We start from the raw sequence: 143,297 nt of genomic DNA, 5'->3' as shown, positions 1-143,297 counted from the left end.
GCCATTTCATCATGACAATGAGATTTAGTAATATTGGAGATGAATCCCTAGTTAAACAAGGGTTGTAACAAGCAGTAAATCTATTTATTTGTATCTTTGATGCCATAAGTGGAATCTATATCCCTAGACTCAAGTATTTAGTGAATTTTCTCCATTGTTACCTTGCAAATATCTAGATAGGACTAATTAGATAGTAATGATTATAACTTCTCTTGCTTAAGTTGATTATTAGTCTGAATAATAGAGTAAGTAAGGTCTTAGTACTTGCAAAATTGCTCCCTGTGGGATCGACCTGATATATACCCTAAACTACTAGTTTGACCTCTATGCTTGCAGTAAAACAGGTATAATTCGGAATTAAACTTGTACTGATATCAAAAATCCATCAGAATGAAGTTTGAATTTCAAGAGACAAGCATGAATGATTCATATATAACCGCTCTTGAGGATTGTGTTAAAAGTGTAAATTCCAAAGTTATTATAACCCAAAACAGGCAAGTGGATGTTCCTTTGGTGAGCACTCAAGTGACGCACATTCAGGGTAATGTCTATGAATCATTTGAGTTAGGTAAGCCTTTTCTACCTCTCATATTATTAGAACAAGTGGCTTTTGATATCAAATCACCATTTATTGATTCACCATGTCCTCTAATAGTGGATTATTCATTGACAAGCCCTTCTTATAAAATGAGGTTATATAGTTAAACCAACGACTATAAACAAAAATACTAATTAGGAGGTCACCCAGTGTTTTGGCAATTTATGTTAATTTGGTATGATTTTATATTTAAATTATGTGTTTAAATTGATCTGTTATTTTTCCTTTGAAGGTTTGGGAAACAAAAACTAAGATGACTAAATAAGGTGAAAAAAGCGAAATTCGATCAAGAAACTTCACCTCTTGATTTGAGTAATTGTTGTTTTTATTATTAAAGAAAGGTAGAATTCATATTTTGATTAATTTACATATGCATGCATTAATTATCTTGACAAAAAGTGATCTAGAATACAATTTTGAACAATTGGGGTAAAGAGTGCAATTTTTATAAAGTTCATAAATTTCTGTAGAAAATTACAGCAAGAAAACGCGGGCTCAATAAAACGTGGCTTCAACCCATGTTTTCAGAGGTCTCATTCTCCTTTCTGCAACAATTACACTGAAAACACAAGGTCCAAAACGTAACCTTAGGTCCCGTTTTCTCAGCCCGCAGAAAACGTGACCTAGAAAACTCAGACTCAAGGCCATGATTTCTGCTCATATTTTTTGGCATGGTTTTAAAAAGAAACAAAACGCGGGCTTGTTCCGTTCTTCTTCTTCTTTTCTTTCACCTCATGTATTTTCTCACACTCACACACTTTCACGAAATCTCACTTTTCCTCAATTTCTTTGCAAGAAATCATCAACCAAACATCATTTGACCTGATAGAACCTTTTTAATAGATTGAAATCCAAAAAAAAATACCTCAAAAATTGGTTTTAAAGAGGATTAAGGTTAGGGTTCTTCATTTCTAAATCCATCAATTGGAGGTCAATTGGGATGATTTTCATAGAGTTTTTACATCATTTACATCACCAAACATCACTCTACCAATTTGAGACAAATTTCTTGAACTTAACTTGATATTTTAAAATTCACCATTTGCATATTTTTTGAGTTTATTGACACACTTTGAACGGTGAATTTGTGATGATATTTGTTGATTCATATAGGTTCTATTATATTTATTTAACATTTTTAAGCGTGTTTAGATGATCAAATATGGAAATGTGATGATCTGTACAATGTTTAATTTTATGCATATTCTTATTTTATGGTCAATGTGGTACTTGGCCTTGGAATGTTATTAAATATAATTGAATAGTTCAAATTGTTAAAATGTTACTTGTTTATGATGTTTGCATATATACATTCATTACGTAATGAATTTTAGCGAATTTGAATTTGTAAGCTTTAGAGAATGGCTAGTTTATCTAATTAAAGGAAAATGTTGCATTTAAATGGAAATTTATTGCTTAGTCTTCATATAAAGCATGATTGGATGAAGAATTTTGAATATGTGAAGGGCAAAATGCGTGAAGTGAAATATTTCATTGTAGCTTGAGTAGCTTCTTGTGTATTTTATATGGGTACAACACCAAATCAGAGGTGTAGAGTTGTGAATTACAGTTATGTATTGCCATTTTATATTTATTAATGCCTTTGTTATCACCTTTGTTTCTCATTTTTAATTCTTAGGTTTCTATTACTAATGGTTACAAATGAAACTCATGAAGTTTCCTTTTTGTAGAATTGCAGCAAATGGATCATACACTTTATGACCTTTTTTGAAAATTCATATTTGCACACTTCAATCACATCAATGGGAGAATATTCCTTTCTTCATCTTGGTTTTCCTTTTTATACATTGAAAACAATATGCATATTAAGTATGGGGGAGATGGGAGAATTGAGATTATATGTACTGTATGTAATTGATTTGTTGGTTGAAAATATGGGACTTATGCTTGGAAATGTTATTGTGCTAAGAAATTTTTCAAATTTGGGTTTGTTGGCGCGGAGTTTCATCCATTTATAAAGGGAAACTTTGCCAAATTTTTTTTGAAAATCTTGTTCAAAATTGTAAAATTACCCCAAAAGATTTCAAATTATTTCAATACTATCTAAAGACAACAAGTTCCATGCCATTAGTAACTCAAATTTCTTTTACTTTTGAGATAAATGTATGTGGTTTGAAAATTTCTTTTCTCATTTAACTTGAAGATGACTATTATGTGATTATAATTTATGTATTTATAGAAAAGCATACCATGTAAAGTGGAGAAAATTATGCCTAAATTTTACAATTTTGATGAAATTTCTTCTTTTTACTTGATTTTACATAGTTAAATGATAAATATAGTTAATAAGTACAATACTCTTCTCATATTATTCTTTCGAGAGTAGTTAAGTGATAAATATGGTCAGTAAGTGCAATTTTTCTTCTCATATTATTCGTTCGAGGGAATGATATTAGTTTTATCTTGTTTATTGAAAAATATAAAGAGAATAAAATTTGTTTTACTCTAATGGTTCTTGTATTTAGTAATTGGGAGTTTTCATTTACAAATGTCAATTTTTGCATAAAGCGATACTAAAATTAATAGTATGTAAGGCAACTTGAGAATGTGAAGTGTTGATTAACCAGCGATGTTCATCTAAAAATATCAATCTTCATGGGCTTGACTTTTCTAATTTTTGGTTAACTTTTCTAGGCATAGGGAATGATTGTTGGCATTTTTCATGTGAATTGGTCCAATTATTAATTTTAGTTCTTCATGTGTAGTAAATTCCCGAATCATCTGGACTTGACAGTAATTCTTGAAAAATCACCTCTTTTGTCACTTTTTACTCCACCTCCCTACAATTAACACAATTAATCAAATATAGGTAGAATCTATTAATTAAAATAATATTTGGTTAAAATCAAGGGAAAAATAATTATAAATTTAGCAACAAATTACATCCTATCAGATCCCGTCTTTGGCCTCAATTAAACATTTGATATTAAACATTGTGGATGGTATCAGAAGCCTCTGCATCAATCTGGAGGACTTTCTGATCAGATGCTCTCTTGATAAACAGTCTCGTTGACAGCAAATTTTGAACAAAAAAATGGAGATTAGTATTCTGCTGAATCCCAACTGAGCCCGGATTTTGATCATCCTCCCATGACCAGCAGAAAAGAATTCCAGAAGACATTCACATATTCTTTTCTTTTCTTTCAACATTGCTTTCACTTTTCTAACTGTATCTGATTTCTTCACTTTCAAAGCAACCGGTTTCATAACAGGCAAGCATATATTTATCTGCAAAACAGTAACAACAGCCAAAAAAAGAGTACTCAGAAAATCTACTTAATTCAAATTTGAAAGTGACACCCTGGATTGCTTGCTTTGCAACTAAGAATTTTGACGCTCCAATTCTTTTAGTGCTTGTATTTAATCAAAAGAAAAAAAAATCTGAAGTACATGAATTCAAGTAAAATTCAGGAGGATAAAGGGAACAATGTGTAATAATAAAAATGATGTCACCCCTCGAACCTATTTGATCATCTATTTGGTCTGTAGATCCTGTACATGACTTTCAATCTTCCCTTTTTTCTTGTCAAATTGGTGATTTTCCGATGGACTTCCCAAATATTTTTTTACAAAGACTTCATCCTTTTTATATTGCTTCTGAATAACCATAACAAAAAATTGCTCACAATTGCTTGGTCTGCTAATTTAAATATTGAGTGCAAAGTGTAGCTAAACCCAAAGGGGGAGAAAAAAATGTCCAATGTATGAAAAGAAAAGGCAAACCAATAATCTCAAAAAAAAAAAGAAGTTTTACACTACTACAACTTGAGCCGGTATAGAGGTATTGTCTTAGAATTTGCACATTGAATTGAATTATGTTAGACAAAAAAGCTAAAGTAATTATTCAACTACATTGCACTGGAGGAAAAGAAACACAACATATTACATTAGAGACATCGTCATCTGTAATTTTATTTGTTTTCTTGTCCAACAACTAGGGACTTGTTCAGTCACATAGCATGGTAATACTTCTCGAATGAGCAAAAGCTTGATCATATCATGAAAAGTTAGCATCAACTGTTGCCCTGATTAAATCAGAAATCCTCTCTGAGTTTAATACAGTTAGCATCTTTTGTCAGGCTTTCCTCATATGCAACAAGTTTAAAGGAGGAATAAATTTGTTTTAGCTATAAGAAGCCCGTTTCCAAAACAAATACCAACAGTTTCACAAGAAAATTAGAAGAAATGAAAAGTTATGATCAACACCCCAATTTTTTTTAACCACCAGCCTTTGGGCTGATGGCCACCACTAAGCTATTTAAGACTCCTTTGCCTCCCATCAATTACCACATTAAGTGGTTTCTTAAAAAAAATCAGACGGGTGCGTAGTGCATTTGTCTAGTCTGATGGTGGTTCAGTCCCTACCGGCCTCTCTAGACCCAGTTGGGTGACTTGTGTCTCCCTCTTAGATTAGGATAGTGTAGGATACTATAGACAAAGTGACGATTGATAAAAAAAAAACACCCCAATATTTTTCTTTACAGTTAAAAGTAATCCAAAATGCAAAAAGACTGTAGAGATTAGCATCATAAGTAAAATCTTGAAAAATGACCTTTCAGTCTTGCACAAAGAAGATGTTACTTTCTTAGGTAATTCAATTAACGGGCAAGATTAAACAGTTGAATTATGGACTTTCTCTGAATGTTGTAACTAGCTAAATGCTGACGACTGCTTAGAGGTATTCCTCTACATTCCAGAATCTGGGAATCAACTGGGAATCCTAGCCTATCAAAAATCTTGTTCTTCACAGCTTTGATCAAACAATCTTGATGCACGTCAAGATTAAATTGTAGTACCCGACAGATATCTGAAAAAAATTTTGCGCTAACATCAGTAAGGTTGATTCTGCTGTAATATTGTGACAAGATTGGACCTTTGAATCATTAAGTTTTTTGCCATCATAAATTAGGCTCAGATCATAAAGAGGGAAGCCAATGATGCTCTCCACGATTGCTTTAACATCACGAACAGTGTACAACATCTTAACTTGCCAACTTCATCATCAAGTATCAAACTACCATGTTTCCAAAGAAGTGAGTTTGGAATTTCTTTCTCCGGACTTGAATAAAACTTCTGACTAATTATGTTTGACCTTAATTATACTTTTGGACTTAGTAATGTAAATCTTCAAATGTGTTCTCTGGAACTCTTGCAGAAATGGTCCCAAAGTAAGTGGAATATATATATTGTTGGCATGGATATGCCCAAATTCCATGGTTTTCACTTTCTTATGGAGAATAACAATGAAAAACTTAAATGATTAAAATCACGAGTAAACGAATTTTTTTCCTTTTTTTTAAAAATAAAACACATCATAATTTTATTAAATGACAAACTCTACGCTAATGGCAAAAATTACATTGGATAAATACGAGTTCCGACCTTGGCATATTCTTAAGAATCTTTGTACAATTCTAATTTGTCAAGCTTGACATTATTCTCAAAATTCACCATAACGAACAAAAGGTTGAAGGATCTTCTTCATGTAAGGATTGTCCCATTTCAATGACTCCCAACCAAGTAGAGATATTTGGATCACTTTAAGTGCTGGTGGTGCAGAAGGTTGTCCATTGATGGAGGGTAGGAAGGGAGGTAAGCTTTCCAGATTTCGGCAGCTTATTACCTCAATTCTCTCAATAGAGTTACAAATCAGGAGCCCCTTGCAAATATTCCTTAGTTTAGGATTTCCTAGCACAGCCAATTTCTTGAGATTTGGGAGGCAACTGATAGTGGTCCTTTAGCATGAATCTTTGTTGCTTGAAGTAAAACTAAAGTAGCCTTCTTCATCGTTTGATACTATCTCCTCCAATTCGTTACAACACCAGACCTTAAGTACTTCAAGACTTTGCACGGATTGTAGCAACCTTGGTGTGAACAACTTCTTGAGCTTGCCACAACGATCAATGAACAAAGATCTAAGGCAGGAAAAAGTGCTAGGTGGAGGAATTGCGTTCGTTATGGTGAAGTTTGATTACTTGAGTTCAACAAATGATTAGGATCAAAAATATTATAAATAACCAACCTAAAAGAGTAATTTAAATATTTATAATATATTAATTAAATATTATATCAAGTATTTCATAAAACACCACAAGTTTTTCAATATATAATATACATACCCGAACTTGCTTCAAAAAACTCAATTGATTAGTTCAACCGCGACCTGTCAATCTCAAATGGAATAATTTATCAAGCTATTCATGAGCTCGAGTCAAGCTATTCAATTAAATCGCACCCTAGGTGAGAGCGAGAATGGGGCGAGAAGGGGCACAGTCAGTGTGGCTAGCGTGTGAGTGTGTGTGGTGACTCGGAGTTTTACTGTACTAAGGAGCGGTAGCAGCGTAGTCGCATCTTGAATTGCCAAAGTGTCGGGGGGTTGAATGTCAAACTCAACTTGGTTTTGCATACTGTTGTGATTTAGGATAGGACCATTTTGGTATAGAACATCTGTCTTTCTTCTTTTGGGTTGATTACAGCTAATACTAGAATAGAATTCTTTTGGTTTGTAAAATTTAAAAAAAAAAGATAAAATACACTGACCTCTTGTGATTTGCTTACTACCCACGAAATCTCCTCATTATTTAAAAACACCTACATAAATTCATTGTCCTTTGGATTTCTTTGGAAAATGGACGGAAATCATCTAATTTGACGGAAAATGAATGACACAATCTCGACAATTGAGTGTGGTAGCATTGCTTGGCAGATTAATGTTGCTATTGCCAAGTTTTAGTAATAAAAGGGTATCAAGTTAATGTGGTTGAGTTCAGGAAAATCTCTTTGGTGAATATCAGTAATGGCTTGACTTTTTAAATTTTTTGTTAACTTTTCTAGGCATAGGGAATGATTGTTGGCATTTTTCATGTGAATTGGTCCAGTTATTAATTTAGTTCTCCATGTTTGGAAATTTGAGGCTGGCTGCTGTTACTTTTGTGTTGTTTTAGTTATTGTGTTATATGGTTGTAAATAAAAATTGACTGTACTCCGCTAGTTGTTACTACTGAGTAACCAGGGATCTTCACCTAAACTGTTGATTCTCGCGTCAAAAGATAGTAGTTATTATGAGTGCATGGTCGCGTAGCGATTGGAGCTGAGTGACCAGGCTCCTCCATCTGGTAAATGTTGGAGTTCGCGTCAAAAGGCTCTAATGGCTAGAAACTAAGTCTTTTGTTATTCTAAAAAGAAAAAGAAAGAGAAAAATAGAAAACGTGATAAAAAAAAAAGTAAAGATTGTGTTAGAATGTGAAAGAGTCAGCTTGCCGATTTGTGAATTTAATGTTGAGATTTTGGTTAATAGTTGGACCATTTGCTGATGAATGTTGAGCAACCATTCCTTTTTCTTATATTAGTTTGCTTTAAATTGGAGGAGTTGGTGGTTTGGAAGCTAACTGAGGTATTGTTTCTTGGATCTTGACCATTGATGCTTAATATATGTTTTTCTTGGTATCTTGACAATACGGTAGTTGGAGCAATAGCCATTGTCAAATTTTGGTGTTCAATTGCTGTTCTCATGCTTGAGGGCAAGCATGGTTCAGGTGTGGGGGGATTTGATAGGGTGTTAATTGTTAGTAATTTTTATTATTAATTTCCCCCATTGTCCTTGCCAAATATCGTTTAATTGTTAACATATACTTATATTTGGTATTTGGACCTATCTACAGGAAATAGGACTGAAAGATGCTAAAAATGGGGGGGCTTTCTGAAGCAAATTACTTCACACGTGGAAGTCTTCTACAAAGCTCCATCAACGTGGCCCACAAGAGGGGACCAAAGCTGATTTCCTTTTCCTTTTGGACTGATGAAGAGATGGCTGGTACGGGAAGTCCTACTAGCAATAGGAAACAAGAGAAAATTTGGAGGGCCCCGCTTTTGCACCTTTTTCTCTAAATTTGGCAAAACCACTAGAGGGTTAGAGGTTGTTTTTAGTCGTAGGATAGCTTGGAGCAATAGTTTAGTTTTTCTTTATTTTTCCTTGTCATTCGCACGCCTACTGTTCGACAAAATTTCCCAACGGGAGAATCATCTTTTACCTCTTGATTAATTAGTTAAAGATGGTTTGACGTTCATGAATTCAATCACTTTGCGTGGGATTTATTTATGCGGCGTGGCTAAGCTTTTCGTCTATGATAGGGTGTCAATTGTTAGTAATTTTATTGTTAATTTTCCTCTTTGATCTTGCCAAATATTGCTTTAATTGTGACATATATTTATATTTGGTATTTAAACCCAATTTCAGAAATTGGCGCAGAAACCTTCTTGAGAAGATTATTGTGAAGCTCTACACAATTGGCCCACATGCATGGTGTAAACCAACGTCCATCCCTTTTGCTGATGAAGAAGAATTGAATTGCATTTGGCTAGCCAACATCTCAATTTGGTGGGGACCGCGAAGAATTAGTATTGTCTAAAGATAGTGTGCCTTTTGTTTGCTTTCTTACAGTAGTAGGATAATTGCTTTCTTGTGATCGTGTGCATTTGGTCAAAGGAAACCAGACAAACAAAAGTTGGCTTTTGCTTTTGTTTTCGGTGGGATTGATTAGATAGAGAAAAAGAATGGTTTCTTGTGTGGACGAGGGGGTGAAGTTTTCCATTTGGTTTGTTTTTATTTTTAGAGAGCTTCTGGCATGAAGGGAGATTTTCTCTCCGAGGAGACTACAAAGTAGAATAGGTAGTCTTTTGTGTAGAGGAGGAACTTATTCCTTCTTTTGTTGTGTGGTATGCAATTTTTCTTCAAAGAATCTACGAAGACTCAAAGTTTCATTCTAACTTATTAGCGAGTATTTATGTCTTTGAAATCAATTAAATTGTGTGGAAAGTTTCTTATGAGGCGTGGCTAATCTTCTTATCTAGTCAAGGATCAATGCGAAGACGCAGTCCCACATATCTGTGAGATCTAATTAATTTTTACGTGTTCCTTAATTTGCTAATATTTGCATGTTTTCTATTTGAATTTTCATGGGATTATTTTGTTAATTGGATATCAAGGGCCTGATGTGCAATTTGACTTATTAATCTCCTGTCAAATTAATCAATTAAATCCGTAATTGTTTAATTGGTTAATATCTATGGCAACTAGTGTTTTCACACATTAGGGGAACGTGCAATCTGATTTAAATAACCCTCGTAGCATGTTATTAATTTGGGTTAGACTTTTCTAGTTTTTAATAAAATTAGGAAATTAATTCCTACGGTCGTACCTAGAAGTATTTCCTGGTTAGAGATAATCAAAGGTCGTACCTTGGTTATCAATAAATTAAGGAAAAGCTGGTCGTCAAAGTTTATCGGTGACTATAACTAACCTGTTAATAAAATTAAGTGAACCTTTTTTGCATCAATGATCGGATGAATGGACTGTGTCTGCGTAGTTGTACCCTTGGTTAGAATTTATTTATTATTTATTTAATTGCTATTTATATTCGTATTAATTAATTATTTATTTTTTGGTTAAATTGTTTAATTATTTTTAGTTTTATTCTGATAAAAAATTCCCCGTGTCCCGAACTTGAAAATAATCGAATTTTTTCCAATCCCTGTGGATTCGACCTTGCTCGCTACTATACACAGAAAATTTATATTTTTCTCGAGTAGGTATTTATTATTACACAGGCTCAACACCTGTCAGTCTAGCCAAAGATCAACGCGACGACGCAGTCCCGAATACTTGTGAGATCGAATTAATTATCATGCGTTCCTTAATTTATTAATATTTACACGTTGTCTGTTTGAATTTCTATGGGATTATTTAGTTAATTGAATGTCAAGGGCTCGATGTTTAGTACGATTTATTAATCTCCTACCAAATTAGTCAATTAAATCCGTAATTGTTTAAATTGATTAATACTAGTGGCAACTAGCGTTTTTATACAATAGGGAAACGTGCAATCTGATTTAAATAACTCTCGTAGCATGTTATTGATTGGGGTTAGGTTTTTCCAATCCTTTATGCAATTGAAAAATTAATTCCTACGGTCGTACCTAGAAGTATTTTCTGGTTAGGGGTAATCAATGGTCGTACCTTGATTACCAATAAATTAAGAAAAAATTGGTCGTCAGAACTCATCGGCGACTATAACTAACCTATTAATAAATTAAGTGAACCTACCTTGCATTAATGATCGGATGAGTGGACTGTGTCTGAGTAGTTGTATCCTTTGTTAGAATTTATCTATTCTATTCTTGATTTAATTCCTGTCTATATTTGTGTTAGTTAATTATTTTTTTTAGTTGAATTGCTTAATTATTTTTAGTATCATTCCGATAAAATCCCCCGTTACCAATTAGAATCTCAAAGAGACAAATATCCCCAGTTCCTGAGGAGACGACCCTACTTGCCACTGTCTATTATTTAGAAAATGTTGTCAACTAATTAATTCTGGTATATCGGATTAAGCAAACTTTTCGGAAATATGGTGAATCAAGTAACCCATTGCACACCTAGAGTCCCTGCTCCAGTACCTAGGATTAATTATTGACTGCTTTTGGTGGTAGTTAGGTTCTATTTTTATTATTGCACAGGTTCGACATTTGTCAATTTTTGGCGCCATTACCGAGGACTGGTGTCAGTTATTTGTTTCTTTTTGAGTTCACTTTTGTTCTAATTTTCTGGTGCTTTTCAATGTATGCCTCGTTTTTCTCGTACAGGTGAATTAATTTTCGACCCCGAGGTAGAAAAGACTACGCGTAGAACAAGAAAAAAGACCAGACAACTCAGAGAAGAGCACTCAAGTGCTGCATCTTAGAGACCTGAGCCAGAAGTTGGACCAGCAGATTTGTTTGGTGACATTTTGAGTGACTCGGACCAAGAGCAAGTCATCATGGCAAATGCATAGACACTAAGGGAGTTGGCTACTCATAATTTAAATTAGCAACCTTTATGCATTACTTTTCCAAATTTGAATGATAACACTCCCTTTGAACTAAAATCTGATCTAATTCATCTCTTGCCATCTTTCCATAGTCTACCAGATGAGGAGCCCTAGAAGCACTTGTAAGAGTTCGACGTCGTTTGCAACAGTATGAAACCCCGAGAATCACAGAAGAGCAGATAAAAATGAGGGCTTTTCCCTTCTCTTTGAAGAACTCTATAAAAGATTGGTTGTACTACCTAACACCTAGTAGTATCACCACGTGGGACCAGTTGAAGAAAAAATTCTTGGATAAGTACTTTCAGGCGTCTCGAGCTGCAAGCCTAAGGAAGGAGATATGCGGTATCAAATAACATCTAGGCGAGTGTTTCTATGAGTACTGGAAGAGATTTAAGAAGTTGTGCATCCAATACCCTCAGCATCAGATAAATAAGCAACTGCTCATCCAATATTTCTATGAGGGGCTACTCTTCAGGGACAGAAGTATAATCGATGCTGCAAGTGGAGAGGCGTTAGTAAATAAGACTTCTCGAGAGGCGTGAGAGCTAATTGAAGGAATGGCTGAGAATTCGCAACAGTTTGGTACAAGGGAGGATGTCCCAACGCATAGGGTGAATGAGATAGAAACATCCTCCATCCAACAACAAATCTCTGAATTGACGTTCTTCGTTCAACAACTAACTGTGAGAAGTGCCTCACAAGCCAAAGTATGTAGGGTATGCGTTGCCTTGGGTCATTCTACGGAGATGTATCCGCTAGTTCAAGAAAAAAATGCAGAACAAGTTAACATGATTGGCCACGCGCCCGTGCCAAGAAAGCAGTACAACCTATATTCAAGTACCTACAATCCTGGTTGGAGGGATCACCTTAACATTAGTTATGGAGGAAATAGGCAGTCCAATTTTGCACCAAACAAATAGCAAGGGTATCAACAGCAGTATCAGCCTCGCCTACCACCACCCCCTTCGAACTCAAGTTCGTTCTTAGAATAGATGATGAAGCAATTGATTGCAAATCAACAGAAGACAGATTCGGATCTACAAAATATGAGAAATCAACTGGGACAGATGCAATCCATGCAAAATCAAATGAATCAAATGGCCATCACGAAAAATTGTTTGGAGTCCCAAGTTCAAGAGAAATTGTCATCTCAACCAGAGTTGAATCCGAAGAATGTTGTACAATGACCTTGAGGAGTGGCAAAAAAAGTTCGAGGACGAGAACCGGTGATTCCTAAGAACAAGGACAATGAACGAATTGAGAAAGAGTTGGAAGAGGAGGGCAGAGACAACAAAGATCAAAAGGTACTCCCGCACCTAATCACTAAAGCTAAAACTAATCTACCTCTCTTTCCTAGCAAGCTAGAGAAACCAAAGAAATAGGACAAGGAGAAAGAGGTCCTCGAAATCTTCCGCAAGATGGAGATTAACATTCCCCTACTGGACGCGATTAAACAAGTGCCTAGATACGCAAAATTTTTGAAGGACTTGTGTGTCAACCGAAAGCAGTTGAAAGGAGATGAACGAGTTATAGTGAGGGAGAACGTGTCAGCAATCTTACAAAGGAAACTTCCACCGAAATGCTGGGATCCAGGTATATTCACCATTCCCTGTAGGATAGGTAATACCTTAATTGGGAAGGCCATGTTAGACCTAGGAGTTTCGATTAATGTCATGCCCAAGTCCATATATGCTTCTTTGAACTTAGGTTCTTTGAACGAAACGTGAATAATAATTCACTTAGCTAACCGAACCAATGCATACCCTAACGGGTTTGCTGAAGATGTTTTAGTAAAAATTAATGAATTGATTTTTCCCACCGATTTTTATGTGCTAGACATGGAGGATGAACACTCCCACGACCCATCACCTTTACTGTTAGGTAGACCCTTCTTAAGCACAACTCGAACCAAAATTGATGTTAATGGAATTTAATGGTGAGATTGTTCATTTTAACATTTTCGAAACCATGAAATATCCTTCAAAATCATATGCTGGCTCTATTTTCTCTATAAATGTTATTGACCCTGCTGTACAAGAAGTTTTTAAAATTGAAGGCAGGCATGAGTTAGAAGTCGCCTTGACCAGGCATTTCGAATCAGAGATGATCCCTGGGGTAAAGTTGAGTGAAAAGCTCAAATGTGTGATTGGAGCGTTACAGATGTTGCCAACCACAAAAACAAGGTATGATCTCGCACCTATTTTTACACCCGAACCTCACCAGAGGTTACTTCCATCTGTGGTGCAGGCGCCTGTTTTGGAATTGAAACCCCTGCCGAAACACCTAAAGTACGCATACTTGGGTGAAGAGGAGACACTCCCAGTGATCATCTTCGCGAGTTTATCAAAGGTTCAGGAGGACAAACTATTTCGAGTTCTCAGGAAACATAAGCAGGCGATAGGATGGACTATCGCCGATATCAAGGGAATTAGCCCCACAGTGTGTGTGCATCGAATTCGACTCGAGGAGGGTGTTAAACCTATTCGGTAGGCTCAAAGGAGACTGAATCCCCTAATGATGGAGGTAGTGAAGAAAGAGATCCTGAAACTGCTGGATGTGGGGATAATCTTTGCAATATCAGATAGCCCCTGGGTGAGTCCAGTACAGGCGGTCCCGAAGAAAGCAGGGGTGACGGTTGAATCAAACCAATAGAGTGAACTCGTACCAGTTCGAAAGCCCACCGGGTGGCGGCAGTGTATAGACTATAGGAAGTTGAACGCCGTCACGAAAAAGGATCATTTTTCCCTTCCTTTCATTGATCAGATGGTAGAGCGATTAGCAGGTCGAGTTTACTATTAATTTTTGGATAGATTCTCAGGTTATTTTCAAATTACTATCACACCCGAGAACCAGGAGAAGACGACTTTTACGTGCCCGTTTGAAACTTTTACATACCGAAGGATGCCATTTGGGTTGTGCAATGCACCTGCTACCTTCCAAAGATACATGATAAGTATTTTTTTCTAGTATGTTGAGAAGATTATCGAAGTTTTCATGGATGTGTGTATGGTGAGAGTTTTGACAACTGTCTAGATAACCTGAAATTTAATTTTGGTAAGGTGTATAGAAACTAATTTCGTGCTTAATTGGAAAAAATGTCACTTTATGGTCGAACACGGAATAGTTCTGGGGCATGTAGTGTCGTTTAAGGGTATTGAGCTTGATAAGGCAAAAATAGATGTTTTATCTACTTTACCTTACCCTGCGAGCATGCGAAAAGTGCGTTCTTTCTTGGGTCATGCAGGTTTCTATCGAAGGTTCATTAAAGACTTCTCAATAATTGGAGCACCCCTATTCCAACTTTTGCAAAAAGAGGTGCCCTTCGATTTCGATGAAGCATGTAAGAGGGCGTTTGATAGGTTGAAAGAGCTATTGACCTCGCTACCTATTATACAACCTCCTGATTGGAACCTACCGTCCGAGATCATGTGCGACGCCAGCAATTATACCGTGGGCGTGGTGCTGGGTCAACGAGTAGGAAAGGCAACTTATGCTATATACTATGCATCTCGAGTTTTGAACGGATCTCAATTAAACTATTCCACCACTGAAGAGGAGCTTTTGGCTGTAATTTTTGCTTTAGAGAAATTCAGATCTTATTTACTAGGTGCTAAAGTTATTATTTTTTCTGATCATGCAGCATTGCGGTATCTGTTGATCAAGAAAGAGGCAAAACCACGACTGATAAGGTGGATACTATTGCTACAAGAGTTTGATCTGGAGATCAGAGACAAGAAAGGGTGAAAATCTAGTAGCAGATCACTTGAGTCGAGTACAAGTCGTCGAAAACGACCTCCCGTTAAGAGAAATTTTCCCCGATGAGCATTTATTTTCTGTTAATTTATCCTTGCCTTGGTATGCGGATATTATTAATTTTCTAGTCACTGACAAGTTTCCTGTAGGATGGCCTAAGGCGAAGAGTGACAAGTTGAAGAGTGATGCAAAATCTTACATCTGGGATGATCCTTACCTCTGGAAGTAGGGTGCCAACCAAGTCATCCGTAGATGTGTAAGTGAAATTGAATTCCAATTTATTTTAACTTATTGTCACTCTTTTAAGTGTGGAGGTCACTTTGAACCAAAGAAAACGGCTCGTAAGGTGCTAGAGAGCGGGTTCTATTGGCTGACCCTCTTCAAAGATGCCTACTCATTTTGTAACTCCTGTGACAAGTGTCAACGAGTAGGTAATATTTTTCGTAGGGATCAAATGACCTAAATCCCAATGATTTTTGTTGAAATTTTTGACGTTTGGGGTATTAACTTTATGGGTTCTTTTCCTTCATCTTATGATTTTTTGTATATATTGCTTACTGTGGATTATGTCTCAAAATGAGTGGAAGCAAAGGCCACCCGTACTAATGATTCCAAAGTGGTTGCAGAATTCATAAGGTCTAATATTTTTGTCCGCTTTGGGATGCCACAAGCGATTGTAAGTGATCGAGGTAGCCATTTCTGCAACAAGACGATTGCTGCACTTTTTAGGAGGTACGGCGTCTTACATAAGGTATCCACACCCTACCATCCTCAAAAAAACGGTCGGGCGGAAGCGTCGAACCGAGAGATCAATTCGATCTTAGAGAAGATGGTTCGACCCAATAGGAAGGATTGGAGTATGAGACTGGAGGATGCACTATGGGCATATAGGACGGCGTACAAGACACCCATTGAAATGTCCCATTTCTGGTTGGTATTTGAGAAACCATGTCACCTCCCGGTCGAGTTCGAACATAGAGCGTTTTAGGCGGTCAAACAATACAATATGAATATCGAGGAGGGCAGAATTCAAAGAAAGTTGCAATTACAAGAATTATAGGAGATTCAAAATGAAACATACGAGAACGCAGTGATTTATAAGGAGAATAATAAGATATTTCATGACCAACAAATTTCTAGGAAGACATTTGTCTGCGGGCAAAAAGTTCTACTGTACCACTCAAAATTGAAGCTATTTCCAGGTAAATTACGTTCTTGTTGGATTGGTCATTTTGTTATGACTAATGTCTTTCATTATGGTGCAGTCGAGATCCAGAGTTTGAAAACGGAGAAGAAATTTGTAGTGAATGGTCGGTCACTGTCTCAAGCCGTATCATGAAGGGTTTCTAGTTGAACGGGTGGAGATGGTGCAACTGAAAGACCCGATTCGCTTAGTTTAAACAAATCTTGAGCTATGTCTAGCCAAAAACATTAAAAAAGACGCTCTTTTGGGAGGCAACCCGAACATGAATTTTATTAGGGTAAAATACATAAAACCCCCCTGTGGTTAAGGAAATTGACACGAAACCTCCTCATTGTTTAGAAACACCCACTTAACCCCCCCTGTGCTTTGGACTTCTTTGGATTTTACCTGCTGACCGGTTGGGAAACTAGCGAGTGATATTGATGCGACTTAATGGTAACTTGTGGCTAGAAGAAACTGGTTTCATTCCAATTTTGCCCTTCATGTCTCTTACAAATGAAACCCACCATAATTGTTGTTCTGCAAATGAGAAAATTTGACAGAGAGATGCAAAACGAAAACCCAAAAACGTAAAGAGCAACGCAGCTTTGGATGGGAGAAAAAGAGCTTTGGAAGGGCTAAATCAGCTATCATTTCAAGGGAGAACCAAAAAATTTCAAGCTCCCAAAATTTTGGCGGTGGATCGAGGAACCTAAGGTACCAAAACCGGCGATACTTCTACAACAATAAAGCAAAGATTAAAGTAGTAGAATCTGAAAAATCATCAAAATGTATGTTGTATTATGTATGTGAAATTGGTGCTTGTTCATTTTGGGCATGGTGCAATCCAATTAGTAGAGAGGGAGGCACTAATGAATCATTCTGGCAAAATCCATACGTTGAAGGGGTTTCACCAATTGGACCTGCAACAGCGAAAAGATTTATCATGTCTGGGCAAGGAATGGAAAGTAATAACTATAACATCATTATGGGATTACAATCGAAGATTCACAATATCGAAGCAACGATGGGGCTGACGAAGATGATGATGATGCTGACTGTACTTGTGTCTCTTTTGTCATTGGTTGTTATATATATATGAGATGAAGTTTGGGTAAAATTTGTAATGTAAAAGTAGTGTAATAGAATTTGGAGTTGGGACAAATTGTAGTGCAAAAATCACATCTTGGTTTCAATCTAGAGTTGATTTTCATGTTTCAATTATAAATGAGCGAATGAAGTTGCTTTTGTTGAAGACATTGAAAAAACCTGCTTTTATTCAGGACATTGAAAAGACCTTGAAATACCCATTTAAATGCAATGAAATTGTTAGATTAAGTCATCAGATGCAAAGATATAACCAGCAATTATTATTCAGGACACTTGACAGATTTAATCATTTTCAGCAAAGATATGGCCAGTAATATTGCCATCCATATTACCACAACTAGATATGATAAATCATCAAAGATGTGGCTAGTAATATTGCCATCCATAAATACAAAAACGTGACATATTATCACAATCATACCACAATGGTATCCTACCATAACATGGCCAAAAGGTTCACCAGCATAGCAATACAGTCACAAATGCCACAGTTAACCAAAACATAGCCATCAAATCTGAGTACAATACCACAATGGCATCAGTCAACCAAAAGATAGCCATAATCAACCAAAACATAACCAAAAAATCTGAGACAAAAAATTCATAATGGTATCAGTACCCCAAAAAATAGGCAAAGTCAACCAAAACATAGCCAAAAAATCTGAGTACAATATCCATGAAAGTATTAGTCAACCAAAAGACAGCCAAAAATCTGAGTACAATGAAAAATATTGCAACATCCATACCATAATGGTATCAGTACATTCAACCAATAAAATCGACATATTCTACTTGGCTACTTGGCATAACCAGTACATTCAACCAATAAAATCGAACAAATAGCAGTTCATTTTCTTGGTTTCTTGGAGCCACAATGTCGCAACCTTGACATCCTTGCAGTTGCAGCTGGTTGCTTTCTCTTTAAGGATCTACTTTGATGGCTTTCTTGGTTGGTACCACTTATAGGCTGATTTGGCTCCTGTATGTAAGTTCTCATGGTTAGTATGTATGTAAGTATATTCCAGCACCCAAAAAATAGATAATTACTTTTTAGTACCTGTGAAAGTGTAGTAGCAGTAGTACTTGAGACACTAGCCTGAGTTGTAGAAGCTACGGATGTTGCATTTGAAGCTGTTGGACCAACTTTAAGTGCCTATAGTTCAAATCGAATTTAATGAGTGTATAAGTAGCAATAAAACACACTAAACCATAGTGACAGTAGAATGTAAAATGTTATATTACTTTGTAAAGTTTAGACTTAGGGTGAATCCCTGATTTGCAAGTTCGTATGTTATGTCCAGATTTCAAACACCTCTGACAGTAAACTGCAAGACCTTTCCTACTTGCTTTCTGCTGATTTGTAGGCTCTTCTGGACCCTTCTTCCTCTGTTTTTTTGGCCTACCAGGCTGTTTTTTCACCAATGGTGGGTTCAAATATTGCATTTTCCTATCTACCCAGAACTGCTTCGAAGGAACGGGACCAATTGTGAAGTTGTAGGCCCTTAAATATGCCTCCCTATGGTAACAAGCATTAACATAGTCCTCAAATTTCAACTTTCTACTCTGAATGCAGGCAACCGCATGTACGCAAGGAATGCCACTAAACTGAAAATGACCACAAGTACATGATTTCATCTCCAAATTGACAACATTTGTCCTTCCATAGCCATCAACTTCCAAATTCCCATTTCCTCCATAAACCGCAACACAATTTCTTGCCTTTATCTTAAACTTCTCTAACTTCTCATAAATGTTTGGACATAAAGTGCCACCATGTTTCAGCATGCCCTCTCGTTTGGTTACCAACCTTTGCATTAATCTCCTCCGAATCCACTCCAGCATTGTAATTATTGGCTTCCCTCTAGCTTTTAGAATGTAATTATTCCATGACTCACTCATATTGTTAACGCAAGTGTCACTCCTACAAGCTGTACTAAAATGAGTTAAGGACCACAATTTTGGAGGCAACCGTTTGAACCATCCCGCAGTTGTTAGCTTGTCACCTTCCTATGGGTCAGCCCTCGTAAAATTTGCTATGGCAGTTTCATGCTCTGGCATGCTTGTTGCTGCAACAACTTCCCAAACATGTTTCTAAGGTCTTGATTCTTGAATCTTTGTTTGAAGTTCTCGAACATATGTTTCAAACAGAATCTGTGCTTTGATTCAAGAAACAATTCTTCAATTGCATGGACAAGACCCTTTTGCCTATCTGAAATGAAAGTGTAAGCCACTCCTTTGTTTCCTCTTCCAATTTGGCTGATTAATTCCTGCAAAAACCAACTCCAACTATCGTAATTCTCTACCTCAACAACAGCAAAGGAAATAGGGAACATATTTTCATTAGCATCCCTACCCAAGGCTGTAAGCAGCTGATCTCCAAAGGGACTCTTAAGGAAACAGCCATCTAGTCCTATGATAGGTCTACATCCTTTAGGAAACCATTTTTCAAAGCATCTAAACCATAATATATCCTCTGAAATATAGCTCTTTCCTCAACATTTCGCCTATCAATTTGCAATGAAATATGACTATCAGGATTTGAATTTTTAACAGTAGCTACATAATCCCAAAGTCTGTGGTATTGCTCCATGTCATTGCCCCTAAGTGCCTCTAATGCTTTTTGCTTTGTTCTGGCAGCTATTTTTTGACTAATATCTAGCATAAATAATCTTCTTGTCTCATTCACTATGCCAGGAATACTATATCCAGGATCATCCCTCACTTTAGCTTGAAATTTATTACTCAGATATGTTGCTACTTTGAACCAATACCAACCGAATTTACAGATCCAACATTTATAGATGCTTGTGTTGATCCTTGACCATGTAAACCTGCAAATATCTCATCATCTTCAGGCAGGTCTACTGCTTCTCTTAGCCAGTCAGGAAGATCTGAATAATCTGGTATGACTTCATCTTCTTCTCCGCCTTCATGAACTGTTCTTTCTCCCCTACAATCAGTCTGCACTTCTGTTGGATCTCTCTCTGCATGTGTTGTTGGTTCTCCCTTACAATCAGTCTGCTCTGATGTTGGATCTCTCTCTGCTTGTGTTGTTTCTTCTGTTGACTTCCTTATAAGAGACTGCTGAGGTTCTGAGGATGTATTACTGTCTTCTTTGTCTTTAAATAACCGCCTGACTGACTTCCTTGCACTTAACTTTACTCTTTGTGACTTAGCTTTTTTATCATTTGTTGCCTTCTTTCTCTTGGACTTGTTACCAGAATCATGTATCTTCTCTCTATGTGGTCCCACAAAAGCTGGATCCAACTCCATTTGTGATGACTCTTCTTCACAGATGTCCTTTGCTCTACAGTTAATGTGTGGATTGTCATTATTGTCCTTACTCCCAATTACTAAAGGGTCAATTTCATCCATGCCTTTAACAGCTGAGGACGAACTAATCTCAGCCTGCTAGCCATCATGATATGGAAGTGCAAGTACGCCATCACCAGTCACTCTCTTGTACAGTAATTTTCCTTCCGGGGACACAATTTCAATGGGATCAGGCCCCCTCTCAGCATATATGTGCATTTCTGTAAGTCTCTCATAACATGTTGTCAATAATTCGATGTCAATATCATCCTTGATGGGAACCACACCAACATCAAGGTCATGAAAGGGAATGGAGTACCAGAAATTCATATTTGTTACGCCGTGGTCAATTGTTTGGTACATTTTTGGAAACTCAAATACAGATAATTCATCAGGGTCACGTGTTCACCAGTGTATCTAATTCTCGATTTTCATTTGAAATATCTACCATAATGCATGTGTATGTCTATGGTCTGCCACGGATTATCTCCCATTCTTATGCACCTAACCCAAAGTAATCGAGATTATTTTACTAATTCCATTTTCAGATGTGTCAAAAAACAGAGATTCATTTACTCATTTGCTTTTCAGATGTATCAAAACGGACAGACAATATTTCATACGCTCAGTTTCAAAAAAAAAAATCAACATCAACACACTTATCTAGAAGAATGAAAACATAATCAATACCAGTATGGACCACAATAGTTCTAATTACTCCAAATAGACCCATACCTTTTGTAGTATATTGCAATTTTTAAAAAAATTTCCCCCAAAAATTGTCAGACAAGCTTCTGACTAAGCCAAACCTTGACATTTTGCGCATTTAGCAATTTAAACAAAAATTTTCCCACAAACATTGTCGGGAGTTTGTCGGAAAAGCTTCTGACCAAGCCAAAACTGACATTTTGCAATATTTACCAAATTTTAAAAAAAATTTCCCACAAACATTGTCGGAGAAACTTCTGACTAAGCCAAAACTGACAATGGTGGTTCCTATACCAAGTTTCAAAATATCCCCAATTTACTACCAAAACACCTGCCATCAAACAAATCAACTCGTCTAATGCCTAAGGTTCAGATATGTATTTTACCTGGTTAATAGTTATGCTCAATGCGTTGTGACTCTCGACCGATCTGTACAGAAACGCCGACCGATGTTGTCTAATGTTGTTGACCTGCAACACACAAACACCTTCTTCTTGACTGTAGGTTTAGGGTTTCTCTCTCAAAACATGAAATGTAGCTCAAGCCCGATCGATCTTCACCATAACTCACACCGCTCAGCAATACAGTCACATTCTTCTTCGTTGTAGGTTTAGGGTTTCTCTCTCATTTTCAGAAGTCCACTCCACATTGACTAATTACATCTGTAACTTTTCACATATTATATATAAGGGTATTTTTGGTATTTCATATTATTACCGGCTTCCCAGCCGGTCAGCAGGTAAAATCCAAAGAAGTCCAAAGCACAAGGGGGTTAAGTGGTGTTTCTAAACAATGAGGAGGTTTCATGTCAATTTCCTTAACCACATGGGAGTTTTATGTATTTTACCCATTTTATTATTTTTCGTTGTTTATTTCTTTTGTTTTATCGTTTCTTAGTCGGGTAGTAGTCGGTCTTAATATTTTCCTTCAATGTGATCAGGAAGTGCAATTTTGGGGTTCCCATGCCGTGTTAATGTCTCCCGAGATTAGTGGACGCTTACCAATCTTGGCGTGCCCACGCCATGTTGGTAAAATCTCAACATTTCACGACGTTGGTAGGAAGTGTAATCTTGGCGTGCCCACGCCGTGTTAGTGCCTCCCGAGATCAGTGGACGTTTTATAATTTTGGCGTGCCCATGCTGTATTTAACAACCGAAAAACAAAGGAAAATTTTTAAATTAAAAAAATTTCTTTTTTTTATTATTTTTGAAAATTTTGAAAATTTTTTTTACAAATAAAATTATTTCAGCAATTAAATTTTTGAAATTTAAATTCTACAAAAAAAATTTTTTTAAGAGAAATGGAAATAAAATTAATTTCCTTTTAAACCTTCAGCCTTGTTTTTCTTTTCAAAAATTCAAATTTTGGAATTTCAATTTAAAAAAATCCAAAACTATTTTTTTTCTCTTTTCTTTTCTTTCTTTCTTTTTCTTTTCTTTCTTTCCTCTTCTCCCTCGCTTCCCTTTTCTCCCTCGCTTATAATTTTCTGTCTATCTAATTTTTTTTCTTTTTTTTCTTTCCTCTTCTCCCTTGCTTCCCTCAATAAAAGTTACAAATAAACAGCACCACCAAGAGACTTATCTTTCATATAGCAAACATCAGTTTGCACCAATTCTAATGGATTCAATTTTCTAGATGGAAGAAAATTTTTGAATGCAATTCTGTGTTGTTTCCCATAAATGCAGTCAACACAAGATTTAAGTGCATTACCTCTAACTTCAGTTAGAAGCTGTTTGCGAACAAGTGTCTGAATCCCTTTTTCACCCATGTGCCCAAGTCGCCTATGCCACAGGTCAATTGATGAATCACGAACTGCATTGACTTCTCCCTTCTCCAACTTGGCTTGCATTAAGTAGAGGGTATTCTGCTTCTTTCCTCTAGCAACAATGAGATTTCCTTTGCTGAGTTTTCATTTGCCTCCACCTTGCAAGCTATGGTAACCCTCATCGTCAAGTTTTCCTGTAGAGATAAGATTAAGGCGAACATCAGGGATATGTCGAGCATTTTTTAATATCAGCTGGCACCCTGTATCTGTATCCAAATATATGTCTCCCATGCCAATCACTTTGCATGCGACCTCATTTCCCATCCTAACATATCCAAAATCTCTTTCGGTGTAGGTTGAGAAGAAATGCCTGTGAGGAGTAACATGGTAGGATGCACCCGAATCAACTATCCAATCACTCTCATAATAAATAATATTCATCTGACCATCATCACAGAACACAAACATATCATCATGAGCTGCCGCAACTGCTGTAGTCTTTTCATCACCTTTTTCCTTTGCCTTACCATTTTTCTCAGTTTGTTCCCGTTTTAGGATTCTGCACTCCTTCATATAATGTCCATTCTTTTTACAATAATAGCATGCAATATTTTTTCGCGACTCAGACCTGCCTCTAGATTTGTCATTCCTGTTGTAGGGTCCTCTACTTTTGCTTCTCCCTCTTCTTTCTTTCTTTTCTGTCATTAGGGCCTGGGTCTCATAGACAATTTCTTGTTCCTTCCTCCTGAACTCTTTATTCATCACGGCCTCTTTTGCAATAGCCATGGTCAACACACCATTCGGAGCTGAATTGCTGACGGAGACTACCATGGTTTCCCAACTATCCGGTAGTGAACTGAATAGTAATAAAGCCTGTACTTCATCATCCAGATTCAAATTTAATGTAGTTGCCTGGTTTATCAATCCCTAAAAATTACTCAAGTGTTCAGTCATATCTTTCCCATCTTTATATCTCATTCGAGCAATCTGCTTCAAACAGCTAGCCTTATTCAAACAGATTTTCCTTTCATACATACTCTCAACCTTTTTCCATAATACATCAGCTCTGGTGTCATTGGAAAAATGTTGAAAAATATTTTGACCAATCCATTTTCTAATATTGCCAACAGTTTTCATGTGCATAACGGTCCATTTTTCATCACTCATATCACTTGGTTTGCTTTTATCCCCTAGAACAGATTCAAACAAATCTCTACAATACAAGTAGTCTTTCATTCTAGGCTTCCAAATTGAATAATTAGTGGCATTCAATTTTATCATGCAACCACTATCTGAATCATCCATTTTTAACCAATACAAATGAGCAGCCTAACCTGACTGCTCTGATACAACTTGTTGGAAAAGAGGTACCAGTACAGGCACAAAATATTAGAATTAGCCCAGGACAAATTTCTCTTTCCCCAAGTACCAGTTAAAAATAGGAACAAACCAAATCACCAAGTAATAATACCAGCAGTGATAATAAAATGCAAGAAAATTAAAAGGCACAGGATACCAAGATTTTTACGTGGAAAACCCAAATTGGGAAAAACCACGGGACCTAGTCCAGTCAAAATCTTCACTATCACAATAATGGGAATGCACAGGTCTATTCGAAATATTCGGACGACAATAATAGTACCAATATCAACCAAACAAATTGCTACAAAATTACCCCCAAAAACTACAACTGTAAAAAAAAGTGAGTTTGGAAAGGTGTTACCAAACGAAGAGAAAATCAGAAATCTGAATCGGTAGATAAGGAAAACTTGACGAGAGGATTGCGTGGGTAAAATTTCGTCTCAATCGGGTTTCGAATCGCCCTCCAATCAAGACCTTGAAGTCTCTCTCTCTCTAGCCCTTTCTCTCTCTTCATCTCACTCAAAGGTGGCAGCTGGCCTTTTTTCCTTTCTTTCTCGCACAAGGACCAAAGCTTGAATCTATTCTTGCGGCTGCTTTTGCTTTTTATTTAAGCTTGAGAAGCCCTCAAGCTTTTGCATAAGTGGGTTGGCCCACAAATGGGTTGGCCCACACCCAACAGCATCTATGTCTATGACATCATATATATGGTTGCAAAAAGAAAAGGGAATATGAGCAATGTTAGGAGTTTAGAAGACAATCTAAAAGGGAAATGAAATTTCACTAAATTCAATGGCACAGATGTAAGGCAAATTAATGCAATTAAAGGTTTTAACAAGCTAATGTAAGGCAAAATTCCAAGGTTGTTTTTCACATGCAAAAAGGCATGCCTATAAACATAGAAAAAACTAGTTAAACCATAGATAAATTGCTTCACACACCTATTTTGAGTTTTCAACATTAAATTGTAACTATTTAAGAATTAAGCGTTCCATTTACCTAGGAGGTTCACTTTGTACAAGGCATAGAGATTCTTTTTTTTCTTTTTTTTTTTACATTTTTGTGAAGGCATTAGATTTAAATATAGCAAAAAGATAAGTAGCGGATGGCAAAGAAATGTAAAGCATTATAAGCAATAAATTTACGAGAAAATGTAATATTGATTTATGCAATTTGTCAAAAAAATTATTTTATGTAAAGACAGACTATCCTCATGATTGATGCCTAATGAAATCTTATATGATGCATTGAAGTCTTATTTGAAACGCTATATAATCTTATTATTTTGAAATCCTCTTTTCACATGTTAATAAGAATTCTTATTTGAATTGATGCCTAATGTGCATTGATATAGTACATATAGTTTTTAAAATTGATGTACACACTCATATTTATTAAATTTCGCATTTCCTTATATATTTATAAAGGATTTTGGTTTGGAGTAGTTGTTCTGATGAAGCAAAGGGGAACATCAAAAGCCTGGTTTCAGGGCTGAAAAGGATACATTGAACAAAGCTACCTGTGAAGTTTTTACGTAGTGGAATGTGGAGTTATTTTGGTTGCAGACAACTGATTCCATACACTTAACGCCCCCACTTGGGTGACATGCCCACATTACTGAGCCTGGTCCCTGAAGTGCTTTAAGATTCTTAATTTAGCCATCATAGTTTTTTAGTATTTTATTGTTTTTCTAGTCCGTGCTTCTTTTAAGCAAAATTCTGGATCCGCCACTGTTCTGAGTCTAAGGTCCAATTTGGATACTCATAGTGAGTGGCTAAGATTTTAGTTTGTGCTGTGGCTTAGAAAGATGAAGGTCATGGTTATCATCAACACTCTTTTTTTTTTTTCGATACGATAGTTTTCTATACTATGGGGAGGGCGAGGGCCTGAAGAGGTCTTGGGGTAATCCGGAGGGGACTAAACCACCACCGGACCAGACGGGTGCACTACGCACTCACCTGGATTTTTTAAGTAAGGCCACATTTAATTGTGGCAAATTGGTGGGAGGCAAGGTTCAGCAAGTTTTAATGCATTAGTGGTGGTTGTTATCATGGCGGCACTCATGTTATATCTATGAAGTTTAACAAAGCTATCATTAGCAACTATTTATGTATCAATACAAATAGAAACAAATTACCATGCACGAACAAAGCTTAGCATGTCCTTTGAATGAAAACCCTCGATTTTAAAAATTTCTTGCAAGTCATACAAATTGTTACATAGACGAAAAAAATTTATTTACTGCATTCCAAAGTTCTCATCACAATTTTCAGGCTGCCTAACCTCCATTGGAGTTATTGGTAGTTCTATATGAATTGAATTAATTTGTACAAGAGATCCTGAAGACTTGGGTGGAGAAATTCCTTCCACGGCATTATTATTTCTCTTCATGTTCAAAAGGAAACAAATAAAACAGTTGCACCAGGAGGAAATTTGTTTTAAACATAATTTTGTCAACCATGAAATGAAACAAATGACCTAAGCAATGAAAACTGACTAGACGCACATAAGGTGAGATCGATTCAAATGGTTAGCTATTGTGGTATTAGTCACGGTCACAAATATTAGTGTTTAATATCTTTTGCTGCATATCGGAATAATGTTAAGCAATGCATTTTTTTTTTATGTAGAGTGTTTAAAAAGATTGGAAACCAATATAAAAATCATAAAATATTTGTGACCAATTCAGAGAACTGATAATATACACTAAGGGGGCGTTTGGTAAAAGGGTATCGGAATGAAGTAATGGAATAAACTCCATAACTGGTGTTTGGTTCACTGGTATGGGAATTGAAATTTTGGAATGATTTCTAAAAATTTGGCATCTCTCCATTCCCTAGTAAAAGGGTGGGTTTTGTCCAAAACCCAAGTATGATTCCAAAATTTTATAATTACATAATATTTAGTATAATTAATATTTATATATATTATATATTTATATTATAATATATACATATATAATATATTACAATTATAATATTTTATTATAATATTAGTATATTATATAAATATATATTATAATTACTTAGTTAAATATAATTATATTTATATAATATAAATTTATTAATATTATATAATAATATATTTATAAATGTATATTATATGTGCATATAATTATAATATATACATGTATATAATATTAATAAATTATATAATTATAATTATAATTATATTTATTATTTTAAATATAATAATATATAATAATAACTATATCTAATATTAACATGCATTATAATTATATAAAATATTAGTACAATTAATATTTATATATTATATAATTATAATTATATATTTATATTATAACATTTGTATAATTATAATTAAATAACATTTGTATAATTATAATTAATTATATATATAATATTTAATTTAATTAGTTACAAAATTATAATAATGATATTATTATATTATATAATTATTTAGTTAAATATAATTATACCTATATAATATATATTATAAATTTATTAATATTATATTATAATATATTTATAATATATATGTATATTTATAAATGTATATTATATGTGCATATAATTATAATTATAATTATTATTTTAAATATAATAATATATAATAATAACTATATTTAATATGTAATATATATTATATTTATATAAAATAGTAGTATAATTAATATTTGTATATATTATATAATTATAATTATATATTTATATTATAGCATTTGTATATTTATATTTAATTATATATATAGTATTTAATTTAATTAGTTACAAACTTATAACAATAATATTATTAGTTATATGTATTATATAATGTATATTAATTTATGTAATATAATTAATATTATCAATTATACTAATAATTATACATGTTTACTAATAGAAATTATTAATTAGTTAGACTAAATTTACTAATACATTTATACTAATATATTTAATTAGTGAAAATTTCTTAAATCCCATTTACAAAGAGCCAATAACTATCATTTACGATGTGGTTTATAATATATTTATTATATTCTATTCCAAAAGAGTCGACGAGCTAAACATCAACTATAGTAATGGTACACAATCCAGGTACTTGAACCAAACAAATGTATTGGAATGAATGACTTCATTCCAAACCCAGGATATCCGATTCCGAATCCGAATCCGATTCCGATGTACGAACCAAACGCCATCTAAGCATCAATTTGACATGTTACATGTTCTCTAAATTGCATATTTTGACACTTCGCCTAATGAATTTTTTATGTTGTGGCATTTATGTCATCTTATCTAGAATGTCTTAAATATTTTCATACATCGAAGACTACAATAGGTTAATAGATATTGTATGTGTCATATATATGATGTCTTTCTACAAGTTGTGGGTTTTTTTTTCCAAGAAATTAGAATAGAATTATTTGAAATTTTATATGATATTATATACAAGACAAAGTAATGGTAAAAGAGTTGTAAATCGGTAAATATAGTAAATAACTAATTTAAAGATAACTAGTTCTCCTTATTCACCTAATTCATCGTACAAAAAGTGTTAGGTGCAAAACTGTCAAGTTTGACTTCACTAATTGGTGAATCAAGTTCGAATAAACTCTTGCTAAATCAAGTTTGATTCGAGTATCAAATAGTTTGATTCATCATTCAATCCTAATCAAGAAATGAATAGAAATAATTGAAACTAGGTAAGAAATGAAGTCCAAATGACATAAATTAACACCTCACACAAAAAAGAAAAACCCACTCTAAAACAGTGATCTTCACAAGAATATAACCATAGTCAAATGTATGCATTGACACGTGTCAAGCATGTGCCACACTTGGGTGGGGGAATTTCTTCCACTACAATATTATTTTTGTCCATGTCTAAAGAATATAGGCAAGATAGCTGCACCAAGAGGGAAATTGTTGTGTAACATAATTTTGTCAGCCATGAAACAAATGGCATAATCCATTAAAACTGACGAAATTTTTTTTTTCATGTACAACATATGTACAATTCAGAGAACTAATAATATACATTGACATCAATTTTACATGTTAAATGTTGTCTAAATCACATATTTTGACAATTCACCTGACGAAATTTTTTATGTTGTGGTATTTATATCATCTTATATATAATCTCTTACAAAAATTTCATACATTGATGACTATATTAGGTTAAATAGATACTAAATGTATCATATATATGATGTCCTTCTACAAGTTGTGAATTTTATTTGAAGAAATTAGGTTAGAATTATTTGGAATTTTATATGATATTATGTGCAAGACAAGGCAATAGTAAACAAGTTGCAAATTCGTAAATATAGTAAAAATTGATTTAAAGATATAGTTCTCCTTATTCACCTAATTTGTCATAGAAAAGGTGTCAGGTGCAAAATTGTTATGTTTTACTAGACTAGTTGGTGAACCAAGTTCGAATGAACTTTTAGTAAACTAAATTCATTTCAAGTATCGAGTAATTTGATTAATCTTTCAGTCATAAAGGAAAGCTAACATAAATTAACACCTCACATAAAATAGCATGGACCCACTCTAAAACTATGATCTATACAATGTAAAGGAAAAATCAGCTCAAAACCTAGCTAAAAAAGGCCCGCACAAAATCACCAAAAGGGGAAAAAACCCAATTATCTTAAAATCCATTAAATTAAGCATGAGAAAATATATGAGAAACCATATATCGGAGAAATTAAGTTTTATTTGATCAAAACAACCCTTGTCAGACTTAGAAATATTTTTCCTTGCGACAACTCCCAAGAAGACCTATCATCAATCAATAAAAAAATGGGCCAAGAAAAAATATGTAAAACTCATAAACTGATCTAAAATCGTAGGTGAATTAAAGGGTGAAACATAACCATGAATTTACTAGTTTTAGCCTTGGAAGTGAACAAAAATAGTAGAGAGTGAAAATAAAATATTTAATTGATATTTTTTCAAATACAGAAGAGACAATAAAGTACTATGCAGTTTAATTCTCTTCCTTCTCTCTAAAAACCTTCTCTCTAAAAAGCCTAGTTTCTTCATCACTTAGTTGGCATGGCTGCCCTTCAGCCATCGGCTGAGGGGCAAAGGTCTCCTACGGAAAAAAAGTCCTTTTCTCAACTTTTCTCACAGCCTGCTACATCACCTATCAAAATTCAGCATATGTCTGTTTACAAGGGTGAAGCTGCGGTTATTTTTTCCAGAGAAGATGTGGACAAACTTGCGGCACCGTTTAGATGGACTTTGGTTGGAAAATTTTCTCATGGAAGACCTTCATTGGAGGATACTCGCAAATTCTTTTCTTCACTAAATCTCAAAGACCAAGTTTCCATTGGTTTGATGGATTATAGACATGTTTTGATTAAGTGCACCGCTGAAGTAGATTTCAACAGGATTTGGATGAGAGGGATTTGGCAATTGGGTAAATACCCGATGCGTGTATTCCGATGGACCAGGGAGTTTCATGTTCATAAAGAGTCATCTCTGGCTCCAGTTTGGGTAGATCTTCCTAACTTACCTATTCATTATTTTGATAAACATTCTTTGTTCTCCATACTTTCTCCAGTAGGAAGACCTTTGTTCTTGGATTCGGCAACGGCTGCTGGGACACGACCTAGTGTGGCCAGGGTCTGTGTGGAAATTGATGTATCGAAGCAAGTTGTACCAAGGGTCTGGATAGCTGTTGAAGGAGAATCAGGTTTTTGGCAAAAGATAGTACCAGAGAATCTGCCGTCATACTGTTCTTATTGCTGGAGATTAGGTCATTTATCTGTCGACTGCAAGAAAAATTTGACTGAGCCTCGATCCAAGCGGCTGCAACATGGTTTAAGTTCACAAATCCACAAGGACTCAATGCTAGTAACTAAACAAATGCATTTTACTAATGGGAAAGATACTGATGAAGTGCCAGTTCCTGGTATGATTGAGGATGAAGGGACATCAGCAGATGCAAGGGGGAATAATGTACGATCTGTCCAGCTCGAAAATAAAAGCAAATTAATGGATACTGATGTCGGTTTACAAACACAAAATGGCGTGGATGACATTGAAGGAAACACAACAGCCGATACAATGAAGCCTCCTTTATTTGTTCAACAAGCCATTGATGCAGAAATACTAGTGACACAACATGGAGATACTGATGTGGGATTACAAGAACAAACATTGGATGCTGTGGGGCAAGCACAACCTATTTCGGATGATGGTTTGAAAAACATTACCCAAAATCATGATTGTGAAGGGTCCCAGCTGGTCTTGGACACTTCTTTGACAGATTTACAGCAGCAAAGGGCCGAAACAAATGGCATGGCCGACAATCAAATACCTTACAATTTCAACAACAATGATTGTGAAGGGTCCCAGCTGGTATTGGATACTTCTTTGACAGATTTACAGCAGCAAAGGGCCGAAACAAATGGAATGGCCGACAATCAAATAACTTACAATTTCAACAGCAATGATCGTGAGGAGTCCAAATCAATTGCAAAGCAATACTATGAAGCTGCTGCTGCTCAACATCACAAGGCCGAAACCAATGCAATTAGCAATCTTTATGTTGATTTGGGTGGGGACCAGCCGGACAACTTCACTTCCAATATGCCGAATGTAGTCATATTGCCAACTGGTGTTGGCGCTTTATCTCCACGCCTGGTTGAAGCTCGTGACAAGTCCTTGGATCCATCATTAAATCCGTTAAATATTGACCAATCTGTTGTTGACGTCAATAATGGCCGACAAACAAGAGGCAAAGGTGTGCGGATTATTGTGCCATCTGATAGACAATTACGGTCCACAACATCTTTCCAAAACTCATTCCGGGTTCTTTCTAATGATTAGTGGTATTTTTTGGATTATTAGAGGGGTAGCTAAATCCCCTAATTTAAGAAGAATGATTAAATTGGTAAGATTTCATCGTGTTCAATTTGCTGTGATTTGTGAACCAAAATTAGATGTGTCTAAAGTTGAGTCCATCCGTCTAAGGTTATCATTTGATCATGCCTTTGTTAATCTTTCTGGTGATATTTGGGTTTTTTATAGAAGCCCTTTTGCATGTTCCATTGTGGGTAATTCGGATCAACACATTTCAATACATGTTCAGTCTTCATTCTTATCTAGTCCAATTATCATGTCGTTTGTCCATGCTAAGTGTTCAGTCGAGGAGCGTCGAGATTTATGGTGCAATTTATTAAATGATAAACCAATCTCTCTTCCTTGATGTATTGGGGGTGACTTTAATGTCATCTTAGCTGCTCATGAAAAAAGTGGTGGTCGTCCATTCACAATATCGGAGGGGGTGGATTTCATGTCTTTCATGGAGGAGGCTGGGGTTTTTGATATAGGCTTTTCTGGAGCTAGTTTCACCTGGTCTAATAATCGGAGAGGTAGAGCCAGAGTTTCAAAGAGGTTGGATAGGTTTCTAATTAATGGGTCGTGCTTGGAAATTTCAGATGTAATTTCTGTGATTCACTTGGCAAGACATCCTTCAGATCATGCACCGTTGAAGATTTCTTTTGCGGATCAATCAGACAATAAGCCGCGGCCTTTCCGTTTCTTGAATATATGGACTACCAAACCCGAACTCTTGGAGGTTATTCGACAAGCTTGGAATCAAGATGTGGTTGGTTCTCCATTACGTGTACTATGCTCCAAATTATTGGCAACGAGGAGGGCTATTCAAGTATGGAATAAACAACATTTTGGAAATATATTTGATGCTGTGCGATCTACGGAATTGGCAGTCCAACGGGCAGAACAAGTTGTGGATCAAAATGCCTCCGAGGAATTTCATGTTCAGCTTAGCAAGGCTCAGGCGGAATTACGTCATGCACTATCAATTGAAGAACAATTCTGGAGCCAAAAGGCCAGAATAAAATGGCTTGCAAAGGGAGATCGTAATTCAAGGTATTTTCATGCGGTTGTTAAGCAGAGACGAGCTCAAGGAAGGATACACCGTATCAAAAATTCCAATGGTATTTGGGTGGAGACGAATGCTGAAATAGTATCTGAAGCAATAACATACTTCTCAGATATTTTCACAACGCCCACTTTACAGTCTTCTACTGATTTGCTGCATTTAATTCCGCCTATGATCTCGGAAAACGACAATGACAAATTGGAGAAATTACCCTCGATTGAGGAGGTCTATCGAGTTGTGAGATCAATGGATGGAGATAGTGCTGCGGGCCCAGATGGATTCTCTGGCAAATTCTTTACATTTGCATGGGAAGTTGTCGCCCAAGATGTTCATAATGCTATAATCAGCTTTTTCTGTGGGGCAGAGTTACCTCGCTTCATCACTTCTACCTCTATTGTGTTAATTCCCAAGACGGCAAATCCTCAGGATTTCTCTCAATTTAGGCCAATCAGTCTTTGTAATTTCTTCAACAAGCTAATATCCCGGATTTTAGCAGATAGAGTGGCTTCTATATTGCCAAAAATTATTTCTCCCCAGCAAACAGGATTTGTGAAGGGACGTAATATAACAGACAATTTTCTTTTAGCTCAAGAGATAGTATCGGGCATTGGAAAAAAGAATAGAGCTGGAAATGTGGCAATGAAGCTAGACATGTCTAAGGCATATGACCGGGTGGCATGGGATCATATTATTGGTGTTCTACGAAGATTTGGTTTTGGGGAAATATTCATTGATCTTGTATGGCGATTGATTTCTAATGTTTGGTTTTCGGTCATTATAAATGGGTCATCCCATGGTTTCTTTAAATCTTCAAAAGGACTACGTCAGGGTGACCCTTTATCGCCTGCATTATTCATTATAGGAGCTGAGGTTTTGTCTAGAGGTTTGAATAATCTTGCCTTGCACTCGGGATTTGTGGGCTTCAGACTTCCACATGCATGCCCTTCTATAACACATTTGGCATTTGCGGACGATGTCCTCATATTTGCAAATGGATCTTCACATTCTTTAAAGGCCATCATGCAGGTGCTACAGATGTATCAAAGGTGTTCGGGACAGTTGATAAATGTACAAAAAAGTTGTTACTTGGTTCATCCATCCTTGTCACTTGCTAGAAGAAGGGTGATTGAACGTATCACAAGTTTTACCTGCCATTCATTTCCGATACGTTATTTAGGATTCCCTCTCTACTACGGAAGGTGTAAAACATCATATTTTGGGGAAGTATGTCAGTCTATCCTGGGGAGGATTATGACATGGAAATCAAGGTTGCTTTCATTTGGAGGTAAGATAGTTCTAATCAAACATGTATTAGCATCAATGCCATTGCATCTGCTCTCAGCATCGATTATCCCAGCTAAAGTTTTTAGAACTATAGAAAATGCTTTGTCGACCTTCCTTTGGAGGTCATCATCCGACTTGTCAAAATATCACTGGATACGGTGGTCTCGGATGTGTTATCCAGTTGAGGAGGGAGGAGTCGGCTTTAGAAGACTTCAGGACGTCTACAGAGCATTTTCATTCAAGCTTTGGTGGAATTTCAGAAAGGGGATGTCGTTATGGTCTCAATTTATGAAAGCAAAGTACTGTAGACGAAAACATCCCTGTCAGGTAGAAATCAAAGCAACGGACTCGGCACTCTGGAAAAGGATGGTGAATGTGAGTCGACAAGTGGAACTTTCTATGCTATGGGTGGTCAAAGATGGAGCTTGTCATTTTTGGTACGACAATTGGTTGGGTAATGGTGCATTATTCCTCCAAGCGACGGTTATCCCAAACTTATCATTTAGTAACTTTATCAGTAATGGACATTGGGATACGAGTCGGTTATGTCAGTCACTGCCAAGTCAAATGGTGACCTCCATTTTAAACCACCCAGTCCCCGAAGAGGGGGGTGAAGCGGAAGTCATATGGATGCCTACTTCTTCCGGAAATTTCTCTCTAGCTTCAGCCTTTCGGGATATTAGGCAAGCCCGTAACACGTCAATGGTGTTTGATAGAATTTGGCATCCTTGTCTTCCTTTGAAAGTTTCTTTCTTCATGTTAAGACTTTTGCTGGGGAGACTGCCAATACCCGACAGTTTACGTAACATTGGTTTCCATCTTCCATCAAAGTGTTTTTGTTGTCCATTGCCATCTGAGGAATCAATTGAACATTTATTTTCAAATGGCAATATAGCATCAACAATTTGGAATTATTTTGGAGCTGCATGTGGATTCGATTTGTCAGCGTCATCTTTGAGACTCCGCATAGTGGGTTGGTGGTTGAAATCATACGATTCTGAGATACGTCGGTTTATTGGACGGGTTCTTCCCTGTCTTGTGTGTTGGCATATCTGGAAGGCAAGAAATAAAGCAATGTTTGACGATGTTCAGATGAGGTCGATTGCCATTTGTCATGCCATTTTCTCCGAAATCCAATCCATGGTGGGAATTTATTTAAAAAAACCTCTCCGAGTACCATCTTTTTATCATTTGTATGACTGGCCTAATTCATCGGAGGTTGGGTTTACATATAAACTTGTACGATGGGAAACAAAGGAATCTGGTCGGCTCACACTTAATACGGATGGATGTTCTAAAGGTAATCCAGGAGTGGGTGCAGGCGGTGGAGTTCTTCGGGAGTCAAATGGTCTACCTTTGATTGGTTTCTCGGCATATTTTGGGGAAACGACATGTCTCCTTGCAGAAGCTCGTGCCCTCCTTATTGGTCTCCAAATCAGTGCACATAGGGGTTTTTTGAATCTCAATGTGCAATCTGATTCGCTGTTATTAATTGGAATTCTCCAGCATCGCATTCATTGTCCTTGGCACATTAGACGGGTTATTAGGCAGATTTGGCAGATCATGGAAGATCCAGATCGATTTTCCCACTGTTACAGAGAAGCAAACACAGTGGCTGATGTGTTGTCCAACGAGGGTGTATCTCATCCACAGCAGCAACTCAGGATATATGAGACATTTAATACATTTCCACCTATGGCTCGTGGAGCAATTCGTCTGGATAAGCTAGGAATGCCTTCAATTAGGAAAATTAGGCTTGTTTGAATACATAGAAAATAAACAACTATGAAGAAATCTTCAAAGAATTTTAATTGATGCAAACATCTTTAATGCAATTAATGATTTTGCACTACTTGTTCCACAAAAATAAATATCATGTAAAGTAAGATCTATTTGCTCTTGAAACTTAGATAGGCACAATATTTCACCATTAAATAAATATTCATGTATGCAACCACCTAACCAATTAATTGTCTCATAAGTAATTGCAAATAATGTCAACAAGTGCATATAAATGCATCTAATAATGTAGGTCGTTGATGTGCAAGCAGGAGGCAAACTAATAAGTTTATCAAACTTGGGATCCGTATCGATTAAGTTGTTTCAAGGATGTTATTGAAAAACTTTATTACAACTGTACAATATATAAAGATTTTAACATACATGTGTTTTTTGAATTGTCTTATAAATACCATCCGACCTCTTCTTTGACCACCCACTATCACCCTCTTTACCACAGGTAACTCCCTTTCATACTTCACTATTTTTCTCCTCCATCCTTTGCTGGACACATCTTCTTTCCTCTTCCTCTCACTATCTCTTTCTTTGTTCCTTCCTTTTTATTTTCCCTGCTACTCTCTATTTTTTTTTCTCGATCTCCCACAATTCCTTATTTCTCCTCCATTCCCTCAATTCACACTTTTGTTTTCCTAGTGTCGTGGCCCTCTGTCTTGAATAATTTTTTTGGCCCCATAACGAGAATATTCTTGCCTCGCCCCAGAATAGAGCCAAGACTAGAGACAATTGCTGAGACATAGGATTAGGTACAACAATGTAAATATTCGATTAGCTAGGTAAGACTTGGACAAAAAAAAAAGAAAAGAAATATTGGATTGGATTATGTAAAATGCCAAGGAATGTCAGTGAACCTTCCAAGCAGGTTCTTAGCTAGGGCGATTAAGTATAAGTTCTACAAGTGTAATTGTTTTATAAATATGTGGTGAAAATTTGCTGAATTAAGTTTCTTAGCAAGTTATGGAGCAGATACTGGCTGAAGCCGCTCAATCAGGAGACATAAACGCTTTATATCATGTACTCCGGGAGGATCCAACCCTTTTGGATAAATATGATGAACCATCATTTGTGGATACGCCTGCACACATAGCAGCAGCTGCTGGCTCCACCCACTTTGCCGTTGAAGTCTTAAGGTTAAAGCCATCATTCCGCGCGAAGCTCAACCCGGACGGGTATAGTCCACTGGACTTGGCACTTCGAAGAGGAAAAAATAGAACAGTAAAATGGCTCATTAAGCATGATCCTGAGCTCATTCGCGTCAAAGGAAGAGAGGGGTTTACGCCTTTGCACTATGTAGCTGAAGTGGGTGATGCTGAGCTTTTGGCCGATCTTCTAGTCGCCTGTCCGCAATCCATTCAAGATTTGACAATTCGAGGAGAAACGGCTGTTCATATTGCTGTGAGAAATAAAAATGTCAGGGCTTTGCAGGTGCTTTTAGGTTGGCTCAAGAGAGGAAATATTAATGGACAGATCCTGAACTGGAAAGATGAGAATGGAGAGACAGCCTTGCATATTGCAGCCTCTACAAATAATTTTGAGGCAAGAAATCTTTGTCCTAGTTTTTTCTTGTATGTTGATTAAATAAATATGGAAAATATGCAAATGTCTTTTGACCTTTTTGCATATTCTTATCGTTTATTATCTTAACTACAAATCCTTTCATACTTTGCTGTGACAAAATGAGGACAGATCTAAGACACAGCAGCACAAACTTGGTCAATTTGAAATTTGGCTTAACATCCAACCTAAGCTCTACTAGTCTACTTAGCCCTTCTTAAGTAACTTTAGTCCTCATTTTTTGGTGGCCAGTCTGGTCGAATTGGCGCAGGTGGAATGTACTTGGAAGGGATTTTTGTCACTTTAGGCTAAAAGATTTATGAATTTTGCAGTTTTGTAGCTTGAATTTTCGTTAATGACCATAAAAGTGCGTTATAATATTTGGTAAGATCATAAGGCATTGTATGTTTCGTATAAGGCACGATGTGCAAGCTTCCTATATGCAATTTCTATAATAAGCTTCAGATCAGCTAATTAATCTGCTGGCTGTAAAAACAAAAAAGTTCGATATACTTAGCTGATCATTTCTTGGTCATTCCTGGTCATTTCTTGGTCATTTCTTATTAAATTCTTGCTCATTTCTTCAGGCTGTAAAGTTCTTGATGAACGAAGTGAAAATAAATGAACAGAACTTCGAAGGATTAACATGCCTCGATACTTTTATGGGGCTCGCAATCACAGGAGATGAGAGAATTGCTAAAGCTTTACGCTGTGCAGGTGCTAAAAGATCGTCGTCTCTACGTCCAGCTAAAACCTTCGCTGATATTTTGAGTTCAAAGGAACCATTCACCAGAAAAGTTTTCAGGCAAATGGTTGAACTTGATGCTAGTATAGATGGCTTGTCAAGTGAGATGCGAAATGCCCTTCTTGTGGTAGCTGTATTATTTCTGACTGCTGCCTATGAAGCTGTACTAACCCCTCCGGGTGGAACTTCATCAGGAGGTGATAGTAATTCATTTTCGAACCAGCCTTGCAATATTTCTTCTAGTTCAAGTTTTGCCCGTATCAGTAGACCTGAAGACACCAATAACACCAGAGGAGCAGCACAAATGCGCGGAATAAATTTCGTAATTTTTGTTTACTTGAACACAATAATCTTTGCAGCCTCCCTTCGAATTATCTTCCGTTTGCTCCCCAGAACCCTTTATTATTATATGGGATGCGTCGGAATAGCTCTATCACTTAGCTATTCTATTTCAATAATCCTCATAGCACCAACTTCAATTCCTATTCTGGCATTTGCTGTGTTGTTGATCTTGACGGGTTCTGTGATTATTTCCATGACTCTCGCTCTTTCTTCAGTACAAGCTTTCATATCAGCGTATGACGGACTCCTGTAGACGTGCCCAGTTAAAAAAAAAAAAAAAAAAAATTGTAAACCTTACAAGCAAGTTCTTTGCTAGGGCGATAAAAATTCTAAAAGCGTAATAGAGAAGTATTTCTTTGCTTTACTATATTTGAAGTTAGGTCTATGCCTCTTCCCATTTTTTATTTATTTATATAATATAACAAAATTTGGGATGGCATCCTCCATTATAGGGCTTTGCCAAAAAGGGAAAAAAAAATTCCTTACTTTCCATGTGGTGAAAAGTTGCTGATGAATTAAGTCTCATACAGCAATTTATTTTATGGAGCAGATAATGGCTGAGGCTGTTCAATCAGGAAACGTGAATGCCTTACATATTGATTTCAAATTTTTTTTTATGTTTAGTAAACTATCTTAGTTGAGTATGCGTGGAATATGGTTCAATTTCTGTTGTAATCATGGTTCGAAGTCTCGGCCGAGTCGTCACCGTCTCGGCCCTTACCGATACGATACCGTGACGAAACGATACCGAGATACTTAACTCGCCGAGAAATCGGCCCAGACGTCACCGCGACGGATTGACTCGGCCGAGTCACTCCGACCGAGTCAATCCGAGTTATCCCGAGTCAAGATGAGAAATCAGCCGAGTTACACCGTGACGGATTGACTTGGCCATTTCTTTTGCTATTTTTTATTATTTTTGTTTAGCATATTTTTTTTATATTATTAATAATTTTTAGAATATTAAATACTTTAAAATTTGCGTCTCACCGAGACCGCGACCGAAATGCCGAAACCGATGTGGAACGTTCCGGGCCGCGACCGTGACCGCGACCACGACTTTGAACCATGGTTGTAATTGAATAGTTGAGCTCTAATGTTGTTTGCAGGTAACAGTGAATGTTTCTGCATATTTTGTAGCCTAAATGAGCATGTTCAGCTTTCATTGGTCGCTACTGGCAAAGATCACTTTTCCATTGATATTTGTTGACAATGTGAACTGTATTCTCTTCTAAATATACAGCAGCAGAATGCTTTACGGAGTTTGGCTTTTCTATAAATATGTTTTACTCTTTGTCCAAATACTAGACAAGATTATATTGATCTTGGTGGAAACACTGTCACCTATTCATCGCCTCTAAGTTGCATACTGCAGTTCCGGGTTCTGGCTCATATTTTAGTGCATAAGTTGCCTTTTTCAGTTGTACAAGTCGTACTCTTCGTCTTCCTTAATGTTTCAACTACCAAATTTTCATCTGTTTTTCAATGATTTCGTGAGGAAGATGCACAGGAATTCCTCGAATGTTTTTCTGATTAAGCTTGAAGAGCATTGTGCTAATTTTGAGAGTGCTTATGTTTGGTGGTTATTTTGAAAGCAAGGTAAAAAAGCAGCTTGCGCTGCTCTCTTGCATTCTTGTGATAGTTATCTTGATGCCATTATCTAATGCTTTAAACTTCAAAATGCAAAACAGGGATACTTCACCAAAATCTGTAGCAGATGTGGTCGATGTCTACAGATCATCTCCACTTGATCATCAGTCAGATGTTGATACTTTAGTGGAAGCTCACCAACCAAACTCTCCTTCTGTACTCGATAATTCTACTGATGTGCCTCGACGTGGAGACGAAAAATCTGTTCTACTTCCGGTCTAGTTGCAGCAAAAGTTATTGCATGCATTTCTATATATGGTCAAGGGATCTTAAGATGTTCTAGTTTTTCAGAACATGCAAACTTCAGGAAATTCAACATCCCAAGTTCATAAGTTTTGTCCTTTCTATTATTAAGTTTGGTCCAGTTTTTGTCCATCACCTAAATATAGGCATCCAAAACATTAGGACAGTATGCTGCTCTATAATCGATCTACATTACAACCATTTTTTGGCCAAGAGTATCAGGATTCAAGAATTTTAACACACAGCTATTGAACAAAAGAATAGACAACTTAGCTAATTAATTACTTCGCTAAATGCTTTCTTACACATGCAAATCATGCCATGCCTACTCAAACTTTTCCAAGCATAAACTCGTGCAATTTAAGTGTGTCTCCATTGAATTAATGCACACGAATAAAATTCACAGTTACGCTAAAAATTGTGATAACAGATACCAAATATTTCAAGAATTACACCAACTAGAACAAAAATTGGACAGAACTCAATCGAACTGCAATTTAAGTGTGTCTCCATTGAATTAGTGTACACGAAAAAAATTTACAATTACCTTAAAAATTGTGATAACAGATACCAAATATTTCAAGAATTACACCAATCAGAACAAAAATTGGACGGAACTCAATTGAACCACAATTTTAGTTACCTATAAAATTAAAGAATCCAGAGGATTTAGCTTATTGTGTGCCAACTTTCATTCTATAAGGATTACTATCTAATACTGAACGTAGATTCACTATTGCCCTTCGATGATGTCATTCGATGATGTCATGTATGTGGGATAATGAACAAATGCTTTGATTCCCCCGGTATGTTTTGCTTTAGAATATCCTCCGATGATCGGTTGAATCAAAGGTTCTAGAGTCAAATTCAGAATATGAAATGCCCTAGACATACTCTCTATAGCGACGAGAAGATTAAGAACCGTTTTCGCTACTAAATCACCCCATCCAAAAATCCCAAATCCACAATTTTGCAGTTTTTAAGTCTCTTTTTTGTTAAGTAAACAACCGTATGCTTGATTGAAGGAATCAATCCATAGAGCAGACTAGAGCAGTAATATCGTTCCATGCATTTTGTAAATTTGTTGCCACTTGGGTTTGGACAGCGTACTAAATAATTAGACAACGAATAAGTGTCTTGATTTATTTCATCTGAACCACTTTTTTGTTTACTCAGAAGTAGTGATTGAACATGCTTTTTTCTGTGCTTGATTAGTATGACATCTTTACAATCACATCAGTTTGGTACATACCTTACCCTTCTTTAAAGAAAATAAAACCAAATATAATTTGCATAGACCCCTCATTTCTCTGATCTCCCAAAGCTGTACTAGAGAACATATTCAAAAGCAGCTGTAGTTGTCTTGAGTAATTTGTAGACAATGAACAATAAACCATCTTCCACCATTCTTGAGTCAATAACTTGGGTATATACCGCCAGAAAAGGGAGAGGAGAAAGCTCAGTTCTTGCTATACCAAAAAAATGATGCCCCTGTGCTGCAAGTCTTTCCAAAATTTGCAGCTTACAAATTACTAAAGCATGCCGGTAACAAAAGAAAAACCATATATCAGTTCTCTTCCAAATGAATGTCTTGCGTAGTCTTACAAAATTTTGTGAAACCAATGTAGGTTCATTGTCGTTTTGGCGAAGGAAGCAAGCAGTCGTACACCCGCTCCATGCGCGATGTAATCCTGAGCTTATTTGCAGTTTCAAGGCCTGGCTTCGCCAAATCATATATATCCTGCCTCAAACTGTTTAAATATACAATAATTAGCTCCATAATTGAGTGAGTGTCCTTTTGTCACTCTCTTTAATGCACGCAAAGATGAACACAAACCCAGATGTTCATACAAACAAATATGCAGACACACTGAAGAAGGACGAAAAAAGAATTATAGAACATCTAAGAGAAATCAAAAGATGAACTAGAACTAACCACATCCATTCACCGGTTGCTTTTGCATGCCTCTCCACAGCACAGTATAAGCGATCCAAGGAATACAAAACCAGCCCAAACATGCATTCAGCATCATTTTCCTTGAAAAAAATAGAGAAGACAACCTTAATTTTGTACAAGTCAAGGCAATCAAAGTTGTTTCTAAAGAGTAATTACCATCAAAGCAGATTTGTCTACGACTAAAGGAAATAAAGCAAATCAATCAATAGTAAAGCAGTTCGAAACAAAGCAGCATGCAACCAACCTAAATTCAGTAGTGCAGTCACAAGCTAGCAAGCACATGAACAAGATTTTGGAGGAGTATTCCAATGAAATATAGGAATGAAACAATTGAGAAAAAACAAAGATTCTAGAAAAACCTAAGCAGTAGTCTGTATGACATAATGAATATTTCTTAAGGGGATCTATGAGGTGCGCCATGCAGGAATGTTTCCTGAGGGTATAAATGGACAAGAATGTGTTTGAGATTTATTAACAATTTAGTAACTAAAAACTTGATATGATTATTGAGGCAGAAATTACTACAAGCTTGTTCTCAAATAATTTAGGACCCTGAAGCAGAAAAGCTACTTTCTTCTGTTCTCATTTCCTTGCTTTTAGTTTTTCTGCCTGCAAAAGAGCTGGAAATCAGCAGCAGCACAATAGGTGCTTTTGGCTTCCGATTCTGCTTCTAAAATTAGAAGCAGTTGAGAACACACAGTACAGCAATGTTGAATTAGAAGATTCCTGCTACTGCACAAGTTCAGAGATTTCCAAGCTGAATAAATTTTATAATCAAGTCTGACAGTAAATCTGGACTAGCAATAAGCAATTGGTAGAACACAATCAGATAAATAGTTTGATGTCCGGACAAAACAATGAAGAGAGCAATTACCAGCCCTTGATCTCTGCAAGTCTGAATTTGCATAATCCCTCTCTCAATCTCAACTACAAGCAGCCTTCTTTGAATCCGAGCAACTCTCCCCCTACCTTCTGCTCTTGTATCCTATTTCAAGAGAAACAAGTACAGATATAGCGTTAAATAGTTTCGTAACACCTGATATAATTGTAGAATCGTAATCTTGGAATATGAGGAATGAAGAGTTCAAAACTATGCGCAATGCATGAACTTGTGTGGAAGTGGCAAGAAATGCCGTCAAAAGTATCTTGGCGTGTTCCATGGCCAGCGAAGTTTTGAGCTAGATGAAAGGGCTAGAGCATTTATACCAGGAACTATCTACTTAATTCTAACATGATACACCAAAACAAGCAAGCAAATTCTGTTGAACCTTTTCTAACAATAGAAAGAGTCATTCTGACCTGTTTAAGCCATGCGCGCACCAACATCAGCAAAATAAGGGAGAGAGCAAATGCTGGTAAAGCAGCCAAAATAGCAAAGTTGATCTCATTGGCCCTGAGAATCTGGTCTAACTCGAGCATTGCTCTGTTTAAGAATTTGGTAAAAAAGGTTTATGAGTGAGGGGGATAGCAAGAAAGAAAGGAAGAGCGACCCAAAATTCTAGTGACATTCTATTCAAACATTTCTACTCAAGATCTCAGTTATTCAACTCACGTCTCAATGTCCAGCTTTAGCTTCTGAACCTGTCCACAAAAAGGAGCTAAAGTCAAATGCTAAGCCAAAACCTACCAAATGAAACAGGTTAAGAGGACTTGCCTGTATAAGGAGAGAACGAACAAGTTCTCCCCCAACAAGATTCTGGATGGGATGCATAACTTCTTTCTCATACCTAAATACAGATGGATAAACTACTTCATGTCAATGGACAAGAGCAGGGTTTAGGATGGTGAGGTATACACATCATGTTGCAGATACTACAACCAGTATAGAGTATGCTAAGCATAAACATTAGTAACAGAGTAAGAATCCAATGTGCCCACTAATAATTAACAAACCTTATCCTGTTCACTGTACACAGCAGACTGTAAGTTCACGATATATGGGATACTAGTAGCAGACAACCCCAAGACTCTTCCCATTTAAAAACTAAAAGAAAAAATGAAATTTAAGTTCCATGTGAACATTAGTAAGATTTAACTACTGCCCACTGCAATGATCCACTGCCTACCATGAAGTTTCTAGCTAAACACACATTTAACTGGAAAAAAGCACACCTGCCCATGACAATTTCAAGCATTTCCTGGTCTGACGCATTCTGTGGCAATTTGTGACCTTTTGTCTGCTCACTGAAAGCTAATAACATTCTGAAGAGCATCAGTGGGTAAGGTCAGTTGCAGATCAAAAACAACATAGTCCATAAGGTACAATCATGGAGTCATTAACTAACCTGTGAAGAGAGTCAGCAGTAAACTGTACTTCTTCACGTTCCATTACACCCTTTTGCCTCTTCCTGAATGTCTCAAAGAGCTCATTCCTTATAGACAGAAGCTGATGAAAAAACACTCAATTAGTTGAACAAATTTTAAGTCTAGAAGACTATTATTGCAATTCATAACCAGAGAATGAGAGAGATGGAATGAGAAAAAGTACCAATTAGTTCCAAATTTGCAATATTATGAAATTATATAGTTAAATAATTCTTAACAGTGAGATAAGCCAACAGAAGTGAAATCACATGAGCTACAAATCAACACTTGAAAAGAAGCAAACATCTTTCATGGTCCACTGAAACTCCAGGTTCCAGGAAGACAGAAAGCCTACTTACCTGGGAAAGAAAGTAAAAGCAGAACAATCTCTAATTGAATACTCATAAATAAGTGACATGCAACCATATTTAAAAACAACACTGAACACTTCCACTTCAACAAAAAACAGTTGCACGTCAATAGCATAAATTAAAAAATAGATTAAATTCATCAAATTTGCAAAGCCAAAACAGTTTTCCAACTCATCCAAACCAGTTAACCACATTCAAACATTAAGACATGTTAATGCCTCCTACTACTGTTTATTCAATTGAATTTGTCCGGGAGGAGGAAGACACTTTTTCTTTGTTCATAGCAGTCAGAATAAGAAAAACAACCCAAACAAGCAGATCAGTGTGCTTTTTGACTCTTTTATAAGCTCTGCAATCTATTGGAAGCATATAGAGGACAAGATACGGAAGGCAGATCTCAACATTTCTAACCTCTTGTAACAGGTCAATCTAATTCAGGAGACAAAAAGAAAAAAAATAAAAATAAATGAACTTAGCCAAATCTGGCTTGTGTGGCCCTCTCCACCCCCAAGAAACTGGAATAGAGCAATACAATTTCCAGAAGGATTTTATTCAAGTTTATTAGTACGGTTTATGGAGCTGATGAACCTAATAATCTCCTTGATGATTACTAGCAAAGTATTTTGAAAATGTCTAATTTCTCCCTGAGGCAGTGCCCAAACTTAAACCGTTACTGTAAAAAAGTCCTAAGATTCATCATAGTGCCTAAACTTAGTCGTAAACTTATAAATTTAGTAGCTTAAACAAATTATGTAGTTCTCTTACATGGATTACCTTCTAAATAGGGAGTTACAATCTTTAATCATTATTTATTGACCAACTAAATTTAGGCATCTACTGACTTTAACGATAATATAACACAAAACTGGTCGAAATTAAACTATACTAGAGCAAAAGTGCACAAGTCCAGGCTGTACCAAGAACGAATTCATAGAATGAAAGAGGAGTTTAAATTTCTTTTGGAGTAATACCTTCTGAAGACAGTTATTAATAGAAAATTCTGGCACAAATTACTTTTTGAGACCAGAGAGAAGACTCGTAATTCAAGATAAATAAGACAATAAATAACTGATTTTGTCGATTTTAAACAAACTTAATCCATGTGGTGCATCAGGATGCAAAGGAATAATCAGCTGCCAATACAAAGGAAAAGAGAACCAAGTACCTCTAGCAGGTTAAGCAGAATAACCTTGGTTCAGAAAATATTAAAAAAGATCAAGTAAACCTTAATTCTTTCAGAATTATCACCTTGATTTCAAACTAACATGCCAGTGATATTTACTAGCAATGAACGTCGAATCATGTACATGTCAAACCGCAATATTAAGGTCTTAACGATTCCAACAATAATCCAAGTCCTTGTTAGTTATTTTATTCCTAGTCGGCATTAAACAAACCCATGTATATCTACAAACTATGAACTTATACTCGGCGATACACTGAATGTCCACAAAAAATGTAAGCTAAATCTTGATCTTTGAAACTGCACATCCAATAAAGTGCAAAAAGGCCTAAAGGTTGTAAAAAATATACAGAAGAAAACCAGAGAAAGCTTACTGGCTGTTCTACATGATCATTCCAAAAGCTTAGTGTTGAATCCTTTGCCTCACTTATCCAATTATCAATATCAGAGCTCCCCATCAATCGACTATGACGAAGAAGCCATAACGAACAAAGAGAGATGCCAACAACCCCACCGGTATAATGCATCCAATATAAAGTCATTTTCTTTGGCTTTCGATGTTTGGTAACCTAGGACAGTAAATGCAAGGAGAATTTATTAAATAAGACAAACCACAAAGCTTATTGACTTTCCTCTGTCAATTATATTGTTGCCACAAATCTTCACTAGCTAATAACCATTCAAGGGACAAAATACATTTTTGATAAACAGGGTCAATGACAAGATGTGATGAAAATATTACTTGATGGAGTATATAGAGGCAATGAATATAAAATCAAATATCCCAAACTGACTTCTAAAGCAAATTTTCCATCAAAAATCTTCAAGCAATTTGCAATGAAACTATAACTCCTTATCCACCCAAAACATGAGTATCAAATAGATAGAAAAACATGTGAATCAGAAAGCACAATGTTGGCTACAAACTCTTACCAGAGTAGACAAATAAGAGTCCAATTTGTGTAGATTTTGACAGATCAAGTTAATAGCGTCTGTGGTTTCACACTCTGTCCACTGTGAGCCTTCCTGGTTTACTTCTGGAAGTTTCTCAAACATTAAAGGAAAGGAATAACTTCCATCAACAGACGAATCACCCTGCAAAAGGAAGTGAAAGAAAACAAAAGCACGTCATAAATTAATCTGTAACTGTACACATTTAGATTTAAGGATCCACATGGGTTATTTATGTGTCGGAACCTGACGCATGGCATGGAAATGGCCGATTGATGCCTCCAATTTCAAAAACAAGTCATTGACGGTGACCAATAAAGATGGCACCGACTTCTCAGGCTCCTTAACTAAATCCTCTCCAACTCTATCAGTCTCTGTGTAAACCTATTTGAACAGTAATCATAACTCGGTAAAATTGGCCAAATGAAGCCCCATAATATCAAATCCCAGTTCTGATAAATATAACAATCGGCAGATGCGGAAAAAAAATGCAAGTTTCACTTCCACAAAAATGATCAGTTCGGTTAACAGTAAAAGATTAATCTGATTCTCAAAATTTATCACAAAGAAGCATGAACTGTCTTTATACAGATTCTACATAATTTGAAACTTGGCCTTTAGCACAGGCTCCTAAATCACTCTAAGAACAGCCCCTAAAGGATTAAAACAAAGCTTACAACAAAACAAGAACAAAATACTCAAAAGCAATACTTTGGAGATGTACACTTCACATGTCTGCAGTAAAGGAGGTCAACTAAATTTGAATACTAGACTAGCAAGCTAGTGGGCAATGGTCAAGTGGCAAAACCATATCTAAGTAGCTGGTTACGTGGCTGGTGAATCTAGAAATAGCAACTTGGTCTAACAAAGACATTAGTGCAGGTAAGCACATTTTCTAAATATACGCGATCCATAACTGTGAAAAATATATAGAATTGCTATTTAAGAAAATACATCAGAGCTAGAAAAAAATTAAGTACAAAGAAAGAGAGCAAGCGAGTAGCTTATTCAAGAACTAGACAATTTTTATAAGTGCAGTCACAAAGAATGACATCCAGAAGCAATATTATCACTCCAAGATCCTTTAGAAATCCCTTGCCACAACAAGAAGCTTTTTTTAAGCTAATAGCCTGTAAAATTATGACAGGCAGTTCGAATAGCCTAATAACGTCTTCACTCTAGATCAAACAACATAACCAGCGGGTAACTTCCCCAAAAGGTTCAGGGGAATCAGGCCAACAACAAAATAATTGCTTCGCACCAACAGCAAAATTTCATTATGTAGTCCCAACAGAAAGGTGCAACTCTTTCTAGTTCTCAATTGCTACACAGCCCTCTTCTTAAGACAAGAAGCAAAATATGCATGTGCAAACACACAAGTTCACAGAGAGAGAGAGAGAGAGAGAGAGAGAGAGAGAGAGATCAGGGAGGAAAAAATCCATCAACTATATAGCTCAACCAATTGAAACTGTAAAAGGAATCTCAAACTCCACCAAATTATTTCTTTGGCAAGCTGAAAGCTATAATTTCTACTGCCTGCAGAGAACCATGTTGCAATGGAAGTTGAATAAAGTCTAAGCATATGTACATAGGATCGTTACTCATTAGTTCTGACATCTGCTGTTTCTGAAATTTTTCAACAGAATATCTCCAAGAATGTCATCTCTTTACTCGTCTGAATGAATTTCAATATGGCTCTTAGCAGCACAAGAAGGCTTTTGTAAATAAATAATCTAATTAAGCTTAACGCATGAAATAATTCCATTTCCAATAAAAATCAGAAGGCCCTATCTGATTATAAATTAAAATCAATAAATATGCGTTCATTGCAAAGAGCGCCTACTCTTAATAGCAACAAACCTGTGCCAAAAACGCAGCCAAAAAGTATCTTAGATTAGTAAGGACAATAATTCTCTCAGACATGTAAGAAGAGGCTGAACAAGACATCCGCTGCATCCCAGTATGCTCTGCAAGAGAATCACGCATCAGCTGTATTACGCCATTGACAAAGGCATTTGGCCCTCTCTCACAGACCATGAAGTATACTTTTTGAGCATTTGATCCCTGAAATGAGATAAGTGATAACAGACCAAGTTAAGTACACTAAATAAAAAATCAATTTTTCACCAAGAAAACCATAGGCACTAACCTCCGCTCTAGATTGCCAGAATTGTAAGTTCTTCTGTATGTAATGCAAATTTAGAAAGACACACTCCATTACATCCTCCAACACATTGCGTATCTTAGATGCTTCTACCGTAAGCCTGCACGTATCAATCCACTCTTAACAAAACCACATGCTAAATGACTTTCACAAGATTACCTTCTGAAATGAAACTGACTTGCATACAATACTTTCAAATGAGATACAAAACCGCATAATCCATATTCTGAAATTGCAATACAATGACAAGATTGGATTTTACAGAATCATTCTAACAACAAAACATGTGAAATATAGCCACCATTGAGGCCCTTCAACATCTACTTGGTTATATCTTTCAGTAACTTTCTCAATTCAACTTCACTTTTCCAATGAATTAACATCCAAATAAACAGATATCAACATTTGTACAAAAACATTGTACCAATAACTTAAATATTATTACAATCACTATGTAAATGATGTATCTATGAACTGAATGGGAGGCCTACAGTGAAGAAGGAGAGTCCGGCGAAGAAGCCGGAGGCAAAGGGAGAGGAAGGCAAGTGGTGCGACGGCGTCGCTTGGAGCTTCCGCGAGTAGTACTAGTAGTAGAAGAATGATAAAAACTGGAAATTTTGGTGCGAAAATTGGAATTTGGATTAGGAAAAAAGCTGAGCAATCGGTTCCAGAAATAGTTCGAGTACAATGAGACTAAGGCTTTGACGTCCTTCATCATCGTCGGCGATAACGGCGTCACCGGCGACGGAGTCTTGGTTTTAGGTACCGCTGACATGCCCCCTTCCTCCATTAGTTTATGTAAAATTTTTTGTTACAAAGTGGGAAAAGAAGTGAAAAAGAAGAAAGTGTCAGCTGTTTGAATAGGAGCGAAGGGATTTATGATATTGACCTTGTCATTGGTGTAAATTACTAAATCTGCCCAATCCTACTGATTAATTAATTATTCCCTAGGGTTTAGTGTTAATCACTTAAACCAAGTCTCCCTAAATTGATTACATCTAGACCCCTCGGATTTTGACTTGATAGCCACTAGAGCCCTTGAGATTTGAGTCTTTACCTCTTTTCTTTGCTTATAGTTATAGCTTTCTCAATTTCTTCTTTTCTTTCCACTTCAGGGCCACCAAATCAGACCTACAAGTTTACCAATTCTATTTGTTAAGTCTAGGGTTGCAAACGAATAGAATCGAATCAAACTTTGGTTTAATCGAGTCGAGTCTTGCCTTAATTTTATCGAACTCGAACTCGAGTTCGAACTCAACGAGCTGGCAATTTTAAAACTCAAGCTCGATAAAATAAAAATAATTATTTTTTTAAAAAAATAAATAAAATAATATTTTTTCTTAATAAATAATAAAATATTAATGATATATATGTAATTTTACTATGAAAATAAGTATATATATATATATATATATATATATATATACTCAAACTCGCGAGTTAAAAAGCTTAATATTTTGACCTTGAGTTCAACTCGACCCGTTTGAACTCGACTTGAACCGCTAACGAGCGGCTCAATTCGTTTGCAGCTCTAGTTGAGCCTTTATCATATGCTGGCTTCGATTTGACTTCTCTATTTAACTATTTCTGATTACTAACTTTGTTACATTTATTGAGGACGTACATGCTTGGTAACGTTACATTTGGGAGATGAGAAATGGACACTGAGGGAATGTTTTGAATTGAAAGTAATATCCTTGGACAGAAAGAAAAGAAATTGAAAGGATTTCACTTCCATCCACTATCAAAAAGTTTTCTTGCCAAAAGTGGGTAGATTTTGAGAGAAGATAATAAGATTTTTCAATATGACATCTTTTTGTCATATATGGCCTTTATTATTTAACTAAAGTTTTTCTAACGGGTATCCATAAGACATTTGTTAATACACCTAACATCTTCCTAACCTACCATATATATATATATATATGTATATATAGACACACACATACTAATAATTATTATCCTCCCTTATATTTATTTACTTTTCTTAATTAATCTTATATTTTAAAAAATATGATACTTGAAATATATCTTGCACCCGTTAGACAAACCCTTTAAAATGGCACATTTGTAAAGGTAGACATTAAGAATCATTTCTTTCCATTTTTCTATAACACCTCTACAAAAGGAAATTATTTATTTCTTTTCTTTTCTGAACTCCCGAACAACCTTGAAAGAAACTAGCTCTAACCTCTAAGTTTCTTTCCACTTTTTTGTCTTATTTTCTTTTCTTTCCTAACCGATCCTTTCTTTTCTTTCCTTTTCTATCCCAAATTGCCGAACCTGCTCTAAGAGATAGTATGAGGCGTGTTTATTACAGTGGTTGTTTTCTTTTGGCTAGTAATATTATGAGGGTGTTTATTAAGAGATAGGTGTTTATTATAGTGGTTGTGAGCCACAGAGGGAATTGTAATTTTCACTTTACATCAGTAGTGAGTTTTGTGGCAAACATTGCCAGTAATAACTAACTCTATTAGACTGCCTTGGAACAAAAGTAATTCGGCAAGTACCAAAAGGATCCAACTCCTCCCTAATTCTATCTGCTACTTCTTTGCAATCAGAATGGACAAGTATAGATGCTAAGTTTCTGTTTAATGCATATACCATTGCAGCTCTGATTGCCAAAGCCTCAGCAATTTCTGGATCTTCACAGTAGCTAACAAGTATAGCCCAAGTTGCTGTCAATTGTCCCCCAAGATCCCATATTCCAATCCCTAGGCCAGCAGTGTTTCTTAACTTATCAATTGCTCCATCTGCAAACAAGTTCAGTGCTTGCTTATCTTGACATGATCTTGGGATTTGGTTGCCTTGTTCTTGCTATCTTGTCTCCGTTGAGTTGGTCACCTCCAAGTTTGCTGCCTAAAATCATGCCACTCATCAACAGCAATCGTAGAAGTCCAGTAAGCCTTCTTGATGTGTCAAATTGAAGGCTACCTAATTCCCGCTTTCCATATTTGCCATAACAGATTTGCTGTCATAGCTATGTAGTCTTTCCCATCTTTCCTAGCTGTAGCCTCTTGCAAATGCATCCACCATTCCCAGAAGTTCCATCTGTGTTGCATCAAGCCATCCCATTGGAGTGAAAATGTTTTTCATGTATCCTGTACAGTTCTACAAAAAAAGAACTCGTGGTCTTTGGTCTCTATCTGCTCCCCACAATTTTTGCACATTGGGATTCCTTTTTGAGTTCTCTTAATGACGGCTTCGACTCGATTATGCTAAAGTTCGACTCGATTCAATTTGTTTGCAGCCCTAATTAAGAGAACCTTTTTAGATGGTATGGTTAACCTTTTCAACTTTGAGGAAGTTGAGGATTTCAATATGTGTTTCTGTGCATTACAAATATAACAATCTATTTCAATCAAAGACAAAAAGTATGCAATTGCAAGTTCAATCGCACTATGAAATTAAAGATCTAAGACATAAAAACTTAGTAGATCTGAACTATTGATTTTAAAATTCTGCAAGGCTGTTGAGGTACAAACAAATGTATACTTTGACAAGTAAAGGATTTTTTTTCTTTTTTTTTCAAATAAAACTGAGCTCCAAAAGCTTTTCTTCATAATGTTGTTCTACTCTTTTGGCATTTTGTTTTCCAAAACTTATGGCATAAGGATAAGGCTGTCTCAATTTCTTCCCTTCCCTTTGAAAAAGTGGCAAAAGCTTAATACTTAAGCTAGCGCGTAGGAGATTATTCTGATATCCAAAACAAAACAATGGGCCATTTAAGAATCCGATCTAATATCGTACTTTTGCATCCTCCCAACCATTCAAAGCCACACGTGGACGGTTCCTTTCCTCCCGTCGAATCTGACCCGCGTTTCGTCCGTTCCGTTCTCCTTTGTTCTTGATTCGTCCCGCTTCACTAGTTTACTTGCACTTGTTCCTTTCTCAATGCTCCCCATCCCTCTATAAATAGGCTACTTCTACGCCTGAGTTCCCTCACTCTCTTCCTTATCCTACTTTTTCTCGCACTAAGTTCACAGAAAAAGATAAGAAGGCTCTGTATTTGGGAATTTTGTTGAATTTTCAATCGATTTTTTGTTTCTTAAAGAAGGAATGGCAAAAGTTGGTGGGATCAGTGAATCTAAGGGCAATGAGAACAGCCTTGAAATTGAGAGCCTGGCTAAGTTTGCTGTGGATGATTACAACAAGAAACAGGTGAGTAAATCAGAATTTCTTTGAATTGTATGAAAAGGGCTTCTTTTAGTGGGTGCTTTTCTGATAAATTAAGGAGGTCCTTGTTAACCTCTTTCACTCAGTTGGGAAAGGGAAAGGGCTTTTTTTGGAGAGTGGAGAGGGAGAAATGGAAGCTGGTTGTTGTGGATTTTTGGTTTATTTGCTAAGTTTTAGCTGTAGATTTGATAAAATATTGTCTTGGGAGCTTGTCTTCATACAAGAGTAAATTCTAGTACAAGAAAAGGGCTTGATTATGGAAGGGTTGCTGTGGATTTTGTATTTATTTGTGAATTTTTAGCTCTAGATTCGATCTAAATCTTGTCTTGAAAAAAAAAAAAAAAAAAAGAACTTGTCTTGAAATCCGAGTAAGTTTAAGTACAAGAAAATGGCTTGATTATTGAGCCCTAGTAATTTAGAAACTTATTATTGAATCAAAATGATCTCGTATGCCTTCGGAGAATATAATCTTTCCCTCCTAAACTTGATCGTAGGATAATATAAAAAAAGAATATTAAATGGCAAACGTGATAATAATAGGCGTTTACTTTTTAGTGTCAGTTGATCTAGCAATGTGAACTGGTATGACATGTTTGGACTTTCGGCGTTGGATTGTTTGCAGAATGCCCTTTTGGAATTTCAGAAGGTGATCAACAGTAAAGAGCAGGTGGTTGCTGGTACCGTGTACTATCTGACCATTGAGGTGAAAGATGGGAATCAGAAGAAGCTTTATGAGGCCAAAGTTTGGGTGAAGCCATGGTTGAACTTCAAGGAGGTTCAAGAATTCAAGCCTGCTGCTGGTGATACTAGTGCCTAAATTTGCTTCTTAACAATGCGCTGTTGCCTATTTGCCTAGTAGAAATAAAGCTAACGCGTAAATGTCTTTCAGTTGGAAAGATTGGAGTTTCAAACTTGCTTAGTTTGTATATGCTATAACTCGTAATATTAACATGTTAGTAACATGTTATCTTATGTTGGATAGATGTTAGGGCAACATAATCTTCGCTGATGTTCGGTTTGATGTGATCTGATCCTGTGGTTTTTATACCACTCTGGCTTGAGTATCATTACCCTTTGCTCCTCTATGTGGCTCTTATTGTTGAAATAAAAAGTCATGTTTCTCTTTTCACTGGTAAGCATTTTCATAAGGCAAGATGAATCCCTGAAAATTCTCTGGTCATTTAGCATCCCCAATGCTTTATGTTCTTAATTAAAGAAGTGTTTTAGTAGACTGTTATATCGTTTTATTAATGCCTTAAGCAATACAACTAGTGGTCCTTATCCTCTTTTTGTTACTTCAGAACTTGGAATTCAATCTGCACATTTTCTCACATCATGAAAATGCCAGGCGTCAATATGAATAGAAAATTAGGAATTACTCTTTAATTGCTCCCCTGGAAACCTATGCCCCTTCACTTTTTAGGATGGATCGATGTCTTTGGCATTTTTCTTCCTTAGGCTGTAACAATGTGTAGAATTTATCTGTCTTGCAAATAATTGAACAACACTTGACAGGTAAGTCTTCTCATTTCTTGATTCATCAAGTATTCTGAACTTAACCATTTTGCTTCACTTCAAAATTGACAAATTGCTAAACCACTGTACCACAAAGTTGCAAGTATACACGTTGCAAATAGTTCACAACATGAAGTGATAAGATGGAAGAAGGCCAAAAATGTAGGCAGGAAGGTCTCTTGAGGGATCACCACATGATTAAACTTGGGGTTAACTTGCAAGCTTCATCTACAATACCACAGAATTTCATGGCCAATAACGTAAAAGTGGAAGAAAAGCCCTTTATTGTTTTGTTGTCACGACCAAACCGCATCAAACAAATGAACAGATAGATGGTGGAAGTTTTGAGTCTGTTTTCCCTCTCGCCCTTAACACCTGTATTTGTAGTTTGATGATTAAAGGAGAATCACTTCTTGCGTATTGACTCGTGTAAACAGAATTTGGAAAAACAGCCACAAGCCAAACATATTCTACTACGTTCGTGCAAGCTGTATTTGGGGGAAAGCTGTTTGTATCGATTAAAACATGAAGTATAATTGCAGTGACTGCAAGTTGGTTTGCTGTTTGAAGTCAGTAACAAGTTTTTGTTTGCTGTGTCACCTTGAATCCTTCCTCATCGAAGGATTATAAATCCATATTCAATCTGAGACTTAATTTACAAATACAGGGATCAATGAAGCCCAACAAATGCTATTTCTCTAATTCTGTCTGTAGTAGTAGGAAGAACAATGTGAAACTCAAGGCAACAACTTTCTTCTGCACCATTTATAACCCGTCAGGTTAAAGCACTTCGAAAAGCATCAGTTCAGGGGGCATTTCAAACAAGAAAATGCAATTTCCTATCAGTGTAATTCCATCACATGCACGTCCAGATGAAGTGCTACTGTTGAGGTCCTTGAATTTAGTTGAAAGCGATCTATCTTCGCTTGTCCGCTGGGTTCTAATTTCGCTTGTTCTTTGGGTTCCAACTTCAACCAAACCAGGTTGCCAAAGCGTCTTCCAAATGCAGTCTTGCAACTCAACCAATACTCACCCTCTGTGAAAATCTGCAATACAATTGATCCTTGGTGTGATATAAGTGAAACCAAACTTGTCAGGTCACGTTGTCCATTCTCTCTCGTGCTCATCTTGCCTGTGTCATGTAAATCATACAGCACAGGTACAGCTCAACTTCCACAGAAGAAAGCAAATTCGTCTTAGCTAGTATGGACGAATTAAACCACCTGCTAAACTAATATTGTCAAGCTGCTTCGTGCATCAACCCCTGAATGGCAGGAAAATCCATACTTGCAGTCTAACTAATTTAGTGAAATATAACTTGCTTTAAATCTCCAAGGAATGAAAGTTATAAATTATACTACTAGCACACCAGGCATTTCCTGACACTTTAGTAGTTTCCAAATCGTAAGCAATAGAAGCAAAAGCAAAATGGTATCACAGTGTTGATGACGAAATATGCATCGCCATTTGAAATTGAAAAATATTTAACGGAGGCCCAGCTTATACAAATATAAAATTGACATCCAAGGCAAATATTTTTATGGTTGAATCGATGGTTATCAACTATCATGTACTCAAAGGAGCTACAAATCTTAAATCTTAGGCAAGATAATTACAGAGAACCTAGGATACTAAGAAAAACTTGACAAAGTTAGATTGGTAGTAGCTGTTAGAGAGCACAACTACAAATAAAAATACAAAAGCCTAAGAAAGACAACCTCATTTCCTAATTCCTAACATGTCTAAAATACTTAACTAAGTTGTACCAGTCACCATGATTTTCTAATGCCAAATAAGATTTTCCATCTATGTCATGTGAACACTACCCAATGTCAAGGATAACAACTACCTGCTACTCCATGTTGACTATCAAAAGCAGGACAGCAGCAAGTTATCCCTCTTCATCATAATCTTCCTCTTCTTCCTCTATCCTCTGATTCAGTTTAGCAAGTTGAACAGGATCAATAGCCATCGATTCCATGTCAGCAAGGGACCAACCAGGGTACTCTTCAGGCCTCACCTCCATAGGAGGCTTTGCCGATGAGGTAGAAGGGGTTCCAGCTGGTATGGCTGCGGAATCTGCATTTTCATTCAGGTCCACATTAAGATCAAAATTTCGAACTGGTGCCTCGGCATTTTGCGCAACCAAAGAGATTTTCGTATCATCTGGATTTGCTCCATTATCCATTCTTTTGATATTTATACTTTTCTTGTCACCATTTTGTAGCGAAATGTCTAGGTCGTCTTCATACTTTTCATGCTGAGAAATTGATTCTTTCTCCAAAGTCCGATTAGCTCTACCACGACCTCTCCCTCTTCCTCTTCCCCTTCCTCTCCCACTGGTGTGGCCAGTCTCGGACTGCAGTCAAGAATATTTACCAATTAGGGAAAACAGGCATCAAATGTCATTACTCAAAGCTCCTAACTTCTTGTCAATCTTTTTTCTTCCTTCCCATTTTGTTTTAATAGGCACATTAAAAGCTACAAAACAGGATTAAAATTTCACGTTTTATATAGACTTAAAGTTGCAGAAAAATAAAGAATATTAAGTCTTAATGGAAAAGCTAGGAGATGCATCTTATTGCAGTGAGTACCAAACTGTGCACCCCTTATGCTTTTAGGGAATAGTATCAAAGTCACATCACTTATTGAGTACAACAACTCAAGAATCCCAAACATTTAGCATATCGTGAAACATTAGAGAAACCAAATAAAGAAACTGGATCAACAGATGCATGAAATATAAGCTCACCACGTGGCTCTTCTTGGCTTCATTGTCACTGTCGTTCCCTTCATCTTCAATAGCCTTCCTGCATGACAAAAGGTATTAGCACACAGCCCAAAACTTCGCATGTTAAAAATTTGCTTAATGAGAAACCAAACTACTAAAACCTCAAGTACCTTTTTCTAGCGGAAGATCCCTCAGCAGCAGCTTCTGAACCACCTAGGTCTGGTACCCTACTCACAATATCTCTCAGAAAGTCAAACACATTAAAGCTCTGCACACATTGTTTCCTACAAGTTAATTATGAAGTGTTATTATAAGAGGAACAGTTGCCAAAAAGTGCTTAACAGACCAGTGTCCTATAAATAAACTAAAACACAAGATACAGAAGAAAGCTTACAAGTGCAAAGAGTTAACTGTTTTTGCACCCCTCTTAAGAGTGATCTCATACGTTCGGTCACAAAGATCTTGCAGAAACAACTCCAAAGATTTAGCTGCCAATTAAAAATTTTAATTTACATAAAAACCAATACCATATAAAGGAAAAGCAAAATAAAAAATAACAAACAAAAAATACAAATCTAAATCATACAAAGAAAGAGACACCCTTTTGGGGGGAGGGGGGGGATATTCTCCCTTAACTACTTACACACTAGAAGAGGTACAGCCATAGCAATCTTCCCTACATCTTCATCAGCTTGCATAATTTTCTTGATCCTAGCCTGTGAAAGGAACAAGACAGTTAGATGCCATGTTCAGGAAAGGGCAAATTCAGTATGCAAACAATCTATATGTAACTCAAAAGTCTGTTGTACGGCAAATAAACAATCTGTTCTTAAGATTACCAAAGTTTGCAACAGTGAAGATTGAATACAAAAAATCCTAGTTCAAAAAGAGAATTTATAAGCAGATGGTACTCCAAAAATACACTACTTTACTTAAACCTCGCAATAACCTCTGGCCTGTTCCTAGGCGTCATAGGAAAGAAAGGCAGAAATAAAAAATAGATTATTCCCTGAGAGCTTGTCCAATACCACCAGTACCAGAAATGAATCTCCTTCGCCTCCGAGATACTTCTATGCCAGCCGAGAATTACGAATCCGCTATGAAAGAAGCGGCAGACAGACTAATTTGGACGGTATTCCCTAATGATTAGCTTTAGGAGATTAAGGTCAGCCACTGTATTTAGGTTTCCTTATCTCAACAGCCATGAAGATCACATACCGTTTCTCCTTTAAAGTTACCAAACATGCACCAAAAAGTTGAAACAACCAAGATTGGAGAGAAAAGCCCTAGTTAAAAAATATCTTCAAAGCAACTGGGTGGTAAAGTACATTCCTTTACCTTAAACCCTAAAGTACATTCCTTTACCTTAAACCCTAAAGTACATTCCTTTACCTTAAACCCTAACCTCTGGCAGCCACTATACTTGGGTAATCCTATCTCAACAGCTCCGAAGATCAAACACCAACCTATCAAAATCATAACCACAAGAGTACAACTCATATTTAAGCATATCTAAACTCGAAAAACAAAATTGCTTCTCCAAATTCAGCTTTGCGATACCTCTGAGCATACCTTACTTTACCTGCTAAAGCTTTCAACTTGCAAAAACAATAATCCCTCCATTCACCAGCTCCCTAAACCTACCCCAAAAACCAGAAGGGGCTCTCATAATTTACTTTCAAAACATACGCAAAAGGAAAAACCGCCAGAACAAAAGAAAATTGCACAACAATTCATGGTTAAACTTACTACCAAGCTGCCTAAAATCCGGAAAACAAAAAGTATTCAAAGCTTCCACTTAGCTCTAATGCAAAACTTAGCCCTAATTGCTCTATTTCTCAACAAATTTAACAAATTCAAAACTAGAACAAACAAAAGGAAAAACTTAAGAACAAGAAAAAAAACCCCATAAAAAAATCTACCAAAATAGACACCAAAAAGCATACTGAAAAGAAAACTTACGGCTGGGAAACGAGTGTCGAGCTTCTTCCTCATGGCTTCTTCAAAAATCTAGAATTTTTGCGGCCCCCACAACCACAAATCGAAGTTTATCAGTTTCTGTTCCTTCTTATCTACATATAATTCCGTTTCCTGAAGGACTCTGTTTCGAGGTTTATACCTACAGCAAGAAGCCTTTTGGGAAGAAGAATTTGATTGGTTTTTTTTTATATTTTTTTTAACCCCAACTCTTTTGACTTAGCGAAATTGATTTTTTCTTTTTTTTTTTGGGTATTGCTTAAAATAGTAAAGACAAATAAATAAATGAAAAGGGAAACAAAAGTCAGTCAGGGGGTTTCACAGATTCGATTTTATCGGAAAAACCCCTATTCTTGATGTCATCAGAAGTCAGTCCTCCTCTTTTTATTTATACTTTCTAGGCTCTTGTTTTTATCTTTTCCTTGATCTTTAATGAGTTAATTACAATTACATCCCTAGAGTTTCAAGTAATTACAAAGTAGTACTGGTATAAACTTGTTTTGGAACCTTTTTTTTTTAATTTCAAATTTCATGTTTTAATGTTATTTCATTCTTTGTGATTTAATTGCAACTAACTTCTTGTGAACACTCTGTGTGTGTGTGTGTGTGTTTTTGAACACTAATTACACTTAGTGTAATGACGTGATGATGATTGTGTAGAAATCAGTTAATTCACAGTTAACTTTTGTCAATAATAATGATTATCGATATATTATAAACAAATTGAGAAAATTTTCAAGGATGGTAATAGAAAATTATAATTATGCCAAAAGCATATTAGAATATAGGTGTTGGATCAAGTAAATAATTACAATTAATATTTGGGTAGGATTTTTATAACATGATATGTAAAAACTTTAGGAACATGAATAGCACAAAACACAATTTAAATAGAAAATTTTCATACTTATGATAAATGTTACAGCAAATCGATGTAATTTGTCAATTTTTCTTACTATGTTACGGAATATACCGATATTGTCTTCCCTTTTTTTTTTTTCCTTTTGTGAGATTTAAAAAGTGAGGAAGGAGAAAGGGGATTGGAACTCAATGAGCTCTAAGGTCTCAACCTTAACCATTAATACTGATATTATTGTTCTTTGATAGTTTTTTTCTTTTTCTCAATACTTTAAATTGGAATGTCATAGTAGTAATTTTCCATATTTAAAGGAAAAGTAAATAGTAGAATATTTGGTCTTAGTATGCTTGCTAAGATTCTAGGTCTATAACATGGTTCTTATCAGTCACAAAATATGTAACAAGTGGGTACTTCCTCACAGATTTGGAGACTTTGAAGTGGTACATGGATACCATTATTTTTGCCTAAGCATCCGCCTCCTTGCGCAGTTTCACATCTTTAACAAAAGACTTAATCCCAAAAAAGTCCATTATAGTATTACTTTAGTAGCAAATTGCCTCCTGTCTTCAAGAAAATACAAATTGTCTCCTCTAAATTATGAAAGACAATCATGTTTATACACACACATACACACGCACGCACATATATATATGTGTGTATATACATATGTATATATGCATATATATATACATATGTATATACATATACATAGGATCTGTGTGTATCTATACATATGTATACATAGGATCTGGAGTAGAGGATCTGTGTATATATATACATATGTATATACATATACATAGGATCTGTGTGTATCTATACATATGTATACATAGGATCTGGAGTAGAGGATCTGTGTATATATATACATATGTATATACATATATATATACACATACACATATATAATATATACAATATATATACACATATGTGTATATATATATTTATATATATATTTCTTTGACATTTTAACATTTTGGCTCTCAAATTATGTTTTTCTTTTTCATTTTACGGAGAAATGTTAATTCAACAAAGATAAAAAGTCTCATGAATGATTAAATTAGACACCAAAAAGTTAATTGTTTTTTTTTTGTTTCAAAAATAGGTTTATAGTTTTAATCTTAACAAAATCTGTCTCTTGCTTCCTCATACTCAAAACTCAAGAAAATCCGTGAAAATTCTACCGATAGAAAGAAAACTCAACATTTTAATTGGGAAATGTTTCTTTTAGTTTTTCCTTTTCTTCTTCTCGAAAAAATATATAAGTTGTTTTTGGCGTCTAGCCTTTATTATTCATGAAACTTGACTCCTATTAATATAACAATTCTCCATAAAACAAAACAAAACAAAAAAATTGGAGCCAAAATGCTAAATTTGGTATATAAAATTGGTTCTTTGGTGCCCAGAGGAAGAATTTGTTGCTGCTAGTTGTTGCCGAAACTGATAGGCTTGATGGCACTTTGTTTTGCTTTTGTTGATGTAGTTGAACCTTCATTATTTTGTTTTACTTTTATTAAGTTGCCATTGACTTGTTGAGTGAGTACTTTGTACTCATTACCAAATGACATGTGACCGAGCAATTTTGTTAATGGCTAGAAATGCAATTCACAATTTGTATTCATGGTTTTAGTTCATTTTACTATGTTTTGTATTAAAATTCAGTTTGGTTGGTAAGTGGGATTGTCAAAATTAAGACAAAACTCTGCCGAAACTTTCCCAAACCTTAACACGATATAAAGTTATATCACATAGCATATAAATTATGACGTCAAACAACAAGAATAAACAGCTGCATCTAATAGCTAGTTTGGGAGGAAGGAAATGGATAGAAAAGAAAGGTTTTGAAAGGATTATAAATTTTTTCCATCTTTTGAGAGCAAAAGTGGGAAGGAAAAGAAAGGATTTGGAAAGACTTCACTTCCCTTTGTATATTGGAAAACTTTGGGCGGAAAAGGAAGGAAGGCCTGGTGCTTTAAATGAATTTTTCAATATGATAATATTGCCCTCAAAATCATGATACAAAAATTTTTAATTTCCGATGAGTCCCTTAACTTACTTAATTCATATTTGTTTACAAAAAGGGCAAATTTGTAAAGTAACTTATTTGAGTATCTTTTCTTTTCAATTGTTTTCAACTCCCAAACAAAAGAAAACTATTTACCTTCCGTTCTTTTTTAAAACTCCCAAACAACTTAGGTAGAAACTTGGATCCTTTCTCATCCTTTCTTTTCTTTTCTAACTTCTCCTTTCTCTTCTTTTCTTTTCTATTCTAAACTACCAAACTAGCTATAAAAGGCTATTTTTTTCCAGCAAACAGACCATTTTTAAAGTAACATTTTTGAGTCCCAGTACCACATGCCTTCTTCTTGCATTGTCAATCGACATTGCCAGTAATAAGATGTAACAACCTACCAATGCCAGTAGCAAGATTTTGGTCTTTCTTTTTGTTAATTTTTAAATTTCTATCTTCGTTTCCCTATTGTCTCCCTCAACTTTCCTTAGTTCCCTTAACAATTAGGCAATCGTGTTCTTAGCATACTCAGCTGGCATAGATAGATCATACCATAAAAAGAAGTTGCAAGTATGAGATGTCTACATTCAAAATTAGTACATCATTAGTAATAAAAAATAAATACAGCCCAATTACAAAAATTTAAACATTTGGCGAGTCGCATTACACCATAATTTTTACATCCATGGAACCTTTTTGATGGATTTGTTGCAGTCTAAGAAGACACTATTTTGCACGTTCTTCACAACAGCACTTCACAATTTCTTTCTATTGTAGTATTCATCCTTTCCTCAACTGAATCCTCTAACATGCAAGCTTCCATATGTCTAGCTCGATTTGTAGCTAAGGTTAACGACCCCATATCCAAATTTCTCCATTTGTTGTGCATTTCAAAGGAAGAATTTGAAGGCGTTTAGTTGGAACCCGCAATTAGGGGTAGTTGGAAGAACCCAAATTTCTTTCTCTATTCTTCCACTGCCTTTTCTCCATTGGTGTTTTTATTTGGTCACTTGTTTTGTTTCCCATACAAGAACCTATTTTCTTCCTCCAAACTACCCCTGACTTGTTGCTGATAAAGATTTTAGCTAAAAGACTTAATTCATGTGATAAAAACTTTTAGGGACCAAATCGGTGTTAGCGAAAAAGTTTCAGGACTAAATTGGTGATTTTCCCTACTTATTTCTTTCACAGTTTTAACCTTTTCACACTAAAAAATTAAATTGGTATACCAAATTTAATCTTTTGGCTCCAAATTTTTTTTTTAAAATTTTGTGGAGAATTGTTATATCAATAAGGATAAAGTCTCATGAATGAATTAAGCTAGTTACCAAAACTCTGGTTTTTTTTTTGTTAAATAAAAAGCTTATAGTTTTAATCTTAATAAAATTTGTCTCTTGCTTCCTCATACTCAAAACTCAAGGAAAATCATGAAATTTTGATCAATAGAAATAAAACACAACATTTTAATTGGGAAATGTTGCTTTACTTTTTCCTTTTTCCCTTTTCTTCTTCTCAAAAAAAATATAAGTTGCATTTGGCATCTAGCTTTATTATTCACGAGACTTTGCTCCTATTAAAATAACAATTCTTTGTAAAACAAAAAAAATACATAATTTTGGAGCCAAAATGTTAAATTTGGTATGTAAATTTGGTTTTTTGGTGCCAAAAGATTAAAATTGTCAAAGAAATGATTATATAAGGATATGATTGTCTTTTCATAATTTAGAGAGGCAATTGTGTGTTTCATGAACACGGAAGCCAATTTGCAACTGAAGTAACCTTAGAGGGAGGCATTTTGGGATTAAGCCTTAACAAATTAAGTGTTTCTTGTCCACCGAACACAATAATAGTATATTTCCCATTTGGAGTGTTGTAATTTATTTGCTTTTTAATTTTTCTGCTTAAAGTAGTATAACCAATATTTTTTGTGTCTAATCTTTCTCATTATTAAGGGAAAATCGTCCAAAACATCCCTCACATTTTGTAAAATAACTTTTTTCGCCCCTCACTTTTAAAAGTATAATTTTATGTCCCTTACATATTCACATCGATCAAATTTAGTCCCTAACTAGGTTTCCGATCATTTTTTGGCCGAAATCCATCATGTGCAAGGCACGTGATCATTTTTGAAGGGTAAATTTGTCAAATTATATTTTACATAATCTGATCTATAGTCCTCCACATTTTATAAAATACTCCCTCCGTCCCATTTTGATAGTCCTATTTCTTTTTTCACACAGTTTAAGAAAAAGTAGTTAACTTTGTTGGAAAAGTAAATTTAGATTGCTATTTTCCTAAAATACCCTCACATTAAATATGGTACAATTTTATGGGAACTTGAATTGATGATACAAAAAGGATCAACTCTCATTAAATGGGGTAGGTTTATAGTAACAACTACTTATATTGAATAAGGGTATTTTAGAAAAATTAAAATACAACTACATTCTTCAATTGGAAAGTGGACTACAATTTGGGACAGATGAAAAAGGAATACAGGACTATCAAAGTGGAACGGAGGGAGTAAATTTTTTCGTCCCTCACATTTTATAAAATGATTTTTTTCATCCCTCACATTTCACAAAATGAATTTCTCCATCCCTCACATTTTAAAAAATGAATTTTTCATTTCTCACTAATTATGTGTGTGAATACATTTTTTTAAACACATGTATATGTCTATTTGTTTTTGCTTAATAATAATAGTATAAACACGTGTATGTAATTGGGCCCAACTTGTGGGCTATCTTCTCTTTTTGTATGATTATGACTAATATTTACCAATAGAACCTTAATTTGTATATTCTTATTGTATTTTGACCGAAAATAGCTTTATTGGCCAACTTGACAATGAATGCAAGATTTTTCACTAGCTAATACCTGATGAAATCAAATGATCACGTATAATATATGGTATTTGTATTGTTAAGTGAAATCAAATAGACACATACATATATTTATGTTATTCGTATTATTAAGCAAAATCAAATAGACATATACATGTGTTTAAACAAAATGTATTCACACACATTTTTTTTTAGGGTTTCCCCACACACATAATTAGTGAGGGATGGAAATATTCATTTTTTGAAATGTGAGGGATGGAGAAATTCATTTTGTGAAATGTGAGGGATGAAAAAATCATTTTATAAAATGTGAGGGATGAAAAAATTTATTTTATAAAATGTTGAGGACTATAGATTAGATTATGTAAAATATAATTTAACAAATTGACCCTTCAAAAATGATCACCTGTCTTGCACGTGATGGATTCTGGCCAAAAAATGATCGGAAACCTAGTTAGGGATTAAATTTGACCGATGTGAATATGTAAGGGACATAAAATTACACTTTTAAAAGTGAATGATGAAAAAAATCATTTTACAAAAGGTGAGGGACGTTTTGGACGATTTTCCCTATTATTAACATAGGGACCTTTTCTCGTTTTAGTGCTCTACTTCTGCATCTCCTCTTGTAAAAAGTAACGATAATAACAATATTTAGTGTTCCAAGACATTGAAAGCATTGATTTAAATGTTAAAAACCTTTGTACCCTTTCACTTTGGTGGCATACCAAAAATATATGTAAAAATTAGGCTTTTCAAGACCTTCAAGGATTCAATTAAGTGTAAAAATCCTATTTAATATTTAATAATAATAATGTAGCAGCCTAGAAGGTGTAATTAGCTACTTATATTCACTTCTCATATTCTTTCACCAAATATAAATGAAAAAAAAATTACTTTACATGTGAATTTAAAATGTGTTTACTCATTAAGAAATTCGTACTTAAAAAAACCTCCAAATAAATACCTATTAATTAATGTTATCAAACCACCATATTAATCCTATATTACACAAAATGCCTATTCCAACTTCACAAGTGAATGCTCATGCAACAAAACTTGCTACTCCGGGTCTGTTTGCTTCAATGTAAAACGTTTTTTGGAAAATGTTTTCCAAAATTTTCGCTGTTTGGATACCATCTAAATTGAAAAAAATAATTTCTTATAGAAAATCACTTCGACCAAGATATGGAAAATAACTTCCTTATCTATCACACTGAAGTTATTTTCCTTCCTAAAATTGCGGCTTCTTCTTTTCACATCCTTGACAAAAAAATTTGAGATGTCTAAAGCATCAAAGGCCGTCGGCAATCAATCCCCTCTTTGTTGGCGGCAACTTCATCGAAATACAATTATCATCTTTAAAAAAAAAAAAAAGCAACATCAACTATTCACCCCACTCTGAAAGCGGCATCTCATCCCAATTCGAGCAGCAGCATCTCCAACGACGGTGAAGATTCCTTAAGTATTTAAAGAGAGGTATGATGGTCTCTTATTAGGTTTTTTTCCTCCCTTTTCCTTTGAAAAAATTGTCTATAGTTATCTTCTTCTTTTTTTTTTTGAAGAAATAGATTTGGGAAAAATTGTTAATGCAACATGTTGCCTAGACTAATTTTATACAAAGATTCAGGATATTAGTCTAAAAAGGTGTTTACACTTCTTTTGTTTTTTAGTTTTTCTTTTCTAGAAATCATGAAAGCCCTAGTAATCTATAGATATGGTGAAGGTTTTGTTATCATGCAATTAAATTAGTTGTAACATATATGAACTCCAAATACTATCAATATTTCGGGTTTAATTCATTTGTTTCGACATGAGGGTTTATTAGTTCCTAACAATTGAAATGAGTGGGAATTTTTGGATAATACCTAAAAACTAGTTGGGATTCATGTCGTTGCTGTACAATTTAGATACAATGGTTGGGTCGACAAGTTAAAGAATTTAGAAATAGCAGATTTTCTTTTTGTCCTCCCTTCCTTGGCAAAAGTGACATTTGGTTAAAAGGAAATTCAATAAGGTTTTGAAGTCCCAACAAATGTCTCATTTTCAGTAAGCATATAGCAATCTATATCCAAGTCTAGTTGCATGTCTGCCCTACGGGTTGTTTGAAAATTGTTCTATTTTCCTAATCCTATCCCAGTGAATATAAGTCAATCCATGTTTGACTTGATCTTTTTCTCCCTTTCCAACAATGAATTTGCTGTCTATTGTATGAAATTTAATTTTTATGGTGCATTCAATCTGGATTAGAGCTGCTAGTTGCTTATCTAAGAATTACATAGCTTCATCAATGAAGTATTGGTTAATCTTGTGAAATTTTTGCAAAGTTGGTGAAATTTGTCAACAATCTTGCATTTTTGACAAATGCATTTTGCATTCATTTTACCTCTCCTTTTCTTTTCCTATCATGCAATTTAATCACAAATGTCTCAACATTATCATCATCAAATAATCATTATTTTCATCATAAGAGTAGTTAGAAAATATCTCATTATTTCCAATAAATAAAAATACCATTTGAGCCATTTCATCTTCTTTTTCAACTTTACTTTCTGAATTGCAATCGTTCCAAGTAATTTTGAAGTTGTTGAAGTTTTGCGTTATATCTCCTCTTGTTTCTTTCTTTTTCTTCGTTGGGCACTCATTTTTGTAGTACATCATTTGACCACATTCGTACCATTTATCTCCTTACTTCTTGTTGTTGCTTGATCCTCTTTTTTTTTAAATCTACTATTATTGTTAAAGATTTTCTTAATGGTTTTGATCATGAAAGCTATATCATTTTCATCATCTTCTTCTTGTAATGCTTCTCGTGAGAGATTTTGAGTAAATCATCTTCTTCTTGAGTGATTGTGAGTGCAATGCTTCTCACGAGTCTAACTTCCTCTTGATCTTGCAGTTTTGATTTTAACTTCAATTCATAAAAGATTAGTGAATTGACAAGAGATTCAATAGGTATGAAATTCAAACCTTTTGCATCTTCAATAGCCGTAGTTTTAGGCCCTCTTTGATAATCCAATTTAGCACTTAAATTTAATAGATTCAGATCTTAATATGTTCGACACGTTTGATAACCAAAAATTAAATATCTGAAGTAATTAAGTGGCACTGAATTTCTTAAGCAAAACCTACTCCCAAAAATAAGTGATAAGTTATTCACTTATCACTAAATGTGATATATACTCAAATATATTTAATTTAATATTTAACAATTCAATAACTTAATGAATTCAGACTTCATATTTCAGTTTTCAGATTTCAATTTTATCAAATGCATCCTTAGTTTTTTAATCCTTAAGCAAAGTATTTAATTTTTTTTATTTCTTTCACCCAAAGAGTATTCTTTACCAAGCACTTTAAGTTTTTTAATAATGTCATTAAATCTATAATGCACCTTATCATTATTTTTATGAGGTTCCAAATTAAAAGATTCATATTTAATAACAAGTAACGACTTCTTTAGTTCTCTAGCATCATTCCTACCTTCATAAATTTCTTTCAACTTATTCCAAATCTCTTTGGTCGGCGTACATTCTTTTGTCCTTGTAGAATCATTGGCATCTGAAAAATTATACAAAACATTCATATCTTGGCATTAGCGATGTGATTAACTTTGTTTTGAGTACTCAATTCATTTCTAGTTTTGGCCTAAATCTATCTAAATCTGCATCTAAAATGGTGGTTGCATAAGGTCTCTCATTAACTATATATCACAACTCAATATCTATAGATTGCAAAAATATTTTCACACGTTCTCTCCAACTAACAAAATTTACTCTATTAAACATAGGAGGTCTAGTAATAGATTGTTCCTCTGAAAATAAAGTATTATTTGTTACCATCTTTACTCCTAAACTGATTGAGTTTAATCTCTAGAAAATCAAATTCTGATACCAATTGTGAGGCCTAAAGCAACCTAAAATAGTGTCGTGTATTAGGTTGTTCATAAATCAAATTAGTAATATCAAATATTCATCTAATTTTAACTATCCAAATTAACCTAATTAAGCACACACTTAAGTCAAGAAAGAGCAAGTAACGATGGAGTAATTAAACTAGACACGACAATTAAATGAAAGAAGAGTAAAATAAACTAAAAGATAGATAAACTAATTTATAGTGGTTCGGTTCTGTTGCTGGCACCTACATCCACTCCCAAACTTCGCCAAATTTGGAATTCAATCCACTAAGAGATTTTTCCAGTGTTGGTGAAGAAAATCCAACTTGTACAAAAAAAGATCATCCTTAAAAAAATGTGGGTAGGAAAACATTTACAACATATCAACAAGCACTAAAAAGAAAAGTTAGAAAATATTTTCACTGACAAACCAAACACCAAAAAGTTACAAAAAAGGGTATTTGGAAAATATTTTCAATGATTAACCAAATACTGAAAAATTATAGAAAAGAGAGTAATTTTTCAAGAAAATAACTTTGATGGAAAATATTTTCTTATTTTCAGTCCAACCAAATGAACCCTAAAACATAAGAAAAATGCATATTCACACATAACACATCAATTCGAAATGACTTTACTAAATTTTTGGAACTTAGCAACTTGAAAATCTGAAAAACAACTGGAAATTGAATCTTTTCCCTCTTATAGTTTTTGCTAGCTACAGTAAAGCCTCCATAAAATAATAACCTTGGAACCATACAAATTATATTAATTTAAAGAGGTACTAATTAATCGATAAATTAATAATTTATTATTTTATCTAGTTTACTTACAATTCAAAGAAATACTCATTTAATCAACTAGAGTTTCATTTGTTTTATAAAAATATGAATTATTCTATTAATAAAAGAAGGATAAAAGTCCGAGAAATATAAACCAATCAATATGTACCTAATTTGCAAGTATAATTTAATTTTATTAATGTCTTCAATATACGTATGTAACTAATATAAGTTTTCTATTATTAAAAGGTTAAAAAGACTTAGGAATACTAAATGACGGATGTCTACTTCTATTTTATTAAAAAAAATATGAATTTTTCTATTAATAAAAGAAGGCTAAAAGTCCAAGAAATATAAACCAATCAATATGCACTTGATTTGCAAGTATAATTTAATTTTATTAATTTCTTCAGTGGACGTACGTAACTGATATAATTTTTCTATTATTAAGAGGTTAAAAAGACTTAGGAGTACTAAATGATAGATATCTACTTCTATTTTATCAAATGGATATTACGTATACAAAGGACGAGGAAATCTTATTATAGTTAACAAATACAAAGTGTTCTTACACATCTCATTGTTAATATATCATTTTCATCTAAAAGGTGCTCATAAATCAATCATGGCTGATCAAATGTATCAAGCATTATGTGAGTATAATAGAGAGCATTCCACATGCACTTAAAAAACATTTACAACAATAGGTTTAAAAAAAAATAGACTCATATTTCAATAAAAATATGATATGTAATTTTAGTGAGTTATTAATTTATGATATGAATAGCACTAAAGGAATATGTAAGATTTTCAAAAAAATTATTATCTCATTATTTTATTAAAATTATTAATTTAACTCGTTAGCTCGAGTTGGCACAGAAAAAATTATTATTTAATAGAGGTTATTAATTTATTGAGTATTAATTTATAGAGATTTTACTGTAATTTTATCCAAAATCCAAGCAAGCTTATTGTCTAAGTAGCTTATTCTATGTATCCTTCATGCTTGATATACTCTGAGGAGGTTACAAAATGAAAATACTAATATAATAACAACATGTATAAACAATAAAAGAAGAGGTTAATGTGTTCCAAACTGAAATACAAATTTTAGCAAAATTTTAAAAAATTTTGTTGGTCATACATTTTATTATGCTGAAAAGAAAAAAAAAATTTATTCAAGTTTTTTTTAAAGAGATGCTCACTTTCGCGAGAAAGGATATAATATCCCTTTCACAAAATACGAAAAGCTTCTCATATGAATAAAATACCCTATTTCCTAAGTTATATGTGCTTGATTTGTTATTCAAGTTGTAAATTAAATTTTAATGTTTACAATATCTCAAAGAAAAAAATAGAAAAAAAAAGACAAGGAAAAATCTTACCAAATTCTAGATTAGAGATCTTTATCCAAATTTCTCAAGATAAAGATTGTAAATTTGTAATACCTTTATCCAAATTCCACGTAGACAGGTGTCCCATTTGTTACTCTTCGTTGCCACCAAAATATTATAAACTGATTTTCGTCATTTTTCATTATGTCTAATTGGATTGACTTCCCTAAGGGCTCATTATAATTACAAAAAGCACCTTTTAAAACTTGAAATTGCAATAATATCCTTTTAGATTGGGATAATGATATTTAGACAGACTCTTCTTCCTCACACATTCTCTTAATGTTTTCTTAGGCCAAATAGACAAGTCTATAGAACATTAAATAATTGTCCTAAAGTTATGCCATAATGCTGCTGAAACGTACTCTGAAGATTAATATCAACCTTAGCAATGATAAAAAAAAAAAATAGAGATTATTGAAATAAAATGAATGAATAATCTAGTTAGTTATTATTCTACTCAAAGTTGAAAACTTTACCTACATTGGATTTGCTGTAAAATATCACTAATTTCTCTTAATTTAAAGATTCATCCCAATTGGATTGCTATTTTTTTTGAAGTTTTTGTAAAAAAAAAAAAAAAAAAACTGTATTCTAACAATTTGATATGTGTGAGATAAACAGGTTATTGATAAATATGTTCTCTTAATTTAAATTTTTTTTGAGAAAAAATAGCAATCCAAACAAGGAGACTATTCCCCTCTCTACATATCATATCATATAAAAGAAAAAATGCATAAGATCGTGCATATCATTCTTTTTGTCTAGTTAATTTCGTTTAATTCAATATCTACTGGTATAGTTTTTAACTTTTCTTTAAATTACTTGTACATGGACGCTTAATCCTTTTCTAGACCTTATGCTTAGTAAACTAGACTTAAATCTTTTCTTTTTTTGGAAGGAAACTAGACTTAAATCTTTAAGCACAAATACTAATAATGTCCTTTCCATGTGGTTGCACCACAAAAGCTTGATTCATTGACTAGCAAAACTTAAAAATTCATTGAACAAACGAGTTCCTATCCCAAATAAAAGCTATCTCAATAGTTAAATTCCAATTGTTAAAAGTTTAAGTACAATTACAATTGGAAAATTTCTACCCCTATGGTATCGATTCTATCTAGCCAAGTCATGAAGCAATGTAAAACTCACAAGCAGTCCAAACTATTCAAACCCTTAAAAAAAGTCAAAGATTGACCATCTAAATAAAAAGCGAATACGAAAAAATAGAACGAAGGAAAATCTTAGGGCAATTGCAGATTCAATGAAGGTAAGAAATAATCTTTGTCTAAATTCACAAGCTCAAGAGGTAAATGAAAATGTCGTTAACAAATAAGGGAATGCGATTACGATTAACAATCTGTTTCGGTTTTTCACCCCCAATAAACCACAAATGTGTGCGAAATTTTTTGTAATTAATCCAAAAATCAAGGGCAAAAACGTATAATAATAATAACAATAATAATAATAATCAAGCCCAATTCTTTTTTCAATACCACTATGGAGTAAGCTTTAATTTTTTCCCCCCAACTCCACCCTCCCAAAATGCTAAATTCCCAATCACCAAAATTCAATCAATCAATCCATCCAATCTCTCTCTCTCTCTCTCTCAATAACCAAAAACCCTAATTCCATCGATTCAGTTTCATATCAGCCTCGCATTAGCTATCCCACCCCCCAACCCCCCGTCTTTCTACTACCCCATATCCCGCCCCCCAATTCCCCTCCCCCCCTTTCTATATCCATATACTCATTCATATCTTCTCTCTTTTTTCTTTAATTTTTCTCTCCTTCTCTCCACCTCAAGCCCCCGGGCCTTCCTCCTTCAATTTCTTCACATTCATTCACACCATCACCGACTCAATTTTTCGATCGATCCGTCCCTCCATCTCTGCCATCTCTCTTTTCCGTTTCAGGTATCCAATTCCCCCCCGCCCCACCACCTGATCGATCTTTTTCTGTTTTGCCTCCTTATTTTTTTCCCCTAGGGTATGTGTATGCACGTGGATTTATGTAACTGTTGTTTTCTTTTTGTTTCTGATTGGTGGCTTCTGATTCCTTTTTTCTGTTAGCCTTTGGTGGTGTGGGAACTTCTGGTTTTTTTTTTTTTATTTAATTTGATCGAATCTTATATGGTGGAAAAGTTGGTGTTCTTTGATCCGCATGCCCATGCCGCAGTTGAATTGCTTGTGTCGTGTGGCTAATTGTGCGATGGATCAATTTTTTATTAAGGGGAATTTTGATTGATGAATTGTTGAATAGGCGTGTTTGCTTGTAATATGCAATTGTATCATGTTAGTTTGCTTGAATTTAATTGATTTGTTGTGTTCTTCTGAGAATGTGATTGTTGGTTGCGAGTTTTTTGATTTTTTTGGTCTAATTTATGGTTATAATCGAATGATTTTGATTGTTTTCATTGTTTCTTGAGGTGGGCAGCTATTTTTTTTTTTTTGATTGATTTTTTTTAGTTTTGAGGTTCTTAGCTTTGCTGAGGAAGGACGGCAACAATGGTGATGCAGTTTCTTGACTTTTTTTCCTACACGTGTATACAGTCAGGTACACGTGTATACAGTCAGGGGATTGCAATGTGTTCTTTACACGTGTACATACTCAGGAGATTGCAATTTGTTTATTTTACACGTGTACAGAGATTGAATGTCGACGTCGACCGACATCTAGTTGGTGCTTTAGTTACGTGTCTTGATTTTGTTGATGAAGTGAAGGTGGGGGCTCCACTTTTTTTACCCATTGATGTGTGTGTCAGTAAGTTGTATGATGTATGTTAGGATCATCAGCTATACGCTTTCTGTTACTTGGCTTCTAGAAAAATTTGTTTGACCAAACAAGTTCAATGTGCTTTAGATCTATGAAAAGCCGAAATGTTCTATTAGATAGCTGTTGGTGGATATAGGAGGATTTTAGGTTTGTATCTTTATAGAGGATATTCAAATGTGGGAATGCAGGCGTGTAAATGTTTTATAGTGTTAAATTTCTTTGGGAAGGAATGACACTGGCATCAAGATAGAGCCTCCTGGATAAGGCAGAATTTGCTTGGTAAGTGTGACTAGTTTGAGACGTCAATACGGAAATCCATTTCTAATCTTATCTCAGTAACAGAAGTTTGGCCTAGCATATATGCTTTTCTACCTGCATAGTTATATAAGTATGCTAAAACAAGTATGTCACTGAATGTAACGGTGGAGATAGTTGCACAAATAGGTTGTTTATTTAGCTGGATTTTATTCCGAGTAAGCATGCTTTTGAAAATTGGAGCGCCATGTAAAATGTAGGTAAGGAAACTTGTGAACTTTTGAATTTGAAAGCAGTTGGGAGAGTTGCAGTTTTTATGGGAGTAAGTAATGTGGAAAGAGTACTATTTGAATATTTAACGAGAAATTGACTGATCATTGGGAATAGGATGGCTAGTATACTATGGTAAAAAGCTGACTTCAATGGGTGTCTATGTCTCTGGATTCTTGATTAGTTTCTTATTGATTCTTCTATATTGCACACAATTTCTGTGGTGATCCTGTTTTGTGCTTATTTTTTATGTCACACACTCACACTCACTGGACTTCATCCATTCCATTGTTTTTGCTTCAGTAATGACTACTTTTTAATACTTTACTCTTACGGGTCACATATGTACTTCGAAGTTATTTAGAATTCATACTGTTGCTATAGACATCAGTAACCTGGTTATCTGGAAAAGAAGCTGGGTGGAAGCAGTTTTGCATTCAAATCTTGCTTCTGGTTTGCTATTTCTGGTGTTGACATTTTGAGCCCTAGTTGGCAACTGAATAATTTTTGGTTTCCTGTTTGTGAAAATTTAGTTTTGCAGGTGTTACTTGTTATTTGTTTATTTCTGTCGTATGTGGCATCAGTTTGCAGAATTAGCACCACTCTTCTCGTAAATGTTTTTCATCACATCCATGTATGCACTTTTTTTTGTATTTTCTAATAGTTGCTTTTACTGAACTATGACATTTGTTGGAAACTGAAACTGAGATCTTGTAAATACCCTGTTCATTGCAGCCTCTTTTGCCCGTAGTTTGTTGCAGTTAAACTAAATTGGGTCTTGCTTACGGTGTGCAGGAATTAGAAATAGAGGCCGAGGAGATGTCTCCAGCATCCAAAGCTAAATCAAAGGACAAGAAGGCGGTAAAGGAACCTTCAAAGGCTTCTTCAAAGTCTTCAGGCCATGCTAACACAGGAGCTGGGGTTCCTGCTAGTGGATACAATCCACTTTTGGGAACATTCCACACAATTGAGACAGCACCATCATCATCCCCTGCCCCTCTTCATGTTAATGGTAGATTCCGGAATATAGATGAGACTGATGATCACAGTGGGAACTCATTTGGGACCGGTGTTGAGTATGATTCTGTTTCTAACAACGGTAGTTGGTCTGGTGAGTCAGAAGATCACAAGGAAAAAGCATCGCATCCACCTACCCGTCAGGAAACAGTACCTGGAGCTGACAATGATAAGCGAGAAAAAATTCGTCAAAAGAATGACAGGAAGCATCAGCGCCAGAAGGAGAGGCGAGCCCAAGAGTTGCATGAGCGGTGCAGTGGCTATCTCATGTCAAGAAAGCTAGAAGCATTGGCTCAGCAGCTTGTGGCAATGGGTTTTTCTCAAGAACGGGCAACAATGGCTCTCATTTTAAATGAAGGAAGAGTAGAGGAATCAGTAGCATGGTTATTTGAAGGAGGTGAAGAAGCAGATAAGCATAGGGAACATAACCTTGATAGTGGGAGTAATTTGAAAATTGACATATCAGAAGAGCTTGCTCGAATTGCAGACATGGAAATTAGATACAAGTGTTCCAAGCAGGAAGTAGAAAGGGCTATAGTTGCCTGTGAGGGTGATCTTGATAAGGCAGAAGAATCTCTGAGAGTCCAGAAACAGGACCCTCCTTCTGCCCCACCTAAGCCAGAAGAAACTGGTGATCCACCTACCATAGGCAATGGCAAGCTTCCAGTAGCTGCAAGTCAGAATCCATTGAGGATACAATCCAAACCTTCTCCAGCAATTACCATACAGCAAAAAAGAGATGAGAAAGATTTCAATTACACCAGAATTGCAGTTACAACAGGGCCTCCACTGGATCCTGGAAACAAGAACCTGCAGTCGTTAAAAAGGATTCAACCATCAAAAATGGAGTGGGCCAATCCGCAACAAATTGGTGTTCCGGCAGAGAAACGGTGGCCAATTGCTGGATCAAATCCTTCTGTTTCTTACTCTTTGGCGTCATCATTGCAGGCCTCACCTGCACCTTCTAAAGTGGAAGCTCGATTTGTGACTCTTGGAAGTGAACTGAAGAATCTACAGATAGGGTCTGTCAGAGAACCTGTAATAGTAATGCAGCGCCCGCAGAACATGAATGTAAAGCAGACGCCTAGTACAAGTGTAAGTTCATCTTCACCTGGGACAGCTGTGGGATGGTATCCAAATAGTATGGAAACTTTGAAGCCCAATGGATTAATGCCCCCTGTTTCTGGTGCAAGAAGTTTAAGTCCAAACAGTGCAAGTACAAATCAGCTGTACAACCAGTTTCAGTATCAGCCTCAGCAGCAGTTTGTGTCGAGCAGTGGCCCGATGGAATCCCCAGGTATAAGCCGTGGAAATGGTTTATGGAGCAGAACAGGAGCATCTCCGACACTTGCTCCTGCATCCAATCTGGGTCTTTTCTCGGGGCTAGGCACTAATGGCTCGTCAGGCTCCTCATCTCCCGTGGACTGGAATACAGGTGGCTCAATGATGCAGTTAGATTACACCAACATTGACTGGAGTTTGGATCGTGGGTCTTCCATTTCAAGGCCGGGTGGTTTGTGGCCTGGGATGAACTCATTCATGCAAAATGAGGCTCCTCGTACATATGATTCATTTTCTTCTGGAATGGGTGTAAAGTCTGCCATGAGACCCGTCCTGTCCAATGGGAGTAGGGTTCCAATTGCAGGGCTGCAGGATGGAGTAGGTCCTTCTGAAACGTCAACGAGTGGTTCTCGTGAGTGGACTTCCCCCTTTGAGGAAAAAGACCTTTTCAGTTTACCCAGACAGTTTGTTTCCTCCCCCTCTCTGTAGGATGGCTGGGAGGACCTAAAACAATAAAAGGAAAAAGAAAAAACAAGAAACTGTGCTTGAATTTCATGTTGGTGTTGGTTCTGATGCTTTTGCCCGTTTGATTGTCATTGGTCAACCTTAGTGGAAAAAGCATCTTAAGTCTTCGTTTATTGTTCTTCTGGTCCTTTTCCTTGTCTCCAATTTTTTTTCCCATTTGTTTTTGTTTTATATATTTTATATTTGCCATAGCGTCAAAAATCATTGCATCTACCAGAGCAAAATAATGCTTGTTTCACTGATGTTCGAATTGTGCTCTGGAAGAGTGTAGGGAAAACCCCTATTGGCACTCGCATCATTTTGGTTTTTCTGGTGGTTTAGCCAATTTCCCAAAATTGAGGTATATTAGGTTAATGATTAATTGTTAATGGTTGCAAATGCAATTTTTGAAACTTAACGGCTACTCCCTTTAGTCCTCGCTTCCTAGAGTTGGTGGGATTTGGATGCGTTCGGGTAGGTTTAGTTGGTACATATTAGGCATCAACAATTAGTAGAAATTAGGTGTTTTTCTTGCCTCGTTCAATCACGATATTGACTTCAGGTGCCTATTGATGCATGATTGCAACACGTTGTATATCTTTCGTTTCTTTCTTCATGAGAAATGGGATTGAGCCATCCAAATCAAAGCAAAAGATTTGGTTGAATAGTCAAAGGGGAGACTTAATAGAATAGCAGCTTAGCAGAATGCAGCAACCTGGGTACTCGGATTTTCTTCAAGACAAAAAAAATACATGAGAAGGGCTGAACCTGCATTGAAAACTTTGCTGTCTTGTGAAAATCAAACATATTTAGATAATAGAGTATCCATATTTAAGTGTCCTTTTCAAAATGGCTCTTGGACCATTCCATTTTGAAACATCTCCTAAAGTTCATGGTAGGCACTATATAAATGAATTTCACAAATCTATGCAAATGAATTATGAGATGAGAATATTATGTCGACCCCCCTGCAGCCCCTTGAGTTCCATTGTCATGATACAGTTGCATTGTTTCCTTTGAAGCCAATTGGAAAGAAGCAAAACTATTCTGCTGTGCTGGAGAATTCTGTTGCTGAGGTGGTGGCATTTCTTAATACAGGTTCAGAGTACCACTGATTAGCTGGCCTAGTGATGAAATGGGCTTCTGCAATCAAATTGATCAGGTGTCAGAACAAGCTTAAGAAACAGACTCTTAAGACAAGTAGATTAATCTATTTTAAAAGCAGACAATCAAGAGGTCAATATGTAAGACTCCATCCTCCAATAAAAGTCAGTTACTTAGTAGGTAGAATAACACTTTAGGAGATGAGTACAGATGCTAATACATGGATACAAGAAATCTTTTAGGAGGCGGCATCTCATTTCTCAAGTGTAGGAGAGAGGAACTAGAGTAAATAACTCTTAGGAGATTGCATGAGCAGGTGATATTTTGCTTCACTTCAGGCAGGCTAATGTCATGCCCTTTCTATGATCTCTCTGAGGGTTAAGGGCATGATCGCTTTTCAACACCCTCAGATTCTTCTTTACTATTCTCAGTGCTCATCGTTCTTCTAAAATAAGATTACCACTCAGCTTACCCGACCGATAAACCTACCTGAAGCTGATAGTATGATCTCTTTGAAATGATATGAATACGTACCTCATGAAGTGCAATATAAGATGACTATGCATTCCATTTGTGCATGCAGAGACCGGATTTAGAATTTACTATGTGACTTTGATTGATTTGTTATGTCTCACCTGACAAGAATACATCCTTGTACTCATCATCATCATAGACAAATTGTGGGGGATCAGGAGAGCCAACTCCAACTATAGTGCTTCCGCTGCATAATAATTTGAGAGATGGTTATGCTTCTTATTCAAGGGTAAAAGTGGTTCTTGTGAAAGTACTCTCTGGCTTTTGCCAATCAAGTATTTAGGGTATCCTTAGCAGTCAATAAGACAAACAGAAGAGTTATACAACACAGTTGTACGTATTGCTGAACAATGAAGAGGAACAGATAAACAAATCGAATACTGAATAATGTGCTTTTTTTTTCAGTAGAAAAATAATGTGCTTTCAGATGAAAAAATGTTCGTGTTGAACATAGCCCCTTATATTTTGAGGTACTTGAACAGTATATGTTTGTTTTTAATTCTTCTGTCCATCGGACTCACACACCATTATGCTATCTTACTTGCAGCATCTTTACTCTTACAAAGCAAAAATCTAGGTTACACACACCTTTATGCTATCTTACTTGTTTCTTGGTCTCTCATGTGAATAATGTTTACACTTTATTTTGGACCAAGAATTCAATCAATCCTTAGAACTCAAGACTCAGCAATAGTTTAACTTTGATTAAACTGCATGAGAGGCAAATTGTCTTCAATATATTGAGCTAAAATTAATTCTTATGAAGGGGGAGTTGGGTGAAGATTAATAATGCATTTTTATCATAAAAAATATACCAAAGAGCAGAAAGAAGGAGAAGAAAATCTCAACATAGTATTCAAGAATGAGATTTTCTCCAATTTGTGATGGTGCTGAAATTTAGATCCCAATGGGGATGACTCTTGATTATTACACCAAACTAGGGAGATCACATTCTCCATATTATGCATGTATTCACTGCATGTCTACCTTACAGAGTATATGAGTCCCACCACTATACACTCCTCCTCATGGCAAGTAGCAAGATTCATGAGAACAATTGCCATAGCTGATATTCTTCTAACCGTATTATATAGAAAAATGAGAATACAGAACATGTTTACAGCTATAGTTCTACTATGTGTACGGTGTGTTCAAGCTAAGTACAGTTAACCATGCTAGAGCTTGAGATCAAGAAAGACTGCAAAGAACCAGTTTCTCGCATGATTCAAGGAGGACCGGCAGGCCCACATTTGAGGGTTTTTTTTTTTTTAAAAAGCATGGGAGGGGTGGGGTATAAGAAGTGGGAGGGGGAACTATTAAAAGAAATATATTAATCTATATGGAGCACAAAACTGTGGTATGATGTATTACACATTACATTATATGTGTGTGTGTGTATGTATATGTGCATGTATGTATGTATAGTAACAGAACTTGTTTATGACAGGGCATGGTTGCTGAGGTTTGCAAATATTTTGAACTGAAGTTACTTATATTTGTTCTGACAAATCAGAGCTCAAGTTTTTCCATCATGAACTTAATTTAATGATTGTCCAGTATTAACAATCTTGAGTTGCATGGGGTATTGAATTATTTCAGAGTATCTCAGTTTGTTTGCAGCCATAATCATATTCAGCATTCAATGCTGATCACCGCACTAGCATCATCTGCTTGTTAGGTGAGCATAATGCCACACTTATTAGGATATTAGATGACACTACAAGATTATTACACATTATTCGGAGGTGAAATTCTTGCCATGTTAGCCTCAGAAATTGACCATCTCCCAAGGCATAAGTAATAAGCCTGATTGAATATTCTTAAGCCTTGAGGCATTCCCCCATAATCTCATTTGGATCTGGATCAAGTGAGGCAACACAAAAGAAGAAGTGCACAGTTTGAAGCTAGGCCCTATCAGAATTAAAATTGGTTTAAAGAACTAGGTTAAGAGGGATACTTTTTGTGCCAAGAGAGTAACTCAAATGGTTCAAATGATATCAGGTAGATGTGCATAGTTCAGCAATTCAAGTTGCATTTTCAACAAGACCATAAGAAATACTCAACTTCTCACATAGAGGATCAAGCTGATTATGAACACTTATAGGCAAAATAACTATCCCTTATTTTTCATTTCTTTTTTGTGATGTTTAACAATGTGAATCTCCACTTATACTTCTACATGGAAGAAAGCAGAAAAGCTCCTTGTGTTTCTTCAATGTTTGCAGAGGACCTAAAACTTGATGATCCGGATTATATTCAATAAAACTTTACCAATCTGAAACAATGAACACAAGTCTGCATCTAACATAATAGCATTGCAGACAAACATAAGAATCAACCTAGTGCAAACAGGTTACCAACATTTAAAGGGCTCCTTCCAGAACCTATTGCTTACAAATACATATTAAACTATCCAGCAGGATGATACATTTGTTTTTCCAGAAATATTAACCACATTAGTCATCTCTTTACTATAACGCACTATACCATAAATCAAAGAAAAGCTTTGGTTATTGTGATAGAAATGACATTTGTCTTTCAGGATTGAGGTAATTGTGCCCCAAGTAGATTGAACAAGCTTGGATCATAACAGGAACAGCCAGGTTTTGGTTAAATTTGAACCAGCATAGCTGTTCTTGTTAGTGAATCAGATGTCAGCCCAGGATAAGGTTTCAAAGAAGTACATCTGGTTTTCTCACAGATAATTAGTCTGGAGATCATAAAAAACTCTAAGTTTTGCAGAACCATCTATAAAGTGACACTAGCAAGCATCACGGTTTCTGGGGCTATGACCATGTCTTCCTTTGTTAAGATCAATTCCACATCTAAAATAGGCAGTCTAGAATGCGTGCACAAACAGATCTCATTTGAGATCACAAGAGTTTCTAATCTTATTGTTAAGTAATTATGTTTCGTGCACAAACAGATCTCATTTGAGATCATAAAAGTTTCTAATCTTATTGTAAAGTAACTGTGACTCATTAACTGTTAAATGAACTATCAAAATGGAAAGGAAGTAATTTTGATCATAAATAATAAAAAATATGAATGCTAAAAATGAGACAATAGGATACTTTAGATATGTATTGTTATGTGCAAACACTTGAAGGTTAAGACATCAACGCGAGCAATGTTTTACCTCCCAGACATAAAAACGGCGTCATATTGTCCTCGACCAGCAGCACCTACACGCTGCTTCAATCTTTTCAGAGAAGGCAGGACTTCAAAAGCAGGAGGTTCTGCAACAGAGGCATGAACAGATGTTTAATCAACCAAGAAAAAATAGTCTAATTGAATATTACATGGTACAGAAGTATGCAATCTGTTTTGGATTTTAAATGTTTTTCTAACTGCAGGCGTTCCAGAGTTGTATGCCATGGACGAGAATTTGGTGCATAAATTCAGTTGCGAGTTCCTCTAGATGCAGCTAAGCTTTCATCTCACAGTATTATAAATCCAGATTCTAACTTATATGAAAAAGGTCCTTACAAACTAAAGCTGTTCACCACAGGATCTGTCTGCAGAAAAGGACACATGCTAAGCTGCGGCTTATCCCCCTAACCTCAACTCCATACTGTTGTATAAAAACTTGCAAAGTCAATATGATCTTCCATGGAATCAGTGTCCGAGATTTGACACCTCAATGAAAAATTTACTAAAAATGACCACCTTTTCCCTCTTATATGAGCTCAGGAAGTACACATAACTGCTTAAGGGTCTTCTAATCATGCATAAAGTTTTCAAGACAGTTTCCTTCAGTTGCACAGTTGCTTCAAAATGTGAGCAGGCCTAAATTGGAATTTAGTGGACCATTATTACAGATACATAAGCAAAGTCTAAGCAACTCTTCATCCAGTCTAAGGATGATCCATGAGTATACATATATTGCATACCAGATTATGGTTGATCACCACCCATCACCAAGTCATAGCATGTACCTAGACTAAGTAAAAGAAAACAATTTCCTTTTTTGTCATAATAAAGACATTTCAGTGAAAAAAAAGTTTAAGAGAGCAAATAATTTTGCATTACCAGAATTAAGTACATCAAAATAGACACCTAGATGCAGGGGGATGGGAAGATAACTTCTTTGAGTTCATACCTAGATCATTGACACAAACATCTTGAGATATTCCTCCTGTTGAGATCTTTTCTAACAAGATCAATGGGTCGATCTTGCTAGTTTCATCCAACCGCAGCCGCTGATGTATAAAATGTTGTTTTGTCAAGATTCATCCAACCTACTGCCATTAAAGAATTTTCACTAAGTTTATGACTTACTACCTTGTAAACTTCAGCTGTAGAACATGCTTCTGGAGGTTTTATCAGAACCATTGGAATGTCATACCCTATCGGTGAGGGAATATCTTGAACAACCTGAATACATGTCATTGTTAGGGAGTATTCTGAGCAAAGCATTGACTTTCCTCCTGGCAAATATGCCATTATGCGTGCAGTTAATATTCTTTGCATGATAAACAAAACATACACTTCATAGGGTAGCCATAACAACTATGTCAAATTAAACAAGTAAAGGATCATTAACTGCAAAAGAATGTTTTTTTCAGAATGTGGAAAGTATTTGTTCAGGTTCTTGGGGGATAACATGCCAAGACTAGGTTGCCAGGAAATGCAAAATATGGACTTGGAGGTATATGTATGAAAATCAAAGGACAAAATTTAGTAAACACACTGTGCATGTCCAACTCAGACGTACCTCGCCTCTGCCTGTACAATAAGCTGCTCCATTGGAGAAAAAGAAAGGAATGTCCGAACCAATCTCACTTGACCATTCTTGGAGATCCTTTTCACTAGCAATACAACCAGAGAATTGATTTGCTGCCCATAAAGCAGTTGCAGCATTACTGCTACCACCACCTAAGCCCGCTCCAGTGGGAACCCTTTTATCAAGATGAACCTGTTCAAAATTTAAAAAGATAATTCACTCAAATTCAGCTATAAAACTTATGTGCAAAAGAAGTTATCAATCAGAAAAACTTATCACAAACTTTACCCAAAAGAAGTTGTCAGTGCCAGTCTTTTTCCTATATAGATTTAGGGCCTTTATTATCTGCGCAAGGGTGGGGCAAGAATGCGAAATTACAACATGAGACCAAAAAAAAAAAAAACTAAACTCAAGACAAACGCTTTCAAGCTCACCAAATTTCTATCATCAAGGGGAACTCCTGGAGCATTGGTCGATAATCTGTCATTTAATTTTGACGGTGCTAGAGAGAACTTAATTTTGTCTCCTAGACTAATAACCTGAAGGATTGCAGAAGTCCAATCAAACCAACATTAGCAAACCATTCAATAATCTAAAATCACAGAACACTTGAAATACATACAACATAGGCCTTTCTAAGTTCTGTAAATATTGATGTGGTTATTTGGCGTTGTTCTAGTTAAAAAGAACATCTGCGTATATTTTTTCTTTCTTTTTGTTGAATACTAGATTTGCGAGCAATAGGAAACGGAAGGTACACATACATGAAAGAGAGATGCCAACTCATGATACCCATCTTCCCTTTTGCCAGTTATTCTCAGAAAAACATTTATCTGCATCCCAAAGACAGAAGATTTAAAAAGTAAAACAGACAGATTGAAACATAATCAATAGAGTCAATGCTGCAAGCAATAAACTTAGTTAACCTTACCTTGCAAGGTGAAAACAGAGTTAGCCTTGTAAGTCCAGCATTCTTATCCACTTCATCAGCTAACTTATTAAATTTATCCTCAAGATCATACACTATCTAAAACAACAACATTTGAAAAGAAGCCCACAGCTTTATTGTCAAATCTAGGCAAAAATACTGGACAAGAAAAGCAATCCACTAACTTAAAACCGTACCTCTACTTGCTTCTTGCCAGAAGTTGTTGAATCAGAAGAAGCTTTGACTACAAGGGTCCTTCCAAATTGGGATTTTTGTCCCAAAAATGATGACCCTTTTGGCCTATAAGTGGGAGATAGAGAAATACTTCCTTTCTTGAAAGAATTGAGTTGGGTTCTGCCATTTTTGCAGGAGATGTAAAGTTGCTGACCGCAGAGAAATTGAGCGGAAGCCATAACTGGGACAGAGATTTCTCCTGCAATGCTATGCTCTACTGTTTTGGGGTACTGAAACACATGGAAAGTAGGTGGGAATTTTGTTAACTAAAGGACAATTCAATGAGTCAATTGATATATGCTTTGTTTGAATATCCTGTTGGACTTCAAGTTGTATCTTTGTCCTATCCTCTCAGCTCCCAAAAAATAAAATAAAATAAAAAGGAGCAGAAATAATTGGGATTTGGAGTGTGCAACTCGTGGGCTTTAGTTTAACTTTACGGTTAATCATATTTTATCCCCTTAAAAGAATATTCCATTTTTCAGTTTACCCTATAATCTTTAAATTTGCTCACTTAACCCCCTTTAGGACAAAATTATCCTTGCATTATTTTGACTTTTCATTTACCTTGTTTTCCTTTCTTTTATTTCTTTTTCTCTTTCTTCTTTATTTAATTCTTTCTCTTTCCCACAAAAATTTTTACCTTAATGATTGAAATTAAAAAAGAGAAATTGCAAAGATCTATCTTCTCCTTAAATGATTAAAAAAATATTCAAATCACTTTCCTAAAATACAATTTTTTTAGCCTTTCAATTCTTTTAATTATGGGTTTTCCTCTTTCCTTTCTAGTCTAGTTTTTCATTTTATTCTCAAGAAAATATCATAAAATGAAATTATTTTCCTTTCTTTTATTTCTTTTTTTCTTTCTTCTCTCTTTCATCCTTCCCAATAGAAATTCCATTTCAACGAAAATTTTTGTTTTGAGTTTGTAATTGCAAATTTTTGGGTGAAGGTTTAAAAAGGCATCAAAAACTAATTTTAATTTTTTGTATGATGCCACATGTCACAAATTTCAATTGATGATTATTAATCAGGTCACAATTTCATCTTAAGATATTTTCTTGGGAATAAAATGAGAAATTAGAAAGGAAAGAGGAAAACCCAAAATTAAAAGAATTGAAAGGCTAAAAAAATTGTATTTTAGGAAAGTGATTTGAATATTTTTTTAATCATTTAAGGAGAAGATAGATCTCTGCAATTCCTCTTTTTTAATTTCAATCATTAAGGTGAAAATTTTTGTGGGAAAGAGGAAGAATTAAATAAAGAAGAAAGAGAAAAAGAAATAAAAGAAAAGAAAATAAGGTAAATGAAAAGTCAAAATAATGTAAGGGCAATTTTGTCCTAAAAGGGGTTAAGTGAGCAAAATTAAAGGTTAGGGGGTAAACTGAAAATGGGGTATTCTTTAGGGGATAAAATGTGATTAACCCTTAACTTTAACCTTGCACAATCAACAGTGGATAATCAAGGAGGAATCAGTTTCTTCCTTGGACGGGTATCTGGTCTGGTCATGTTTGTCCTCGTTCATCCTCTCTCTTAAACGTGACTCCGTGACTCAGTGACTGTTAAAATTTTTATCTTGTGTCTTGGCTGTTGAAAATTGAAGTTACTGTAGAAGTTTAATCTTTAAGATTAAGAAATGAAAAATCCACTTAGGGCTCGTTTGGAATTGCGGTAGCTTATTGAAAAGTACTTCTCTAATAGAAATTTTAATAAAAGTACTTATAAACTGTTTAAATACTTTTAAAAATATTGTTTGGAGATATAGTTCAATAAGTACTTATTGTATTGGATAAGTTGTAATTTGAAAATTTTTAAAAGTATTTATCTCTTTATTTGGTTCAAAATATAGAATAAAATAATTAAATTTGATGTTTTATTTTTGAAATCGCAAAAACTATTCTAAAAGCTCCAAATTTGAGTTTTTTGCTAAAAGTGCTTTTAACACCAAAAGCTCTACTATTAATTTTATAGGATAATGTTCACCAAATATTTTAAAAATATTTTTAGCACCTAGAAGTGCTTTTTTATTAAAAGTACTGCAACCCTAAACGGGGCCTTAATCTAGATCACAAGGATATAATTTGAATTTACCTAATTATGAATCAAAATTTGCGTGCAGAGTTTTTACAATGCTATTTAAGGATTTTTTGGTGCAATTTTATATTCATTGTTGATAAGTCAATAGTTATATCCGATTGCGTGATAGGGGAGGAGAAAAAAACAATAGCTGTATTCCATTTTAAACTCTTTTATCTAAAATGTTTCTGCAAAAATGAATTTCTAATTCTTAATTTGTTGCAAATTTATCTTTTTAAGTTATTTAATCCACCATATTTGTATTCTACACAATTTTATCATTTTGATTACACCATAGAAGTTAGTACTTACTTACAAAATTTCCTCCTCAAAATTCCTAATTTAAAAAATTAACTATTCAAAACTCGAGAAGTAACATTTATTAGAAGGAAGAAATAATCATAGAAACAATAGAGTCGAAAGAGACGAAAATTGATTCATTAATATAATTGACGGAATATAGATTTTATAAGAGATGGAGCCATTCCCCATGTAAGAAAAAGTAAATAACAGTTAATACATGTTGATTCAGTTAGTATGAATGAATCACTTCCTCTATGGAGATTATATTCTCAAATCTCCTTGTCAAAATCTGTATACAATCCCTGGTCTTGCAGAACTAATGATGATGGTAACTAGAGTTTTATACATCCAAACTTTTTTATTGAATATAAATAAATATATATATATATATATATATATATATATATATATATACATATGATCAAGCTAGAAGTTTTCACATACAGACACAGTCGAAGGGGTGTATTAGTCCATATGTTGGAGAATTAAAAAAAAAAAAAAAGAGTCTAGGACACATTGAGAGGGTTAAGTGGATATTTGATTTTAGGGGAGGCAAAATCCAATTGATAATAGTTCAAGGGGGTATGGAAAATTTACCTCTATTTGTTTTCAATGTATAATTAACAGGCAACGGAATAATACATTCTTCAAGTTGCAATAATTATTGCACTATTTCGTGTATTTTTTTTGCATTTGGTTAGTATAAATTAATATTTAGTGTACAAGTTATATCAAATATTAGTTTACACAAATTTATCGAAATAATACACCAAATATTAAAAGATTTATATTACAACGAAGTGTAACATAGAAATGGGAAATGGGACAGAGACAACCGTTCCTGAAGGTTCACGGCCACGATGTGGCCTCAGAAATTTGTACGCCTCAGGTTACAACATATAACTCGATTTTCACGCCATGTGTGGGGCCCACAAAAATTTGTTCTAAAGTTATTTCGTGTGTAAAGAAAGTTACGCGACGTGCAAAAAATATTACGCTCTGTCGGAAAATGCACAAACCGCCACCTGCAACCGTTTGTGCCTCTTGTCCATAGAAATGTGTAACAGATCATGCGGGAACCTAATGCACTTTCACCATCCGTCTTACATAGTCACATTTGTATATACGGTGACGGATGAGAGTTTGATTTCCCTTCTGGTAAAGACGGCTTTTGACTTTCTTTCAATTGCAAGGACTACAGAAGCAAATCAATTTACAACTTAGTGGGGTCAAACTAGTTCATCTCCGAGCAGCTGAGAATAGTCTAGACCAAAAGTTTGATTAAGTAGATAAAGCCAACCATTTGCAGTCAATAATTGTAGGAGTTTCCTACTTTTTTAATGCACTCAAAAGAAAAACAGCAATATATATATATATATTATAAAAAACAGCAATATATATATACTGTTTTTACTATGTTTATTTAATGTTTTTTTGACCCTTGATGGCTCGAATTCGTGATATTCGATCCACACAATTCATGCCGAATTGATGACTTCCATCATGTTAAGGAGACATTCAATCATTGAGTTGTATCCCTTTCTTGTCCATATCGAGAAATAGAACTGTCTAATTTTAAGTCAAAGGATCGAGAAAATCAAAGCCATTATTTTTGAACAACTTGGAGCCAGTATGTTTGTTTTTTGGGAATTTTTTGGGGGATGATAACAAAAGAAAAATGAGAAAGATGTCTATGATCGAGTCAATAACCATACAAACGGATAGATCGTATCGACTTAGAAAATGGAAGATTTACAGATAAAATATTTTACCAATTTTCTCATACTTCATTATCATCACAATAGTTATAATTAACATGTTAAACTACAATAGTTATAATAGTTTTTCTTACTATGTTAAACTACAATAGTTATAATTAATTTAGTCACCACAATCCTTGATGTAGTTAAAAAAAAAAAAAAAAAAACTCTGGGATCTGACTGTAGAAATCATTGGTTATATTCAAAGGTAAAATGTCAAAGAAATTGATTTAAACTATTTTTTATATTGATAAAAAGATTTTGACTTCTTCAAACTTTGACAAGTACTTGGTTAACAATCTATTAGATCAAAAGGACAACAAAATAGACTAGCAAATAAGAAATTACAGATATTGCACTAGTTTTAGTAATTTAAGTAGGTAAATTATCCTAACTGTTATCACAGACTCGAAATAAAACACAAATCAAGATTTAATTATCCCTAGCACGTCAATGGCCTACGTCCCAAACAAAAATGTAGGCCATCATTACACACACCCAGATTTCTATTATTAAAATTATTACCCTCTTCCTAAAGATAGTTCCATTGTTACAACTCTACAAGAGTAAAAAGTGAAACCGAACCATTTTTAAATCATGTGTCCATAAGATATCAAATAGAAGTATCCATTTCAATATTAAGTACTACCCTTCATATTGCGTATTGGAAATGACAGACTGCATCAACAGACGAAACTTTCAAGTTAGGTCCAAATTTATATATTCAAAATCATCTACTATTACCAAAACAACATGATTTCTTTTTCTCTTGTGTTAAATTTACCTTCCTCCACAACTTTTCTTATTTAACCAAACAAGACAAAGATTAAGTATTTGCAACAAAGCGATCCATCCTTTCCTCATCCTCCAGTTCCACTTCCCTATCCCATGGACTATGTAGAGAGGAAGTGGAGCCGAATAGGGTAGTGAAACTTTGAAGGTTACAAGCTTTGAGACTTTTTTCAGTGTGTATTGATGTAAATACACTCACTATTGTTCAAAGTCATTATCTTTCTTTTCTATGAGATGGACCCTATACTTTTCGCCCTTGAAATATTGTGCATCTACTTCACCCACTCTTACAAATATTAAGCTGGCATTTGCATGTTTGTTGCACAAATCCACTGCCAATTTTCCTTTTTCAATCACCCAATGATCCCTTGGTTCTAAAGCATGCCAAGAAGTACCAAATCTAGCTTTCTATGTTAATGCTGCCCACCAACAGTGCTAGTAGCATTGTGAGTACTTTTTTATTTTTTTCCAACAAACGTCAATATATATCAGTATGTATATTAACACTTGAAAGTATAAGAGTTAATTACAAAAAGGGGTTTTAGGCCTCTCATCCTTCCTAGCTGTTTCTATTAACCAAATTGGGAATTCATTTATTGATTCTATGTCATTGACATTAACTAACATTGTGAGTACTAGAGGGTAAATTATGCGTAAGAGCCATTTTGGTACCGGGGATGAAAATGAGGGGCAATTGTGCATATGTTTGCATCCTTTTGTTATCCTGTCAATTGCCAAACCACAAAGCATGTACATGGTTCGTCTAGTGTGGCTCTAGCCAACTAAAACATTAGCTCATCACTTCCAACCTATTAACTTGGGAGTTGGGAGACAATAAGCAATTTGTTTATTGTTTATCCTGATTAAATTTTTTTTTCTCAACCTTAGTCTAACATATATTAAAATGACTTAGCACAATCTATAATATTTTTTTTGTCTAGTATATGATATTTATACACTATTCTTACTCTAATTTATATTAAAGAAGAGTTTGACTGTACAGTTTTTAAATTGAAAACAGGTGTCAGGATTTGAATTCCTTCCGAATCTACAAGTATAGGACTGCATTTCATACTTTGCTTGATGGCTAACTCATCTAATGGGAGCTTGTTCCATTGATTGCCCTAAATACAATTACAAAATTGCTCTTTATAATAGATAGTTTAAAGTTATGCCTTCTTTTCTAATTAATCATGCTAAGATGCTCCTTTAACTAAAATTATTCAAAAAGGGCAAAAAAAAAGGTTTTGGTACCACATTATCTTTCTATGTTTCCTGTACTGAGTTCCTGGCAGTGTACCACGTCAATGCAATTCTGCCACTCATTTTTGCCGCTGAGGACTCAAAACCTCAACTGAAAATTGAAAATACAGTTATAGACAGACCAGAGCAAGAAGGTGAACAAATGGCTATGGCCTTCTCCCTTTTTTCAAGCCCATCATCTTCTATATCATTATTTCGCCCAAAATCTCCATCCCATTTCAGTTCATCACCTTCTTGTATAAGAATTATGAAGCACCAACCTTCAATGGAAGCTTTTCATCCATTGCCGTTGCCAAGAAAGCTGGTGATCCGACACCGTTTTGCAGGTCGTCTACCTATGCAGTTCAAATCCTTCTCGAAAAGACAATCCACTGAACAAATAGAGCAAGCCAAAGCCGCAGAAGGAGAGGAAGAAAAAGTTTATGAATTTGAGAGGCTTTTTTCCAATCTTAATCAAGCAACTTTAAAAAGGGACCCCGGTAATTATTTTTCCCTTTGCATGTTTTCATTGCATTGCGAAGTTGATTATTTTCTATTCTTGAATTTTGCATAGTTAAGTTGAATTTTCACACATTTTCTCCCCTTCTTTGCAGTTGATAGTAGTGTTAATTTAGCTTAATCTGTCTTTGAATTTTGTTTTCTGTAGGAAGTCTTAGCAGTGCTATATTTCTAGTAGCTGGCACAACTGTAAGTAATTCTTCTACTTGGGGTTTGATTTTTGAATGCTGTGGATTTATGCACTACACGCCCAGATTTCTTGTCTTTAATTTTTGCTATAGAAATAAGCATAAGATATTGAATTACACTAGTGAAACATTCTCGGATAATTCTTGCTGGATAATGCAAGAAATTTGGAAGTTGAAAACTATTCAAATTTTTTGGACCTAGATTAAGCATCATTTGGGGGCTTTATTTACAATTAATATTTTAATAATATTTTTTGGTTAAAGGTTACAGGGAGATTAGCTCACATGAATTGAATTTACAATTTTTAAATAGGTAGGCGCAGGGATACTTGCAATTCCTGCAGTTACTCAAGAAGCTGGATTTTTGGCCTCTGCCATTGTCTGCATTCTCGGCTGGATATTTATGGTAACTAGTTCAGCTCAACTTCTATGACTATTCTCTATGAATAGCATTGCTTTATGTCTATGCTAAAAAGGCCAGTCTTGCTAGATAAGTGAATGAGACAATGTATATATATATATATATATATATATATATATATATTTTTAACAATGCATACATTTTACCACAACATGGGAACCAAGAACATTAGCGATCTGCCATGTGAAGTTAGATCGAGGCCTCTCCTGCTCCCCAACCTCTAGGATTCTGCAACTTTTTGACACTGTTTCCAAAGGAATTATGCTTAGTAATCTTTCATAAACCTAAATCAATGCAGGTTGTGACTGGATTACTCATTGCTGAAGTGAATGTGAAGACAATGTGTGAATTGGGTTCTGGTGGTGTGTCACTGGTAATTTTTCTAACTTGCCTTGGCTTGAGTGGGCAAAATTTGGTAAGCTTATGTTGGCTAATAACTCTTTCATCAGGAATATATTCATCATAGCATGCAGCAGATAAGTTACATTACCTCCCACAGTTTTCCACAATTAGAATCCCTGCTATGAAAAAATTATCCAAATATGGTAGAGAAAGGTTCTCTTGAGATTCCTAGATTGTGGGATGAACATATTCTCGCTGAATTGATGAGAAGTAGCTAGCAAAAAACTTTATACTCTATCAATGACTCTGGCAAGTGGAAGACTAGAGACTGACTGCAAACTTAAAATGAAAGTTCTTTTTACCCACATAATTTAAGTCACTTGAAGGTGGAATTTTAGCGATGTTAAAACAGTTTTGGCTAGTTAGACACATGTATCCTAAAGTATTACTAAGTTTTAATCTACCTATGTTTCCTTTATTTCTGCTCACTTATCAAAAGCTGTTGTCCATATATTTGTAACTGAACTGGATTACACTGTAAAGTTGCAAAAGCGGTAAGTATGCCACTCTTATAATTTCCTTTGGAATTTGTAGGTTTCTATGGCCATGAGAACTCTTGGGACTGCTGGTGTACAAATAGCTTGGTAGGCTACATCACATTGTTCTATTCTAAAAGGACAAATGCCTTGTTTGAGTTTCATCTGGTTATGTATAAATGGTCATGTGCTGTAGCAAGCATTTTCGTAGTACTAAATATATATATTTGTCTCTCGTCAGTATGTCATGGAAAGAGATATGAAACTTGCCAATGTGATTCCTGGAAGTGATTTCAGATTTATTTAAGTTTTTGTTTGGTTTTAGTCCTTTTTTTTTTGGGCTTAGAGTTCTTTATCACATATGTTTGAGCAATATATGCCAAGTGAAAACAGGAAATTCTCAAAATACTTTAATTTAGAGTATTGTGACAAGAATTTGCTCAAAAAAAACACAAAGAAATAGATGTTAATGCATGTCCAGTACAGAATTTTAACAGATACACGGGATTTTATTGAATGTGTTTCTTCACTTATTGACCTTTCTAAATTTACTTATTCTGTAGTACTTCATCTTTTTTTTTCCCCATGGTTAAAATGCCCTGTAACTTATCGTAAATCTGAAATGGACATGCTAATACATAGATGGATAAATGGTATCTTTACATCGGGATACTGCATATGTTTTTATCAGATTGATCGGTTTAAGGCATGGGATGGTCAGGGAGAATAAGAGACTCTAAATCCTACTTGCCCTTCTAGTATGGCCTATAACTGAAAAAACACAGAACAAAAATTGGACATGCTCAGCGATACTGTGACATTATTTGCCAGTTACCATGTATTGGTATTTTGCTCTCAAAAAATGGTTTGACTGAATGTGTTTGAAACTGTGAACTTCTGTATGGGAGATTTCTTTCAAAACTTTATCCTCAATTGGTTCTCTCTCTCTCTCTCTGTGACATACTAGCTGTTTGATACTTACCATCATGCAGTACCATGTGATATGTGATGGACTAGCATCTTAAAAATATTTAGGCCTTCTATTCTGTTTGTAACTGATTATACTGTATTTTGTAATAATTTTTGCCTTCTAAATTGAGATCAATCTATCAATACTGCTTTTGGTACTCATGTTGCAATTTAACTTTTCTCACGACTCCTCTTCTTTTGTAACAGCTGGTCGTATATGTTCATTCATTATGCCCTACTTGTTGCATATGTGGCTCGTTCATCAGATATTTTGACAAATTTCCTAGGCGTTCCGGTGTATGTTTAGATTTTACCTTTACTTATATTTTAATACTGCTATTCACTTCACATGCACTTTTCACTTTCTATGTGTCATCAAATAGCCAGGATTCACCATACTGGAAGCACAGTTTTAAAGGAAGCATCTTCTTCCTATTCTGAGAAGTAAAAAATGTAGAAGTTGGAACCTAATTAAAGTTTGAGGTCATAAGTTTTTTCAGAGATGCAGCTACCTTGAAATTTTACTAAGGCAATATCTTGTGCCACGTGGAGATTTTCTGCACATATGACCGAATTTATAATTTTGATTTCACTCTTATTATTCATTTTCTGTTATAGAAATCAATGGATAATATGCTATTATAAATTGATTTCTGGGTTTAACGTTGTGCATTACTCAGGTTTGAGTTAAAAGACAAATTGGTGCTACAGGTCCAAGAAAATTTTTTTAAGCATTACAAAATACAAACCCTTTACCCTGTGTAAAATCTCCTAAAGAAATGATATCTCAGAATTAAATTATTCTGGGAAATAATATATTACCTAATTTTTCATAAGCGGACAATGTTCATTTATGTCATGGAGTGGAAACTGAGTCGTTGGATTGGTCACTGATGGTAACTCCATGTGAGCCAATAAACCAAGGGATATCTAAAACGCAATGAACTTATTGCAATCACGAGTTATCTTACAACTTTCAATCTCCTAGAACAATTTTTAATGCACTAGTTTATATCTTGTAGTCTAAAAACTCTATTAGTGGATATAAGTATAGTGTTATATGCTTGTTAGGTGTTGATGGGCAGCATTGTGATTGCAGATGGGAAACTGCAACTTTGTTTTCACTCCTTTTTGGAGGAATTTGCTTCTTTGGCAGGTTGATATTACTTTGCCCTCTTTCTTTCTGGTGCAGCACTTTTCATTCTTGTCATGGTTCAATCTTCAAATTATTCCTTCTAGCCCTATAAATGACAGTGCCAATTTGCATATGCAACAAACAGATCATGAAATTTTATTAAAAACCATTAGTCCTTTCATCTATCAGCTTAGGCTTATATATGCCAGTCATGCTTGAATAATGTAAATACTTGATTATGCACTTGATAATGCCGTAAAAAAGGCGTTTATGTCTCTTCCCATGAAAAGCCCTAACCATCTTACTGTTGATTCACTCAACTAGAATCACAAGATGGCATTTGATTCTAGAGGCAGATCATGTTGCTCCTAAAGGTGCCTTTGAAGCTCTGACTACATTTGTGCTGTACTTCATTCTTGGAATTTTGGTAGCAGCCTTGTGTAGGAATTGCGGTGAACCCTGGCTCTTGACTAGTCTGTGTATGGATTGGTTGACAAAATTATCTCAAAATTAATATATGAACTCCACATAAAATTTTATATATCAGTGCATATCAACTATGGCTTTGCTTTGAATGTAACTCAACATTACCATCTTATTGTAGTCAGCGGCTTATTGGAGCAGTAAATGGTGCTCTTGTTTTCGGTATCATTGCTTCTTTCACCGCTCTTGTGGTAATTCCCATTCTAACTATTTCAAGCTGTTTTATCAGATTCTTCAATATGTGATCTTGCACGGATATGATACATTTCGATTCATGCAAGAAGAATAAATTATTTGGATTTGAATGCAGTTACACACGTGTTAAAGTGTCCTAATATTTGTTATGCCAATGATTTCCTAAGCAATTTGGTTTTTTTGCTATAAGCCTGAATTAAAAAGGTAAGTTATCATTCATCTGCATTCAAAGTTATGGCAAATTGTTCTCCAAAAGATAAGTAATTGCATTTTAATACCATGATCCTAGTGTGCGCATAAAAGATGCAAAATTCTTGGTGATAGACTTGCTCAAAATCTTTTCTTTATTCATGATTGATCTCCCTTCTTCTGAAGCTTGCTTCCAGTTCTGTTCTCAGATACTTCATCTTGATTTGGTCAGAGTACCATGATGACATCAAAAGCTTACTCAGATTAAAAATTAAATACTCAAGGAAACTTAGCAGTCTGTAGTATCACAACCAAAGTGTTACTTATCAAAAAGGTTGCTCTCCTAATTCTATACATGTTCAAGATAAAAATCTGTTACTTTTGCTTCACTACTCTTGTCTTGGCCAGATCCCATTAAACAATTATTGTACTATTTAGGTTGTTGCTAGTGGGGATTTGCACTGGGAAGCTCTTTTAAAAACAAACTATGAAGCTGCTCCTCAAAGTATACCCATTATAGCTCTTTCTTTTGTTTACCAGGTAAAATAACCAACCTATTAATGGATCAGTAGTAATTTCCAATACAACATTGTTTCAAGTTGATTCAGACAGATGCTCCTTTGTTTCAGAATGTAGTGCCAGTCATTTGCACAAATCTGGAAGGAAACATGTCAAAAGTTAGGTGATAACTCCAATCACCAGTACTTAATTGCCACATTTTGCTGAATTCATGCTAATATGGGTGTCAGATTACCAGAACATGTTATATATCTGTATAAATCCATGGACCTGAAACCTTTCCAATAAATCAAATATTATGGAAATAATTTAATAATGTAAATAAGATGATTCGAGATCTTGCAATATTCCCATACTTTGTTTCACGGTACTCGGGATTTAGTTCCTGACAATGTGCTGAAGTTTCCAAATTATACCATTGTGACTTCTATCCAGCCAAATAGATGTCGAACTAGTAAATGTTAACATCTATACATCTATGTGGGAGTTTATTCATAACACATGAGGATATAGGACCTAGAATTGCATTTGTGGGTAAAATGAATTGAACCTTTACTTGAAACGATAAACATTACTCTGTTGATGAGTAGCAGAAATTTCTGCAATTATAATTTGGAATTTGTCTTGATATGTGTTGCCTACACCTCATCCTCATTTCGATCAATACTTGGCCAAATTCTTCCATTTATTGATAAGACTCCTCATAATTGGGAATAGTATTTAGCTTTAGCTAAAGATAATGGGTTAAACTATTGTTCTCGACAATGTAAAACTGATGAATTAGCTATAAATTTGATTTACTGAGATTTGAATCAAAACTTAAATGGGGCCCTAAAATCTTTTTTTTTTTGAAGAATCCTGTGCATGATTTCCTTAACTACAGCCAATGCCATTCGTCAAATATTAAGTGGCTGTGATCTTGATTACCTTGACTTTTTCTTCTTCTTCTATTTTTTTTTCATGGTTTCATAAAGATTTTACTTGACTTGGTTACCTTTATATGGTATCTATTCTTCAAGCAATCTCCGTATGGTCACAGCTAAAGATTTGCAGTTAAATTATGGGTGGTTATCTCAGAGACATTAGTATCTGCTATTAACTTGTAGGACAGCCATTGTGCTGGGCACAGCAATTCCCCTTGCTCTTTTTCTTATATGGAATGCAGTTATACTTGGAACAATCCCAGCTCTTGAAATGGGCTCAGACAAAATTTTTGACCCTTTACAACAACTGCGGTCCACAAACGGTGTTGTTGGGGTAAGTATTTGAAACATCCTTTTTTTATCCTTCTGTTGTCCATGTTGGTTGTCTGCTCTTAGGTCTAACCAATCTCATTTTTCCTGTCTGTATCAAAATGAAATCATGCAGCCTATAGTTGACATATTCTCACTTCTTGCAATTGCAACTTCCTACATTGGATTTGTTTTGGGTCTTACAGACTTCCTTGCTGACTGTAAGTGGTCCTTTTGTTCGTACCATCATAATAAGAATCGTGTTATCATAGAATGGAAAGATTAGTGTTTAATTTGTTTCAAGCTTACTTTACGTGAAATAAATTGACAATAAAGAGAGAGCATGATTTTATATCATCCGCATTGCTGCTTATAGTTTGTAGTACCAATGCTTATGCATCTCAATTTCACTGAAGGTGGGAGAAACTGAAATGAAAATAAAATGGATTAGGAACTTTTTCTTGTGTGCATGGCTTCAATTGGGATCATATATCTATGTTTTTCATTTAGGCACAATTATTGCAGTTCCATAGGTCAAAATGCACAAGTAGAATGTGAAGGGAGTCTAGAGCATTGCACTGGCAGAGAATGATTAGAACAACAAGAAAAGGGAACACATGCTACACTGGTGTCTGTTCTGTATACATGTACATAATGTTTGCAAAACATTTTTCTGCATTTTGAATCTGCCACACACCTGAACAGAGAATTTTGGGGTTAGCAAAGTCAAAAGTGTGCGCTTTTAGCTTTTATGACAGATAAAAATGGGCTGCTTTCTGATTCAGTCAAGCTAGGCTGCCTCCTCTGAAGTTTGTTAGCTGATGGAAATTGATGCAATTATACTGTTGATCAATAATGAAATATATGATAGTAATTTTCCTGTTGGTTGCCAATGCATCTAATGCAGTGCTGAAGTTGCCTTCTGGTCAGAACAGTCCTTTGCCATATATACTTACATTGGTTCCGCCATTGATACTGTCATTGCTTGATCCAGAGATATTCTTCAAAGCATTGGATTTTGCTGGAACATATGGAGGTATAATAGTAGCATGAATAAAATTCAAATTCTGATTCAAGTAAATTTTTAGTTGGACAAGTTTTGACTGGACATCACTAAGTTATCTTATGTACATGGTCCATTAGTGTGGACTTATTTATAAACATGTAATCAAAAGCATTGCATAAACCAGATTCTCCGTTCGTCTTAAAACACTCGTGTCCTGACTGGTCAGATACTTTTCGTTCATGGTTTTGCAGTTCTGGTTTTGTTTGGAATTCTACCTGCTGCAATGTCCTGGTCAGACAGATATTCTAAATCATCAGAGTCTCCCAAGCTCCCCCTGCTGGTCCCTGGAGGAAAGCTCACCCTTTCACTTGTGATTGGAAGTGCAGGGTATGTCATTCTTTCAGAACTAATTGAGAATCTTGGGCACCAGTTGTGAGAATCAAGTTGAAGTTCTTTCTGTTAGTGGGAAGAATTAACTGCTCACTTGAAATATCTGTAACATCCAATGTGGTAAACTCTCTCAAATTTAATAATTTTTGCTTCTCGTTCAACATTTACAACTCCAGTTGTGTTCCATATCTGGATTCTTTCTTTACCCTGAGTGCCAAGCATATTTGGATATTATGGTTAGAAGGTAACATAAGTGGAGAACTAGGGACGACTACATACGTGTTAAATGTTCAGAGAGAGAGAGACAGAAGCTTCAGAATTTGAAACTCTCTTAGAGGATGCTGTGGAGTACACCTAAGTACATGGTGCAATATCAGTATGATTGGTTTTCAGCCCATCAGGCTCCTACGCAACAAGAAGTTAGGGTCCCATTGTTCCAAAAGAGCTGGTTGTTAATGAATTAATCACAACATTGCAAAATCAATTGACGTTCTTGACTCTGTCATGGCTCAAGATCATGCAACACGTCTCAACCTTATCACATGACTTGAGATGCAGTAACCGGTCTTATACATGTAAGAAGATGAAATAGGAAGTTATTAAAAAGATTTCAAGGCAATTAGCGCATTAGCCATTCTGTCTGATGCAAAAAATGTAACGATGCAATGACAGTCCGCTTTCATTTGAAGAGTACAGCAAAAAGTTTCAGATGCCCAAGCTATGGTACTTTAGTAGTGGTTACAAGATGTAATACTGTGCCCACTGTGTTTTGCAGTACATCTTACCTGCATAAGTTTTTGAAATACTCAAATCCTAGCATCTTTGGCCTTGTTGCCATAGGAACCAGTATGGGGTTATGGTTCTCCTGAAAAACGAGCCTCAGGGTTTTTTTTTCTTTTTTTTTTTTTTCACCCTATGAAAATCTAAAATCTTGTCGCTAACTATGCAAAAGCACTATTTTTCCCATGATTGACTAATGAATCTGTGGCCAGAAAAGTTTGTTTAGTACTGAACACAAGACTCAGGTTGTGAGAATTATGGGTAGCACAATGTTTTCCTCATTCGAAGACTTTGGCAAGCCTTTAAACTGGATAGAATAGCATGTATTTCACCACAATGGATCAATAAGAATGAACTTCCAATGTATTTCATGTTTCCAACATTTTCTTGCTAACATGTGATCATCTCCATTTGATGGTATGGTAAGATAATTCACTTCAAACGCTTTCTACGACTAAACACTAATATTACAATAGTTGCAGATTTACTATCTTAAGCAAAGTAGGTAAAGGTTAATACATCCATAGGGGTTTAATAAGCACCTCGAGCCCTTAATTTCCCATCTCATTTTGTTCTTCCTGAATTTGCTTTACTGATTTCTCAGCAGAGCAGCTACACCAGTGCACCTCAATCATTTCTAGTGTTGTTATATCTCCTAAGCTAGATGGGACCCCGTCGAGTTGCCAGCATTCTTTTACTAACAACCGCAGCAAACTAGGGAAAGGGTAATCAGAAGCATTCCAGAAGACAATGTCCACCCTGTCCAATTCCAGGAATTTGAGATTGAGGAATTCTCCATCCTCTACCACCCATTCTTTGCCCTGGAAGGCTGATCCATAGAGTTTAAGGACCTCAAGGTTGGGTAGTTTACCTGTCTTTGAAGTTTCTGTACAGGAGAGAACAAACTCTACCAATGAGCTTTTTCAGATTTTAGGGGAAGTTAAACTCATAGGGACATTTCAGCCTGCCAAAAGAAAACACCTTGAGTGTTTCAAGTTTATGTAGAAAATCTAATTCTGGAAGCTGATTGCAGCACCACGAAGAATCCCACGAGTCCAAAAACATGCAGCTTAATTTTTGAAGACTCGGTAGCCTTCTTAAAATCTTCTCCATGGTGTCATCGCCAAAACGAAGAGATGGTGTTGCAAACGTGCCTCAAGCTTGCCATCTTCCAAAGAGTATCTGGTAATTCTGCTCCATCTAGTCCTTTCAGTACTCGGAAGGAATAAAATTCACAGATCCTTGAATTGCAATGTACCTTAGATGAACCAGCATTGCTATTCCATTAGGGAATTTTTCCAACCCTGATGTTCCATAAATCCAGCACTCTAAGAAGTTTTAAAGTTTGAGCAATAAATGAGACATCACCACAGTAGGAGTACATTGATAAACAGACCTCAATTTCATCAGTCGCAAGCATTAGCAATGACCGGACATCCCTGCTAGAAGGCCTCCACCTGTTTAAGTACTCTGCATGAGAAGAAATACAAATCCCCTTTTGGTGAAGATTTGACGGGTAGGCATTCTCTAAATTAAGATTGTATTGTAAATCATTATCATGGCTGAAGTTTAGTTCATCCACTTTCAGCAACATCAAGAAATTTTCTTGCTTGGCTTTTTAGGTTTTCCAACATAGAATTTGCGCAAAGGTCATGAACTTGGCATGCTTTGACCCCTCCATTGCTTCTAGTTTTCGAAACCATTACCAGGCTTCGACCAATTAGATCCATCAGGAAACCCTCTGCTAGATCTTCCAAGCTTTTCATCTCTGTTGTTCTTACAAATCCTTCAGCTATCCACAACCATATTAATCTCCTGACAGAAATTTCTCTGTCCTCTGGAAACATCCCAAAATAAAGAAAGCATGGTTTCAAATGACCTGGTAAATGCCTGTAACTCATTTCCAATGTGTCCAAAGCCTTTCCTCCTCCAATATGTTTGCTTACACTTTCTGCAATTTCATTCCAATGATCTTCAGTCATTGTTATTTTCCTGAGAAGTCCAGCTACCAGAACAACTGAAAGAGGCAATCCTCTACACTCTATTGCAATTTTCTTTCCAACATTACATAGTTCTGGAGGGCAGATCTTTTGTTGGAACACGTTTTTCTGAAATAATTCCCAACTTTCTTCTTCAGTAAATGAGCGAAGATGATGTGGGGAACCACCAGGGTTTGCTAATAAAGCAATGTCATGGACTCGACTTGTGAATACAATTCGGCTTCCATTATGATCATCTGGGAAAGAGTTTCTTAAGTCATGCCACGCCTGAGGGTTCCATATGTCATCCAAGACAATGAAATACATCCTTCCTTTAAGACTTCTGGACAGGGCTTCAGCCAAATCATCAATGCTCATTTCCCAAACTTTGTCATTAAGCAAAACAATTCCATTACCTAATATGTCAAGCAATAAATTTCTCCTTACACAGTTGAGAGACACAACACCATGAGCAAACGTGGAAGTGAGAAATAATTGAAGGATGGTTGTAAATTTTCCTTGCCAGAGTTGTCTTGCCAAGTCCAGGCAGACCAGTGATGGAGATAACATCCAGTTCTTTCGAACCTCTTTGAAGCCGGTCTATTAACTTTTCTGCCTCATCTTTGAAGCCCACCACCTCTTCATCAACAAATTGATAATCTCGTGATAATTCATTATTAGAAGGCTTCGCAATTCTGTGAACAGTTTTCTCGTGCATCTTTGCATCATAGATATCTGTTACTCGTGGCCTCAAATGCTTAAACTTTTCTATGACATCCGATAACCACAACACATGATACCAGAGAGGGCCATCACCTGGAGCGACTAAATCAATGACATATTCTGCCTCATATGCTGCAGCTACAACACGATTCTCTAGATCTTCAAATTCTTCAACCTTCTTGCAGTGCTCTAGTGTCTTTCTGAGGAATGATCTCAAGAATATCAGCTCACTCCGTACTGTTTCAGTCTCATTTTTCACATAAGCAATCAGATCAGCCCTACATGTCCGCAGGTCATCTAAGGCTTTTAATAAAAAATCGATGAACCCCAAAGTAGGAGTCTTGGCAAAAGTAAATGGTGATGACTTCAGAACTTTGTCATAAATTTTTCTGATCTCAGCCTTCACAAGTTGTGCATGAATCTTCAGCTCATCATTGATCAGTAAAAGCGTTTGCATGTCCTTTTCATCTTTCTTTGACAATCAATTGCTCCTGCCTCCCTGGCCGCAGCTTCAATCTGTATTAAGAGTGAATTGAATATGTCAACCTTCTTGTACTGCTGCAACGGAGGATCCATTAGAAAACTTTTCAGGAAGCCGAGATCAGAGTAAAGGATTGCAACTTCATGATCTTGAGGTGGAACTGTGGGACCAGCATTGCACCTTAGCAGTCCCTGCAGTTTTCCTAGCACAAAATCCAGAGCCACAAGGCTTGTAAATCAACCAGAATATCTCCTGAATTCTATCATTGAATCTTTTAGGACTTCCACATAAATCATTTTGATCTCTGGATCAATGTGTTTTATATGTGATATCAGATCAGAAAGCTTACTCTTAACATGTATTTCTTCCTGTAAGCTCTCCTGCCAACACAAGTAAGACACTACTGCTGCATCTCCAACGAGAACTTCAAGATGAGTCATGACATTTCTTAATCTGTTTTGCATCTCCAGCTTTACTGTTGATTCTGTGATCTTCTCTGCAATCTTCCGGAAATTTCTTTAAAATGTCCGCTGTTCTTCGAGTTTTATGACATGTCTCTCCAGCGAAACTAGTTAATTTGCTTTACGATAGCTAAGTACTTCAGATTCTCCAGCAACGGATTGATCAACTCTACTATGTGTTCATGAATATACTCAACATCTTCATCAGTTATAGGTATATTCTGTTGATAACAAACATAATACCTACAAGATGAATTCATTGAAACATCTAGCCAACCAATAATTTCTAACATACCAAAAATCATTTCATCCACGGTCTTACCATCACTTGTTGGTCAAGATAGGTGCAATGCAGCAGAATTTACCACTTCTTGTATGTCTTTGAAAAAGTGAAGTGTAACCAAACTGTCTCCCTTGAACCATAATCCATCCGACAAATATTTTTGTGAACTTAAATTGAATTTTAAGGTCTTGAATATAGTTCTCTGCAACATCACTTAAGTTTCCTTGGTTCTCTAGCTCCTCAAGACGCTTTAGGATATCATCAATGGCATGCTGGTCATGATGTTTGAATTGTTGATCAAGTTAAAAAACCTGCAAAGGCCAAAGAAAGCACATAGAGGATCAATGTGCTCAATCCCATGTGGGATTTGGAAAAGCTAAATAAATAAAAGTAAGAAAGGATATTAATGATTGGATACTTACTATACAGCATATTTACTTTTAACTCATAAGTACCGAACCTCAATTAAGGAAAACCAAAGAGAAGAAAAGAACAAAGATACACACAACTGCTATGCTGCCGAATTATGTGCTCTTTAAACACAAGTTGTTGAAAGTTGTGTTTGGTTATTTTGCCAGAATTGAATTTGGGATTTTATTCTTTGAACATATTCCTCAGATTAGTTTAATCCAATTCTGATTCTCTTAAAGAACCTAAGACAGCATAAGTTTGGTGTGCAAGTAATTGAGAACCTATGACAGTGATGCAGCAAGAAGAGATGACATTATTAACTTGCTAAGCTTTACTAAAGAATGTAGAGGTCAAGTTTACCTGTATATTCTGAGAAGCTTAATATCAGTGATCTGAAGTTTGAAGAAAATGCAGAAGTGCTTCTAACGTACGCTACACAACCTGGCAGTTCTGCAATGGATGCAGAAACAACTTTGAAAACAAAGCCATTTGGAAGCTACAGGCTATTCATAGATTGCTAGCAATATAGCCTTGGTCAATGCAAGTTACTGATCAGACATATTATAGTTCATTTTTTCTGTCACCAATGTTTTTTTTTTTTCATGTAAAAACTGATATTGTTTTAGTCAACCTTGTTGAATAGATTAAAGTTTGGTTTATATGCTTTTCTTTTAGAATTGTAGGTGGAAATATTCTTACAATGATATTAACTTCTGTGTAATGTCTACCAAAAGTTTTTTTTCTTTCCACTGAAGCAATGGAGGAGGCAATTTATGATTGTTTGGGGCGACTACAAATTATAATTGCAGTCAAAAATTAAAAGGTTTATGGTTGACTGCGAATAAAAGCTAGAATGCATCTTACTTTAATACGTTGAGAGAACTGTAAATTAGTATTTCTTAAAATTCAATGTTTTTATGTGTCGAGTTTTGGCTTTCAGAGGTTCCAAATTTTTAAAATCTCTCTGAATGGATGAGACTTTAAACTCTACCATTGAGGGATGTAGCTTTAGTTCTTAAAAATGGTCCACTGATTTTAACCTACTTTGCAATTTTTTTTCTTTTGTTGGTCCACTGGATCAATATCTGTACTAATTGGTGCTTGCATGGGCAAGGTGCCAAATTTGCTGACAAGAAGCACCAAGCCTTTCCCTGCAGAGAATGTGTCGACCTAGTAAACAAGGCTACAGAGTATGCACAGAAAACTGCAGACAGAGAAGGTAATCTGGATACACGAGGGACAAGATCTCAAGCTATTAATATTACCAATCTCTTGGCAGGCACAAAGAATTTATAAACCAGATTTATCGCCTGAGCGTCTGAGCATTGCATAGCTCTTATGTCAAGGCATAATATTTTACAATCAGCATGACATAAGCTACAGAAGTGTGTAAGTGAGCACTTTTTGCATATACAACATAACATACAGCTTTCAGAAAAAGGCAGTTTTATGCACTCCACGGTCACTCTATCAAGCGTCTCTGCTTGTACCAGATCATTGCAATCACATACAGGAATATGGTACCAGTAGTGCCACCGCCTACCGTCCATAGAAATTGTGGCATCCCAGCCTTGTCATCGTCAAACAATTCAATATGGATGTTCATGCCAAAGATCCCAGCCACGACAACAAAAGCACTAACCACCAGGGTTGCAGTTGTCAACATGACCCCCATTTGCAGGAGATGGTTTTGTTTGTCATCCAGCATGATGTTGATGTAGTCTTCAGTATCATCTACATACTCCCTCAACTTCAAAAAACACAAATATTGTAAAATGTCATTTAAATCTTATAAGAAACTGGCTCAAGATTCAGGAACTGAGTCATCAAGGCTTGAAAAGCAATTTTGTTTCTGAAGGAACTCAACAGCATATAACATTTTACTTATTTATGACAAACGACATCTCAAAAGGGGAGAAGAGACTCAGATGTAGACGATAGCAAATTGAAACCATACCAGAAGGAAAAACTGGTAGTAGTAAGTAAAGTAGTGCATATATAACCATGTTAAATTACTCAAAAGAAAAAAAAAAAGGGAAATCATGCAGTGAATTGCATAAGTAGTCATCCAATGATCATATATCCTCATTCTTATACTTCTTCTTCTTTCTTTTTTTTTTTGGGGTCAATCAGCAACATCTACTCTCCTCCTATTCCTACTCTAGCCTAACATAGGAGAGGACCCAATTGGGTCATTGGGAAACTGCTAGAGACTAAACCACCATCGGACCAGACAGATGTACTACACACCCGTATGTATGCATTTGGAGAAGCCACATGTTAGTAGCAAAATGATGGGAGGCAAGGTTTGAACCCTTGACCCCCTAGCTCACAAAAACTTGAGTCTTTTGTGGTGGCCAACGCCCTTTGGGCCGTTGGTTATTCTCATTCTTATACTGGCAACCATAATCATAACTAATATCAAGACGCATACACCTTTTCCAATTCTAGTGACTTGAGAAACTTCCCAGAAACAGTAGGGTTCAAGATCTTGTTTTACGGTTTTGATCGAAACCTTTCCTATCAAGTCGGAAGTGTAATACTTTCTCATTTCTATTTTGTATGCTAAAAATATTTTCTGTTTGACATCAGTTTGTCATGACTTAAAGATTAAGTAAATTTTCGATTAATGGTGAAGGTCTAAACTAACATTTGATCTTTTACTATTGTTTTCCTTCTCTTCTTTTCTCCAACCAAAATATATAGAGTCTTACAAAAGCATCAGTAGAGTTACATACCGTGGAGAGTTTATTCAGCGTGCCATCAATCTGGACAAAGTATGCTTCCAGAAGCATTTCAAGTTCTTCCACATCAAGTTGCTTGCTTATAGCACTTTGAGTTGTACTGGTACGTGTCCCACGACTATCTTTGCTAAGCGTCCGAGCAGCAGCAATCAACTGCTCCCGGGTATTGTCCATATTCTGAAGACCAGCATCATAACTGGTGGGACCCCCATTACCTTCATATGAAATGTTAGCACGAGTCCTGATATGAGAAACGAAGATGTCATTTCTAACACTTACATATGACTAAGGCACAAATAAAGAACATAAAGTTACATTTTATCCACAAACAAAAAGAATACACACCTTTCGTCAATATCCTGTTGATTAGCTTCATCATCCAATTCATCTTGCTCATTTATAGAAGAAACAGAGGAATCATCAAGCTGCTGTTGCTCAAGCTTTTCAGTCAGATACATCTCAGCCATATCTTCATCGTCATCTAGTAGATGCTCCAACTCATCCCTGACCTGTGATGTACGTGCACAATTGACCAGAGAAATCAACTAACAAAATTAATAGTTAGGATGTGTGGAACAACATTCAAGGAGGACATCGAAGCAGGATTAAGAAGAAATAATGAACTGAGCTCAAGATCACATGTCAGGCACAAGAAGCAACAAATTAAATCACAAAAAGACTAGGAAAGCTACAGAAATTAACAATTGTTATAGAAATGAGGAAATAGGATAATGCAGAAACAAGTCAAGTGTAGATCTAACCCATACAAAGAATAGCCACTAAAAAAATGCAGAGAAGAAATGGCTTGCAATGTATTAACCATTAGCATGGAAAAAATATCCACAGAATCATTACCAATAACATGCAGAAAAATCAAACTCCAAAGCAAGCATATTTAAAGAACAGAAATCATTCACATTATTCAAGCAAAAGTAAATCTTCAACATAGACCGGATTTTCTTTGTGTAACTGCATCATAGAAATGCGCCGACCTTTTGAACACGTCCAGTTATTGCAACCAAGCGACTCTTAATTTGACGAACTCTTTCCAAATTGAGAGTACTAATTTTTGTTGTCAACTTATCCAGTGCAGGATGAGCTTCTTGCTCCAATGTCCTTGCCTACATATATGAACACAAACAATCAAAAGGGAATCTACCTGTCAAAAGAAGCCTCCTACCAAATACCATTGATGGGAAAGGGAAGCAGAAGAGAAACAATGTGATAGTATAAATCTTTTACTTCATTGTCCAAGACACTGCAAGCAGCCTCAAGGCACGCCTCCAATGCAACAAACTCAAATGGAAGTAGCTTCAGTCCATCTCGATTTTCTGCATTTTGTTGCTTCCCTTCTGTCCTACCCTCTTCGTCCTTATTCGGGAAGCTAACATTCCTCGTCTGTGGCTCTTCCAAATCATACAAGTTTGACCAATCCACATCATTACCATTACCTCCAGCTTCCTTCACCAGATTCAAAAGCAAATCGCATTATACATTCACGCCCATAGCATACATATAGATATGCAAGATATTAAAAAAAAATACCATTCAAAGATACAGTTCTAGTTTCTCCCAAAGCAAGAGTGACTCATAATTTACAGATTATGCAAAATAGAGTGAAAAGAACATAACACACGAATAACGATGGACATAAACTAAAAATAAATACTAGAAGAAAACAAAGAAGTGTAGTTTTCATGAACATAAGCTCAAGATTACCATATGAAAATTAAAGAACTGCATGCTGCATCCCAGAAGCAATGGGACACCATCCCTTTGAGCTTTATATTAGTAGGTAATCGAGGAACTATTCATGTGCCTGAACTGGAGTGAGTGCTGACAATAGTGTATACTGATGTCGAAATTGAGATAATTGTCAGTAAGATACAAGACAACTATCACAACATATTTCATTTCCATTATCTTTATGTTGTTTACAAAAGACTTCGAATTCAGATACAAGATTTTCAAGAAAAATTTTATGAAAGAGCACAAGCAAATTTAAGATTCAATTCTATAATACATCATCCGATAAACTATACTTCATAAACATTCATTGCAATTAGCTTAGACAAACCCAAAAAGCGGAAAAAAACTATAACGTGGTGCTTGCTGTCCGCACTCCACAGGCATACAAGTGCCCTAAATGACTAAGTTCCTAAAATTAAAGAACAGCCATAAGCCATATTATACAGACTTTTTGTACCATCAAACTATGTTTTCTTTACTAAATAATATAAATTAAAGTGCTAGTGGGAAAAAATCTTCAAAATTTCAGTGCAGCAAACATTAATAATTTCTTTAATCGCTCTCATAACCGAGCTGAATACTATAATTCTCCAAACAGGAAAAAACAGCTTGAAGATTATTCCAAATAAACAAGGAATTCAAGAAACCCCAACAATTGGTTTAAAATTAAAAAATTAAATACATAATAACATATTAGTATGTGAATAAGAAAACACACCTGGGATTTGGCTTGGTGATGACGCAAGATTCTGCGTTGAAGCTCTTCAGTGAAAGAGGTGACAGAGGGGCCTTGGGAATTGAGGAGGACTTCTTGGGCAGTGATGATGGCTTTTATGTGCTCCAGATTGATAACAATTGCCTTTTCACGGCCCAATACGGTGGAGGGGTAGGAGAGCAATGGATCAAGTATCCGGAGATCCCGCGCCGGAAGCCCCGTCCGCCGCATGATGGCGTGTTTTCCGGCCTCCACCACTTGGGTTTGGCCGCTCGAGTCCAATAGTAGCCATTGTCGGACCCCAGCAGCCTTCTTGCGGATGCCACCAACCCCGACGCTTGCGCCGCCTGGGTTGGCAGGGGTGATAGGCCGGAGAGATTCGCCGCCGCCACCGCCGTCGTCTTCCGGCGGGATTGTCCCGTACTTTGGTGGAGGGCCCCTCATCTTGTTAATCCACGTCTGACTTTCCTGATTTCCTATAGCAGTCGCGGGCTTCTGGTTCTCAGTGAATTTTCATGGGATAATTGCAGAAACCTCCCTTGAGGTTTCTCGTAGTTACACTCACCTCCACTGAGGTTTTGAAAATAGCATTAATCTCCTCTGAACTTAAGTTTTGATAGCAGATTTAGCCTATGTCTGAGAAAATGCTATTAAAAAAATCCTTTTGAGAAGTGAAATAATAATTTTATTATATTTGTACCCTTTTTTATTTCTTGTGAGGTTGTATTAGTAAAAGAACGAAAAACATTAAAAGGTGGAAATAGTTAGTGAAACTGAAGAGTATATAAGGATAAAGAGAATAAGTTGCATTAGCAACAACTAGAAAAAGCAACTCAACGTATTAAATTGAGATGATAAATGATTACTTATCTATTGTCTTTTGATTGCCACAAATTTTGAATAAAAAAATCCTTAGACTTTTGCCTTGATTTCTGTTTTCTTTTTCCTTCCGTTTCATGAATGCTTAAGATAAAATGAATTCAATCAAAACCCTATGTTTTCAGACTCAGACCGGGTATCGACTCGGCCGAGTTCAGGGGTTAGGGGTCAATGGGTTCGATCGAATTTGATCGGGGTTGAACCGGATGATGTCATAAATAAAAATTATTTAAAAATTAAAATATTGTATATAAAATACCTAAAAGTATGTTAATATTAATAAAGGTATATTCATATATATTTGATATTTCAGATATATTTAACAAAAAAATACAAAGAAATTAGAATAATCAAGTAGCAATTTATATTATTTAATGAACGTTAACCAATTTAGAATTAAAATTATGGATTTAATTGAAAAATAACATCAAATTTTAGGACAACATTTATAAAGTATGAAATATTTGAGGTATATTAATAAGATTTAAAAATTTAAGGGTCAAAACATAATATTAAAAAATTTAACCTTTTTTCAAAAAAAAATGCTTGGTTAAACTGGTTTTTTCGATTTTTTCCCCGTCAAACCCGATTTTTGACCAGATTTAACCTGATTTTTAGTCTTTCGATTTTGAAGAACAATTCGGACCGGACACTTGATTGGTTCTTGGTTTGATCAGGTCGGACCGCCCGATCCGGTCTGAGTTTAAAAACACAGCCAAAATCATCTGCATTTATTCTCTTATAGAGCCTTGTTTGGAAGTTTCTTTCCCCTATATTTTCTTCTTCTGCTTATTTTCTATGCAGATAATATACAACTTAGATTTTCCTTTCAAGTGGTGTTAATCACAAAATAACGTCATATTGGAGCATCAATTAGCACCATTTTGTAAGTGCACTTACATTGTCTATTCAGCCAAGAAATAACTGTTAATCTTGTTTAATTAATTATTCAGAACTTGTTTATTACCTTAATTTTTTTGGCTCCAAATTTGTTTACTAACAATCTTAAACTCTCAGGATATATAAGTAAATTTGCTCTATCTTATGTCAGTTATAGGTTCCAAATTCATGCTAAAGAAGGTTAATGCTATTTTTAAAATTTTAAGGGAGGTGAGTACAACTGTAAGAAACTTTGGGAGAGGTTTCTACAAGTATCCCAATTTTCATTTGCGTATTGCTTAGGAGACACTAGAATTCGACATGAACCATAAAAGCTATTCAAATTGAACTATAAAAGCTAGTTTGTTTAGCCCGCCAAGCCATGTTTGAGTAGCAATTGATGACAACCTTAGTTATATTTTGGCTCAATCAACATAAAATTAAAAATTATATGTGAAAATATAAGGTGTTTGATCTAGACGAAAACTCTACTTTTTCCTTACATTTTCTTACAGAAAGTAAGAATGTTTTTGCAAATAAACCTACTTGATAAAACTCTACTTGATAGAAGTTTCTTTGAACATGATTCAATACAAAAATAAGTTAAGACTGAACGCAGTATGAAACTCTTTAAATAAACAAATAAGTTTGAGGATTAAACCCCATTTAAACTAGTCTTGTGTCTCCCACTTGTTTAAATAATTTTATGCCTCCACGGAATGTGTTTGATTCTTTTTCCCCCTTGTTACGTGAATAGAACAGATTAAACTTTCCAAACCCTGCATCAACATGGATAAATATCCAATTATTAGAAAAGCAGGAGATGTCGTTCTTGAAAAATTTTAAATTTCATAACCATAAAATCCAAGCTATCTGAAAGTACCATCATGAGCTCGTTTCTCGAGCTCCTGTTATCCCTTGATGCATCTATAATGAGAAGAGTACGTCTCATTAAAGAGTTTTCACATCCCTTGCTGCATCCCTTGATTCCAGCCAAATTTTGTATTTAATTTCAATACCCCAAGGATAAATAGCAATAATCTGTGAATTATTCAGCCACACACTAGAGACGCTTGATATCAACCATTATTTCTCAAAAAAGATTTAAAAAAAATTACACAAGATACAGTACTAATAAGGACAAATGACCTTTGCCATACCTTACCTTTGAAAGCAGACTGAAGTCCAAGGCAAGGCAAATACAAAACTACACACAAACCAGCTAGATTATATACTAAGTTATAAAGCAGAACTTGACACAATGGAGTTTCACCACAAAGTGCTGCCACAAGAGAGGGAGGCTAGCTGCAGTAGACTCAATAATTAAAACGCCATCCAGGGTAATATGACCTATTGTTGTTCTCTTCATTCATAGTGGTTGAGCTAGTTGCTCCTGCTTCATCAAAGTTCTGACTGCTTTGGTTTGATGAACGAAATGGCCACAAGAACGAGAATGGATTCCTCCTTCCCTGATTCTCCCCACCATTACCGTTGTTGCTCCCTCTACCGTTGCTTGGGTTAACATTCCTTGAACTCCTATTAGTACGAGAACTTCCAGAACCCATTGAAGGAAGCTCATCACGACAGACTGGGCAAGAATTGTGTTGAACCAACCACGGAACAATGCAGTCAGAATGGTAGATATGGTTACAGGGAATCTGCCTCGCTTCAGTACCAAGTTCAAACTTGTCTTTACATACGGGGCAATGGGTGTCGATGTTAAGATGCCTTTGAGTGATCTTAATTGTAGGCATCGCATCAATAGCGGAACGAGGAGCAGGAGCTGGACCCTGCCTGTCATGCAAGGCGAGTTGTTCAATTAACTCTTCCAGTCCAGGTCCCATAAAAATATCACGAAAATTACGCTGCCCCATCCGTGGACTACCATTGAATAGCAAATCAAGAGCATCATTATTGGAAGCATGAACAGGACCTTGACGGAATATCAACCATGGACCACGACGAAAAGCCATATTATGTTCAGGGACCATACCTGATCTTGATCTAATATCAAAATTGGTATTCCCACTTACCATTCTCTGCCTTACAAAAGCATCAAGTGCATCCATAATTTCAAATCCAGGACCTGAAAAAGGTTCCACAAATCTATCCTCAGAATCTCTATCTCTTCGAGCTCTAAAATGCTGACTAAGTTCTTCTACATCGCGGAAATTATTGCTTCTGACCTCATTAAGTTCTTGAACAAAACCTCCATCGCAATACGGACATACAAGATTACCACTTTGAAGCTGAACTGGTTGACTGCATTGGTAGCACCAGTGTGTGTTTCTTTGACTCGACATCCTTTTATCCAATACGTTAACTAGCCAAAACCTAAATCACAAGCACCCGTGCATAGGCCGTCCTGTACCAAAGAAATTAGAATTGAACTACAACTGATAGACTACAAGCAACCTCAAGATAAACAGGAGAGCAGCTAAACGCATGTTACGTTGCTAGGATTAACTAAGATTTGTAAAACTATTTTATAAGCAAAAATCATGTACATGCAAAACAAGAAGAATAAAACACAAACACACTGACAATTTACTCACTTCATCCACATCCAAAGACGATTTTTTTTTTCAATTAAAAACCTAATTTTATAAGCAAAAATCATGTACTAAAACGACTACCAAAAGAAGGTACAAATTTTGACTAGATATTCGCAAAAAATGAATGTTATGAGTGTCTATAACAGCAAATTTAAACATTTCCTCAACATTTCTAAATAAATCCATAATCAAAATGCAAAAAGGAAATTAGCTCTACAAAATCACAAATATACTAAACGTATCATTACCATGACTTCCCCCAACAATCTAAATTCAGACCTGGACACTATAAATAATTAATCACCACTCAATTTCAAAAGTTTCCTCCTTTCACAGAGAAAAGAAATACAAGAAAAAGCTTATCAAAATCGAAATTGAACTAAACAACTGAAATAAAAAATTCGAGTTATTTTCACACGCCATCGCAACAGCATATACATATATGCATGAATGAATGCATAAAATTGAGTATAATTATCAGAAAAAAAAAAGTAAAAATTGTAGAAATTTAGGGGGGGAAAAGGGGAGTTTGCGAGTTACCAGAGAGAATATCGAGGTCAAGAGAGAGTTGACGGCGACTGAAGGGGAGAGTGGTACCAGGATTGAGAGCAAAAGAGAAGAATTGATGAGATGATAGTGTGAGACTTTATTGTGATTTGGTAGCGTTTGGAATAAGAAGAGAAGATTGGGTTTGTGCGGTTCCAGAACTTACCGCTTGACTTTTAACGATTAAGGCTTTGTTTGGGAGTTTAGGATAGAAAAGAAAAGAATGGAAAACTTTAAGTTGTGAGAGAAAAGAAGAGAAGGGGTTCACATATTATTTGGGGGTTTTGAAAATTAGTGAAATGATTTTGGGTATAAAAGTCATTAAATATTTGTTCAAAATCTTTTTAAGGACAAAATAGACATTTGAAAAAATTTTACAAGTTTCCTCAAAATTTCCTTCAATTTCCGTCCAATTTGGGAGTAGTGATGGCAACGGGCTACTCCCCCCAACCTGCTCCGCTTCCCTCACGAAGTACCTGCGAGGTTAATAAAATATTATTATATAATTTCATTATAGTCAAATTTTAGTAAATAATTAAGTATTAAAATACCAACATATCACCAAATTATTATTTATTATAATTTTACAATTGAAACTCATAAAAACAATCAAACAAAAGTTATTGGAATACAATTCAACATGATGAAACAAATACAACTAAAGTAGTCAAGTTTTCACTTTTGACACAAATACAATCACTAAGTCATTAATGTACTTTTTTTTTAGAAAAAGTATTATTGTATTAAGTGTAATTAGGAATTTAGTATAAATGTATTAATAAATTTAGTATAACTAATTAATAATTTCTATTAGTAGATATGTATAATTATTAGTATAATTGATAATATCAATTATTTTACAGATACTAATATATATAATACATATAACTAATAATATCATTATTATAAATTTGTAATTAATTAAATTAAATATTATATATAATTATGTACACACACATATATACTTATATATTTATTAATTTTTTCTAGCAAATGGCTGGGTGAGGGATGGGGGCGGCCGTTTTTAAACCGGGGAAAATTTTCGGGCACCCGTCTCAATTGTCATACCTATTTTGGAGGAAAAGTTTTGACTATTGTAGTGCTACATTTCATTCTCTTGAATCTTTCCTTTCCTTTATGTTCTTCCTTACTAAAAACTAACTAACAAAGGAAAACTACCTTTCTCTTCTTTACCAACTTACTGCCTCATGGGTAAAAGCAAGATTACACCAACATATGATTATTTACTTCTTTTGACGCTTTCTTTTTAGTGTAAATGGGAGGTGTCGGAGTTGAAACCTTTCACTTATATTCTCTCCCCCGTACCACTCAATTCATCATTTCTCGTCTTATGATTATTTACTTAATTATTAATAAGTTATTAACTGAAGAATTTCCCTATGTGGGTATTTTTCCAAAATTATGATTAAACCTTAACATATAAGCTCGGCAAAATTATGTATATAAATTGTGCATATGAGAATAAATGACCACGTGTAAAATTACCGAACTGAAAGAAAGAGTAAATTTAACATCATTTTTTGGACTTCACGCTGCATTATAATTTTAATTCGTATTGTCATGCATAAGACATTGAATTAGTCAGACTCTTATGTTGTTGCCTTCATGTACGTGTTTATATGAGTTTTTTGCCAAAATAACATTCTTGCTAAAAAATATTCCTGATGTGATTCACTTTCAAATTTTATTCCCATAATAATATTATTGTTGCCATCTAGTTATCCTGATTGCCATTTTTTAAATGTATCAAACCTATTGCATATGTTTTTTCAAAAAAAAAAAAAATTTAATACAAAAATTGCAATGAAATTGTAAGCTATTACAAAAATTTCAAGGCTATCATATTTGTTTATGCTATCCTTCCTACTCCTTGAAAAGACAAGAAAATAATTTTCATTTGTCTTGAAATTATCAACTAAAGAAGAATATTTTTAAGATGCTATTAATATAAATATTAGTTTCTTATAATTACGTTTGACAAGAGAAAGATATAGAAAGAAAAAATGCGGGAAGGCTTAGAGAGAAAATTGAAGAAGATATTAGATGGAAAGAGAAATGGAGGGTGTTTCTATCTCCATCTTGATATATATGCAGCCTAAGTGGCAAAAAAAGAATTATAAAGGTAATAAATTTTAAAATTAGATTACTTTGAAGATATGTTTTGGAAAAAAAGTTATTTTGGCAATAAACTCTGTATATATATGTGTGTGTAGAGAACTTATGATATAAAAAATTCATTGTTAGTTTTGGAAGGAAAGAGTTTGAAAGGTGTTTTACTCCATTATTTGAATCAAAAAATCGATGAAACATACATAATAAAGAAGCTTTTCTTTTTAAGTTATACTTAAGATCCTGAATTAGAACACAAGTTTTTATTCCCACCATAACATATTTTAATTATACCGAACTTATAACGTGAATATACAGTCATGACTATTGTATACCTTCATGTCGACACTTTTACAAGTTAATTATATATATTTTTTTAAAAAATAACACCTGAAGTCTCGAGTTCGGATACCCGTTAAAATTAGGCATAATAGTAACCAATGCCGTGGCTGGGACAAATTTACGGTTTTTATCGTACTTTTAATTATTCACGAAATTATTATAATAGAAAAAGACAAAATTTTCGAGTTGGATTGTTTCGTCAGAGAAAAGCTGCAGCCATTGTCATACTTTAGAAGTAGGGATAATTGCAGAAACATCCCCTGAGGTTTCAAACAATTGCACTCACCTCCTTTGAGATTTGAAAAATAGCACTAAACTCCCCTAGCATGAATTTGGGGCCTATAATTGACATAAGATAGAATAAATTCATTTCTATACCCTAAGAGTTTAAAATTGTTAGTAAACAAATTTGAGGCAAAAAAAATTATGGCAATAAACAAGTTTAAAATAACTAATTAAATAAGATTAACGGTTATTTTCTGTTTTATTAGGCACTATAAGTACAATTACAAAATGGTGCCATTTTGATGCTCCAACATGGTGTCATTTTGCGATTGACAACACTTGAGAGGACAATGCAAATTATATAGTTTCTATATAGAAGAGAAGCATAAACAAGAAAATGTAGGAGAAAAAAACCTATACATAAGACTTCATAAAAGATTAAGTTTTGGTAGTTTTGGTTGAACTTATTTCATCATATGTATTTATGAAACAAATGGAGAAAGATAGCAGAAATCAAGGCGAAATCGAAGGATTTTTCTATTAAAAATTTGTGGCAATAAAAAGATGATAGGTAAGCAATCCTTTATCATCTAAACTTAATACATAAAGTTGTAGGGTTAGTTATAGTAGGATGAAATTGTTGTCTTTATCATGAAAGAACATAACTGTGTATGAAATATGGTAAATAGTATGAAATCGATATACTATAAAGCATGATAATAAGAAATTCTCTTATACTGATTAAAAGTGAAATTTTTTACTTGATCAACAATCTCTTTATATACTTTAAAACCTCATATTTTTGAACATATATTTGTTGTTTTTTCCAAATTTTACTGCTACCCTTGTTCTCTTTGCACATAGATCCTCGGAGTTTCACTAATTATTTCCATCTCTTAATGTTTTTCATTTTTTTATTAATACTACCTCACAAGAGGCAAAAGAGTACAAATAGAACAAAATTATTATCTCACTTCCCAAAAAACTTTTTTAATAGCATTTTCTTTAGCATGGGCTGAAGTTGCTATCAAAATCTTAAGTTTGGGGGAGGTTAGTGCTATTTTTCAAATTTCAGAGAAGATGAGTGCAACTGTAAGAAATATCAGAGGAGGTTTCTGCAATTATCCCTCAGAAGTATTTGACGGTATTAAACAAAAGGCTCAGTTACAGAAGTAAGCGTCTGTCCGTATCTTAAGCGGATCTATTCATTCCATACTACTGTGTATACAAGCTGGGCTAGTGGACACGTGTTCATTCGCATGAGGATACGTGATCATTTGCAACTAATCTACCATAATTCACACACTCAAATTTTTTTTTATTGTATTTAGATATTTTCTTAATTTAATTTTATTTTTTTAAAAAAAAAAGAATGCCTAAAGACCTTTTTATTTATTAATGTATGCAAATGGATAAGAATAATTGTCTAAATCTTTTTCTAAAATAGAGTAAAATCAAACATTTTAGACAAAAAAAATGAAAAAAACTCACTATGGAGTAATTTTTTTCTTTTTTTTTTTAAAATAAAATTAATAGTGATTCCCTACTTATCCCATCACTATGGAGTGATTGATTGTTCTTAATGCTGAAATTTGTCATTCTTTTTACACAAAAAGGGATTTCAGATCCTTTGTTGATTTATGGTACATAAGTTTTTAAACTGTTGAACACATAATTAATAATAAACCGTTATTTTGTTGGATTAATACTTTATGTACTAACGGTGTAGTAATATTTTCATAGTAGTAGTTTTGAATGTATGTTACATGTGTATAATTTAAAATTCAAATTTGAATTCATATTATGTGTTGTGATCTAAACAAACTAGTATTAAAAAAAATTATACACTGACAGTATATAAAAAAAATTATCATATTTTGTTTATAAGAATACATGTAATATCAACCTTAGAACTAATTTTTAATATCTCAATCTTGATCACTAGATCCCATAATAATAAACCACAGTTCAACCAATGACCAAAGTAAAAGAGGTAATTTTTTCTTCTAGAATACTTGCAGTCTGATTACACTAAATATAATAAAAAAGTGAACCCACTCATATTCCCACCCCAATGTGCTTCACACAACACGCTTCATGGTCAAAAGGTAGACAAGAAAGGAAAAGAGTTTGCACCTTGCACTACCTTCAAATATACTACATATATATGATTGTTGTGTAAAAAAGATAAGCTACTGATAACATAGAAAAATGGCTAAGGGAAAAACTATGGAATATTATCAAGAGGATATTTTAAACAAAAAGGGAACACATTGTTGGTAAAGTGAAAAAGATTCTTAGAAAATTGTTCCAAGATTGTCATTTTCCTAGGAAACATCCTTGTCCACGTTTTTCCTGAATACATTTTCCAATCACCTTTTTACCTCACATATATCAAATCGCTACTGTAATTTTTCTACTTTTCTGTGGACAAGATGGTTTTGAGGATTTAATATCATACTTCCAAAAATTTAAGGCATTAAAAATTGAAAATGTTTAAAGAGATGGTTATGGTTGTTGGTCCTTTAGCTTCTTTGGTTCGTATTGAAATTTGAAGGGTCTGGGAAATTTGATAGCGTACTCTCAAGCAATAAAGCGAGTTTCATGTAGGACTTGGGTGTTGGACTAGAAGCCTAATTGAAAAAATTTACAATCTATTGAGGAAAAAAATGATTTCAGTATCTTGGGAATTTTGATAACTTATTTCCCTATTCATCAAAGATTTGCCAGTAGAAGCATCGGTTTTTCCTTTGGGAAATTTTTTTTATTGATTCTTGGATTTTATTGTTTGATTTTTGTATAAGGTGTGGATTTAGAACAAAGTGACATGGATTTAATCATTCCTTAATTTTAATATGTAAAAATCATCATAAGATATATTTGTCTACTAAAAAATTAAATAGTTTAAAGGATTTCAAATAGGGAAATGCGTTTTTGATCTTAACCTTTCTGATTCTGGTTCCAATGGTTATATTAAGTGGTTGGACAAAAATACCCTTTGATTCCGACTGCACTTACCACTAAAATGACCAGAAGGGTTAAAAGCACACACTTTGTTCAGGAACTATTCTAGACAAAATTTAGATTAAGGGCCAAAACTTGATAATAAAAGTAGTTTAAGGGCTTTTTATACACCTTTTTTTAATGTCTCTTTTTTTTTTTATAATGGCTTTCTTTACACTTTTACTCATCTTCCTATTTTGCACTGAGGACTAAATTTGACAGAAATCCTTAAACGTGACACTTTTTTCATTGAGAAATTTATTGTTGAGGAGCCAAAAAAGTACAAAGGAAATAATTTAGGAGTTGGACGGATAGTTTTCTCCATGCTGTGTAGCTTTGGACTCGGCACTCTTATCAACAACAACAACCACACGAATACTTCCAGGAAAGAACACTTTGGAAAAACGCAACTTCTCCGGTTGGTAAATTGACTTCACGGACCCGAGACTTTGACTGCGGTCAATTGCGTGAGTGTCCAGCACGGCCACACTACAGGGCAATTCTTAGCAAATTACCAGATTGTTATTGGCCAATCATATGGCACTGTTGGAATTTTTTTCTTTTGAAGGGATGATAGTCAATTGGAGTGTTTGACGATAATTGGAAAATATGATTGTGGCTTTTGAGTACAAAAGTCACTACTATATTGTTAGTTGTTACCCATAAACAAAATAATCCAAACGAATTTCATGGTCATCTTTGTTAGTTGTTTGTAAAAGCTTAAGATTCCGCTCACTAAAATCTAACATTGAATTAATTGAATCCATTATGTTGGGATTGTGGTTTTCCACAAAAAAATTTCTATTTTTTCCGAAAACGCATTTTTTAATTACTTTTTTATTTTACATATATCAAATATATATATATTTTATGAAACTCCTAAAAATAACAATTCAAACGGTCTTTAATCTCTTTTCTACCATCATTTATCTTATTGGAAATTGAATAGCTAACGGTTGTATGATAAATTTTGATTTAGTATGGGATCACTTCACCTCAAGGACACCTTTTGGATTGAAGGAAAGGGAAGGAAAGGAAAATTGGGAAATTGGAGGGATTTGATTTACGTTGTTTCGATTGATTCTTAAGGAGAGAAATGAAAGGATAATGAGAAAAAGGATCACATTGTTTTGATGAGTTATAGTTTTTAGGGTTAATTCCACTTTGTCCCCCCAAACTTTGGACGATTACCCACTTCAGTCCATAAACTTCAAAATTGGACACTTAAGTCCCTAAACTTATAAATACCTCCCACTTAAGTCCCTAAACTTATAAAATGGGACACTTAAATCCCTAAACCCTTATAAAATGGGACACTTGGACCACCAACGGCATTCAGGATTTGTTAACAATTTTCCTCAAGTGGGAGGTATTTATAAGTTTAGGGACTTAAGTGTCCCATTTTGAAGTTTATGGACTGAAGTGGGTAATCGTCCAAAGTTTGGGGGGACAAAGTGGTATTAACCCCTAGTTTTTATTCAAAAGTGGACGAAAATAAAAGCAAAAGGTATTAGGTTTAATGAAATAAATTTAAAATTTTTAAAATTACCATGTGCTTGTATCAAACTCCTCAAAGGAGCTCTTTACCACTTGACAGAATGGTGTTTGAAACAATTTCCCCTAATACAAATAGAGTAAGTTTTGTACGTACAGTCAGTTTACAAAATTATTTTTACACTAACAGTTTTAAATCATGTCACATAACATAAACTCAAATTTGTAATTCAAATAATGCACATGTGATATACATTCATAATTGTTAGTACTACATTATTAGTGCATAAAAAAATTAATCCATACAAATATAGTTCTACCCTTAGTCCCATTCTTATGGGATGTCCCCAAAGAAACAAAAAATGAGACCTAGCGGGCTATTGTGAATTAGATACAACACAACCTTCATTTGAGCCACATGAAATTGAAAGTATAAGAAAATTAAACACAGCATTCCCAAGGACAAAGCCAATGAATGGGGTCGGCAAACATTCTCCAAGTGAAAAGCACGATTTTCAATTTGACAAACCAAACCCCAGAAAGGAGTTAGAAAAGAATTTTCTTCCCCAAGACCTTGTATTTTGCTACTGCATCGACAGAGCCAAAATTTTAGTACAAAAGGAGTGCAATTCCCTTATTTTTCTTGTATTTTGAATTCTATGGCCCTTTTTCTAACAATAGAATCTATTTCCCGTATCAGTCATTTCAACAATTTTTGAGCGAAATCACGGGTTCAAAATGATTAACTAAGTTATTTAGTAGCATATAGGACTCGACTTATATTCGAGCTTATTTCTCCTCCATCCACAGAAGATTCTAGGGGGTTTCATTTGCAATTTCATCTAATCTCTACGGGCTACTAAAAAGATCAGATCAGACCGGAACCTTGCATAATGTTGCAGGGCTAAAATTCTACAAACTCAACCTTGGAATTTGGATACTCACTGTCAAACAAATTTGAAGTGAAGTGGAATCAGTCCAGTAAGATAACAACTCCCTTCCCTCTTCAAAAAGAAGAGTTAGGAGACAAGAAAAAGGGGAACTGAACAAGAATTTAGATATGTGCAACTTTTATTTGGACAATTACATAATGGGCTCAAAACCACCAATACCACAGGGAAAAGAAAGAACTCATGGGATCTTTACTATAGCAGAGCACTTCATGATTGGAGGAAAGAAGCTCTTGGAGTAGTGGCAAGGCTGTGAGTGAAGCATTGCATTGCAACTTTCTCTGTATAAATAATGATTTGGTGCAATAAAATCACTGCAATGTCCTTCACTTTGTAATCAACTCATTACCTGTAACAGACTTTTCCTTGGTGCCAAATGCAGAGGAAAAGAGCAACATAAGGCTTTGTTTCGATTGCATTTTGCTGGATTTTTTGTAGAAAAATTACTGTAACGATTTGATATATGTGAAGTAAAAAGGTAATTGAAAAATATGTTCACGGAAAATGTAATAATTTTTCTTTAGAAAATTGCAATCCACCATAACCTAAGTACATGAGAACTTGTACAGTAATATATTTTTAGTTATGGTGACAATTAATATAACAAAACACTTCCTAAAAAAAACAAAACATATAACAAAACACTCTCCAATATAACATCACAATATGCAGCTTTATCTCCATGATGCACAAATGCCTTAATCATTCAAAAATTGTACATCTCCAATTTTTATTCAATCTAAGATTGTTGATTAGCAAAAATTTAAAATTTGTTAACAAGATTGATATTGATATGAAACAAAAGTGGTGCTATTATGATAGACGAGTCCTTATTGCTTGTACTTGATTCGTGCTGGGGAGAATCGAACAAGATTTGCTAGCAAGCAATTCGAAAGGTACAACTCAATAGTGGAGGAAAAGAAGAAGAAGAAAAAAAAGTTTAGGCCCGCATCTAAATTCTCAAATCACCTTACTTCTTGTTATATAGGATCAACTTTTTTTAATGAATAAAATTGGAATGATGTCCATTTTGAGTTCTTGGATGGTAGTTATGTTAAAGTTTTGAAATGAATTTTAAAAATTTGATAACTCATAGGGGGGGTTGTTAAATTCCTTTATTTTGATTCCAATTCCTAGATAATTTTCATTTCACATTTTGTTATCCACTGCCCTTCTAAGTCCTTTCTTTTTTTTTTTTTTTTTATATATATAACATTATTATAATTGGTCCTGTACTTGGAGAAAGGAGACGAGGATAGATTTATCTAATATATTGAGAGATTCGAAAGAAGCTAATAACCTTCGGTCATGATACAAAAATTTTTTGAGAGAAAACGCAGTTAGTAGAGTTCAACCCCCTGACCTACGCTTAGGGAGGGACTCAGTCCCTCATCTGGTGGCCAACTGAGCCAGCTTAGTTGGTTCCCTTTTGAGTCCTAATTCCCCTAGCCATTGGCTCCATCACCTCCTCCCCCTCCTCGCTTCTAACCACTCATCTCCTCCTCCATGGTGTCTCAAAAACTGTCCATTGCCCTCGTTCCTATCCATCCACTCCATCCTCACCCCCAAAATCCGAATGTGGCCCTCCAAAATTCATCCAGCACGGCAAGCTCATGTACAACCTTTTTCTCCTTTTTCATGTCCATCACCTACAAATCTAGATTAGCATTCGAAAATTACTACCGCGATCTTGAGGACTTCAATTCTGACTTGAGAAAAGAAGCCACCACCATCATCCATGAGGCTGCTAGCTTGGACGTTGAAAACCTCGGCAGTCAGCTTGAAACTGGTCCCAGTGCACTCAAACTTGCCTTGATTCTATCCGCCTTGTTATTAACAAACTCCTGGTTTAGTTAAGGTTCCAGTTGATAGGAAATACTAAACACCAAGTTGCTTCATCATCAGATATGACTTGCGAGTTTCTGTTGGTGATTGGAGATAAAAAGAACAAAGAAATAAAAGAGGCAAGAAGGTTTTGATTGGCGGTGGTGGGATGGTGGCTGGTGCTGGTTGTTGAAGACTTGAATGAATCCAGCAAAGAAACGAATAATTTAAAAAAAATGAATAACAATTTTGATACCCATTTTAGAAAGAATTGTACCAAGCAATAGTAATTTCAATAATTCAAGTAGCTCATACCCATACTGATTTTATGCATATAATATAATTCCATATCTAATTCCAGTTCCAGAGCAAGAACCAGGCGCCTCCTAAGTTTATTCAGAAAGCCCTCCTTACTAACACAAGAAGGCCTGGGCTAAACAAGCCGGATTAATAATGACTATCTAATCTGGAGGTAACAATACTAAATAGTACAGATCGGAAATGAAATCTGAAAAAGCTTTGAAGATGTGTAGTAAGGTGGAAAATGTGTGGACCCATCAAATTGGTAACTTGAATCTTATGAAGATAGGGAGGCACGTTTGGGGATCTACCTATAGTATTCAAAAAACAAATGGCAAAGTGGACTGTGTTTTGAGATTGATTAAAGAGAAACTATAAGAAATTCAATTTGGACATACAGAAACAGGAAACAGTCAAACTAAAAGTACCATGAGATGAACAAAGAGAGAATCATACAAGCATCAAGATGCAATGTATCCCTCTAGTCTACAGTCATGGCTTCAGGACCGCCATTAGCATCCTCCACCCCATTCTTATGCTCATCAATTACCATTCGCATCTCCTCAACCAAACTACGCTGCTCTTCCTCTATCGTGTTTTGGAGCTCATCCACCTGCAAAAATAGTTTGAAGGTCACGATTAAGTAAAAGAACAAGTCACGCAATACATTGATTGTTACTTGGAAAGGCGCCAAAAAGCTTTAGGTATCATGTACGGTAAAAGTTCGTAGACAAAGATGTGAAATCAATTATATATCCTACTGAGTGATTTGCAGGATGCCAGAAGCTGAAGAATCACATTTACATTCTCAATAGTAATGACAAACTAGAACACTACAAAAATTCTGAGAACTTATTGACATCCTTAGCAATGTAGTTGAACATCAAATTCTTGTGGTTGATGATACCATAAAGAGACAAAAGTTTAAGCAAGTAGTACAACAGCCACAATAGTGATGTCTAAGAGGATGATTTGGAATTGACACTCATGTCAAAATAGTTCAAAAAGTATTAACAAAAAAAAGTGATAAAAGCACAAGAAAAAGCTACATGTCAAAAGAATCCCTTAAGAGACACAAGTTTCTTGTAGCTGGTTATCTTTTTAAAATCAGCCAGTGGAGTTAAACACATCTAGAAATGCAAAAAATCCAATAAATAAAAAAATAAATAAAAGTATGAAAGAGAAATAGGAGCCAAGGAGAATATTATGTTATCATGCCAAAAGGAGATTAGCAAAAGTTACAGGTGTCACAGGACAATAAACATGTATATGATGTCATCAATATTCAGTACATTACAAAGTATCCTGTTTCAACTGCTATGCCCTCACTACTCATATACCTCAATGTTCTGTTACTAATGCTTATCCAATTCTTGCAAGTGATCATGAAGATGGCCAAAACTTCATTTACATGGTTATAAACAAGATTAACATTACTGCAGAAGACTATCACTACTGTGTTGATTGGTTGGAGAAAGAAATAATAAGGCTGTACAGCCCCTTTCCCACAAATGTTGAGCACTTAGCACCTATCCTGCTACTAGTAGCTAATCGTCAACATTAACCTGCTTCACTGTATTTTGGCCCTCAGTATATTTTGCATAACATCGTTATGAAGCCCCATAGTTTTGCTTTTTAATTGCAGCAACAACTTATGTTTTGAATTCAAACTTAAAAAACATCAAATTTCAGCATCCCTGGGCTTTCCTAACCCCAACACTTTCATGTTTTCATTAACCTAGACAGTGCTGTCTTCTTGAATTTCCAACCATAGTTTTGCACCAAATCATTCACAAGAGACAGCCAAGCAGCAATTATTAGCACCTATGATTCCAACTCATAATCTGCACCAAACCATACACCTTTGATCTGTGACTAACAATTCTACAAAGTCTCGATTTCTGAAATGGAAGATATATATAGAAAACATAAATTCCCTTTTTCTCTTTTTCAATGCATAAAGGGAGAAAGGGCCACAATATCCAAGACCACTATAAAGGCAGCTTCATTTGACTTGCTAACCCTTACCTTCCAAAGGCTCAAGTTTTTTAGTTCTTATCAACAAAGCAATGAATCTACTCCAACCTCATGAGCTCTTCATCAACAGATTAATTTGAATACAACAGGTAGTACATAAATACAATGTTCAAATAGTGGCCCTTTGATTTATTGATGCTTTCTAATATCCCAAGAAATATAAGTGCCTCTATAAGTCCCCTTTTTGAGGGGGAAACTTCCAATTTTAACAGTTCAGAATCAAGTAAACCACAACAAAAATTTAGCCACACCCAATTAATCCATCTGCTTTCCTTAAAACTTTTCTGTTTATGAGATCTTGATATCCCAAGCCCTCCATTCAAAAGAATGAACAATAATACTTACTAAGGTAGTGGTCAGTTAACTAGCATAACGGATTATTGATTTCCAAAAGAAATAGAGCATAAAAGTGTGTTTCGCACAATGCAAGCTAGCTGGTACATGGATCAAAGGGTGATCATTACTGTACTATTTGAACCAAATTAGCAACTCTAGAAAACATTTAAAACAATGGCATATCCTCCTAATAGATAGAAAGTTCTTATATTACAGCAACATAGAGGAGGAGAAACACATAACAATGTTTTGCAATTTGTTTCCTCTCTTTCCCTCTCTCGCTGGTTGGGGTTAGGGAGAGTTTTACCATAGAAAGAATACTTAGCTACCATCTAAATTAAGTAGGATTCCCATTGACCTAATTAAGAGAATCACAAAAAGGACAACCCCAATCAGCAAATTAAATTTTACATGCAAGCACTAAGAAGTGTTTTTAATTTCACTTGCGCCTGCAAAATTTACACAATGAAATACAAAAAAGCACGAATTTTCTACAAATCACTATCACATACCACATGCAGTAGAAGTGCAAATTGCTTTTTCCGAAGCTCCAGCGTCCTTGAACCAGCAGTGTTCTCCGCCTCCAATAACTCAATCTCTCTCTCCAGCTCTGAGATGACCTTCTGAGTTTCTGACCTTGGTGGTTGCAAAGCAATCAACCTCCTAATTGCCTCACACTCCTCTTTATGCTGCCTCTCAATCTTACTCGCTTCAAGCTGCTTCTTCAAATCCTCAATATCATCTTGCGCTTGCAAAATCTGCTTGTTTATATCATCTTTCAACTCATTAAAATTCTCCTTCTCCCTAACATTTGCATCTATAACCGCTTTACTCTTCAGCAAAGGTATCTCAAAAGTATTTAACTCCTGCAAAAATGCTTTCGCAAGTCTCTCACAATCACCATAGTTATCCCCCTCCTTCTCAACCTCCAAAGCAAAAGCTGTAAATTTTTTTTGTAATTTCTTCAATGGTGGTTCACCCCTTGTAGTTGTCGTACGAGTTAAAAGCCTATGCTTTATAATAATATCATCTTCAAGCGGGCCAAAAGCATAATGTGCTGCCACTGCCTCTCCTTTACCAGCAACTTTCCTGCCCTTAACCAACATTTAGCCTATTCTTTATATTTTTACAAAAATCCTGCAATAACACCATTTCGCTTCCATCAACACACATATCAACCATGAACCTAACAAAACTTCAACAATATACTAACTCAAAGTATAACCAAAAAAAGGAAAAAAAAAAATGTCCCTCTTTTTTCATGTTTTAATTTCCATTTCCCCAACTTGATTCTATTAAATGTTATTTATATTTAAATAACAAAAAAAGTAAAATTGACAAGTGCGTGATATCAAGTCTTTTTTTTTTCCTGTCCTCAAATGGAAAATCAAAAACCCAGATAAAACCCTAACCCCCAATTTGATAAATCTCACCAATTAATCGAAAAAAAAAATTTCACCTCAGAACCCAGCTGAATTAAGTCTCATAAGTAATCTAACATAATTGATAAAACAAAAAAAAAAAAGAAAAGAAAAACACCCACAGATACAAATGAATGCGTACAAAGCAAACAATCCAAACAGCATAAACATAAACGAAAGAATAGAAAGGAAACTACTTTTCAAGTACCTCGGGTTTGGGAAAGGGGTTTTGTCATACCAATAGTGGAGGAGAACAGAGGAAGCTGCGGAAGAGGTCGAAGGGACAATGAAAGCGTGAAATTGCTTACAAGAGATTTTTAACGATTTACTAAAGTTAGCTATCAGGAGTTCTTACTTTTGGGTGGAGAAGATGGGGTTAATGGTCCTGATGGATGCCGGGTAGGCGGTACAATGACACAAAAGGGGTTAATAACACTTTGCCCCCTGAACTTAGTGGGTAATTATAGTTTACCTTCTTTCACTTTAAATATATACACTTTATCCCATGAAGACTAGTTAAAGCTAGAAGTACAAAAAAGTGAGTGCAATGATTTTATTAACTTTTTATTCATGAATTTATCTATAAATTAATATTATTCCTTTTATTGTTAAAAAAGTATGCATCTTCTCTAGTGTATCAACTATACAACAATCTCTAAGCAAAGCAAAAAAAAAAAAGTTTGTATTTAGTTTATATCCTTAAAATTTTTTCCTGTTGGGTTGATATTCAATTTTATATATGTTTTGTTCAATTTATTATACTTTAAGTCAAACAAAAAGGATAAATAACATAATACTAAAATAAACATAATTGTCAAATTTCATTTTTGGAAAAAGAGGTAATACTAAACTTGTTTTTTGTTCAAAAAAGTAATTTTTTATTATTTTAGTTTAGGTGAACTTTTAGGCTAATACTATTTTTATTTTTTGTTGATATACTTATAGTATACTATTATTGCCTTTTCTTTTTTAAAAAATGAAATTTGATTTAATCTCCATTTTCCTTCTCTAGATTTAAAAATAAAGCATATCAAATATTTTTTGTCACTTTGATTAGGAATTTAATATTGGACTAATTTGATAAATAAAAATGACAACAATATTAGTCTACAAGCTAAAGAAATTAAAATAATAAAAGACTACTTTAAAAAAATGAGTATAGTATCACCTTTTTTTTTGAAATTTTTGGCAATTGTATTTATTTTTAGTATTGTGTTATTTATCCATTTTGTTTGACTTAAAGTCTAATAAATTGAATAAAACATACATAAAAGTGAACATTAGTCTAACAAAAAATTTTCAAGGATATAAACCAAATATTAACCGTCTTTAACTTTTCTTAGTATGACATTTTTATACAATTAATACAATAGAGAAGATGTAAATCTTTAGTAATGAAAGGAAGTGATACTAAGTTATAGATAAGTTCAAGAATAAAAGGGTAATAATGTCATTGCGTTCACTTTTTTTTTTTTTTTTGTATTTTTAACTTTGATTAGCCTTTATGGGGCTTAAAAATACATACACGCACACATATGTAGTGGTACTAAGTTGTAGATAAGTTCATGAATAAAAGAGTAAAATGTCATTGCACTCACTTTTTTTTTTTTTTTGTATTTCTAACTTTGATTAGCCTTCATGGGGGTTAAAAATACATACATACATGCATATATGTATATATATATATATGTATATAAAGTTGAGAGGGATAAAGTGTGACTACTTCCTTTGTTCAGGAGGCAAAGTGTTATTCACCCAAAAAAAAGAAGATAATAACTGAAGCATACTTTTCTTTCAATTTTTCCTTTTTTTGAGATTTTTATATCGTTCAATTATAAATAACTCTTAATTATAATGAAAAATTTGGTAAATATGTGCGCATTTCTGTGTGTATATGTATGTGTAATTTTTTTTTGAAAGAAATTATGATCAATGCCTAAGCTCTACTTAGGTAACAAACAAACAAAAATACCAATAACATGAAATTTCTCTTCAATGGTTTTAATTGTTTGGATTCCAAAGTTATAATATAGTAAACTCAATTATTATAAGGGAAAATGACATGTTACATCCCTCACATTTCGTAAAAAATTTTTTTTCGTCCCTCACATTTAAAACGAAACAAATTGGTCCTTCACATTTAAAAACCCAAGTTTTTACATCCTAGAAATCAACTCTCAGTTGTGAATTAAACCATCTAACAATCCGGTTACAAATTTTAAGGGTAGAATTGGTAGATCACTCGCAAAAATATATTTCTAACAAATAAATTAAACAATTAAAAAATCTTAATTAAAACCTACTTGCTTCTTCAAAAGAACAAAATAGTGCCAAAGCTCTCAAGCCCTAAACCCTTAGAGCAACAAAACCAAGGAATATTGTTGATGTGTTGTCAACTATAGTTCTTATTAATCTAGAACGTATTAAAGTGGTGAATCCTTGTAGATGGAAGGCAACGAAGGGGAAGAAACGGGGTGGTAGGCACCAGACTATGGTAAGTTTTTATGTTAATCGGCAAAAATTTTGTTGATTTACGTTAAATGGGTTGTGGTGCAATAAAATACAACAATTATTGAATGATTGTGTGGTAATCTTGATTATGGTGTAATTTAAATGAAGAACAAGAAACTGGGGTTTTCTAATATGTTGTTGTGGTCGTAAATGGACGATTTTTTTTATCTGTATGCAATGGAATATTTAGGGAGTAAAAAAATCCAATTTTTGTTTTGATGTTGATAATTTATTGAAGATGAGACAAATCAGAGTTATAAATTAATGGTTATAGCATGTGAACATGTTCACCTATTATGGTCCCAAGTGTTTAATGGCCTCAATAATTATTGGCAGGAACAAACACCAATCTTTTTTCTATTAGGGTCCATCATGGAGGTAAGCTTGAAGTTACGCATGAGAGAGCATACGTAGGGAGTTTGGTTGCAGTTTATCACTATTGTAACTTAGAGAGATGGTCTTTGTGTTCCCTCGATAAGATTGCAGAGGAGCTTGGATATGAAGAACATTCTATAAGGTACTACTACTTGCTGCCTGGTCAAAGAATGCAAGATGGCTTGTTTTACATGTTCTCTGAAGAGGATGCAACGGAGTTGGCAAGGATTGGGGAGTGGAAAAAGATGGTTGATGTTTTTTGTACAAGGATTCAACACTTTAATACGTTCTAGATTAATAAGAACTATAGTTGACAACACATCAACGATATTCCTTGGTTTTGTTGCTCTAAGGGTTTAGGGCTTGAGAGCTTTGGCACTATTTCGTTCTTTTGAAGAAGCAAGTGGGTTTTAATTAAGATTTTTTAATTGTTTAATTTATTTCTTAGAAATATTTTTTGTGAGTGATTTACCAATTCTACCCCTAAAATTTGTAACCGGGTTGTTAGATGGTTTGATTTACAACTGAGAGTTGATTTCTAGGATGTAAAAGTTTGGATTTTTAAATATGAAGGATCAATTTGTTTCGTTTTACATGTGAGGGACGGAAAGAATTTTTTTACGAAATGTGAGGGATGAAACATGTCATTTTCCCTTATTATAAAAGAACCAACTATTCATTTATGACTCTAGACAATATATGACCTTTTAACATTACTATACTCATCAAGGTGTATATCATGACATGCTAGCAAAGTTAGGTAGAAAGTTTTGTTTTCTTTTTCACTTACTTGCATCCCTCTTTGCCCAAGATGTAAAAGGAGTTGCACTCATTACAAATGTTGTATTACGCTAAATTAAATTTACAATATGATATGTCTCTATTTTATCAAAAAGAAAAAAAAAGAAAAATCAAAGTGTAAATCATGATTGTAGATGTATTGTGATAGAACCTTAGGGTGAAATTCAGTTTTGGAAAATTCCATTTTATGCTGGTAGATGTATTATATATCCCTTTTTACAAAATTGCTCGAAATTTGATCGGTATAACCTAGAGATCTCAAAACCATGTGATGTTGGAACTCGGATAACAGCTCACAAGTCCAATGCCAATCTTCTTAGATTCTAAACTACCCAGTATGACATTTAGAAAATGACCAGTAATAGGCACAACTTTATGAAAATTGGTAGGTAAAAAACAAAAATGTCACTTATGGTTAAGTGAATATACAAAAAAGCTCACTCTCCGTAATTTCAAAGCATACAATCGAACATCTTGTGTTTTGAACTAAACTGAAAGATGACGGAAACCATCAAAACTAACGTGAATAGACAAAATTTCCAACAGATATTTAGTGTTATTCAAAATTTTGAAGTTCACTATCCTTCACTTGCACTTCAGGTTCAACAGGTACAACTAGAGGTGTCAAATAAACCCATTTAATTAATTTTACCCATACTCGCCCATTTATAATTGGATATGGGTACATTAAATTTTTATATATGGGTATAAATGGGTTACCCAATTATACCCATTTAATAAATGGGTATAATTGGGTAACCAATCAAACCCAATTAACCCATTTAACTTGCATTCCCAAACTTCTTTGTATTTTCAGTTTTCACCGTCAATCTTCTTCCCCTCCCCACCAGCAAGCCCACCGCTTCCGCCCTCCCTTCTCTTCCTCCAGTCTTTGATTCCCCTCTCCCCGTCTCTGCTTAATTGAAGGTTTTTGCCCCTTCCATGTCCGATTCCTGAGCTGATCTATGAATAAACTTGCGGTGTCTTGAAAAATTTTTCCGGAGAAATGTTAAGAGTCTGGCCGCTGCTCACCACCTCTGCAAACAGGTACCCACAGCACAACCACGACTATTGCCAAACTAACCATCTACGTTTCAAGTTCATGATACTTCATGATTCGATTTCAGGCGTTGGATGTGACGGTTCTTGAAGGTGGCTACGAATTTGGGCCCAAAAATAGAACTCTTGCTCTAGATGATGTTGGCATTCGAGGTGAGATTATTCTTCAACTTCTCTACTCCAGATGATATACCAGTCGATAATGAAGCATTCTTGAAGTTTTTGCTCTTGATATAAGGAAATCAAAAGTTAGTCAAGGTTAACTGATTTATTTCTGTGTATTGAACTGGTGGGTGTAGAAAAAAGGGGAGGGTTGGGTAAAAAGTGTTGATTACTGTTGTAAGGTCCTCCCATTAGAAAGAGTCAAAAAGCTAAAAAACCAAAGTGGCAAGGAACTTTTTAAAGTGCTGAAAATTGAAAGTTGTTGAAACTTGAGCTTGGCTATCAAGTCATTGAAACTGGCAAGTGCAGTCAGCACAATTAAGTCTGAGAGGGCAGGGCAGGACAAGTTATATGTAAGGCTAAGAGTCTTAGACAGGAAAACATCAGATGAGGTGTACATAGTTGGTAGTATAGATAACAGAAATGCTATCCCATCTTGATCCAACAGATGAGTTGTCAGAGCACATTCAAGAACAATGTTCTTATGCAAGCCAAGAGCCTGCCAATACAGATGAGTTGATCCAAGGTTCTTCTAAGCGTTCGAGACAGCTCACGTCATTGATTTGGAAGAAATTTGATATATTGTATGTTGAACCAGATGGTTCACAAAGAGCACAATGTAAATGGTGCAAGCGTGATTATGCATATGGTGGAACAACCGGAACAAGCAACTTATGGCGTCATCTTTCAAATTGTACTAAGCGTGGACAATCTGATTTTGAAGAACGGTCTCCAATTGACCAAGAAATTTATCGGGAAAAGATGGGAATTGCTATTGTGAAGCATAACCATCCTTATAGACTGGTGGAGCAAGAAGGAATTCGAGACTTGTGTGTATACTTAAATTCAGATGCTTTACCCATTTCGAGAAACACGATAAAGGCTGATATTGAAAAGATGTACAAAAGGGAAAAAGAGAGAGTAAAGACAGAATTAAATTCAATTTCAAGTCGAATTTGCCTTACTACAGACTTGTCGACATCTATTGCAACAGATGGGTATTTGGCATTGACGGCTCATTTCGTGGATGAAGATTGGATTTTACAAAAGAGGGTTCTAAATTTTCACCACATGCCACCACCACATGGTGGTCCAATATTAGCTGAAAAAGTCATAGGTTTATTGAGAGATTGGGCTATTGAAAAAAAAGTTTTTACTATCGCATTGGATAACGCATCTTACAATGATGGTATGGTGAATCTGTTGAAGCAGCATTTGAGGCTAAGAAATACACTATTTTGTGAGGGTGAATTTTTTCATGTAAGATGCAATGCACATGTGCTAAATTTGATTGTCCAAGATGGTGTCAAAGTTATTTCCAAACCAGTCTCAAAGATCCGAGATTGTGTGAAATATATCAGAGCTAGTGAATCAAGAAAGTTGAAATTTGCAGAGTGTATTGTTCAAGTTTCTTTGCCATGCAATAAGAGGGTGAATCAAGATGTCCCAACCAGATGGAACTCTACATTTGTGATGCTGGATAGTGCACTTGAATATAAGCTTGCCTTTCATCAGTTGCACGTGGTTGATCGTAGCTTCAGCATATTTTACCCAACTGAAGAAGAATGGCTTAGGGTGCAGAAATTTACAATACTGCTGAGGCCTTTTTATGACCTGACCACCTTTTTTTCGGGACTAACTATCCAACTGCAAATTTGTATTTTCATGGTGTCTGGAAAATTAAAAAAGTTATCACGGAAGAGATCAATAATTTAGACATTGAAGTGAGTGAAATGGCCAAGCAAATGAAACTGAAATTTGAGAAGTACTGGGAATGTTATAGCTTGGTTTTGAGTTTTGCTGTCATTTTGTATCCGCGCTTCAAAATGGATTATGTGGTGTATGCTTTTAAGAAGCTATATCCTTTTGATTATGAAGAACGTGCTAAGGAAGTTCGGGATAAATTTTATTTACTATTTGAGGAGTATGAGAATACTTTTGATGGTGATTTGCTAGATGGATCAATAGCAGGCTGCTCTGGTGGTGATTTGGGCAATGACAATGATGATTTTGCTGAATTTGAGAGTCAACAACATGCAAACAAGAGGAATAAATCACAAGTAGACTCTTATTTGGATGATACTTGACTCCTTTCAACTCAAGAATTGGATGTTCTCAATTTTTGGAAAGAAAACAAAAATCGGTACCCTATTCTTTCTTTGATGGCATGAGATATTTTAAGTATTCCTATCACTACAGTGGCCTCGGAATCAGCTTTCAGTATTGGTGGTAGAATTGTGGGTAAATTTCGTACTTCGCTCTTACCAGAAAATGTGGAGGTCTTGTTATGTACTAGGGATTGGTTATATGGAGTAACAGGTATGTTATACTTTTTGTGCACATGATCTTGTATTTTACATTTTTAGTCACTTATTGAACTTTACTTTTGATTTCAGCTTCTGAAGATGAAGAAGATAGAGAAAGACTGAGTATTGACTTTGCACCTTTAGTTGCTAAACTTACTAACCTTCATGTTTAGGTAAGCTGCATTCTTATGATCATCTGGTAGTAAGTTAGGCAGGAAGGCTAGGAGCATTTATCTTTTGTTTAAGCTTTTAATTATTGCATTGAAATTGATGATTTAGAATGAAAAGGATTTTCTGATGTTTGTTTGTAAGTTCCGTTTAGCTTCAGAAGGAAATATGCTAGTAGATTAGAGTTGACTTTTGCAGTATCAACCCTTCACTGTCCGTTCACACTTCACAATTCTGAGCCTGACTGCAAATTTTTGTTTTGTTGATTGTCTTGATATATGGAGATTGTTAGAAATGTGGTGAAAAGAATTTTATCTTTCTGTCTAGATGAAATTTAAGTAGCAAACAACAGAACTTTGAATTTGGTTTTGGTTGCCAGGAATCTTCTCTGTTTTGTGTTGAGCCAGCAGCAAACTTGTGTTGAGCCGACAGCAAACTTGTGTTGAGCCGGCAGCAAACTTGTTGGCGGATTCCAACAGTGAGCTGGAGGAGTTTTATGCTATGCAGTTGTACAAAGCTTGAGAAGCTGAGTGCTTGTTAAGTATTTTGATAGAGCTGGCTCCACCTGGATTTTGAAAAATGAGAATAGGCTTTTTTGTTGCAAATTTGAAGTACTATCATTTCCATTTACTTATTCTGCTTCTGCTGCCAGTCTTTTTGTTACAATCCTTGGTAGGAGTATTAACTTGTAAAAGTTTCATGGATTGTAAGTGTATTTATTTCGTCTACCAATTTGTGGGAATTCAAGTAGCTATTGTTTATTCTGGTACTGAAGGTTGGCAAGAAGTTTTGGCCATGTAACCTTTCATTGTTCTATCGGTTATTCCTATTTATTGAAAATTTATCTTTGTTTGTATGCTAAATGAAGTGATTGCTAATCCTCATCAGGATTTTCAACTATTTTTTATGTTAACTATTTTTGTTTTATTTATTATATTTATTTGTTGGTTTTGTCTTATCGCTTTATTTCCTCGTAATTTATTAATTTGATCATTTTTTAGCATCACTAATTTGTGACAAATTTTAGCCTCCTTTCTTACCTTTTCAAAATAAAAATTTAAATTTATACACGAAAAAATACTAGGGGTTCAAAGTTTTGGATTAAATTTTTATGTTAATTTTCATATTATTTAGTCCAAATTTTTAGATTCTCATTGTTCAATTATTAAATAATATGTAATTTTGCAACATAGCACGCGGATGGAAAAAAATTGATAATTAGACTTATTTGGCATAATAAGTAAATATTTAAAATTAATGATGGGTGTAAAATGGTATAAATTGATAATTTAGTTTACAAAATGAATTTATATGAGTTTGTAAAAAATTAGAATAAATGAGTTATAAATGGATAATTGGGTTACCCAACTCATTTTTTGACTTATTCATTTATATACCCATCTAATTAAATGGATATAAATGGGTTGATTCATTTATACCCATTACCCATTTTATCCAACCCAAATCCGCCCAAATCACCCATTTTGACACCTCTAGGTACAACTGATAATAGGGTCAAAATTACTGTAACTTATAAGTTATGTCACATGTGAGAGTCATCAAAATCTTAATATAGTTAAACAGTTTATGCAGATGTTGTCTAATTTAGGGAAAATGGCCAATTTAGTCCCTATACTTTTATACTTGTGTCGATCTAGTCCCTTTATTTTATTCTTGGCCAATTGGATACCTTAACTTAAAATGCAAGTCCAATTGAGACCCTTTGCGGCGGCGCCACCACAAAATATCAAATGGGCGGGAAATTGACCACATAATGAGGGCTACTTTTGGAACTTCACTTATGGGCTCTAAAACGGTAACAAAATTAGAGTCTGAACATCACTTATTGAAAGTGACGTATGTAGAAAATAATTAGGGTTATTTGGGCAAAATTGCAGTGATTGATGATGGACAAGAAAGAGGAGGCCGATGGGATTGCAACAACAGACAAAATGGAGTGTGAATCGAGCATGAAAGGCGATTTCGATAAAGGACAATCAAGCAGAAATAGTAAGTTCAAATGTTTAGGAATCGATTTTATTCCTTTGTTAACTTGTTTAATGATATGAAATGTGGGTTGGTATGCTTGCTGTTGTGTTTATTACGCAGCATTTCTGAAATGGGTCATCTGATGGGAAACCAGAAAAGGTTTAATTTTGTTCAAAATTTCTTTTTGAAAAAAGAGGATTCATTTGGTGTGGGGTTGGTTTATTTGTTAACTGATTTAATGGTATGTGGGGTTGGTGGGCTTGGTTTATCTGGTTCCAATTCCGTTTATTATACTATTGCATTTCTCGAATGGGGTAAAGTGGCTTCAGTTTTTTGTTTTTTCTTAAAAAAAAAAATCGTTCATGTGGTCCCTAAGGCTTTATTTTTGAGAAGTTGCTTTCATGTTGCTCAAAGGGCAGACAGGAGCATGTGTCGACAAGGGTTTAACATATATTTTTTCTTTGTCGTCTGTTGCAATACACAAGTCTGTGAACAGCTGGATGTGTTTGACCTGGCCATTTACTATGGCGGGGTTTATGTTGAAGAAACAGAACAAAAATATGTAGGGGGTAGCATGGAGCTTTTTGAAGGGATTATTGTCACAAGAATGAACCTGAAAACTATGAAAACTTATTGTGAGTATCTTGGGTGTACTGATGATTGTAGATACATGTATAGAATCCCTTCAGTAGATGGCAAGTTAAGACTTAGAGAAATACATGTTGAGGAGGATGTGTGGGAGATGACTTGTATAGGTAAACATAGCGGTAAAGCTGAACTTTATGTAGTTCGTGAGTTTCATATCAGACTTTTGAATGTTGGCAAGGACTGCTCAACTGCTGAAAATAAAGATTTGTTGACAAAAGTAGATGAAAATGATGCTAGTAAAGGCTGCTCAACTCAAGAAAATGAAGACTTTGTTAAGTTTTTAGATGAAGACTTGTTCCATGTAGATATGACATTTGATAACTTCTTTGAGAGTAATGAACTTCCAGTTCATGCAACACCAGAAGAAGTTGATGGGGGTAAAGGGAAAAAAACAAAAGAAGAGTTAGTAAAACTGTAGAAGATGGTGATGAGGCTGATGACAGTGATGATAGTTATGATGATTTTCATGACAGTGATTATGATTTTAGCAAAGATGAGGATGATATAATATACAAGAATTGTACATCCAATATTGATAAGTTATTTGAAAATCAGATTGGCAATCTTGAGGTTGGTATGCAGGGAAAATGTTCAGAGACAGGTGCTAAAGAGAACAGAAAAAAAGCATACACACCTAAACAAGAACATGCACAGGTGAGAGAAGCTTATGCTGCTGCTGATTTGAACATTTATGATGGAGAGCAGATTCCTGTCCAAGAAGAATCAGACTCAATGAACACAGAAGAGTTAAACAGCCATTATGGGTCCTCGGATGAAGAAAGTGGACCAAAGAAGCCAAGGTATGTTCGGTTTAAACCAGAAATTGACATGAAAGATCCAAGATTTTTTGTTGGGTTACTGTTTGATACAAAGAAGGTACTCAAAGCTGCAGTTGATTATTATGGGGTGTTGTGGGGCAAAGACCATGGTTGGAAAAAGAATGATGCCAATAGAATAAGGGCAAAATTCAAGAATGCCAAGTGCAAATGGTTCCTCCATGCGACCAAGGAACCAGATAGTGATGCCTTTGTCATACGGACTATGGGGCCACAACATCGTTGCGGAAGGACATTCTACCATAAGCTGGCCAATTCTGGGTTTCTAAGTGTACATTACAAAGAGTTCTTGCGGTTGAATAGGAAGATTTCAGTTGGGGAGTTTAAGGAAAAAGTCCATCGAGAATTGAATGTGCATATTACCAAAGATCAGGTTTACAAGACATTCGCAAAGGCAAAGGTGTTGATCCAAGGGAACTACAAGGAACAGTACAAAAGGATGTGGGACTATTGTGATGAACTACTGCGATCAAATCCAGGATCAACTATTCATATGGAGACAGAGATTGATGAGCTTAGTGGAAAAGAGCGATTCCAAAGGTTATACATTTGCTTCGCAGCATTGAAGAAAGGTTTCAAAGCCGGCTGTAGAGTTGTTGTTGGTGTAAATGGCTGCCATCTACGTGGTCCACACTCGGGAGTTCTACTAACAGCTGTAGGGATAGATGCAAATGATTGCATCTATCCTATTGCATACGCAGTTGTTGAGGTAGAAAATAAGAATTCTTGGATGTGGTTCATCGATTTTTTGAAATTTGATCTCAGCATCCATGAGCAAAGCAAATGGACATTTATAAGTGATCGACAAAAGGTAATGCATACGACCATGGCTGATTTTTAAATACCATATTACTTTAGTTTATGATTGCTTAATTTTTGGCATTTATTGATGGCAGGGATTGGGTTCAGCCATGCATGATATTCTTCCAAATGTGGAACATAGGCACAGTGTGAGACATCTACACAACAACTTCAAGAAACGGCATCCTGGCGAGACAATAAAGGGCATGTTTTGGGGCTGTGCAAGGGCAACATATGTAAACAGATTTAAGGCCGAGATGGAAACCTTGAAACAATATGATGAGAGTGCACACAAGTGGTTAATGGATAATACATCGCCCCGACATTGGTCAATGTCACATTTTCGGACTACAGTTAAATGTGACATTCTTCTGAACAACCTTTGTGAAAGCTTTAATTCAGTGATTTTAGATGCAAGGGAAAAACCTATTCTTGGCATGATTGAAAATATTAGAATATATCTTATAGAGCGGCTTCGGACAAAGAGGGAATGGATGAGAAAAATGAATGAAGAAATCTGTCCCAAAATTCTAAAAAAATTGGAAAAAGCTAAGGATGATGCCAAGACAAACATTGCAAGGTGGGCTGATAATGACAGATTTGAGGTAACACACATGTACGGAGGCACTTTTGTAGTTGATATGAAGAGAAGGACATGCACATGTAGGCGGTGGGAACTTACCGGTATTCCATGTTCGCATGTTGTGTGCTGTGTTGGACTGCAGCAAAATGAGCCAGAGCATCTTATGGATCCTTGTTATTCAAGAGATGCCTATTTGAAAGCCTATGAGCCAGCTATTGGACCGATTAATGGACCCAACAACTGGAACAAATCAAAGAAGGACCCTATTAATGCACCAAAAAAGTTGAAACTTCCTGGGAGGCCCAAAAAGACAAGGAGACGGGAACCAAATGAGCAACGGTCTGATTCCAAAGGCTGTACAAGACTTTCTAGAAAAGGTGTTACACAGATTACTTGTACCAAATGTCAAAAAAAGGGGCATAATATAAGAAGATGTCCATTGAACCATGCAGCTGATGCGGTTCCTCTTGAAGGTAGTGGAACGCAACCTCCTTTGAACTCCAACAAGTGCAGAAAATGCAAAGGACTTGGGCACAATGTCAGGACTTGTCCATTGATTGTCTCAGGGACATCTAATACCCATGCAACACAAGAAACACACGTGTCTGCGTCTACAACAATCACTGAAGTTGACAGTGAACCTTCCAAAAATATGGCAGCCACAGAGTCCAATTCAGGTATATTTTTTAATTATTGAATCTTGCATATTTCTTTAAACTTCCTGTGTTTAAATGGCATGCTTACTACATGTATGTTTCATTGCTCAATAGTCAATATCCAAGCTGGTGAGGTGGCTGAAACAATTCATGTGCAGTCCTCAGCTCCAGAGTTAAGTTCAAAAAGAGTTCGTCGTACTGCCTGCTGTCTTTTCTGTCATGCTCCAGGCCAAACCAAAAAAACTTGCACCTGCGCGCGAGCCCAACCTTGGAGATCCATGATAGCTGGTGTTGTATCTCCAGGAAAAGGCAAAAGAAGAAAACAAACTGTATGTTTTTTGGCATTAAAAACTCGGTCTAATTTCGAACTATTAGCCATTACTCTTTTGCTGGTTCTCATTTCAAATGTATTTTGCAGGCGCATAGGCTGTTGGATGAATTGGATAACTTCATGGACAATAATGAAGACAGTTGAAGATAGTCATATGTTGCTGAAACATGTTGATGGCAGTTAATTTTTGTTCATTTAGTTAGTTTTGACTACTTTTGAGACTTCTTGTAGTGGAAGGGTTAAAATATGTTGGCTTCATTGAACCAAGTTGCTCAAACATTGGATTTTATGGTATTAGCAGACAGCTTGTTTCTATAAACGTTGGCTGTTGTAGTTATTTTTAGAGGCACTTTTGGCATTAGAAGACAGCTTGATTGTGTAATTCTGACTGCATAACCTTTATTTAACTGTAAGCTATTTTGTTGAATTAGTGCCCAATGGAAGGGTCAAATGACATGCAAAATTCTGTCCTTTACTATAACAACTTTATTGGCTGAATTGTTAGATATTTCGTTGAATTGGTTCCAGGTGGAAATGTCCATAAACAGGCTTCAATTTTGTCCATTTTCTTTTTTGCTTCCACAAGTTTCCAGTGACCAAACCAATTCCCAAACAATTCAAAA

The 143,297-nt window shown here is 35.1% G+C and overlaps 12 protein-coding genes and 1 non-coding gene across 32 annotated transcripts; 5 read left to right on the top strand and 8 right to left on the bottom strand.

Moving 5' to 3' along the window:
• Positions 1-11,804: 11,804 nt before the first annotated feature.
• On the bottom strand, positions 11,805-11,911 carry LOC140021760 (small nucleolar RNA R71). Its single transcript, XR_011825732.1, has one exon. It is a non-coding gene; the product is annotated as a small nucleolar RNA R71 (small nucleolar RNA).
• A 21,028-nt stretch (positions 11,912-32,939) lies between these two features.
• Positions 32,940-36,590, top strand: LOC140017262 (uncharacterized). Its single transcript, XM_072071478.1, has one exon. It carries the CDS (start codon positions 32,940-32,942, stop codon positions 36,588-36,590), a length of 3,651 nt encoding a protein of 1,216 aa, XP_071927579.1.
• Positions 36,591-37,547: 957 nt separating this feature from the next.
• On the top strand, positions 37,548-39,540 carry LOC140017246 (ankyrin repeat-containing protein BDA1-like). Its single transcript, XM_072071477.1, has 2 exons — positions 37,548-38,196; positions 38,697-39,540. The coding sequence occupies exons 1-2, from the start codon at positions 37,581-37,583 to the stop codon at positions 39,515-39,517; spliced, it is 1,437 nt and encodes a 478-aa protein (XP_071927578.1). The 5' UTR covers positions 37,548-37,580; the 3' UTR covers positions 39,518-39,540.
• Positions 39,541-42,274: 2,734 nt separating this feature from the next.
• LOC113704350 (protein DGS1, mitochondrial) lies at positions 42,275-50,918 on the bottom strand. Of its 3 annotated transcripts, XM_027226207.2 has the most exons (14): positions 50,579-50,918; positions 50,073-50,187; positions 49,784-49,987; positions 48,170-48,307; positions 47,906-48,067; positions 47,347-47,541; positions 45,400-45,500; positions 45,227-45,316; positions 44,769-44,841; positions 44,667-44,695; positions 44,414-44,537; positions 43,989-44,099; positions 43,094-43,194; positions 42,275-42,908 (listed from the first exon to the last, which is right to left on the bottom strand). In XM_027226207.2, exons 1-14 carry the CDS (start codon positions 50,875-50,877, stop codon positions 42,788-42,790), a joined length of 1,863 nt encoding a protein of 620 aa, XP_027082008.2. In that variant the 5' UTR covers positions 50,878-50,918; the 3' UTR covers positions 42,275-42,787. The 3 variants fall into 3 exon arrangements, with proteins under 3 accessions (XP_027082008.2, XP_071912168.1, XP_027082017.2); XM_072056067.1 differs by lacking the exon at positions 47,347-47,541; XM_027226216.2 differs by lacking the exons at positions 42,275-42,908; positions 43,094-43,194 and adding an exon at positions 43,405-43,846.
• Positions 50,919-53,793: 2,875 nt separating this feature from the next.
• On the top strand, positions 53,794-55,392 carry LOC140009759 (cysteine proteinase inhibitor A-like). Its single transcript, XM_072056062.1, has 2 exons — positions 53,794-54,248; positions 54,886-55,392. Exons 1-2 carry the CDS (start codon positions 54,147-54,149, stop codon positions 55,078-55,080), a joined length of 297 nt encoding a protein of 98 aa, XP_071912163.1. The 5' UTR covers positions 53,794-54,146; the 3' UTR covers positions 55,081-55,392.
• Positions 55,393-56,271: 879 nt separating this feature from the next.
• Positions 56,272-60,766, bottom strand: LOC113704367 (uncharacterized). Of its 10 annotated transcripts, none has more exons than XM_072056038.1 (9): positions 60,472-60,757; positions 60,092-60,143; positions 59,902-59,975; positions 59,153-59,225; positions 58,904-58,997; positions 58,680-58,793; positions 58,531-58,588; positions 57,628-58,137; positions 56,272-57,001 (listed from the first exon to the last, which is right to left on the bottom strand). In XM_072056038.1, exons 1-8 carry the CDS (start codon positions 60,502-60,504, stop codon positions 57,670-57,672), a joined length of 966 nt encoding a protein of 321 aa, XP_071912139.1. In that variant the 5' UTR covers positions 60,505-60,757; the 3' UTR covers positions 56,272-57,001; positions 57,628-57,669. The 10 variants fall into 10 exon arrangements, with proteins under 10 accessions (XP_071912139.1, XP_071912136.1, XP_071912143.1 ...); XM_072056035.1 differs by having other exon boundaries at positions 56,272-56,910; XM_072056042.1 differs by lacking the exon at positions 56,272-57,001 and adding an exon at positions 57,018-57,042 and having other exon boundaries at positions 60,472-60,758.
• Positions 60,767-73,840: 13,074 nt separating this feature from the next.
• On the top strand, positions 73,841-78,512 carry LOC113704404 (uncharacterized). Of its 6 annotated transcripts, none has more exons than XM_027226330.2 (3): positions 73,841-74,192; positions 74,760-74,832; positions 76,372-78,512. In XM_027226330.2, exon 3 carries the CDS (start codon positions 76,396-76,398, stop codon positions 78,361-78,363), a length of 1,968 nt encoding a protein of 655 aa, XP_027082131.1. In that variant the 5' UTR covers positions 73,841-74,192; positions 74,760-74,832; positions 76,372-76,395; the 3' UTR covers positions 78,364-78,512. The 6 variants fall into 6 exon arrangements, with proteins under 6 accessions (XP_027082131.1, XP_027082128.1, XP_027082118.1 ...); XM_027226327.2 differs by having other exon boundaries at positions 74,745-74,832; XM_027226317.2 differs by having other exon boundaries at positions 73,842-74,192; positions 74,760-75,330.
• A 615-nt stretch (positions 78,513-79,127) lies between these two features.
• On the bottom strand, positions 79,128-86,203 carry LOC113704431 (4-diphosphocytidyl-2-C-methyl-D-erythritol kinase, chloroplastic/chromoplastic-like). The gene is made up of 11 exons (XM_027226336.1): positions 85,868-86,203; positions 85,674-85,769; positions 85,507-85,575; positions 85,177-85,281; positions 85,031-85,087; positions 84,734-84,934; positions 84,301-84,393; positions 84,119-84,218; positions 83,156-83,255; positions 80,118-80,203; positions 79,128-79,521 (listed from the first exon to the last, which is right to left on the bottom strand). Exons 1-11 carry the CDS (start codon positions 86,081-86,083, stop codon positions 79,421-79,423), a joined length of 1,224 nt encoding a protein of 407 aa, XP_027082137.1. The 5' UTR covers positions 86,084-86,203; the 3' UTR covers positions 79,128-79,420.
• Positions 86,204-91,918: 5,715 nt separating this feature from the next.
• Positions 91,919-100,406, top strand: LOC113704439 (uncharacterized). Of its 3 annotated transcripts, XM_027226345.2 has the most exons (14): positions 91,922-92,577; positions 92,745-92,785; positions 93,098-93,190; positions 93,504-93,578; positions 94,142-94,191; positions 95,260-95,349; positions 96,152-96,208; positions 96,792-96,861; positions 97,493-97,594; positions 97,684-97,736; positions 98,680-98,830; positions 98,942-99,026; positions 99,713-99,841; positions 100,063-100,406. In XM_027226345.2, exons 1-14 carry the CDS (start codon positions 92,241-92,243, stop codon positions 100,245-100,247), a joined length of 1,518 nt encoding a protein of 505 aa, XP_027082146.2. In that variant the 5' UTR covers positions 91,922-92,240; the 3' UTR covers positions 100,248-100,406. The 3 variants fall into 3 exon arrangements, with proteins under 3 accessions (XP_071912109.1, XP_071912113.1, XP_027082146.2); XM_072056008.1 differs by lacking the exon at positions 93,504-93,578 and having other exon boundaries at positions 91,919-92,577; XM_072056012.1 differs by lacking the exons at positions 97,493-97,594; positions 97,684-97,736 and having other exon boundaries at positions 91,921-92,577; positions 98,660-98,830.
• Positions 100,407-101,532: 1,126 nt separating this feature from the next.
• Positions 101,533-104,140, bottom strand: LOC113694663 (putative late blight resistance protein homolog R1A-10). The gene is made up of 3 exons (XM_027213520.1): positions 103,513-104,140; positions 102,564-103,376; positions 101,533-101,867 (listed from the first exon to the last, which is right to left on the bottom strand). Exons 1-3 carry the CDS (start codon positions 104,138-104,140, stop codon positions 101,533-101,535), a joined length of 1,776 nt encoding a protein of 591 aa, XP_027069321.1.
• A 2,408-nt stretch (positions 104,141-106,548) lies between these two features.
• Positions 106,549-111,008, bottom strand: LOC113704446 (magnesium transporter MRS2-3). The gene is made up of 6 exons (XM_027226349.2): positions 110,531-111,008; positions 109,306-109,524; positions 109,056-109,184; positions 108,409-108,572; positions 108,058-108,304; positions 106,549-107,069 (listed from the first exon to the last, which is right to left on the bottom strand). The coding sequence occupies exons 1-6, from the start codon at positions 110,969-110,971 to the stop codon at positions 106,782-106,784; spliced, it is 1,488 nt and encodes a 495-aa protein (XP_027082150.1). The 5' UTR covers positions 110,972-111,008; the 3' UTR covers positions 106,549-106,781.
• A 2,350-nt stretch (positions 111,009-113,358) lies between these two features.
• Positions 113,359-115,586, bottom strand: LOC113704453 (probable E3 ubiquitin-protein ligase RHC1A). Its single transcript, XM_027226359.2, has 2 exons — positions 115,381-115,586; positions 113,359-114,650 (listed from the first exon to the last, which is right to left on the bottom strand). Exon 2 carries the CDS (start codon positions 114,586-114,588, stop codon positions 113,602-113,604), a length of 987 nt encoding a protein of 328 aa, XP_027082160.2. The 5' UTR covers positions 114,589-114,650; positions 115,381-115,586; the 3' UTR covers positions 113,359-113,601.
• A 10,400-nt stretch (positions 115,587-125,986) lies between these two features.
• LOC113704463 (THO complex subunit 7A) lies at positions 125,987-129,841 on the bottom strand. Of its 2 annotated transcripts, none has more exons than XM_027226375.2 (3): positions 129,687-129,841; positions 128,540-129,164; positions 125,987-126,267 (listed from the first exon to the last, which is right to left on the bottom strand). In XM_027226375.2, the coding sequence occupies exons 2-3, from the start codon at positions 129,131-129,133 to the stop codon at positions 126,136-126,138; spliced, it is 726 nt and encodes a 241-aa protein (XP_027082176.2). In that variant the 5' UTR covers positions 129,134-129,164; positions 129,687-129,841; the 3' UTR covers positions 125,987-126,135. The 2 variants fall into 2 exon arrangements, with proteins under 2 accessions (XP_027082176.2, XP_071912098.1); XM_072055997.1 differs by having other exon boundaries at positions 129,657-129,840.
• Between the last annotated feature and the right edge of the window lie 13,456 nt (positions 129,842-143,297).

This window comes from Coffea arabica, chromosome 1e, assembly GCF_036785885.1.
Source record: "Coffea arabica cultivar ET-39 chromosome 1e, Coffea Arabica ET-39 HiFi, whole genome shotgun sequence".
Classification (NCBI taxonomy): Eukaryota; Viridiplantae; Streptophyta; class Magnoliopsida; order Gentianales; family Rubiaceae; genus Coffea; species Coffea arabica.
This window is presented reverse-complemented; position numbering and strand designations above follow the sequence as displayed.

Coding starts and splice junctions, on each gene's coding strand:
- LOC140009759 (XM_072056062.1), top strand. CDS start 54,147: ATGGCAAAAGTTGGTGGGATCAGTGAATCTAAGGGCAATGAGAACAGC. Junction 54,249..54,885: donor ATGATTACAACAAGAAACAG/GTGAGTAAATCA, acceptor GATTGTTTGCAG/AATGCCCTTTTGGAATTTCA.
- LOC113704350 (XM_027226207.2), bottom strand. CDS start 50,877: ATGGAGGAAGGGGGCATGTCAGCGGTACCTAAAACCAAGACTCCGTCG. Junction 48,068..48,169: donor ATTTCCATGCCATGCGTCAG/GTTCCGACACAT, acceptor TTCCTTTTGCAG/GGTGATTCGTCTGTTGATGG. Junction 45,317..45,399: donor ACTGCTGACTCTCTTCACAG/GTTAGTTAATGA, acceptor GATGCTCTTCAG/AATGTTATTAGCTTTCAGTG.
- LOC113694663 (XM_027213520.1), bottom strand. CDS start 104,140: ATGCAAACGCTTTTACTGATCAATGATGAGCTGAAGATTCATGCACAA. Junction 103,377..103,512: donor GGATGTTATCTCCATCACTG/GTCTGCCTGGAC, acceptor TTGACATATTAG/GTAATGGAATTGTTTTGCTT. Junction 101,868..102,563: donor ATTTCTTGATGTTGCTGAAA/GTGGATGAACTA, acceptor TCTCCTGTACAG/AAACTTCAAAGACAGGTAAA.
- LOC113704431 (XM_027226336.1), bottom strand. CDS start 86,083: ATGGCTTCCGCTCAATTTCTCTGCGGTCAGCAACTTTACATCTCCTGC. Junction 85,088..85,176: donor CCCTTGATGATAGAAATTTG/GTGAGCTTGAAA, acceptor ACCCTTGCGCAG/ATAATAAAGGCCCTAAATCT. Junction 84,394..84,733: donor ATTGTACAGGCAGAGGCGAG/GTACGTCTGAGT, acceptor ACATGTATTCAG/GTTGTTCAAGATATTCCCTC.
- LOC113704446 (XM_027226349.2), bottom strand. CDS start 110,971: ATGAGGGGCCCTCCACCAAAGTACGGGACAATCCCGCCGGAAGACGAC. Junction 108,573..109,055: donor TAACTGGACGTGTTCAAAAG/GTCGGCGCATTT, acceptor CGTACATCACAG/GTCAGGGATGAGTTGGAGCA. Junction 108,305..108,408: donor CAACAGGATATTGACGAAAG/GTGTGTATTCTT, acceptor TTCTCATATCAG/GACTCGTGCTAACATTTCAT.
- LOC113704404 (XM_027226330.2), top strand. CDS start 76,396: ATGTCTCCAGCATCCAAAGCTAAATCAAAGGACAAGAAGGCGGTAAAG.
- LOC113704463 (XM_027226375.2), bottom strand. CDS start 129,133: ATGTTGGTTAAGGGCAGGAAAGTTGCTGGTAAAGGAGAGGCAGTGGCA. Junction 126,268..128,539: donor TTGCACTTCTACTGCATGTG/GTATGTGATAGT, acceptor CTATTTTTGCAG/GTGGATGAGCTCCAAAACAC.
- LOC113704367 (XM_072056042.1), bottom strand. CDS start 60,504: ATGAGGAAGAAGCTCGACACTCGTTTCCCAGCC. Junction 60,144..60,471: donor TCGACACTCGTTTCCCAGCC/GTAAGTTTTCTT, acceptor GGGTAGGTTTAG/GGAGCTGGTGAATGGAGGGA. Junction 58,589..58,679: donor GGATCTTCCGCTAGAAAAAG/GTACTTGAGGTT, acceptor TTTGTCATGCAG/GAAGGCTATTGAAGATGAAG.
- LOC113704439 (XM_027226345.2), top strand. CDS start 92,241: ATGGCTATGGCCTTCTCCCTTTTTTCAAGCCCATCATCTTCTATATCA. Junction 97,737..98,679: donor GGAAACATGTCAAAAGTTAG/GTGATAACTCCA, acceptor ATTAACTTGTAG/GACAGCCATTGTGCTGGGCA. Junction 98,831..98,941: donor CCACAAACGGTGTTGTTGGG/GTAAGTATTTGA, acceptor GAAATCATGCAG/CCTATAGTTGACATATTCTC.
- LOC140017262 (XM_072071478.1), top strand. CDS start 32,940: ATGGAGGAGGCTGGGGTTTTTGATATAGGCTTTTCTGGAGCTAGTTTC.
- LOC140017246 (XM_072071477.1), top strand. CDS start 37,581: ATGGAGCAGATACTGGCTGAAGCCGCTCAATCAGGAGACATAAACGCT. Junction 38,197..38,696: donor TAGTTTTTTCTTGTATGTTG/ATTAAATAAATA, acceptor ATATACTTAGCT/GATCATTTCTTGGTCATTCC.
- LOC113704453 (XM_027226359.2), bottom strand. CDS start 114,588: ATGTCGAGTCAAAGAAACACACACTGGTGCTACCAATGCAGTCAACCA.